Source organism: Hyaena hyaena, unplaced genomic scaffold (assembly GCF_003009895.1).
Source record: "Hyaena hyaena isolate Hyena2069 unplaced genomic scaffold, ASM300989v1 scaffold_54, whole genome shotgun sequence".
NCBI lineage: Eukaryota > Metazoa > Chordata > Mammalia > Carnivora > Hyaenidae > Hyaena > Hyaena hyaena.
The window spans coordinates 2,124,444-2,268,622 of record NW_024080685.1 but is presented as its reverse complement, the minus strand read 5'-3'; the positions used below and the strand labels follow the sequence as shown (position 1 = coordinate 2,268,622).

Sequence of the window (144,179 nt, the reverse complement as noted above, 5' to 3'; positions counted from 1 at the left end):
TCCAGGCTCTGAGCTATCTGTCAGCACAGAGCCCAACATGGGGCTCAAACCCACAAACTGTGTGATCATGACCTGAGCTGAAGTCGTATGCTTACCCACTGAACCACCCAGGCATCCCTAGTTTTTGATTTTTTAAGTTTTTTTTTAATTTTTTGAAAATATTTATTTCTGATGTATTTAAATATTTTCCAAAATATTTATTTTTTGAAATACTGCATTTCTAACAAGCTCTCAGGTGATGCAGCTGTTCCTCAGACCACACACTGAATAACAAGACCCCAAGGAACACAGCATCCAGGCCTAGGAGACCTGGAACGTTTCCAGCATCATTCATCAATGACCTTCCAATGGTCTAGGAATCCAGCCCATCAAGGAATTGACTGATAGTACTTTCCACAAACTGGGACATTCAGCCTGAAGGATTGGAAACTGACCAGGATCCATGTTAAGATGCTAAGGTGGAAGAATCCAGTGGAACCAGAAGAAAGAAATTGCTTAACGATCACTTGACCAAGACACCCACAAGTAGCTGGTAGAAAGGTACTTACCCATCCAGAAAGGACAAGCACCTTGTTGTAGCCACTCTGTGATCAAAACATTTTAAAGAAAGAAATATTGGTCTCTGTAAAGCTTATCATTGGACTTCTTAGGATGAAAGAATTTTGCTTATTTGTAATAGAGTTTTAGTAAGGATTGCTGGGAACATGTCTGACTCAGGGGAAGGGGAAATGAGACAGAGGACTCGTTGAGAGGGGTGCTAATAGCAGGCAAGCCAGCTACTCCTCATAGAGGAGGACCGGAGGGAAAGGACAGAAGTAGAAGGAGAAGGGCTGGAGAAAATCAAATCATGTTTTCTCCAGGAAGCCTGACCTTAGTGAAATCTGAAAGTAGAGGCCTCAAAGGAGTCCTTCTGATCCCAAGAGACAGTGCATATTAGATTGGCCTTCTGCTTAGCAGACAGGCCCTGATGCTAATTTCTCTTGACCTTCTCTTGTGATTCTTGTCAGCCCAGCCCTCATTTGTTAAGCTTGCTCTAATTATGTGCATAATGGCTTATTATTTTTTATAAAGGAAGCAGCAAAGGAAACAATTATGCAAATGAATGAGGTTTGTTGTTCACTAAGGAGTTGTGGGCTAATTGGGTACTGGTACAAAAACACCACCACCAAACACAATGCCGAAAAGTATCTCCTAATCTCTATCTCTGAGGTCTCTTAAAGCACAACCAGAACCTATAAGATAAACTTAGTGCCCAAGAACAAAGACAAACTGCCAGAGGAATTCACCTAAGGCCAGGGACTTTGACTGGAACAACTGACCCTCCTTGCTAAGGTTAAAGGTTTGTTTAAGTTGTCCAAGATCAGGCTTCTCCAAGCAGCACCTCCTTTTTATTTTTTTTAATTAAAAAAAAAATTTTTTAATGTTTTATTTATTTTTGAGAGAGAGATAGAGACAGCATGAGCAGGGGAGGGTCAGAGAGAGAGGGAGTCAGAATCCGAAGACAGGCTCCAGGCTCTGAGCCGTCAGCACAGAGCCCGATGCAGGGCTCGAACCCATGAACTGTGAGATCATGACCTGAGCCAAAGTGGGACACTTAACCAACTGAGCCATCCAGGCACCCCAGCACCTCTTTTTTAGTTCGAGCTTCCAAACAGAAAGGGATTTGTGTGTTTGGACTTAGTATTCTTTCTTCTGGTCTCTCCTTTGGAACGTCTCATTCATTCATTCTGCCTGTTTTAATTCCCTTCCTGACTCAGCTTCCTCATCACAGGTGACCTTTCAACCTTAAATATTTCAATCATCTTTGATCTTTGATATTTTACCTATTCTAGATAAATTCCCCTCCATGTAAACTCTAATTCTGATTTATTAGATTAGATCAGTAATAGATGTCATCTGCTTCCCTGTTTACCAATATTTCTTCCTTAGGGCATTTATAACATTTGAAATTAATTGCTGTTGTAAAATGACCTAAGCCAATGTAGTCATTTATAATTATTATATCTTCTCCAGAACTCACAACCAGCAAGGATATTATGCTGAAGGCAAGTCCCTAAAGGGATTCTGCACAACAAATATCATAAAGCAGGTACAAAAACTATCACACAGCCTATTCTGTAAACTCAATGAAATCCTAGCTCTCTTTTTATGTACCCAAAAAAGCTCTTAATTCAAGGGTTTATTTGAGTCAAATGTGAAGATATTCTTGCAGCAAGATTCGGCTACATTTGTAATCAGTATCAGATACCACCTACATGGTAGGATATGGGACCAGAAGAGATACCAAGGCCTCGGGGATCATTTCAAAAGATATAAGACTATTAGGTTTGATAGATGTCTATATTTGTTTATGTAAGGGTACTAGGACTTATACAATATTTTCAGTCATTCCATACAACTGGAAGGTCATTTATTTCACCAAAGAAAAATTATTTCCAACATCCATTATACTAAGTAATAGATCTTCAGATGTTTGATCAAATATTGAGGATATTGTACTCTGGTGGTTTCTGGAGTGTGGATCTTGATTAGAGTTTTTCAAATGCTAGCTAACTACTCCTGGAGTCTGTATTTCTTATTAGGGCAGTTCAGATATTAACTAACCACCTCTAGATAGAAATTAAAATGCCCACCTATATATTGCATAGTCTGTGAAGTAATTTAAATTAAAATGAAGACAATACAGTTGTTAAATTTGCAGGTTTATTTACTGGAATGAAAGCTCAATGGATGGGGAAGTGATTTACTCATATGATATACCCAGATCTATACAGCTCTAGATTCAAGAAATGTTGGAATAAATAAAGATTATCTGCCAACCCCTGTCCCTTCCCAGTTTTGCCTTCTTACTTCTCATTTTCTTCTATAACTTTCCTCCCCCTCTTTCTTCCTTCCTTCCTTCCTTTCTTCCTTCCTTCCGTCCTCCCTACTTCCCTCCCTCCCTCTCTTTCTTTCTTTTTTCTTTTTCTTTCTTCTTCCCTTTCTGTCTCTCTCTTGTCATCTTTCCCCCATCCTTTTTTTATTTATGCGGGAAAATCATGTGGCTTTTTCAGAGTTCTGACAGAATATTCTGCCATTGAAGACAAGAGTGTTTGAAGACTTGCTTTATCTTGATTTAATTGCTTTGAGGCTGTATTCTTTCCTTGTTTCCTAATCTGTAAAAGGAGATCAGCAGTGGTGCCTGTTTTAGTGGGTTGTTGTGAGAATTTGTGGAGTGTTCCCAGCATGCTTAATTCTCTCCCCATCCCACTTCTCATTTGGCCCTAGCCCTCATTTTACTAATTATTTAATTACTTTAATTTCCTCAGCATGATGTCATTTATTTATTTCTCCAGCTGATCTTGAGAAGGTGAAAATGTGGCATGTTCTTTGCTGGGTGTGTTGAGGTGGGTGGGACAGGAGATGACAGGCTGAGGAGAAGTACTTTGCACCCCTCATCTTTCTTTTCTGGTAGGATTCTCTTAGGCAAGCCAGTTAATCCTTTTCAGTTTTTGTTTTTCAGTCTATAAGAGGGAGTTATGATGTCAACCTCATATACGTGTCATGAGGATAAAATGAGATTGGTATATGTGAAAGACAGTTGACCCAGCCAGATAGATGCTCAACAAATGTTAATGGGATTGAATGATTCTTTCTAGCCAATTGTAACATCAGGGTTCAGCCAGGAAGCTGACCACCCTGAGCTACAGATAAAGGATTTATTACAGGAATTAAACCCTATTCAGTTGTGGGAGGTTGGGGAAATAAATGTCTGAAGCATGAGTTGGAAGATCACGGAAGACACCAACCAGTCAATCTGAAAACCAACCATGTCCAGCTGCCAAAGTGAGACGAAATGGGGAGTGGATGGAGAGGTTCTATGAGGAACTATTGCCTTTCTGGATCCATAGCCACATACCTGTTGATGAACTTGGGATCTCTTAAGCAGCAGGGTGAGCAGTCAGGAAGAAGTGCTCGACCTTGAGTGGAGGAGAGTGACAACAATATGGAACCTGCCAGTACTTGCGTCTGTCTGTCACCCACATCTAAGCCTGAAGGCCTTAGGGAATAATGGCGGCTATTTTATTTCTGCCTTTCAAATCTCACACAAATTCCAATTTTGACCAACTTTAACCCCATATAATATACAGGTGTAAGAATTTTGGTAAATGTAGTTTCAGCTTTATGAAGTTGACCCAGAAAAACCACCATCCCAATATTTTCAATTTTACAGCTAACCTCTTTTAGATATGATTTAAATTATCTTTTATTTTTAAAAAAATAACAGGAGTTACCCTGTAATCATGACCTTAAGTCTATGGAATTATAGGAGTAATAGTCTAGAGGGGTCAGACCCTTTACTTTGCACTTGAAATGCAATGTCCCATAAAAGGATTTTAAACCTAATCATATATTAGTTTCCTTACAAATGGGAAAGGAAGGTTTCATTGACTATAATTTGGGTTTAAATTTCAAGTAGATGCTACAATGACCTTATCCAGGGTCTTTCCAGTTTATTCATTTGTTATGTATCTCCTCCCACTAGATGTTACGTTTCATTGTCTATCTTGCCATCTCTTTTCTGAGTCTCTTGGGACTCCTGGCATACAAAGTCTGGACTCTCAAACCTATGCTTCTAGATTTCTAGTGAGTCCAGAACACTTGTAGTCTAAAGTATAGTTTAAAGACTAGAACAGTAAATGCCCGCTCTGATTTGTTGAGGAAAATAAGTGCTAAGGTTCTTAAGTATGTGAGGTTAAGTCCTTAAATTTATTTTTTTCTAATCCTTAATGTTTTCTTAAAATTTGCCTCCCTGGTGAGTGGCTCAGTTGGTTGAGCATCTGACTCTTGATCTCGGCTCAGGTCAAGATCTCATGGTTCATGAGACTGAGCCCTCTGTGGGGCTCTGAGCTGATGGTGCAGAGCCTGCTTGGGATTCTCTCTCTCTCTCTCTCTCTCTCTCTTCACCCCACCTTGCACGTGCTCTCTCTCTCTCTCTCTTTCTCAAAATAAATACATAAACATAAAAAAATAAAATTTGACTCTCTTACTCAATTCTAATAACATAACTGTGAGACCATTTACTTTAGGAATTCTGTGTAGTTTAAAGCATTAATCTTTCTTGTTAAGCAGCAGGGAATGAAAAGTTGAATAAGATGCCAGCATGGTCTCAAGAGATTTAAAATCTAGTGTGTCCTGGGGCCCTGAGTGGCTCAGTCGGTTAAGCGTCCAACTTCGGCTCAGGTCATGATCTCACGGTCTGTGAGTTTGAACCCTGCATTGGGCTCTGTGCTGACAGCTCCGGATTCTGTCTCTCCCTCTCCCTGTGCTCCTCCCTGACTTGTGCTCTCTTCGTGTCTCAAGAAAAGAAAAAAAAACAAAACACAAAAACAAAGCAAAACAAAAAAACCCGCTCCTTTCATTAAATAAACAAACAAACAAATAAATGAAAATAAAATAAAATCTGGTGTGTCTGGAGGGAGAGGGAGGAAAATGATAAAATAACTTCAAGAGCGAGTTTCTCTGGAGGAAAATATGGCCGGTGGCCAGTTCTTGGGGGAGAAGAGGGCAGAAATTGGGGGAGGCAACTAGAGAGGTGCCTTCAGGTGTCAGCCCATGTGGGAGTTCATTAAGCAAAGAGAGCAGCCAGGGTGTTTATTGCCAGTAGAGGAAACTCAAGATGTGACCGTTTTAATTTTTTAACCACCTGGTTGAGTGAATGGAGAAGTTTCATTCTTTTAACAAATTGAAATCTGACAAGAATGGACAGAGGAGAAGACAGAGAATAAGCAAAACAGACTGCGTTTGTGATTGTGAAAGGTAAATCTTTAAGGGAATGAAGTTTATTTGTAGCACCTCCGCTTACCTTCTGGGGTGCCTCTAGCACCCTTGGCCTGGGCTGTCAGTCGCCTTATGCTCTCTATGCTTGCTCTCTCTACCGTCATGCTGCACCTTGGCTCACCAGGACTCTCTTCCCCCCATTAACCTGTGCCTGTCATTGTCTTATTCTTTGGAGGCCCTGTATAATAGACTACTTCTTTACCCAGACATGACCATCATTCGAACACCTTACATTCATAGAGTTCCTTAAAGTTTGCTAAATGCTCATAAGTAAGTCACATCATTTGAATAACCTATTAGAGTGAATTAATATATTAATAAATCAGTCCCTCTAGGTAACATATTGATATATTAACAGGGAGCTTTTGGAAATAGCACACTGTAATTCCCCAAATACTTTAGTTTGCATAGTGTTGTATACTTTGGAAAGGGTTTTCACAATTTTTAAAAAAAATTTTGGTGTTTATTCTTGAGGGAGAGAGAGAGAGACAGAGTGTGAGGGGGGAGGGGCAGAGAGAGAGAGGGAGACACAGAATCTGAAGCAGGCTCCATCCAGGCTCTGTCTGATCTGTCAGCACAGGAGCCTGACGTGGGGCTCGAACCCATGAGCTGTGAGATCATAACCTGGGCCGAAGTCGGATGTTTAACCGACTGAGCCACACAGGTGCCCCTTTCACAATTGTTATTGAAAAGGTTCTAGAATGGTAGGAAGTGGGTCCTGGGACAGGCTGGCAGGGGAGAAATAAGGCAGAGAGGCCTTTGGGGCCATGGCCATCACATTCACAACTGAGGTAGCGCTATTGACATTTGTTGACCCCTGAGGCTGTACAGGGCACTACCTATGAGCAGCCAGACACGGCAGCTCTGTTTGTGGTCTTCAGTTCATTGCCCGGGTTCGTCTGCCTGTGTCCAAGACGATAGCTGAACCTGCTAGCCAGCAGTGACCAGGAGGGGTGGGCGGAGGGAATCCCACCCTACACTTCCCAGGAACGACCACCTAAGGCCCCCATCATTTACCCTTCTTCTCCAAATCCAGGAGCAGTTAGAAAACTATGCTTGGCAGAGAAGTTAAGTTTTTCTTCTCTATTTTCCTCCTCCTTCGAGTTACAATTAGAGCAGAGACCAGAGATTATAAAACCATACAGGGCCCCAAAGGATTTTTTTCCTTTTAAGATACAGTCCTGTCCTAGGCAGCTGTCATTTACAGCTCAGTTACTGCACTCATGTTGCCAAGAATCTGGAGACAGGCTGCTGCAATCTTCGGTTTCCCTGGTGAATTCGGAAGGTACCCCAGATGTAGTAGATCGAGTGCTGTGCACTGGCTTTCTGCTCCTCTTCTTGGCAATCTTTTACATCAAAGTAGTATTTCCAGGGCGTCTCGGTTCTTCTGCTAGAAACTCACTCTCTTGCTCTGACACTTCTGCGTTTGAGGTCCGGGAGGTCCGAATGGGCTCCCAAGGCTGCAGGATATGCCACTGGCTTAACAGGAAGTCCTCCGAAAGCGTGGCAATTTTACAGGAAAAAGAAATGAACATTTTGTTCATATTCATTTCACATATTTGCAATGTTAAGATTAATTATAAGCTTCGGAGAAATTCCATTACATTCCTAACCAACCAAACTATTCTAAAAGTATTATTGCTTGTGTCAGAGGTCATGTGGGTCAGCTGTTCCTGCTAACATTAGGTCCCTCTCCATTACTGTGTTTATGTTGGGTGGAAATTTCAAAAAGTTCCCAACTGCTTCTTCACATGCAAACGGATTTTGCCCCAGACTTCACAGGGACCCAAAGTAGATGGTAGAAGCAAGACTTTTAAAAGCATTTAGGCATTCCCGACTTCTCACTCCTCTCTTCGCGTAGGTAGGGGACACAGAGGCACGTGACTTCCTCTTATTCTGGGCCAGAGATGTGGAGACCCACAGAGATAATATGATAATTTAAGAAGCTTCTGGCAAATGAGTGCACACGTACCAGATGTTCCTCACAAATACTTAAGTGGAAGCTGTCCATAAAGACACTATTTGGAGGTGGCTTTGAAAGTTTGAAGGCAGTAGGGTCTGTGGTTCGTAGGAGCCTCACCTGCAGTGTCAGCCATCATACTCTTGGCCAGAAGGGAGATCCAGGCCTCCTCTCTCTGTCCCCAGCCATTTTCTTTGAACTGTACTCTAACATTCATTTCCTGCCCAAACTTAACAAATGGTTTGTACTGAGTATTACAGCTTAAAAATATGAAGATGTTATCTTAACCATCAATTTATGATGAACCTCTTAATATCATTATTTGTCATTGTAGTTAGTTACAGACGTGAGCTAATATTACATATGTGTGCATGCCTTGTGCTCTCACGCCAATAACTTTTTACTTTACGTTGTCACACTCACAGCCTGTCTGTCCACCTCACACCCAAACTGGACGTGAGGCCATTACAAACTATTATGCATAGAAAAATCTGGCAAGTTAAGTATTTTTCCTCAACCCACTTCTGTCATTGCATTTTATTTGCTGTTAGTGTTTATTATTTTTGGTTTTGGCTGTTGCATGATATCTTGATTTTTCCAAAATGATCCAAAGGCTTAAGAGTTTATGAAAGTATAAATATAATGATAACAATAGTTACATCAATACTATAACTCAGGATATATGAACAGACCTTCTCAAAATAGAATGTGAATAAAATGAACATACACTGCAAATGCCCATCAACTGGAATAAGAAAACCTATGGGAATGATGAAGACAGAAATCTCAGTATTATTAGAAAGCATGAAATTTGAATGTTAGTGGACTGACAACTTAATTTTCCCTAATACTTACTGTATTATCTGTTAAAAAAAAGTCAGGGCCCTGGGTGGCTCAGTGGGTTGAGTGTCAAACTCTTGGCTCAAGTCATGATCTCATGGTTTGTGGGACTAAGCACCATATTGTGCTCTGTGCTGATAGCACGGAGCCTGCTTGGGATTCTCTCTCCCCCTCTGTCTGCCCCTCCCCCCTTGTCTAAATAAATAAGTAACTTTAAAAAATAGTTTTTAAAAACAAAGTCATATAGAGGCATAAGGGTATTGTAGCTTTTGCGTATTTTTAAAACAGAGTGAAATAATATATCCACTAGGAATAATGTTAGCTGTATTTAAGAAATTAACTGCAAAATAACAGTGGCTCAAACAGAGAGAGATTAATTGTTACTTGGCAAAGAGTCTAGAGCAGGCAGTCTAGGTTTGGTATAGTGGGCCTGAGATGTCCTTAGAGCCTCTGGCTCTTTTCTTTATTTCACGAACTTAGTGTGTGGCTTCTGTTCTTTCAGTTACTTCATGGCCAAAAATGGCTGCCAGAGTTCCAGACATCACATTGTACTCCACCCAGCAAGAAAAAGTAAAGATAGATACATCTGTTCTCTTTCAAGGAGACTTCCCAGAGATCCTACACAAACACATTTATTTATATTTCCCTGACCAGAACTTAGTTACATGACCATGCTAGCTGCAAAGGAGGTAGGCAGGTAGTCATTCATCAGAGCAGCAGAGCAACCATCAAAAATTTGAGGTTCTGATACTAAAGAGGGAAGGGAGAAAAGGCATCACCTCACACTTCCTTCCACATATGACCTCCAAAGCAAATTAATCAATTTTCCAAGAATAAGAACAAAATGATGCTTTCTGGTATAATGCCAATAAATTTTGTTGCTAAAAGCAAAAAAGAGACCAAAATGGAAGAAAAATCACTTAAAGTAGCACTACTTGTGACAGAATGAGTATTTATGGCACAAATCACAAGAACCTTATAAAATGAGTCACAAAGGTCATGATAAATATCATGTGTAAGGGTTATTGGTAAAATCTCTTTATGAAATAGTTCTGTTGTATATTGCCCATTATCAGTGAAATATAATGTGAAGGGGAAATTACTATCATGAGTGCTTAATAATAGTAAACATTTTGCTTTCCAGTTCTAAAAAACCACTGATTTCAGAGTTTTATTTATTTATTAAACAAAATTTTTAATGTTAATTTTTTTGAGAGACAGAGCACGAGGTAGGGGCAGAGAGAAGAGGGAGACACAGAATCTGAAGCAGGCACCAGGCTCTGAGCTGTCAGCACAGAGCCCGACACAGGGCTCAAACCCACGTGAGAACCGTGAGATCATGACCTAAGCTGAAGTCAGACGCTTAACTGACTGAGCCACCCAGGCTCCCCAGGATTTCATAGTTTTAAAAATAGTTTCTGACATTTGCCATATTATATATGAGGGAAAATTGCTTGACACTTTTTTGTTTTATTTACTCCTGAAAACCTATGACCTAGGAGATTTTAATTCACTTAGTTAAATCACAACTTTGTTAAGTCATGATGTAAATGGGAAAATACCCACTGAGATTAGTTCTGAAGGAAGACCAGACATGTTTACAGCAAGTAAAAAGAGACTCACTGAAATCACTCACTGTTTTATTCACATGGAATATTTGGCAGCAAAGCAGGCCACAGGTTTTGATTTTAGAAGGAAGAGAAAAAGCCATTAATACAAATAGTGGTTACCTAGAGTATTACGTTCAATGTATTATGTAAAAAACTGGGCAGCAAGTGAAATCTCCTGATGGCAGGTAGAACACAGATAGCCTGGGGCATGTGGTGGTGGTGGTGCAATTGTTAAACATTTTAATAGTGGTGCACTTGGATGGTATGCAGCCAGCACCTTGACTTTGGCCTCATGAGACCCTCAGCAGAAAATCCAGTTACATCTTCCACAGTCCTACAGAACTGTGAGGTCATGGATGGGTGTTGTTTCAAGTGGTTAAATGTGTGGTAATTTTTTCTTATTCAATGACAAAAAACTAATACAATGTGTTCCAGAAGGTCAGAGTTAAACTCTAAGTTAAAGTCTCAGTGGCCCACAGCCTGAATGCAATTTTTAGGCTGATGGTCTGAAGCAAAAACTGGAACATTGTCTCTAGTGAGGGGCAGATTATTGTGTCTTACACTTCCCATTACTAGGAAAGAACACAGCATCTGATAGGAGTCTTTGATTTCTGGAAGCAGCAGACTGGGAATATTGATTCAGCCCTTTTCCAGGATGATCCATGAGATTGCCAGCACTATGTGGGTCTCAGAACAGAAAAGGGATCAGCAGTGGGTCCAGGCTGATGGGCCTTTCCATAATGGGTTTGACCCTTATTCCAAATATGTGCTTGCCTTTTCTGCCTATGGTGCCTTAGCCAGCGCCACTAACCAAGGGCTTAGGAAGAGTTTGATCCATAAACATGGGACCCAACATAAAATTGTATTGGACCAAGAGACCCATTATATAGCAAAGGAGGTGAGCAGTAGGCACGTGACCATGATATCTATGGTCCCGTCATATGTGCCCCCATCCACAGGCTGCTGGATTGACCAGAGCACTGGAAACGTCTGTTGAAGGTCTAGCTGATGTGCCATCTTGGAGAGGATGCCTTGTGCAGAGAAACACTATCCTTTAAGATGTAGTGTACACCTCAAATTATTAAATATTATATGCTGCCGTGTTTTTAAGCTGTAGAGAACATGGGTCCAGGAAACAAGGGGTGAAAATAGCAGCAACCCTGCTTACCATTTCATCCAGTGGCCCCTTTAGAGAGTTTGTGCTTCCCTTCCTCACAGCAATGAATTCTGACACTTTATCATCTTGGTTCTTAGAGGGGTTATGGGTCCACTGAAGAAAACAGTAAGATCCTATTAAGGTAATAACAAGATTAAGCACTTACTTGGTTACTTCAAAGGTCTTGTCTTAAGAGACCAGCATACAAGGAAAGTAGTCACCATACCGGCAAGAATAATTAAATGTGACCATCAGGTAGAGGTTGAAAGCCAGGGAAGTATATATTTGGCATTCGGGTGATCCACTTTTGCTGCTCTTGGTAAGTGCCAATTCTGCTGATTAAGTGTGGTAGCTACTACTGCCTGAGAAGGTCGTGGCCACCAGTGGCCCATCGCCTCTTTTGTTCAGAAAATGTGTCCGTGTCATCTCAGCAGCCTAGCCCCCTAGACCAGCAGAGGTGTTAGTGGAGGGCAAAGAGAGTCCAGAATAGATGGTGGAGGACAGGCAGGGTGAGTTTGTTACAGCCTCAAGGTCCGGTGCAATGGCAGGGTTGGTATTTTTTCCCACTAAGCTTCTCCTGTGAGATTCTCCCAGGAAGAGAGACCAAACAGAATACTGGAGATTTTCTCCCAGTATTTACTATATGCAGCTAGTGGCTCCAAGTGGAGCGAGGAGTTGTCTACAAAGGATGCCTCTGTGTCACCGGATCCCCCACCAGGTCAGTTCATTCACTCCTCCAGCTGGTAGGAGTGTTGGTGGCAGATAGCTCTAGCTGAGTTCCTCTTCTGGAACGTTCTATAGGCTAGAGAGAGCTGTCTTGCCTAAAGTTATGCAGAGGAGAACCTGCAATTAATACCCCAATTTGAGACTGCTCTGCAGTATCATTTTAGCCCCAGAGCTCCCTGTGGGATTGGCTGGGACCTTTGCTGCAATGGTACTGTAATTCCAGTATACCCTCTGCCCAGTCCCGCTTCCTTCTTCCCTCTCAGGCGTTGACCTCTATGTAAATCACCCCCCAATAAACCTCTTGTATACAAATCTCTGTCTTGGAGCATGATTTTGGGGTTTATGACCTGTGACAGAAGGTTGGTGCCAAGTTATATCCCACTAGAAATATTTGGTATAATAGTTACATCACAAAATTTCTGCTATTGGATACCTTGGGTGTTTAAAGATGGGGATTCGGTTTTTGTGGTCTAAATGCATTATGCAAAATGGTGCGCTGGTTTTATTTAGAATTTTAAAAAATACTAACAAAGTACTAACTAAAAAAACTAACATTTGAAAATAATCTAAAACGTCTGAGGCACGAAGATGGTTGGACCCAGTCTTTACATGTCATCTAGACCAATGACCATTTCTTTTTTTTTTTTTTTTCTTTTGCCTTTCCTACCTCTTTTACATGGTGCACAGCAGGGGATTTTGAAGTATGCTGGCCTTGTTTACCATCCAGTGAGACACTATTTTGTCCTCCAATCTCCCAAATTCCTAGAAGAGCCAATTCATAAAACTGGGCTGGAAATATGTTAAATATAAATAGGCTTTTTATTAGAGGACCATAAACATATTTCATGACTTCTCTTTGTTTGTTTAAGCTTTTCAAGCTTGTGACTTCAGATTTTCCAAGGCTGGGCTATTTTCTCTGGATGCATATTTCAGGACAAAATGTGCAGGCATAGCACTCAGCATCCATGGCCCTGCACTGGGATCCCCTTCAGACTGACAAAAACTTCAACTTTTATCTGACTTCATTTGGAAAGATTAAATACACGTAAGGATATTTGGAAACCTTTGCAGAAGCCAGAAATACTTTAATAATGCACCAAACTGCTACTGACATTTAAAAACCTGATTATGCAAAGAACTTCATCTCTGGGACACGGAATTACCTACTTCCCAAAAATAACTCCTCTTTTTCCAGCTCAGAGAGAGGCGATGTTAGTAGGATTAGTTAACAGACCAGAATCCCCATTTTGAGCAAAGACATCAGATGTAATTAATGGAATACTTGGAAAGAGACACCACTTGGGATGACTTAACCTGAGAAGTGCAGTCTTTACAGGCTTATCTTAAGTTAACACTTTAACCATACTGAACACATTTGGTCTTTATGCATACCTAACAGCTGAAGCTGATGTGCTTTTCGAATGGACTTAAGTCAATGCAAATAATTAGTGATGACAATGTGGTATGCTGATTTGAAAGGTGAAGAAAGCGTTTGATGATGTGAATTCATGACTGGCTAAAGATAAGCTCTTCAACTAAGCTATACATTCTTCTTATTCATAGGTATTGGTTGCCACCTTTAAAAACTCTTACAGACAGAGCTTGGGAAACCATCAAGAAAAGAAAATAAGTGGTGTAAAGGATTCAGAAAGATGACAACGGGCTGGCAAATTTCAGATTTCAGGGGAAGCTGGAAGAGCTGATCTAAGATGCGGAAGGCGGCGCTCGAGTAGTTGGCTGATATCTTTGAAGATGAAGGCATGGAGGAGGGCACTTGTGGGGATGAACACTGGGTGTTATATGGAAACCAACTTGACAATAAACTATTTAAAAAAGAAGAAGATGAAGGCAACGATTTAAGATCTGTGTTTCATGGTTTTGAAAAGGGAGCAGTAGACGACTGTAAGGGAAGTTACCTTTGAAACTCCTCCCTGAGATTGACCACTCATTCATGCTCATTAACTCATCAATGGAAAATTTTGCCCCATGTGAATCATATTTGAACATATCTGGGTCCCTAGAGCAATGACAGCTGTTGATTCTGATTACAAGGAAACCTACCAGGAAACGAGGCACCTTCAGTCCATATTTTGCTGGACTTACATTTTCAGGAACCAAAAAGTTAGCTTCTGCCCACCCCCCAGGTATTTTCAAATATAGATTTATACTGTGTGTCTGGTTTTACATATTAAATATGTATTTGTCAAAGTGTGTATCCAAAGTGAGTGGTTTTGCTTTTTATGATTAGTATTTGGCATTTTAATGATATGAAACAAGCTTTCAGGAATAAAACTTGAAGAGTCAACATGGGACTCTTTGCTGTCATCCAGAGACTATTGTAAATCATGCGTCAGCAATATCTGCATTTCTAACTCCAGTTTGCCATTCCTTCTGAGACACAGAAAAGGAAGAGCAGAGATGGGGATTAATGGTTTTTGAGCACTATGCATAAAGGATCTCATTTAGTCTTCATAAACATAATTGCCAAGAAATTATTGCCGTCTACATTTTTTTAGGTGAGGAATGGGAGGCTCAGGGAGATGAGGTAACATGCCTGGGGTCTTTAAAGTGTGTGATTGAGACTGAGGCTTAACTGCAGGTTTATTTTCTATGCTGCTTTTACCAATAATCTATTCTACAAGAAGATAAAGATAATAGCATTAAATTACTAATTTGAAAGTAACTATTGTGACTTTTACTTTGTTTTATCCCAAAATAAATCTAGCTCAGTGCTGGGTACTGTAAATGACCAATAGGGGTACATGAGGAAATGGATAAAGCATGAAATTTGGCACTGTAGCACCCAGGCTTCAGACCCAATTCCCAGGGCTTCCCAGATTCACCACTAACCACATATGTACCCTCAGCTAAGTCAGCTTCCTCAGATAGTAAAATGGAGATAGTAATACTTATATTAGGGTGATTGTGGGGATTAATTGAGTTGATGCTAGTAAACCTCTTAGAATAGTGTCTGGTACATAGTAAGTTCTCAGTGGATATTAATTTGTATTATGATTGATCAGACAGATTACCATATTGTAGGCATGTGAACCTGAGAAACCTTCTTTTCCTCATTTGTAAAATATGGAAACCTCCTTTATCTTATATGACTATTATATTTAGCAAACATATACTTTTATAGTCTTTGGTCTGTGCTTTGTTCTCTTCAGGTCTTAATTTACTTAACTTTCTTAACAGGCCACAATGCATATGCCATTCTGACCCCCATTTTACAGATGAAGAAACTGAGGACCCAAGAGGTTAAATATTGTCTTCAAGGCAATACAGCTGGTAATTGGCTGAAGTGAGATTCGAACGCAGACACTCTAGCTCTAGAGTCTGAGTTTGTAATGCCTAATCCGAGCCACAGCTGCGGTGAAATAACATTCGTAAAGCATCTGTCCAGTTCCTGGCAAACAGTAGAGGCTTGGTGGCTGTCAGCTCCTCTCCCATTTTCTCAGTATATACCTTTGGAAATTGTCGTGGGGTGCAATCTATGCATTTATCAGGGGGCCAGCGTGCTTCCCGAAGACGCCCATGTTTGCGTAATAGCGGCGTCCCTATACTCTTTCGGGGCACCAAATGATATGTGAACATACCTGATTAGGCCCATCCTGGACCATCCTTTCTGCTGCAACGCAGGAGTTCAAGGAAGCAGGACATCAACTTGCACTTAATGCGTGTGCAGTGATCTCCCGTAGGGCAGCTGTCGGTGATAACAGTGCAGAGCAGAGCGGCCGGAGGGCAGAGCTGATATTTCTAATGACAGAGAACAAGCACTGGAGGTAGGCAGCCAAAGGGATGGCGCCTGACTGTAGCGTGCACCCCACCCCCACCCCCAGCTGCGGGCCGGGTTCCTTGCTGAAGATGCTTGGAGAATTTCAGATGAGGCAGTCTGTACTGTGTAGGACTGTGCCACGAAATCACCCCTGGATGATGTCATCCACTGAAGGATTTGTAGCATCCTTTACTCCCAGACACGAAATGCTGGTAACTCCACCAGTCATGGCAACAACTGAAAACCAGAACCAGAATATGTTGCCACACATTGCTACCCGTGGGTAAGAGGTGGTGGTATCAGCCCTGTTGAGAACCGCTCCCTGTCGGGCCTTGGCGTTGACCTGGGATTATGAGTAGAAAACTGCTTCTTCCACCACCTTACTGCTCAATATCAGGGGACAGCGGGGGCCCCTAACATCAGCACCACCTGGAGCTTATTACAAACGCAGATTCTCACCTCTCCTCCCCGACCTATGAATCACAAGCTGCGTTTTTTAATAGACTTTATTTTTTAATTTATTTTATTTTTAATGTTTTATTTATTTCTGAGAGAGAGAGAGAGAGAGAGATAGCGTGAGCAGGGGAGGGTCAGAGAGACAGGGAGACACGGAATCTGAAGCAGGCTCCAGGCTCTGAGCTAGCTGTCAGCACAGAGCCTGACTCAGGGCCCGAACCCACAAACCATGAGATCATGATCTGAGCCAAAGTCGGGTGCTTACCTGATTGAGCCACTCAGGCGCTCCTGTTTATTTATTTATTTTTAATATTTATTTATTTATTTTTGAGAGAGACAGAGAGCACAAGCAGGGGAGGTGCAGAGAGAGAGAGACATAGAATCCAACGCAGGCTCCTGGCTCTGAGCTGTCAGCACAGAGCTTGAAATGGGGCTGGAACCCACGAGATCACGACCGGAGCCCAAGTCAGAAGCTTAACAGACTGAGCCACCCAGACACTGCAGAAGCTGCGTTTTAATGAGCCTTCCAGTGATCTGTGTACACGCTAAAGTTTGAGAAGCACCATCATCTAGATAGAACATGGGCTTTGGAGTAAGAAGGTCCAGAGCTGAAATCAAGATTCTGCCTCTTACTAGCTCCGTAACCATGGGAAGTTCACTTAGCCTTTCTGAGCTTCAATTTTCTGGTCTCTAAAAGAACCGAAGCCCTTCTTCATCATGTAGGCACTTAACAGGCATTCAACAAATGTCATTTCCCTTCTGCCCTTCTCTCTTCCATCAGGGAACAGTCAGGAAGACCAGTTAGACTCCTTGTGAACCTTAGGGAATTATTACCAAAGGAAATTGTGGCAAGATGACTACAGGATGATATTTTCTCTCCCCGCTCCCTCCTCACTCTCCGCTTGCTTTCTGCAGTGAGAGTTACAATAGTCACCAGGTTCCAGCTGAGGCATCACTGGGCCCTGACAAATATTAGAAGCAATGGCTGATCTGGGCGCGTCTAGGGTGGGGGGAAGCCAGTATCCTTGGCTCAAATGGGACAGTTAGGAAGAACAAATAAGATTTCTAAGATAAAATCTGGGACTAACGGCAAAGGATGGATCTTCAAAGGAACAGCCCAGAGGGCAAGTTCAGGTCCAAGAAATTCATTAGGCACATGGTAGGGGAATGAGGATCAGAGAGATCTCTGGGAATGGGGAAGATGAAACCAAACTTGTCAGGACACTCTCAGATCTTTTTACTACATCCTGTTCCGCGCTCCCAGTGTACCCTTAAACTACCAAGGTACCCATCACTCTGGGTGGAGTCACTGTTTTATTTTTAGACTGTTTTATTATTAGCTTGAAAGCATTTTGAGGATGAATATTCTTTTATTTTATTTTTCAGGACATTCCATTTCATTTTATTTTAGTCTATTTTTTATTTTTTAATGTTTTATTTATTTTTGAGAGAGAGAGGTAGAGACAGCGTGAGCAGGGGAGGGTCAGAGAGAGAGGGAGACACAAAATCTGAAGCAGGCTCCAGGCTCTGAGCTGGCTGTCAACACAGAGCCTGACGTGGGGCTCGAGCCCACGAACCGTGAGATCATGACCTGAGCCGAAGTCGGACGCTTAACCGACTGAGCCACCCAGGTGCCCCTCTATTTTTTTTTTTTTTTTTTTTTGAGAGAGAACAAGTGGGGAGAGGGCCAGAGGAGGGGGAGAGATAGAGGATGAATATTCTTTTAGGGATCATGTCTGCTTTCACTTGCTTATACATGTAGAATGTATATATGAATACTGTTTATTGAGTGGCGAATGAATGAATGAATGAATGAATGAATGAAATTTTTGCTTCCAAAGCTACAGTTCCACCACAGTCTATTCCTTAGTGGAATCCGTGGGACCTTTAAGAGAGGCTCTCAATGAACAGGTGCTTCTCTGTTGATCTCTAGTCCCATATGTCTCTACCAGGTAGCAGCCTGGGTTTCTCACAGCCCCTTCTCCTCTTACAGCTAGTGTCCTAAGCACAGAGGAGGAACCGAGGGGAAAGGATACAAAGCGAGGCAGAATCTCTAGCTTACCAGTTCTCCTGGGTCTGTGGTTTTTGACTCTGGTTGGACTGAGAGCCTGTTATTCTCCAGGGAACCAGCTGCCTCAGTTTCCAGGAGATTATGGAGGCTTAGGAAAGAGTGATTTGACTTTTTTTTTTTTTTTTTTGGAAGAGCCACCTGTCAGCTCCCTGGATAGCTAGGATGTCAGTCCCTAAAGGAGCTAGTTCAGGAACTTACCTGAACTAATGGGGGCATTGAAATTGGCCCTGGGGAGACAGACCTAAAATCCAGCCTCTCCATTCTAGAGAAGAGACCAACAGCCAGGTATTGCTGGGAGCCCTTGGGAGGGTAGAGGTGAAGGCAAAGGCTTCGAGGCTGTGCCTCCATGATTAGGGATGCTTAGTGAGCTTGGCTGCTTTCCAGAAATGGATATTCTGAAGGAGAGAGCACAGCCCCTCATGCAGCCCCTGGACCTCAGGATTGAAGATGAATTGCCATTGGGGATTACTCATCCTGTAAGTTAAATGTATGTCATTTCATCGCATACTAGCTCCACAGCTTGTTATCATGGCTCAGCAAGACCATCTGCAGCCAGGCGTTTCCTCACAGGGGACACAACCGAGAGGGAGTGTGGATTGGTGGGATGTGGAGGGAGGAAGGGCCGGTGGAACTTTGAAAGGAAATCTGGCTCTTACGTCCCCCCTCTCTTCCTAGCAGATTCTTTTTTTTTTTTTTTTTTATCAAGTTCTGGCTTTCTCAAGAATGCATTATTCTCCTCAGAAGACCCCAAGCAGAGATGAAGGGCAGGGAGGAGTTGGTAGGCAGATGGGGGTGTGGAATGACCCAGGGCTCTGCATGCAGCAACATAAGTGCTGAGAATGGTTTTGAACCCCTTCTCTACCCTTTTTTTCCTTCTATTTGGTGGGGGGTGGTGTGAGGATGAGGTAGGCAGGAGGGATGGGGATGAAGAGAGAAAAGAGCAAGGAAAGTAAGGAAAGGAGAGTATTTGGCACCTATGTACCACATGGGCATCTCTCTCCCTCATGTTCATTTGTTCGTAGTGTCGAGTTCAGTAGCGCCCTTTTGTCTCCAGTCCCCAAGCTTTACTCACATTTTGGCAGAAGGTTTGAGTCACTGCGCCACGTAAAGACTCGTGACCACATGGGATGTTGGTTAAGGACAAAGGAACATGCAAAGTCTAGTGGAAGAAGGAAGTTCTCAATACCGACACGGTCTAGTGATCAGTTGTAGAAAGGAAGTCTTTGGTAACTATGCGTACTCTCTTCCTTGATTTGACACATCTCTATATCTAACTGCCTATCTATCTCTATTTAATCTACCTACCATCTCTCTATCTGTATTTGTATTCATCAGTTCCTCTTCTCTCCTTCATCCCCACCATCCCCCTCCACACACCTTATCCAATATGAGGTGGTTAATCCTATAAATTGGCATATAAGTCATTGGCCATCAAAGGAAGATTGCATCTGGACTAGGAGTAAATGTTCCTAGAGCTCAAGCCACACGTGGGATACTGTGTCTTTCTTTTTAGGGGGCAGGTGAGCGTACCCTTAGTTGTGTAAGGGACAGTTCCATCACCTTAATGATGTTGTTGCTGTCCTTTGGGGGAAGTTCTAATCCGGAGTGAGGAGGGTGGACTGTGCTCATTTATATTCAGCTCAGCGTCCTTACCACCTTGTCTAAGGTCTCCTTTGCAGGACAGAGGGGAAGCCAGGAACCACATTTCTTTCAGTTCCCTTTCCTGCAGGGTTCTGGCCAGAGCTTGTCCATGAGAGGCTCTCACATGAGATAGGAAAGATGGAAAAAAGGGAAAGCCATTCTCCGAAACCATCGCTGTCAGGTGTGGGGGTAGCCGAGGCTCCCCAGTGAGCTCTTAAGAACCCCCTGCCTCACTGCTGGAGCCTGAGACAGTGCCTGCCTCCCAGAGACCCAAGAATTTCAGCAGTTCTACCTGCGATGGCTCCCCTACCCGTTTCTCTTCCTGCTCTTGCAAAGTCTGTGCGAGACTCTGATTTCTATGTGAAATCCTTAGCTCTGTGTTAAGAGTTTCATGTATGTTCCAGGAATGCACAGAGAAGTGTTTGTTGTTTTCCCTGACGAAGGCCTGTTGCAGGCCTCCCGTGTCCTGGTACGGGGGCCAGGGGTGAGCACTGGTCTCTCACACCACCTGACAGCCCCTGGCATCTGACGGGCTTGGACTTTTCAGCACTTCGCCCAGCAGTGTTTGCTGCGGTGAATTCTGTCCAAGTGCCAAGGCAGACACGGCTAGCGGGAGAACAGAAGGGTCAGCCTGGAGTCCGCTGCTGTTGGGCTGGAGGTCGTCAGGAGGGTGACCTTGTCTGGAAGCACCAGAATCTGGACAGAGGCAGCACAGAGTCTCCGGGGCCAGGTGCCCTCAGCAGGGACCCCTCTGGCGACTCTAGAAGCCTCCCTTCAGGGAGGCCTTGCTTCTGGGGTGGGTGCCCAGCCTTGGCCCCACTGGACTGAAACCCGCATGTCTGGCCGAGATATGTGCAGGAAACTCTGGCACCGAGTGAGGGCTCTGTGGAAGTGGTCAGGCGCAGAGACTCTGGGGTCCGACTGCTGGCACCTGAATTCTGCTCCACCACTTGCTAGCTGTGTGGCCTTGGGCAAGTTCCGACCCCTTTGGCCCTTAGTTTTCTCATCAGTACAATGGGGATACTGTATTAATAATACCCACCTCCTAGGGATGTTAATCCATGTAAAGTACTTGGGACAGTATCTGGGCTCATAGTTAAGTGTTATGTGACAATAAGCTATTATTACGGGGATACCGAGGAAAGACAAGCTAGTGACAATGGAACAAGAGGGCAGGAGGGGGAGACATTCCGAGGGTAGACTCTCTAGCCCACGCTGCTGTGGACTCACATCGGTTTGTCACTAAACTCTGGGAGATGGTGGGGCCTGTGTTCGTGCTCTAACAGAAGGGGGTAGGGGGAGGCCCTCTCTTCCTTGGCAGAGAACACAGCTCAGCAGGGCAGCATGAAAGGTGACAGTGCCTGGCAGGGGGCACGTGCTTGGGAACTGACTGGGCTTGCTCTGGGCCACGTGCCAGACCTAAAATAGCTGAGGGGGGACTTCACAAGGGGTGGGTGGAAGGGCCCAATTTTAGTAGAAGGTGTGATAGTCTTAGGAGCTGGGTTTTATATTTAGATCAGAAACCAGTCCCTTGAGTGGAAAATAACCAATGGCTCTGGCGACAGACCGACCTGGTTTGAATTCCACTTCTGCCACTGACTAAACTGTAAATATCTGGTGAGCAGGGGCCATCTTATTCATCGCTGAGTACATGGAAGGAGGCAGCACAAGCGTGAGTGCATTGAGTATCCTAGAACCTCAGTTTCCACATCTGTAAGATGTGGAGAGTGTAGTGGATGCTAAGTTGATGCAAGGATTACATTAGACAAGGCCCACAGGTACTACATTCCTTCTCCTTTATAGTAAATATTCAGTATCTTAAAATAGGAACACAATACATTTCTTGCCTTCAACGGATTAATGCTGCTTTAGTGCTGTAAATGGAGTCCATTCTATACTTGTCAAGGATTAAATGATTCTTTGAGAGAGACAATCATACTTCTTACAGGCATTTTCCCAATTTGATCATTGGTTTTCCATGGTCATTTATGACTCCATGCTTTCTGACAAACATCAAAATATAACCAGCTATGGATGAGTAGGTATTACTTAATTTTGGGAGGGTAAAAGATTACAGAGAGGTTACTAAACACTTGAAACATATTATGATCTGACTTGGAAAAGCTAGAATATAAGAAAATATATTGACTTGGACCCAATAATTAATAATATGTAAACACTCCCCATTAGGCCTTTTCTTTCCATGCACATTCAAAGTGCTTTCTGACCAATTCTATTCAGGCAAGCTTGGGATCATGGACTCCTTACTTGCTCTTGTGCCCACAGAGGGCCTCAAAAAATGACTGAATCATCTACAGGAAAGGGTCTGTTTAATGTTTGGTTCTCTTTTTTCTTCTAGACTCTTCCCAGTCAGTCCTCCACGTTGTGCCACTGGAAACCAGGCACCTGATCTCATTAAATCTGACCTTAAGTTTCAAATCATCAGATGAACTTGCTCCAGCTTGCAGGTGGTTCCCTTCCTCTCCTATTGCCAAGTGCATGCGTTTTGTTGTTGCTCTTTTCTTCAGAATCGGAATAATCTTTGGTAGCTTCTGAGGGTTGATAAGTCTATTCTGAATGATTGAACTGCTTGCTATTAACTGTCAGGATGGGTATGAAGGACTTAATTTTTTTGAAGGAGAACCAGCAAGTATCAAATGTACTGCTAATGTCAAATATGCCTTAATAGGACTTGATTCTGTCTCACTGCCTACTTACTGAATTAAAGTGTTTATTTTTACATCTGTTTTATAAGACGTGGTGTATTGTTGAGAGCAAAATCACCCCTTAGAAAGTTTCATTTCTGACACTCTTCAATTCTGTTCCAAGATCAGAGAAAGCTTCCTGCGGCGCAGAAAATATTATTTATTGATGTGGGATAAATTTTCTTTAAGAACAAGTCAAGGCTACTTAATATGAGCATATGAACTGGATGGCTTGAAAAATAAAACATATCAAAACGTGAATCACCACTGTCAGATGCAGGCTTTTAACAACTTTAATTGATATCATTAGTATGCAATATGTCTTACAACAAATGTAGGTACAATGACATCAAATATCAAAGAAGTTGTACATCTTTCCATCTTTAAATGATGTTGGCTAACTCACCCCAAGAAAGCAAGCTGGCATTGATCTTTTGGTTAGCACTATTACCAGTATCAACTAGCACTTTAGAATCAAAGTTGAAACGGTACATTCATTTGCCAACAAGAGGTTAAAGGCAAGGAAGGTGAATCAACGTGCAAATCAACATGGCCCAGTTGCAAAATTCATATCCCATAGGTGAGGGATTGAACCATGCATCCTTGCAAGCAAGATGAAATCAAACCAAAATCAACTCCGTAAAGAAACCCAGAAGAACTTCGGGATGGTGAAGGCCAGAGGTCTACTGCTGTTAGTGCTTAGGTATCCATACTGCGTTACCCTAACCTCCTGGATCCTGACTCAGTGGTCCGGGAGACCTATGCCCTGGGACATCTTTTCATTTAGAGACAGAAACCATTCTTCTGGTCCCGGGCACAGCTAACCCTGCAGTCAGTCAGCTGCACTGGGGGTAGCTCAGAGCTTGGACGGCTGCCTGATGTGGCTACGATACAGCTGTCGCTTGATAGATTTAAGTAAAAACAACACACCAAGTATAACAACAAACAAGAAACTGAAACTGAGATCACTTATATGTCTGCGTAATACTTAAAATGTCTATAAATATTTTTCTCCAGAAACTGAAAACACTAGACATCGTTTCATTAATCCTCACAACACATTTGTGAGGTAGTGTGGGGCGAGGTCAATAGGAAAGCGTCACCCTCATTTAAGACATGAAGACAGACATCCAGGGAGGGCAGGAGACTTCGCTGGGGCTGGGAGAAAAGGAAACAAAGTTGAATCCCACTGTTTATCATCTGCAGTCTGTGGTCTAGAAGAGGCTGCTTGCCTCTCTCCTGCTCTGACATTCTATCACTTTACTGACTAGTCGTATGAAATGTGTTGCTTTAGATCCACTGAACTATTTCCCTTGGGTAGATCTGAATGGACTCTCTCTGACATATAGGACTCAATTACCAGCATGTATTTCAGGTGTGTGTGCGTGTGCATGTGCGTGTGCGTGTGTGTGTTAAGCAACCTGTGTTGAATACAGTTGTTCAAATTCTTTGGCCAACTCAGAAAAAATGCACTTGGCAAAATAAGGTTCAACCTATAGATATTTTATACGGACATAACACGGAGTGTTAAAGAGTTTTTATGGGAAGCTGTCACCTTGCCAAATATATCTTCCTGAGGTCCAGGTATCTCTCTTTGCTGTAAGGATTTGGAAGTTAACAGGAGAAACAAACCCACCAATTGCTCTTGAACAACAGAAGACTTTGGTAAGGACAGATGCTTACTGAGTCCGTGCTCAGTCAGCATTTCCTGGGAAGAGGTTGGTCCCTCTGACCCAGTATTTATGACTGAAGCCTTAGCCAGAAAAGCACCTCTTTAAAGGTGTTTCATGGACATTTAGTCAAAATGTTTGTGGCTGAGGGAGAAAATAAAAGGGGTATCTGTTTTTACTGAATTGTCCTTTGCTACCCTGAGTGCCTATAGGACTTTATAAAGGGCATGAGGGTAGGGAAGAGAGACCACTATTCAGGCCCATCACGGCCAGAGGGGGTACCTTGGGTCATCCCTGGCCATTTTGCGAAGAATGTCCACATTTGTTGTTGTTTTTTAAATCAGCGATATCAGAATTCCTGGCAGTCTACTTCTCATTGCATATTTCTGTTGCAAAATACCTCTGGGGGTTGCTCATTCTCCTCGGACATGGAAGGAGCTCATGAATAATTTCCTTGGGGGTGCGGGGCAGCAGGCTGAGGAAGGCGGCACCCCCCTAGCATCTCTGAATAGCATGGCGACAATGGTTTTCGTGTCAGTACCTGCTGGGCCACAGCGAGGGGCAGGCTGAGCTGAGGGTCAGGTTTCTGGAAACCGAACAGAGCCATGGCAGCAGGTCCAAGTTCAGAAATAAAAACGGATCGGGGCGCCTGGGTGGCTTAGTCGGTTGGGCGTCCGACTTTCGCTTAGGTCATGATCTCGCGGTTCGTGGGTTCGAGCCCCGCGTCGGGCTCTGTGCTGACTGCCAGCTCAGAGCCTGGAGCCTATTTCGGGGTCTGTGTCTCCCTCTCTCTCTGACCTTCCCCTGCTCATGCTGTCTCTCTCTCTCTCTCTCCTAGAAATAAAAAAAAAAAAAAAAAAAAGAAATAAAAACGGATCCTGTTTGTTTCAAGTTCCTGAAAACACTGCAGGACAATAGAACGCATTCTGAAACAGGACCCAGTGTGTGTTTCCTGATCCACGGAAGCTTCCTACTCCAATCGGGACATGAGATGCAGTTTGCTAACGTCAGGTGTGAACGGGAGGACAGAGTTCTAGCCACGAAATAAAGCCATCCGGAGAACACACAGACACCCGCCGACAGCCACACCAACCCATCAGCCAACAATCGAAATACATTTAGATAACAATTTAACAAGCCATTTCATTTAGTTAAAACTAAGAAAGTAATGCTAATCTGGCATTAGCTAACAGTGTCTTGTTACAATGGGCATCTCAGTAAATCAGGGTTTCTCAAACTCAGCACTGTTGACGTTTTGGGCCAGAGGATTCCTTGTTGTGGTGGGCTAGCCTGTGCACCAAAGGATGTTTAGCGCCTCCGTGGCCTCTCCCTACTGGGGACACCCCCAAGTCGTGACACTCAAAAATGTCACGAGACATTTTTAAGTGTTTCCGGGGGGAAACAAAATTGTCTGCCAGTTGAGAACCACTGCAGTAAGTGGATGTCCGCAAACACGGTCTATTCTTTTTCAAAATTCGAGTGGTAGGATTTTGAGACCGTATACCCAAGAGTGCTCATTAACTAAAGGGCAGAATTAGTGAGGTAAGTGTAGGGGAGGAACACATGGATTAATCATGGTGTCTGCTTCCTATGGAATCGCCTCCCTGAACAACTGCAGGTAGACTAATGCCTTGACACTTAAAAAAAAAAAAGTTTAGAGCCATTAGCCGACAGACAGGGAGGCAGTGAGCCAGCTGTTTTGTGGGTATGAAGCAAGGATTCCAGAGGCTCCTCCAGCAGTGGGCGACTCTGTTAGTTACTGAGGGCAGATTCTGAGTTTCCCTAACGCGGCATTCAGTGCCTGTCTGCTCCCAGGCTGCCCTACTGCCCCACCGCTCGCCCACTCACGCACACATGCTCCCCCTTTCTCTTGGATAACTCATCTCACAGCTGTCTCCGTGGAGAGCCCGGGGGCCCAGCCACAGCTGACTAGAAAGAACATCCTTAGCAGACGTGGGTGGCCTGGGGGGAGAGAACAAGGTAGAGGGCACGCTGAGCTCTGACACCAACGTGGCCCCTCGGTCCCTCGGCTTGCTGGCCGCCTCCAGGGCACCTTCTAGTTTCCTCTTCCATTAACTGGGCAGTTAAGAAGCTGGGATCCAGCTTGTAGAGCCGAGCAGGCACCTGTCAGATACACCTGGGTAAAACAGAGATTAAAAGGGAACCCCAGCAGTCCCTGCTTCCTCACCTGCAGGGTGAAATCCTCCCGGGACTCATTTCCTTGCCTCTTCATGAGATTTAATTTCCTAACTAAAAGTTTAAGAAATACCACAAACAAAAAGTCCCTCCCCTCCCAGTAAACCAACCCCCCCCCCCACACACACAAACCAACTCAATGCCTGGCCTCAGTCCCTCCTCCGTGGCTCCTGTGGTGGGTACAGGAGCCTCCACCGTGGTGGTCTGGCCCGCGGCTCCCGCTCCAGGTTGGCCCAGTTCAGTGGCAAATAAGCCTCCACTCACCTTTCAACAATGATTCTTTTTGTACCAGAAAGGGCAAGTTACAGCAGCCAGAGGAGGGGGCAGGAAAACAAAACAATCCAACCAACAAAACAAGGGCTTAAGATTGTCGCTCGATGCGCATCAGGTACTTGTGTTAACTCTACTGGGAAAGCACTTATAAATAAAGAACAGTCTCTTCATCCCAGCCGCGTTCCTTCGTTAGGAGTCGTCGTACAGAGGGTTGTTGTAGTTTCCCCAGGAGCCGTAGTCGTGATCGTCCAAAAGCCTTCCGTAGGAGGAATGCCTGGCGGAGGGAGGAGAGGGCTGCCATTACTTGGAGCAGCTGCCATGTGGGCTAGCGGGGCCCCGGCAGCCTGAGCAGCGGAGGCCCCCAGGACCCGCGTGAGGGGAGACAGGATGCTTGCACCACCAGCCACGGAAGCCTCAGTCCACAAACCCCTGGGAGTTACCACTGCTCACCGGGGAGCCCAGCTGGCACCTTCCACTGAGGTCAGCTGGGTCCTTGGCCCTCCCCTTGACCTTATTTTTTCTGGGGAAATTGAGTCTCCAGCTGGAGGAGGAGGGGGACCCATTCCTAGGGCTACTTAATAAGTAATGGGCAAGGGAACGTTGCATTCCGGGCATTTCACTTTAGTCCTGGACTCAATTTCCCCGGAAAAAATAATGACACCACTGTTGCTCTCTCCACCCCTCGTGACTGGCATAAGGTGTTTTACCATCTACAAAATGCTTCTGTGTTCCACTGGTACTTGAGGGTCCTCAAAATAAGGCCATGGGCCAGGTACTGCTTATTTTTTTGTTGGGGAAAAGTTCTCCCTCAGAGCTGTTCACTGATGTGCACAGAAGTCACCCAGCTGAGCTGTGCATCAGATTCCCACCCTGGATCCTGTGCTCTGAGCTCAGCTTCCTGGAGTCTGATTAGCACCCTCAGTTCAATGGCAATATGGGTTCAACTGGCTTTGGTGGGTCATTCTGGGAACCTGTCTCACAATCAACATTATTTCTGTAAGAAACTGAAATCAGATAGTGATCACTCCTCTGTTTAAAACCTTGGAGTGGCGGGGTGCCTGCGTGGCTAAGTTGGCTAAGCGTCTGACTCTGGCTCAGGTCGTGATCTTGAGGTTCATGGGTTCGAGCCCCGCATCAGGCTGTCTGTTGTCGGCACAGAGCCTGCTTCGGATCCTCTGTCTCCCTCTCTCTCTGTCTCCCTCTGTACCTCCCCAGCTTCTGCTCTCTCTCAAAAATAAATAAATATTAAAAAAAAATCAACTTGACAATAAACTATTAAAAATATAAAAAATAAAACAACAATAACAACAACCTTGGAATGGGTCCTCATCTCACAGAGTAAAAGCCAAAGTTATTACAATGGTGTCAAAGCCCTTCAAGATCTGGCCCCTGTCACTTTTCTGAGCACATCAGCGACTACTCCAGTCCTTGTTCTTTCTGCTCCAATCATGGGTCCTTGCTCCTCCGCATCATGTCTGGCACACACTTGCCTCAGGGCCTTTGCATGTACCATTCCCTCAGCTTGGAATAGCTGTCCCCCAGGTCTCCACACGGCTCATTCCTTCATCTCTGTCAAGTCTTTGCACAAATGTCACCTTCCCAGTGCGGCCTTCCTTAAGAACTCTTTAACTTGCAATTCCCACCCCCAGCACTCCTAGCTTGATTTTCTCATAGGACTCATCACCTTCTAACATACTATATAATTTATTTGTTTATATTGTTATTGCCACCTCCCCTGACTAAACTGTAAGCATGGATGATCTGCCTGCTTTGTTTGTTCTTAGCACCATCTCCAAAGCCTCAAATATCCAGCACATAGCAAGTCCTTAATAACTGTTTGTGGAAGGAACAGCGATTGGAAATAAAGTACATCCCGAGAAACCAATCTGTTCCCAAGATAGAAGCTTCCCAGCGAGGATTATACTCATTTTATGGCTAAAACTAATGTCAGGATTGGGAGAACACAACACAATGAAACACAGACTGCTTCTGAGGTTTATGCTAGCATGTGAATTATCACGCCTTGCCACTAGAAATCATGTCAGCTATACACAGGACACACAAATGTGCCCCCCCCCCCAATTTTTTTCTCAGCTCAATGTGAAAGCTGAACAAAATGAAAACACAATCTGAAAGGCACAGAAAGCGTGTGTTGCTACCATAATTGCTGTCCCTCTTCTGAGGCTTATTCACATATAGCAGGTATTTGAAAAGAGATGATCTGTTGCATACAGCCAGGCCCTTGCTGAGTTGGAGATTCCTAGACCTCAAAATTCTGAGGGCTGGCTCAGCTCACCCAGCCAGTGCACCTGGGAATTTAAGGATGTTCTGCAATACATTTGTTTCCCCTAAAGGCCCACACTCATTTCTGTAGGTGTGAGAAGGAAAGAGACCACAAACAGCACCGTGCTGACCTGATGGACGGGAACAGGGAAGGCCAGTTTTGGTAAACAAGGTCACAGGCCATGCATCCATCGCCAACATCTCCCCCACACTCAACACCTCCAGCCTCCATCAAATCCTTCCACGTGATGGTTGAGAAACGGAGGCTATAGAATGAACTAGTAAACCTGGGGATTATAGGACTGGAGCTGAGCCTGGGTTTTAGCATGACTTACTGTTGCAAGCCTGGCCAACATCTACCTAATAAACTTGTTCCTATATTGATAGGGTACTCCTGCCTTGCCTTTGTATGGTGATAGAACTTCTCGCAGCATTTTATATGTATCATATAACTTTATTCCCATAAACGTCCCATAAAGTGATACTTTATTCAACGTCCCATAAAGTATCAGTTGGGTCAAGAGATGCACGTCCTTGAATATGTTTTTAAGCCCCTGTTTCTTCACCTATAAAATGGAGAAACTTAAAATGTGTTCGAGCTGGTAGGAGGACTAAATGAGGTAATGCATATAAAAGCCCTGGCACACAGTAAACGCACAGTAAATGTTGGCCAGTATCGCTTTTTAATTTTTATTATAATGAAACTTACACAAGCACATGGCAAAGAGTGGAAAAGGGCACTGAGTGAAAAGCAAGCCTCCTTCCCACCAGGAACTCCTGAAACTACACTCCGGGCATAGTTAAAAAATCCATTTATTATTGTTATTTGAACTAAAAAAAATATTGTGCTGGAGTAGGGTCACAGGATTAAAAATCTCTTGGTCATCAGGTTTTACTGTGTATCGTTATTTCAGGCAAGACTATTTGATCGGAGCTGTACCTCAACATGCTGTTTTATAAGAAACATTCACTATATGAATCCTAGGAAAATAAAGCAAAAGATGGATCTTGACTTTCACTTTTCTTTGCCTTCTCACTTGAATGAACAGGGAGTTGAATAAATTACCAACAAATGAGGAAAGTGAAGCAAGAGAAATAGAAAAGCCACATTTGGGAATGCACTGAACTTGTAGCTTGTTTTAATATATTAACGAGGCTAAACAGGAAGAATTGGGTGTGCTGGGATTCAAGCCAGGTTTGGATAAATCCGGTAATACTGTAGAGAGAGGAAGACAAATGTGTGTGTGTGTGTGTGTGTGTGTGTGTGTGTGTGTGTGTGTGTAGAGAGAGAGAGAGAGAGAGGGAAAGAGAGATAAGAGGAGAATAATGATCCTTTTTAAACTCTCTCCAGGTCAGGACTTCTTAGATCATGCATGTTTTAGATGGAAACGGAGAGGTTTCAGATTGGGACTTGTGGAGGCCAAGAGGTGAAAACAATCTCACTTTCAAGATTAGGAACGTGAGGCCTGAGGAATCTAGATGACTGTCCTTGTGCTTTAATGGTAGAGCTGGTACTGAAACTTGGGCCTCCCAGCTCTGTTCTGCAACACGGTGTCATCGAATTTCAATCCGAATAGCGACCTGTATGAATGTCACCATGGTCAGGTCAAGGCAGATTTATTCAACGTCTTCCTAAAGATTGGGACCATCCAACACAGCTACATTTTCCGTTTGCCGTGCCTTGGCTCCCTTAGACGGTAAACCTCTTGGGGGCAGATGACTGCCTATTTTCCTCTGAATTTTCTGAACAGCTAATATGTTGCTCTTGATGCAGTGGTTCTTATAAATATTTGATGATGTGCTTACATCAGGTACACATAAAGAGTATATATGGAGCTTGCTTGGTCGATACCAGCAGGGATTAGTCTGGCCTGTGGCAATTCATTGTGCAATATGACTGTGGCCAAGTGAAAATATTATTTAAGAACACGGACGGTCAAAGCCACCATTTTGACCTTAATTATAGGAAGAGGAAAGAGAATTATAGCTAAATTTCTCTCATGCAATGATATGCCTTCAAAGCACTCAGCACCGTGCTCACAGTCCCTGTGAATCAATGGCACTCTGCCATCACTGCCGTTCTGCTGTACTGAATGGTTTAGGTAGCTGAACCTGGGGGTCACAATAGGGAGTGATTTGTGTTAAGCCCTGGCCTCATGGCTTCCTTCTCAAGTGGCTTTGCTCTAACAGGAAGCAGGCTTCCTACTCACCTCCTCCCTAGCTGCTGATGCCTTGTGACAACTGGTATCAGTGGTGACATGTGTGGTTTGAGGCCTTCCCCACAACTGCAAAATGGTGCCTATTTTAAGATGATTGTGGCACCAATACCTGATGGAACGCCATTGTCTTTGGAAGCGAATGAGGTGTTTTACTTGTGTTGAAACAAACTGATTTTAGAGAACACCTTCTCCTTTATAAGAGTCAACCCCAGTTCTCAGCGTAGGTCCGGCTTTGTTTATTGTGACACCGTCCCAAAGTTCTTGCCTCTTTAGTCGAGTGAGTGTTGCCATTCAGTTGTAGAGCTTATGATGTGTTAAGAAGAAAGGATGTAAAGATGAAAAAGATAATGGCTTAGTGCTAACAATCAGGTAGGTAAAACACAGCCTACCCTGCAGCTCATTAGCCATTGGTAATTAAGCTTTCAGACTCTTACCACCCATTTGCAAAGGCAGTTCAGTGTCTCCTTTGCACCTGTGAGTGGCTTTCTCTCTCCAATTGTCATTTCCCTGCCTGGCTCCTTTCATTTAAATATTCACAATCTATTAGGCCCTATTCTGGGGCTGGGAGGAAACGCCAAGATCCCTGTCCTAAGCAACCTTACATTCTAGGGGGAGCCGGCACAATAAATAAGACATGAAAAATAATATGGCGAAAGGTAGTATGTGCCACAGAGGACAGTGAAGCAGTGAAGGGGAATGAGGAGTTCCAAATGTGAGGCGGGGACTGGACCTATGAATATGGTTGGCGATCAGGAATGGTCTCGCTAAAATGACATCTAAACAGACAGGTAAACTAGGTGTGGGATGGGCCATGTAAGGCCTGACATGAACCTCACAGGCAGAGAGAGCAGCAAGTGCAAAGGCTCTGAGGAAGGAGCAAACAACATACCTGTGTTGTAGCTACTGAACTATGATTGTTTCAAAATAAATTATTTATCAGAATGATTTTGGATTTATAGAAAAAAATGCAAAGATAGTCCAAAGAAGTCACATACGGCCTTCACCCATCTTCCCTTGATACTGACCTCTTATTTAGCCATGGGACATTTGTCAAAACTAGGGAATTAACACTGCCAGCTATAATTTTGGAGCTGAGAAAAACTGTGTCTCTTAGGGGTGCATTTATTTGCCCACAGTTACTGAAACTAGTGGCAGAATGAGTATTATAATTTAGGAATCAGCTCGGCCTTTCTACCAAAATCCCAATGATGGAAATATTCCAAACATTCATTTGCAAGGTGTTCTTTCTGTGGTCTGGGTTTCTTTTAAAGAAAGAAAAAAGCTATTTTAAATTTATCTTTAAATAACCACCTTTACTGGGGCACATGGGTAGCTCAGTCAGTTGAGTGTCCGACTCAGGTCATGATCTCAGGGTAGTAGGATTGAGCCCCACACCGGGCTCCACATTGAACGTGGAACCCGCTTGGGATTCTCTCTCCCTCTCTGCCTCCACCACTTGCATATGCTCTCTCTAAAATAAAATTTTAAAAATATCACCTTTACTTTGAAGGAGTAGATGAAATTTACTTTTTATTTTAAAATTATCTGCCAGTATCTTCCTGGCAGACGCTCATCACAGAAAAACACCTGTTTACTTGTAAACAAGTTCAGAGTCATGAGGTCACTAACAAAAGTGTATGGTTTAATAGATGCCCATAGCTTCCCCTTCTTGAAATCTAGTTTCCCCTTATTTGGAATAAATGAACACTGCCCGCTGCACCCCAAACTTTCCTGCTCCAGTAACTGTTTACAAAATAATTATGATGTGTCAGGAACTGCCAGGGGCTTTCTATCCTTCTAGCAGAGGAGACCGACAAAGGATACAATGATTCCAGGCTAGGGAACGGAGTGGTACAAAGGAGAGGTGTGCAGCCAGGAACTCCCCCTGGAGAGGGCAGGAAGGAGGCTTCCTAGAGAGGGTCTCTTTTGAGCTAGACAACTTGGAATTGGCCAGTTAAAAAAGAGGTGAGTGGAACACCTGTGCCAGAGCGATCAGCATGTCCAAAGTAGCCGAGACATGAACCAGAGGGGGTGCTGTATCTAGAATGCGTGTGTTTGGGGTGTTGGGAGATGGGGGTAGATCAGGGTCACTCAAAGTATGGTTCTCACACCCAGCGACACCAGCCTCACCTGTGAGCTGACACACGGAATGAGAACCTACGGGGACCAGATCCAGCAAATCATGGTGGTGTTTTTTGCTTTTCGTTTTTGTTTTTGGGGGAATGTCCTGACATTTATTTCTTCTAAAGACCCATGAATAACAGATATATGAATGGGAACAATGGCCACAAGGAACACACTAGACACTTGAAGAAGAAAAAGTGATGAATGGATCATATAAATGAGTTCAGAGAGAAATACAAATTTTTCCAATCATAAACATTTTTACAGATTGGTATTTTCTTTTCTTTTTTTTAAGTTTATTTATTTTGAGATAAAGATAAAGAGAGAGAGCAAGCATGAGTGGGGGAGGGAGAGAGAGAGAAGGAGAGAAAAAATCCCCACAGGCTCCACACTGAAAGTATGCTGACATGGGGCTCGATCCCATGAGCCATGAGATCACGACCTGAGCCGAAATCAGGAGTCAGACGCTTAACCGACTGAGCCACACAGGCTCCCCTAGATTGGTATTTTCAAATCCCACACATTTTCTCAGATTGGTATTAGCCTATAGGTGGATTAAATTGATTGCTAAGCCTAAGTATGTTGAGTTGAAACATGACAATGAACTGCCTAATATCCATCAAAGCTTTTTTTTCCTGTTTAGCAGACAGAGAAGGAGCAATCTAACTCTGCTTAGATAAGCCATGGACACATCCTGGGCATAAAATACAGGGTACTAAATTAAATTTCGTTTTCACTTAATTTTCATTTTCATTTAAGACCCACTTCCTTCTTGAAGACTTTGTCTGGTATCACCTCTGCATATCTTCCCCTTTTCGAACTTCTGTCAACTAACGTTGAACATTAGTAAATTGAGTTTAGGGAAACATTTAAGAGAAGTTGCTAACATTGTCGGGCCATCACATGAAAAGGAACTGTGTTTTTAATAAGCTCCCCCATTGATTCTTATACACCTTATGGTTTTAGAACCACTAAGGCACAGAATCAAGTCCACCAGACTTACAGAATGCCAAGAGCTGATCTGAAAAAAGTCAACCCATAAGCAATAGGTTCTAGAAGATCTTAGACTCAAGGGCTGGCTGGGCCTACTCTTTAAACCTACCGACATCCAAAAGGAATCCGGTTGTATAAAATGTGATCACTGAAAGACTTTAAGCAGAACAGGTGACTTCTAAGAAAATGCCTTAAGGGCCTGGCCCTGTTGTGTCTCTGAATCCAGATCACATTTATTTTTGTGACGGGAACAGGCCCTGTGGTCCTTGTGGGTTATCCACACCTCATTATAGCAGCATCCACATTGCTGACGATTGCAGACACGCTCTCCTGCACAGGGGTTCGTCTCGTGGCAGAACAGCTTCGAGCCAATTTAAGCAAAACAAAACCGACTTCCCTCATTCTTCAATCATCACTATTAAAGACACCCTTCTGCAAGAGGCAGGTAGGGCTCTTGCTTTCTTTTAAAGCTGCAAACAAGCCTTGGAATCAAGACTGCTCAGAGATGGCTTCTGTTTATGAATGTATAACACGGATGCAACCTCACAGGCACTTAGAAGCAGCACAGCTGAAACCGCCGAATGGAGCATGGAAGTCTGCACAACGGTGCGTAATCCGAAAGCTGAGCTTCTGTGTCGTCTTCCCCTCCTCCTCTCCCCTTTCCTTTGAATCCCTGACACCTACTGAATGGGACTATTGGCTGCTACCATTTTGCTGAGCACGTGAGCTCAGTGTGTTAACAACTACAGTGACAGTACTTAGCCCTTCCACCGTGCTCACCTTGCACTCGGTGCTGAATGTTTATCTGTGGTACAGTTTAATCCTCATAAAAATTCCGAGTTTGGAATTAGTATTAATATTAGTCAGGTATTAGTATTACCTAACCTGAGGTAGGTATAGTACTATAATAGTGATATAAATATGACTATATATAGTTATACTGATATAACATAAAACTGATCACAAAGTGGTTAACGAATCTGCCCTAGAGCTCATGTTCTTACCCACCACACTGCACGGTCTTTCCAGGTGGCTCTACATTCATTATTCCATTTCCTCTTCAAAAGAACCTTGAAAGAAAGGTGTTACCTACTTTATTTTTACAGATGAAGAAATTCAGGATCAGGGAGATTATCGTTTGTCCAAGGCCACTTAAATAGTAAGTAAAAAGGTCAGTGTTGAATTTGACCGCAAAGCCCACATTCCTCCCACCGCACCATGCCACTGCAAGCTGAGATGCGGGGTTGGTAACAGAGAGGAGCCCTGGAAGGTTCAGAGCAGCTCATTTCTATGTCGCTTCCAAAAGTGGCTCAGAGCACAGAAAGAGATGGCTTTCTAGGTGGGGGTATTGTGGCAAAACTAGAGTTCATGGGTCCCTGAAGAATAGGAGTGTGGAAAGAGATGGCTGAATTTACCAACGCCTTCAGAGCAGATTAGGATTTGGGAAAAGGTGCAACAACTGAGCCACTGTTAGCAGAGCTGACAAGACGTGCCCCTCTTCTGGTTGTGAGGCTGCCCTTTGAAGCAGACTTCTCTTCTGCATTTGCAGGGACATTGGCTGGGCCAGGGTGATAGCCCGTGGTCTCAGGCCAGAAACTAATGGTTCCCTCATGGGCTGTGATTTCAGTCACTTTCTGCCCAAGCCAAGTGAGCTGAAAACCACATTCTCTTGTCATATTATTATTCTCAGAAACTGAGGATGATAGGAATGGAATAAACTTCCAGCCAAGGAAAAACCCAAACTTAGGTACACACAGGCGCGCACGCGCGTGCGTACACACACACACACACACACACACACACACACACACAGAGGCATGCCCCATAGGCATGAGTGTGTGCGCGTGGGCACGTGCGTGCGCACACACACACACACACATTTGTCAATTTAGCCAAATGTATTTTTGATAAATGATTAGTGGGGCTTTCCAAGAATCTGGCAAAATAACACTTGAAACACTTTTAGCCCAGCCTTAAGATTCACAAGGGCTCTTACCCTCCTTATGTTATCATTTTGCCAGAATAATTAACAGGGGAGCAAAAAGGGGTTTTTCTTAGGGGGTTTCTAAAGAGGGATCTGATCACTTTATCCTTCCTTAAATGCGTAGTCCCAAAGACAAATAACAACCTTAAACTTACACCGCTGGGGCCTTTCTACATTAAGGAGGAGGGCCTATATGAGGAAGGAAACCATGACTAATTCAATTGAATCATTCACTGAATGTGTCTCGTGTTGTGAACGCCTGGAGAAAATACACTTCAAATTTTTAAAATAAAACGTTATGCAATTTTAATCAGCACTCATTAGACCCAATTTTAATGGCCTGAGAACAAAATATTCCAAACGCAGTACATTCTGTGATGGCAGCGCCGGGTCTCATCGCTGATGGGTCCCCAGCGCTAGGAGGGTGACTGGCCCATGGCTAACGCTCAGCAACTATAATGCACCTGTTCTACTGAGAGCCCTTCCAGTGGGCCACATCAATGACGGCGGTGATGGTGGCCGTGCTAGTGCTTGGGAAGCAGCATCCATTAGTCTTCCCAACAATGCCCCCAAGTAGTTAATACTGTGGCCCTGATTTTGCAGGGGAGGGAGAAGTGAGGGTTAGTGAAACTCCGTGACACGCCCAGGTCACAGCAGAACCTGCTAAAAAGTGGTAGAGCGTGGATTCAAACCGGGATCTCCCTGCTTCTGGAGTCTGAACTCCTTTTTTTTTTTTTTAAGTTTATTAATTTATTTTGAGAGGGAGAGAGAGACAGATCACGTGAGAGGGGAAGGGGCAGAGACAGAGAAAGGGAGAGAATCCTAAGCAGGCTCCACACCGTCAGCACCGAGCCCGATGTGGGGCTCGAACCCATGAACCGTGAAATCATGACCTGAGCAGAAGTCAAGAGCCAGACACTTAACCAACTGAGCCACTCAGGGGCCTCTGGAGTCTGAATTTTTAATCATGGTTCTAGACTGCCTGTCTGGAGTCAGTGGTTTGAGATGGTAAACTTGAATTCTCGCCTGGAGTCAAGGTGAAGAGTCTTTAGATTCTTTCAAGGTGCTTTTTGGCAAGTGCACGGCAAGAGGAGAGGGTTTCCGTCCCGCTCCACATTCCAGGGGAGGTCATACGTTTTGTGACACAGCCCTTCACAAACTCACCACTGTGACAACAGAACGATTCTCAGATTTACCCGTAAGTTCCTTTTCTGCCTGCTCCCACCCCAACACAAAGAGAAACTGCAACAAAGTGGGAATGAGGTCCCTAGACGAGTTCATAAAAGCCAGCTTATAATGAAAATAGTATCTGCAGTGATAAACTTGTATAGAACCCAGTTGGAAAAGAGTACCATTTAGTGAGATAAATTCATAAAATTTCCTGGTCAAGGAAATACAGACATAATGAAGAAAAAGACTTTTTAAACAATGAAGGAGACAAGGGATGCTTTTAGAAAGGCTTTTAGACACAGGTGACACTGGCCCTTTCATTCCAATTTCCCTTTGAAACCTGGCTTTCTTGTTCTTCCTACCTCAGATACAGGTGGTATTACCAGGCACTCTCATATTTAACTCCATCATTAGATTGATCCGGTGCACAATGTAGAACAAAAGATGGAGGCAGACAGCAGGGAAAGAGGAGCAGAGGGACGCCTGGGAGGCTCAGTCGGTTGAGCGTCCTGAGTTTGGCTCTGGTCATGATTTCGCAGTTCGTGAGTTCGAGCCCCATACTGGGCTCTGTGCTGACTGCCTGAAGCCTGCTTGGGATTCTCTGTCTCCCTGCCTCCCCCCCACCTGGCCCTCCCTTGCACTCTCTTTCTCAAAAATGAATAAATGAACATTAAAAAAGGGGGGGGGGCAAAAGAGGAAGGAGTAATCATTAGTGAGTGCTGGTTTGGGCTGGGGTGACCAGGGGAAAGGAAGAAGGCAGCGAGGGGGATGTGAGAATGAGATGGTAAGTAGGTGAGATCATGTAGGCCAGCGGGGCAGGAGGAAAGCACCGGCTGTTGCCCCCTCTCCAGGAAGCAGCACGGCCGTGGAGAAGAAAACCCAGTGAGGAGCGTACGTGCGCGGGCACGACAGTGTCTGAGTGACTGTGTATTCTCACAGCCAGCTGTTTACTTATTCAGTTTACTGAGCGTCTTCTTTGCATCCAGCGTTGTGCTCACAGAGTCTGTGTCCTCATGGAGCTTATGTTTTTGTGAGGAAAAGAGACAATAAACAAGTAAACCTCTTTATATATGTATCAAGGAATCAGATCGTAGATCGTGCTAACAGCGAGGACAAAAGGGACGAGGCTCTTAGAGAATAAATAACAAGGGCACCAAACTGGAAGGGAAGGCTTCTGGAGGACGTGATGTGGAAGCCTGGCGGCAGACAGAGAGCTAGAGGAGAAGCCTTCGGGGAGAGGGACCGGCCAGAGCCAAGGGCCTGGAGAGAAAAAGAGCCTGGAGTGTTCTGAGAATTGGACAGAGAGCCAGTGCACCTGCAGCTCTGTGGTTAAGACGGAGAGAGGTGGTGAGCGAGAAGAGGCAGGGCAGGCCCCGTGAGTGACCGGAAGGGTCAAGCTGAAGGGTTAGGATTTAATTCTCAGTGCAGGGGGAAGCCATGGGGGGCTTTTAAGGGAGGGAGCCCCAGAGCCGCCATAAAGATGGCTCCAGCCGTTGAGAAGAGAATGGGCTGGAGGTCAGAGAGGGGCTATTGTCATCATGGCAGCATGTCTGTCCCTCATGAGGGGCACTGCACAGACTGGCAGTAAGACTCACTTGCCATTAGGTGTGTTATTGCTGTGAGAACCCTCTGTGTAAGTAACATGGTTTGGAGCCACTGGCATTTCACAGAGCAGGAGACAGCAAAAGTGGGCGCTCACAGTCTATTAGAACTTTCTATTTGGCTCAGGCAAGTAAAACCTCAGCTATCATCTGTGATCACCTTCATTTCATACAGGAGGAGAGATTTTAAAACCAAAATATAAGCACATAACCTCAGAGGGGAAAATCCAACTTTGTAGAGAACATACTACACCTGCCTTGTATTTTCAACATTTTTTGCTTTAGAACCAGTGAAAACCTTACCGACTGGGTACCCAGCCACACATGAGTGTTCCGAACATCAGTATTCGGAATCATTGAGCTCACTCCTCGACCCATCTCACACACAAGGAACCTGAGGTCCAGGAGACAGGTGGCTTTCTCAGGGTGAAGGCCTTTCCAGGGCCTCAGTCCCCTGACTGCAGGTTCATTCTTGTTCTATTACATCCTTATGCATGTTATGTCAGCTTATTTATTCTGCCTTTGTCAACATTCAGATACCGTACCATCTAATCCGGTCTAGTGTGCTGTACACCGGCCATTCTCACTTCCCTGCCGGGATTTCCAAGACCTAAGGTCCTCATCAGGAAGCAAGTACTCAGCAATCCAGCTCTAACGGAACCCTTTTCTTCCTAAAGAAGAGTAAGGTGCGTCTCACCTGATCTTCAGATACGCTGCGACTCCAAACACCAACAGTACGACGGCGATGACGGTCACTGTAATGGCGGCGATGCTGCCTGTGGAGAAGGAAAGGCACAGAGAGGAGATGAAGGATGGGCATGCATTTCAGCTCAGTCTGCACAAAAGTCAGAGCCAGCACAGAACCCAGAATCTTAATTCGGCTACCAAAATGCTTCTCATTCTAGGAGGGATTTGGTAAACGACCAACATTATTAACACCTTCTGGCTGGCCGGTCCGGAGGTCAGAAAACAGTCAACAGTGACAGTTTTTATTTTAAGGCTGACACATCAATCTGTTGCTGTGGTTATGGTTGTTTGCAGGGATCTGCAGGGACTGTTGTTGTTTCAAGTCTCCTGACATCCGGTTTCCTTCTTCTAGAGGCTCGGGCTCCTCTTTCTGGCCCTTGTGAAATCTGGGGAGGCTCAGGATGTTTTATTCAAGGGTCACTGCAAAGCGGTGTGATTAGTTTCTAAATAAACCGGAACCACACACCGGTATCAGCAGTGTCCACTTCACAAGGGTCACCTTGGTAGGAGAAGCACTCATTTTAATGATGCCATCAAATCACTTCTGAAAACCCCTTCTTGGGAGGTGTGTTGAACTTTCCTCCTTGAAAGGTGAACCTGATTTTGTAGAGAATAAAGTCAAGTTTGGTGTAGAACCAAGGTCAAGTCTGACAGGTGACACCACTTTCTGCGTATAGAAATAAACAGATGTAATTATAAAGTTAACATGAATGTTTTATTGTGTAGTTTGAAATCTGGCTCCAAAGGCAACTATTAACGAGCAGTTTAAAAAAATGCTTTGAGCATGTAGCCTTATAAGAATAACCCTACTGCTTCCAAGTATTACGACTTTGAAGCACAATACTCTTTTTGTGTGCGCTTTGGATTGTGATGTATATACCTCAGTTTTATTTCACCTGAGGAATGCCGAGAATCAATTGAGCTCTTGTCCCCTAGTAGGTAAAGTGACTGGTGACGCTAAAGCTGGTGTTGGGGACCCCGTCTACTCTTTCAATCCGAGAAACTATTTACCACTTCAACAAACGCATGGGGCCCTTCGCCACAATGGAGAGCGCATCAGGGATCTGGAGTCCGAATATGGAAATTCAAACGTGGCTCCATCATGATTAGCTGTGTATGTAGCACAGGTTATTTATGTAACACCGACTCGCGTGCGGATCACACGCAGCAACCGAGAAGGGCTGCCCTGCCCCCCGCATGACTTGAGGAGGGGTTAAATGAGAAACCCTGGAGGCCAAGCCAAAGTCTTATCCAAAGTGTACTGTCCTGCACCCGTGCCCATCTGTCATGTACTGGACCTCAAAGGTGATGGGTCTGCCCCACATTTTTGGAGATTTATCATTTGTAGATTATTTTGCCATTTCTCCTTTTATTCCTTTCCCTCTCATAGGAACGGCTTTTGTATATTGTTCTTATTAGACCCTCCCACCAAAGGAATTGGAGCCGAGCTAAGAAGCAAATCAGTCTACTTACTTATTAACTCTTAATTAACTCCCCCAAAGCTCTGGGTGAAAGAAGGCCACATCAAATATCCATGCTCTGCTGGTTATATATCTCTAAAAGACAGTGAAGGAGGTCAGTTGCTAACACTGAGGCTAAGAGGAGCGCTTCATGTGTCTACACAGACTGACCACGTTCTGCCATTTCAGAGTTTTCACACGTGTGGACACTTGCCCACCTCCTTGCTCCAGGAAGCCTTCAGAGCCAGCTTAGCATCATTATCAGGTTAATCCTCTTCGCCGTTTTACCACTGTACGGATAGAATTATGGCACTGAATGCCCACGTGGGCAGATCGGATGGAGTAGAGAAAGTTCAAGTGCAGATCCCCTTATGGAAAACTTCCACTCCTCCTCTGAAAGGCTGCACTTGGCTTTGCGGCCTCCAAACTGTGCTGAAATTAGAACAATTCAAAGTTCACGGAAGCCTCTTAACAGCCCTTTTAAAAGAGCTTGTGAAATGAGGATTATGTCTGCAAGGTAGGGTGCTGGGGGCCTTTCAAGATTCAAAGAGATAACAGTGGTTGCAATTAGGAGCAGCTGAAAAACTGACCTTTACATTTAATTTGTCCCTTGCAAAAACATGGGAGAAGAGACAAAATAGAGTTGATTTCTTTCTAAGACTCTTCTTTCTTTTTCCCGCAGAGTTTAATGCAGGAAACTGTGGGTTTGCCCTTTTTCAAAGTTTCTTTCCTAACCCTAGGCAGTTGGATCTCCTCCAAATCCGTGATTTACTGGATGTATTTATATATCGCCTCTCTCCAGAGATAAATCAGGCGGTTCCCCGACTCATGCGCTGTTCTTTCTCAACAAAACGGCAAGTGATAGAGTGACCCGCTGCCCCTCTAAGTGGCTGGTGGCTGTCTAGCTCTCGATGTAGCCCCGATCCTCAAATGGGGTCCTCAAGGCCATCCTTCCTTGTGCACAGAGGGCAGCTCCTGTGGCCACAGCAGGGATTAGCAGGTGACTTCCCCCCAGATGGGCTCTTGAGGGCCGCTGGGCAAAGGGGCACTTCTGAGGGTTGGTGCTGCTCCATTTGAAACCAAAAGGTGTGAGGCAGAATAGGTTGTCCTTAAGTATCTGGACCACTTGTGAAGATTCTGCCAATCACCGGCTCTCCTCACAGGGTCCCAGCCAAGGGAGCAAGTGTCCTCCGGAAGTTGATCTCTATCAGGCCCTGAGCCTAGGAGGTCTCGTGTGGTGAGCCTGCTCTGTCCCCCACAGCGCTGCTACTCTCAGAAGCAGCCTCATCCTGGGAAGTTCCACGCCTCAGGGCATCATGGTTCCAGCCTCAAGGGTTGCTGAGCCAATATTAGCATAACTTTTATGGTAACTGAAAAGGGTTGATTTCCTCCTTGTGAAAACAAATGTCACTTCCCCCTGAGTTCTGTTTAAAGGAAACTGGAATTCCCCTGCTCTTCTTGCTTACTCTTTTTTCAAGGAGGGGCAGGGAGAGAGAAAATGAGGAAGGTGTGGCTGACCAGGGAAGGCTTTGCCCGGAGAGGAAGGTATGGACACTTGGGTGGCAGGGTGCTGAGGGTGGGGGATGGGGAGGAGGCTGGCATTTCACTTCCTCCTCATTGGGATTTGCCAGTTACAGACTGGGAGTGACTCATGCTGAAAAGCCGTGGAGCCAGAAGGAATTAGAGAGAATTGGAGGAAACTTGTCTGTGTATTTTAGAAGCTGAGATGCAAGAATATTCCACTGTGCTAGCACATTCCACTGTGCCAACATGTTCTGCCTGACCAGAGGGTTGCTGGAGATTCACGCAAAGCCCCCTTGAACACCGGGCCTCTCTGCAGCCTAGAATTTCTCAAGGTGCCACTTTGACATTTTGCCAACAACTCAGAACAAAAATAAACAGGCTAAAGGACAACCGTAATTACCTCTGCATGCAGGCACTTTGGGTAGTACTGTGCCAAGAGCCTTACAGCCATCAAGTCACTCAGTTCTCTTTAGGAGATGAGTGGAATGGTCCCCACTTTATGGATAAGAAAGGGCTCAGAGAAACGAAGAGCTTGATTCACACTTTACAGTCTGATAGATGGTTAAGCTAACATCTGAACCCGGGACTATTTCATTCCAGGCTTTGCATTTGTAATCACTAATACACAGGTTACATCCACCGGCCCTTCTCTTAGCTTGGCCAACCCCTTCTCTTTCCTCATGACCCAACTAATAATCAACTCTGCTGAGTGGCTTTCTTGACCATCCCCATGCAAATCCCTGTGTTACTGTGGGTTCTCAACTCTTCGTGTCTGCTTCTTTCAAATGCTGTGTGTTGCATTTATGAGCTTCCCCAGGCAGGTTCTAACCATATTCATCTCTTCCTCTACTTCCTACACTCTCAACCCCAGATGCAGTCTCTAGCCCACAGTGGGTACTTGACTCATTTATTTAATGTTGAATGACTAACTGTAACACTGACCAAAAAAGAGAGAGAGAGAGAGAGAGGACTGGCAGTTTTTGAGCCCAATCACTGTGCTGAGAAAGTTCCCAAGGAGCAGATTTCCCATCTACCCATCCTGGAATCCCCTGCCTCAAGTCCTACCTGAGTAGCTACTCCAACGACTCTACCACTCATGGCCCAACCCCTGCATCATGAGCTTGTGAGAGCCCATGGGTGACGGAGCGGAAGGAGAGGTATTTTGGGGATAATTGTCCAAAGAGAGTCAGATGACATCCTTGAAGCAGGCAGAGCAAGCTCCCAGAAGGCTATGCTCTTGGTCAGACCCGGTATTCCAGGAGGCAGGCTGTTCTGGAGGCTGTCACTTGCCCTGCTTTGAGTCTGTTCTGTGCCCTGTGCTGTCCTGGAATAAACTGTGGCATCATTTTAAGGGGTCTTTCTCCCCACACCTGATTCTCAGGCAACAGGCACGTCCCAGTCACAGACATAGGAAGTCTTCACACTCCAAAGGGACTCCACTCCTGTCCCAGCTAACCACCCCACCCCACTTGACCTCAAGGAGCCCAGCCCGCCCATCTGAAATGTTCCTCTGGGGACTCTTCTTGTTGAGGGATTTCCTCTTTTCCTCACTTTAAACATGAAAGAAATGTTGCATATGAATTATTCGGCAGGATACCTGTCAATCCTATCGAGGACGAGAATATTAGAATGTGTGTGGAGGGCAAACGTGAACAGCCTCTCAAAGAGCTTTCCCAGGCTCTTTAAAGGAGCTGCCTTTGCTTTGAAAGTGCAGGAGGTGACAGTGGAGAGTTCCTGGGTGACAAAGGTGAGCTGTCCGCAGGTTGACTCCTGAACTATGATTTCCTTGGAAATGCAACAACCAGCTTATTTTCAGAATGCACTTGTAAGTGTTTTGACCAACTTCCTGGGTACATGTGTGCACCTTTGATCTATTTTGAGGAGTCTTTAAGAGGACTGTTCTTCAGTATTCTTGCTCTTTTCTTTCCTTTTCCTGGTCCAGAGAGTAGGTAAGAAATGGAGAAGAGGAGCAGGTGACCACTTCAGAGTGTGGCGGCCTCTTCGGTCAGGGTCACCAGAGGAAAGAAACACCTTGTCTCAAAGAAATCTTCCTCTATAACTGCAGGTGTCTGAGCATGTGCTGGAGGAAGGGCGGGGGGAGAGGGGTAGCGGGTGGTGGAGGGGCTGGAACACAAGACCTCCGTGTGTGCCTGAACCTCTGTTTATTATGCTAGGAAAAGGTTCTCCTATCAGTAATAGTCTGCTATCAAACGCCCGCCCCCCAAACAGCAATAATAATAGTAATAAGCAACAACAATAAAAATGATTGCAATCGACACTTTCTTATTACTTGCTCTGGGGCTGGGCACTGTTCTATGAGCTTCGCTTACTCGAATTCCTGTCATTCTCACGAGAACTTTGTAGGGCAGGTGCTCTCATTAACTTCATTTTACAGACGAGGAAACCAAGGCACAGACAAACTAAGGGCAGGGAGGCACAGAGCTGATCATTAGAATTGCTGGGACCCCAGCGCAGGTTCTGGAGTCCATGCTCGGCTCTCCAGCCACCCTGGGTTGCAGCAGTAGGTGCGAGTCCACGTGGGGATTAACCGGTGGCCCTGGCCGTTCCTCTGCCTGCTGTCTCTGTCCAGGAACCAGGGCCTAACATGTGGCTGTGTCATGGTTTGGGTCCTCTTTTGGCACTGGTGAAAGTTCAAAGCTTTATAATTCAGAGTACTTGCAGGCAGGACTAGTTAGACGCAGATGACAATCATAGAACAGCCACCTGTCACTGGTTTCCAGCATGGGCCGTGGTCCAGAACAATCGCGAACACTGCCCATTGCTATTCACTACAACATCCCAAGTTCCCAGGGGTCGCCGGTAAGTGCAATTCACTTCGGGGTGTGTGCGTGTGCCTGTGTGTGTGGGATGTGATATGGGGGAGAGAAAGTGAGAAAGGAAACCTCAGTTTTAGGATACTGTCACCCAAGTGGATCCTAATTTTACCATTATTGAAGGTCACTTTCACGTCTGACCTTGAATTCTGCTTGGATTTCACTCTTGTTTTTTTTCCATTCACTCTGTCCCACAACAGGGGAAGAAGCTAAGCTTATCTCCCTCTGATCCCAAACCAACCCCACGAGTTTCTCCTGAATGAGCTGCATGGGTTCCCTGAGAGAGGGCAGTAGTGGGGTGTGGAAAAGCCCTCGGGCAGGGCTCTGAGGTTTTGCTCCTCAGTCACAGAGACAGAAGTCAGGCTCGGGAGCCACACGACGGAGTGGACGATTGGATGGACAGACAGGCGGGTAGTTAAGGGGGGAGGTGGATGGTACCAAACTCTGTTTTTCTGTCTCTAACTTGGAGATGTCTATAAAAGTTGGGACCTTGGGGAGACATGGGAATGAGGATGTTCTGTGAAGGATGTCCAGGACCAGAACAGACAGCAATGAAGGCTTGAGTCTGGGGCCAGCTAGATGGAGAATAGACACCTACCATTTCTAGGCCTGAACATTTAGCACTGAGTCTGGAGACAGAAGCACCTCAACTGGTGTCCTTAACTAAAAAATGGGGTATTCCTTGTCCTCTCCATTTCACAGGAATATTGAGATGGGGGTGATTTGTAAATCAGCACAAATTAAGGGGACTCTTGCGATCTCTGCTAGCCCAGCCCCTTGACTTTGGGATTCAGGATCCAAAGTACTGAGGGATTCACTGAGTAACTTATCCAAGGTCACTCAATTTACAGTGGTTACAAAACTAATGTCACACTCTACATAAAAGGATGTAATGGAAATTAATAGGGACCATGAGATGGTTGGGTATTTGGGACTCAATCACAGAGTACTCTCAAAGTCAGACATGATGTTTGGGGACACTGTGACAGTATGGGGAATGGGGACCATGGAAGAGTTTGGGGCAGAGGGGTGATTGGCAAGAACCTTCTCAAATCTAATCTTCTCTTATTACTCATCCCCAGTGATGAGCTCTCTTCTTCTAGATATTTGCCCTTTGACTTTGCATGCCACCATTTCTTAAAGTTTATTTATTTATTTTGAGAGAGAGAGTGGGAGAGGAAGAGAGAGAAGGAGAGAGAGAGAGAATCCCAAGCAGGGTCTATACTGTGCGTGCAGAGCCCGATGCGGAGCTCGAACCCACAAACCACGAGGTCATGACCTGAGCCAAAATCAAGAGTCAAACGCTTAACTGACTGAGCCACCCAGGCACCCCAGCACGGCACCACTTAATAAACTTATTCTAGTATATAGCTAATCCTGACAAACGTAGCTGTGGGTAGTTATGCACATACATACAAGATAAAGACAAAATATGGTATTATACTAATGGTTTTATAATGGCACATTCTTTCTGCTCTCTCTAGACTGAAAATCCCTTAAAGCCAGAGATACTAAACACACTTCTTTATTTGTCTAGGCCAAAGTAAGAAATTCATAAAATATATGACTTCTTCTGAAAGTGTAGCTGTTTTTAAAACTGGACTGTATTAGTAGCTATGATACGAATATGGAGCTCCCTTCTAAGGCACACAGCTCGCATGCAAATATGCTACAGAAGTGTTTTTAATTAGCACGACCTAAATTTGCCTCAGTAAGTTAGCCCTTCTCCCCAATGCCCCACACCTCCAAATCTTTAAATCATTAAATTATTGCTTACTCATTTCTTCACATAAGAGTGGCAGGGGTAAACGTTATCAAATTTAGGCAAACATTACTGCAACTGGCATCTTTTATTTCACATTTCTACTCTTACTTAAATGCTAGTTAATGAGCAGAATTGGTTAGTGGGCAGATTTGGGATTCACTTTTCGGGGCAAAATCCCCAATATCTATCCTTTTCTTCTTCTGGTAATCAGAAAACCTGGTTTGGGGCCTGGCTTCACTTTCATCTAAATATTTTACCTACTCGGGTAGCATATAAAGATGAATACTGGAAATATGAATCTCTTTAAAGATGTGTATTTGAAATATCAATATGGAGCAAATGCTTGTTTCTTCTTCCTCAGTTCCCTTTCACGTGAGCACATCAGCTATACTTCAAGGGCGCAGGGGGCATAGGTTTGCAAGGACCACAGCCCAGGGCACCCAAGTGGGCACAGTCCCTGGGTATCATGGTTTTAAGGTTTCCTCATTTCAGGGCACCTGGGTCGCTCAGTCGGTTAAGTGCTCAACTCTCAATTTCGTCTCAGGTCATGATCTCACGGTTCGGGAGTTCAAGCCCTGCACTGGGTTCCGTGCCGACTGTGCAGAGAGCCTGCTTGGGATTCTGTCTCCCTCCTTCTCTCTGCCCTTCTGCTAAACAAACAAACAAACATGTGAAATTTCTCCATTTCACTTAACAATGACAGTCTTTCCCAACACAAACGAGGCCTCTCTTCCACCAGGAAGTTGTTCGGGCTATGTGCTCGGGTCTCCTGACTCCAGCTCTCCTTTGACACTTGTCAGGCGAACTAGCCTGGGTTTCTAGGAAGAGCAGACAGTGCTCTCCAGCCCCTCTTCCCATGGCATTTTGCTGATCACGTGGCAGCCTCCAGTCAACGTCAGGAGGGCATTCCTCTCACCCGGCACTCCCTAGACCAAAGGAGCCCTTGGGAATGAGAATGCCCTCCTGAAACGTGGGTGAGCCCTCTGTCTGAACTCTAGGATAGTCTCCTCCAGGGCCACTCTGAGTTCAGTCTTGGCCCAGCGACCGTTCTCAGGGGACATCTGTAGTATTATGCTAAGAACAGTAATAAAAACAGAAAGGAAAGCAAAGTCATAGCTACCCCGTGCCAGGCCCTGCGCTGGGCACAGCCGCCATTCTGGCGATTAGGAACTGGAGGCTCCAAGAAGTTACCAAAAACCTGCTGCATTAGTGGCCAGGAATGGGATTCAAGCCTTAAGGTTGGATCCCCCACACCCATGTTTTCCAGTTTCTATAGTCAGGAGACCTGGCATAGAGACGGGCCTTATAAATGCACTCACATGAATAATCGTGGGCAAGCCCCTTTACCCCCGCCCTGTGTTCATGACCTCATTTGTGTCTCTGTCTCAACTTGTAAACCGAGGATTCATTCAATCTTTCACACAGCTGGTGTTTACTGTTTACAATGTGTCAAACTTTGATGAAGCACACCCTGCCTCTCAGAGCTTCTCTGCAAATTAGTTTATTTAAAATGCTTTGTCAATCATGAAATGCAGTACAAAGGTCTCACAGGCTCTGGTCACCTCATACCCACAAAACTCTAAGGCCAGCAAGGAACCTTGGTTCCAGAGGAGATGTGAGCCAAGCTGGGTATTTTAGAAATGACCGCAGATCTCAAATTCAGGTTTTGCTTCCAGTGAGGTCATGACCAATGGAATAATGCAATTTCACCACTGAAAGGAAATTCTGAGAAGGTTCACTGAATCTAACCTCTTCATTTTACGGATACTAGAATGGAAGGTGATAGAAATTAAGGGATTTGGTTGAGATCAGACTCCATCAGTTGCAGAGCTGGGACTAGACACCTTTTGATTTCTGGTTTGCATTCTTTTAAATTCTCTATTTCTGGGACTCATTCTGAGTGAAGCCTTAAAGGACTGCTGGCTGAGACAACAGGTAAGGGTAAGATCCTGGCCTCTACTTCACAGCCAGGTTTCCAAACTCCAAACACCTCCATACCACTCTCATGATTTTTGCCCCGTCCACACCACCTACACTCTAATTTTCTGAATATATGTCTTTAAATCAAGTCATTATTTTTCTTTAGATACTTACTATAGAGATAGCCTCACCCTAAACAGTAATGGCTATGGAGTCATGAATTCAACGTGCTGTTTTATTCTTTTTTCGAATTTATACGAAAACAAAAGCAGATTTTATTAGAATAAAAAAGGCTCACCATCTTGCATGCTATCCCCGTAGGGACCATACTCTGGGAACACGGCTCCCACGACCATCAGTTTCTCAAAGGGGTTGGGGGAACGAGATGCTGGGCTGGGCGGGGGGTGGGGGGTAAAGCACCTGTCCTCAGGGCCCTGGAGGAGGCCACAGAGAATGGAGGACAGCGAACTGGGCCAGCAGCGCCTGCTCTGTCAACCCCCGCCACGGCCCCCTGGAATGAGGCAGCTTTAGGAATACTGTTCTTGGTGGAGGCCCAGGTTGGTGGAAACGTGACAACCATCCTGCCTCACCCACTCCCAGGAGCAGTGCAGACATGAGAGAAGGCTTCACTTCTGGGTCCATGAAGCTAAGCCCTACGTCTGCCCCTGCACATGCACCATGCCCGTTTCTGCCCTCCCTTAGCTCTCTCCTGTCGGACAGACTTGCAGTGCCCAGCTTTACTGCCTAGCATAGTTATTTTTAAATTACTTTATACAATGTATATAATTCAGCCTGGACTGAATTATAACTCCTTTAAAAATGCTTTTTAATGTTCATTTATTTTTGAGAGAGAAAGGAGGGGCAGAGAGAGAGGGAGACACAGAATCCAAAGCAGGCTCTAGGCTCTAGAAGGACTCGAGGTTCGAACTCAGAAACCACGAGATCATGACCTGAGCCAAAGTCGGATGCTTAACCGACTAAGCCACCCAGGCGCCCCTTGACTGAGTCATAACTTCTAATGAGCTGAGAGAGCTACAACTTGCCATGGGTGGGAATTTCAGCTCAGATCCCTGTGGCGTAGGGAAGCGGGGGCAGGGCTGGAGTGATTTCTGGAGGATGGAAGAAAAGAACAGAGAATCCCCCCTATGGTTTGCCCCAGCTGAAGGAGAATTCCCTTTCTCATCTGAAAATTCTGATCTGTAAGTGTGAGCGGGTCAGCTGTGTCATGTCAGGTCACCTAATTCCTTGACTGGGGGACAGATCTTCCTATTCAAGGAGTCAAGTCGGAAAGAGGAGACAAAATCCCTACCTGAGCATCCTTAATGCAATCAATATTGAAATTATGGACAAGAACTCCCTGGGGTTCTTTCAGTTGGGAATAACCAGCTGTATGCAGTGAGCAGGAGGAGGAATTTGGGGGCTGAGGAGTCAGCCTTCTGTGTGGCCCTTGACTTTTCAACATTAAGGACCAAGTTGGGAATCTCAAGTCGGAAGTCATCCCTTTGTGAATTCCACACGGGGGGCGAATAACGGACAGCAGGAAGCATGCCGCTGTCTTGCTTAAAAGCTGTCCCTGAGCTCCATGGACAAAGAGGGGGAGGTTTTTGTTATTTTTCCTTCAGTATCCCAATGATGAAAATGAGGCCTGACCATGGAGAAATCACTCCTGGCTCAAATAAATCAGGAACGCTGGCCTAGGTTCTTTTTGAGACTCACCCAGGCTGCAAGGGAAGGCTCAGGCTCCTCTGGGGTTCAGGAGCCTTAGCAAGTCAGACCTTCCACACTGGTGTTTTCTTGGTTCACAGGACATAAGCAAGGAGGAAGGGAGGAACCTCTCAGAGCTCGAGATAGAGACCTACCCCTGTTTGCCAAGCAGTGGGCAAATTTATGATCTTTATCATGGAATATGGGTGGAGAGCAGAGAGTCACAGGATCAGGACACCTGTCCTTACACCTACCTGGGCCAGTGGCAGTAACATTAGGGACTCAGGGATCTCTGCAGAACCATTAGTTAATTTAGCCTTGCCTCCTTGTAATTAGTCACCAAGGCCAAGCAGAAACCTACTTTTGGATACTATTATTTTACCAAGTTTTAGTTTTTCCCAGACTCAGGTCCCCAAGGTTTTAGAGTTAAAAACTTTGGGAGGAAAATAATTTCTGGGGCGCCTGGGTGGCTTAGTCGGTTAAGCATCCAATTCTGGCTCAGGTCATGATCTCACAGTTCATGGGTTCGAGCCCCACGTCAGGCTCTGTGCTGACAGCTCAGCACCTGGAGCCTGCTTTAGATTCTGTGTCTCCCTCTTTCTCTGTCCCTTCCCTGCTTGTGCTCTGTCTGTCTCTCTCTCCCAGAAGTAAATACAAATAAAAAAAGAAAATAATTTCCAAACCTTGATGCCATTCAAGAGAAAAGTGCAACCCTGGCTCCCAACTGTCACCCTCAGGGGCCAGTGGGACCTCGGCAGAGTCCTAGCTCAGCATTTGTACCTGCTTGTTTCCCTGCAAGACTTCGTTTCTCCCCTCCAGAAATCTCCGGTTGTTGCCACTCTTTACCTCTCTCCTCCGCATTTCCCAAGTTCCACAAAAGTGTTACTATCAAATGTGAACCTAGTGATTTCTCCCTTACATGCTCTTTGGGTTATCCTTTTCGGTGCTGCATTACAGACGGGCGCTTAAATGGATCCTTATTACCTAATATTTACAGTAATAATCCTTTTGGGAGTCTTCAAGTGTTTTACAAACATTCTGTGCTTTCAAGTTGAGAAAATCAAGGTCTAAAAGAGTCAGACTCCTGTTGATATCCACATGGAGAGCTGGAAACCCACAGTAATAATAATAATAGCTAACATTTACTTAGTGTAAACTATACAAGAGACACTTTATATATACTTGTCTCAGTTCATCCTAATAAGCATCCTTTAAGGCAAGTACAGCAATTCTTCTGCCCTTGTTTCACAGATGAGGAAAATGTGATACCCACTGACGAACCAGCCTGCCCCCATGTCCTCCACAGCCAGTGGCATCGGTGAAATCTGAACCAGGTGGTGTGATGCCAAAATATGTTACTATTAGTAACATTCTTACCCTTCTTTAAAGTCTTTAAAGTGACCCCACAATTTCTCCAAACAGAAAGAACAGCAAAGTGTTTTTGATGGCCCACCTCCATGGACCCACTGAGATGTTTATGATTTTAACTTGAACTCACCTTCAGTATTGAGACTGTGGACCTCCCCTCCCCATCCCCCATCCCCGAAGGCCGGGAGTCTGATGATAAAAGCAAGGTACCGTGAAATAAGATGTTGGCTCTTATTGGCCAATATTTTCCTTTCATAAGACCTGAGAAGGAAGGCAAGCTGAGGACAGTATCAATTAAGTGTCCGTTATGTGTTCTAGTACAAGCTGGGGTAGGATTTTTACACTCTCATCTGATAAAGATGATGGAGGGGTGCCTGGGTGACTTAGTCGGTTGAGGGTCTGGCTTCGGCTCAGGTCATGATCTCACGGTTCGTGGGTTTGAGCCCTGCACTGGGCTCTGTGCTGACAGCCAGCTCCAAGCCTGGAACCTGCTTCAGATTCTGTGTCTCCCTCTCTCTCTGACCCTCCCCTACTCATGCTCTCCCTCTCTCTCAAAAATAAATAAAACATTAAAAATAAAAAAAAAAGATGATGGATTGGTGCTGATCCGTCTTCACTTTCCTGTTCTTACTTTATAACGAAAAAGACGCGATCTTTTCAGTGAGAAGATTTCGGTAAAGGGTCTGGATATAGAATTGGTTCTCTTCCAACCAGTTTCCCCAGTGAAACGGCAAGCCATAGATTCACTAATGATATCAGCTGTGCTTATAAGCTAAATCCCACTCTCTCAGTGAAGCATTTCCAGAATCACTTTAGTCATATACGACCGGCGAAATTATTTGAAACAGAAAATAAGAAAGTGTTCCATGAAGAGAGAGGCTCTCCAAATGTAATGAAAGGTGATGCTAAGACGATTAAAATATGGAATGAAGTTGCACCCCTACTAGGTAACAACATAAATGGTAACTAGCTGGTTTTATTACCTTGTAGATTTCTTAAAGGATATTTTGGAAGTATTTCAAAACCAGATTAAGGCTTAGGTACTAAAAGTAAACCAAAGGAGAAATAAAAGTCACGGAGACAAGAATGCAGAATAATTTTTACCTAAAATAAAATCAGATATTTGGGAGCTCCTTTGGAGAATTTACTTGGAGTCAACAAACTTTGAAGTTTAGCCTAAGCTTCAAAAATTACACACAAAAGAAAAAACGTGAGCGAGGGTTTGTAGCAATCCGCAATCTCCTCAGCTCTGAAGTCCATCGGGACCAAAGGGAGGAGAGAGGAGGGAGTCAGCAAGTTGGAAGGAGGTGTGGTGGGAAGGGGGTGGGCTGAAACCCACAGTGGCAGCACAGAGCCCATTCGATGGTCTATAACGATGGCAGCATATTAGAGGGGAATCTGTGTGCATGGGTATTGTGAACCGATGTCTACACCCAATCCCCAACTCATGTTGAAATCCTACCCCCAGTATGACAGTATCAGGAGGTGGGGCCTTCGGGAGGTGATTAGGTCATGAGGGTGGAGCCCTGGTGAAGGGGATTAGTGCCCTTACCAAAGAGTCCCCAGAGAGCTCCCTTGCCCCCTTCTGTCATGTGAGGACACAGTGAGAAGATGGCCTTGTGTGGACCAAGAAGCAGGAGGTCTCATCAGGTGCTAAATCTGCAGGTGCTTTGACCCTGGACGTCCCAGCCTCCAGAACTATGAGAAATAAGTTGTTTAAGCCACCCAGCCTGCGGTACTTTTGTCCTAGGAGCCTGAACTGATGAAGACAGTAGATCAAAGCTTTTTTCTGCATCCTCAATCCAAAGGTCAGGGTTTAGGAGGCTAAGAAGGTAGGTGGGTTTATTGTGTAAAGTTTGATATTTAGTCATTGCACAGACACTGTTAGGCACTAGGAATGTTATTTGTGAGCCCAAACAGACAAGGCCTCACCCACAGTTACCTGGAAATGCAGTGTGAACAAGGAACAAGGAGCCACAGGAGTAAATGCAAGAGGAGATACAACTGAACTGTGACAGCGTGTAACTGAAAGACCAGAGCTAGACAGGGGGATCCATGAGAGACTTCCTGAACAGGTGATCTTCGAGCTGCTGAGACCCCAGGAATGAGCTGGAATTCACTGGTGAAGGGAGTTGTTCTGGGTTCCCAGGAGAAGCATTCTAAGGAGGAAAGGCCCTGTGTCAAGAGGGAGATCAGCACGTTCACACCACAGAGAGACACCAGCATGGGAGGTGCAGAGAGCGAGGGGCAGGGAGTGGGATAAGGCAGAGATGGCAGGCACAGCCCAACCTCGCAGGGCTCCGTGGCCTTACGGATTTCATCCTATTGGCGCTGGGATGTCCCAGAAGGGCTGGGATTCAGGGAGCAGCGAGGGTGTGTGTGACCTGACCAGATCTGCATGTAGTCGTCGCTCTGGCTGCCATGCGCTGAATGGGCAGGAGGGGGAGACGGGCGCAGGGGAGCAGGAGGGGGGCCCATCACGGTGGGATTATGTGAGTTTGGGAACGAGAGTGAGAATGAAGAGAAGTGGATGAATTTGGCAGCTACTAAGATTTCAAAATCAACAGTGTTCGGTGACAGAGAGGACACAGGAAGCAAAGAAGAGCGACATGGAAAGATGGCAGTGCCTTTACTGTAAAAGGCCAGGCCTGGGCATGCACAACAATGAGATGTCTACATTGCTGAGCCTAAGACGGATACAATACACTTTAGGATTATCGTTTCCTCACACATTCTGGGCGTTCCAAAAGAATCTGATGGGCCAATCTGACATTCTTTTAGATGACCTTCTCATTATGTGGGCTTATTAAATCACCAGTTTCTCCCTTTTATATATATATATACATATATATATATATATACACATATATATATATATATTTTTTTTAATTTATTTCTGACAGAGAGAGAGAGAACATGAACAGGGGAAGGTCAGAGAGAGAGGGAGACACAAAATTGGGAACAGTCGCCAGGCTCTGAGCTAGCTGTCAGCACAGAGCCCAACACGGGGCTCAAATTCATGAACCATGAGATCATGACCTGAGCCGAAGTCAAGAGTCGGACGCTTAACCAACTGAGCCACCCAGGTGCCCCACCTTTAATATATTTTTAATCATGTCAATATGACGGCAATTAACTTCCTACAACACACATTTTATTAGTCCTAAAATTTTTCCATGTGTACTTTAAAATATTCTTCCCTAATTTGCCCACTGAATGATATGGACATTTTTAACCCTTTAGTGTGACCATTAGCTGTTGAGAATTACATAGACTTTGCAAAATAAAGAGTTATATTTTGGTAAAATAAATAAGTAATTAATGAATAAATACATGAAAATATTCTTCCATCTTTTTAAGGACTTAATTCTTTTTCCAATCTATACTCATCCTAAGAGTTAATCATGGAGTGAGGAGATGTCCTGTAGAGCTCAAAGTCCCCTGCGGGTATGGATACAGACATGTCTAGGTGTCTGTGCCTGCCCAGTGCCCTTTATTTAAGAGTACGTATTAGCACAGTTTGTACTGAATAAAGACTGGGATTCAGACAAGCAATTTAAAGTTCAGGGGCGCCTGGGTAGCTCAGTCAGTTAAGCACCCGATTCTTGATTTCAGCTCAGGTCATGATCCCGTGGTTTGTAAGTTCTAGCCCCGTGTGGGGCTCCGTGGTGATAGTTCAGAGCCTGGAGCCTGCTTGGGATTCTCTGTCTCTTTCTCTCTCTTCCCTTCTCTTGCTATTTCTCTCTCCCTCTCAAAATAAATAAATAGACATTGAAAAAAATAAAGTTCAAAAGCTTTCATCAATTTTCACAATTACATGTCCTCTTTGTAATGGGAAGTATAAGATAGCATAATAAGGCCAGTGGACACTTCATTTTATAGACAAAAGAGAATATCCCCTTTGCAACAAAAAAGGTGACTATAATTTTAAAGTTTTCATTTGCAAGAATTGAAGATATTTTGAATATAACTTGGTGTGCAATGTCAGTTTATCTCTTAAGCATTTGCTGAGCACTGAATCGTGCACGGCACCATTCACTTTAGTTCATGGGTCAAAAGATACCATAGTCATAGTTTCTGCCCTTGAAGAGCTCTGATATTTTTTTTTTTTTTTACAAATAGTTTATTGTCAAATTGGTTTCCATAACACCCAGTGCTCATCCCCACAAGTGCCCTCCTCCATGCCCATCGCCCCCCTCCCCCCCACATCCATCAGTCCTCAGTTTGTTTCTCAGCATTCAAGAGTCTCTCATGGTTTGCCTCTCTTCCTCTTCCCCACCATTTCCCCCTTGTTCTCCCCCATGTTAAGTTCCCCCTAAACCTCCTATACGTGCAAACATAGGGTAGCTGTCCTCCTCTGCCTGACTTATTTCGCTCAGCATAACACCCTCAAGGTCCATCCATGTTGCTACACATGGCCAGATTTCATGGTTTCTCATTGCCATGTAGTATTCCATGGTATAGATAAACCACAGCTTCTTGATCCATTCGTCCGTTGATGGACACTTAGGGAAGAGCTCTGATTTAATAACACAAGAGAATCCAAATTTAACACATCATGCCTCTCTTTCTTCCTTAAAAGCAAAACAAAAACTGAAAAACAAAAACCGGAACTCATTTGCTCTGCACAGCCACTCTCCCACAGCAGCTACCACCAGCTGCCTCTCCCTATCAGGCAGCCCTGCCCTTTGGACTCGTCTGGCGCTCCGCCTTTGACGACAACAGGGCTTATTTCCACGGTGGTGCTGGAGGCCATCAGCCCTCCCCCGACTTGTCACTTCCCACGAACGCAGGTAGGATGGGTGTGATGGAATAAAGGCTTGACTCAGGGTCAGTCAAGAGAACTGAATTGCAATCGTGGTCTGGTTGCTCAAGTGAAAACTTGAGTAAGTTACTGAATCTCTTTGGCCGAACAGATACCATCGAGATCACGTCACTGGAACGTTCTGAAGTTGACACAAGGGACTTACCTGGGTCAACTGCTAGCCTGACTCTTAGAACATGTATATTTTCAGTAAGCCTCACATGAAAATGAATCTCCTTCTTCTGCATCGGATAACTGTAATAAATGATTTCATAGTAGGATAAGCCAAAAAGATCTGAAAGGGTGTCCCTCTTGTATTCAGTTTATAGCTAAGAGCCCTTAAAGTCAAAGTAGTTAAGTGACAACGTCTGTCAGTGGCAACGGCAAACTGGAAACCAGGCAGAAATTGGTCTTTGTGTTTCTAGTACTGAACTTCCTGCAACTTACCATACATGTGCCTGCCCGCCGAATATTCTTAAAATATAATTCTCAGCATTTTCTTCCCCTGATCAAAAGCTCTTGATGACTACTGATAATCTGGCAAGTAAAGTAGATCACCTCCGCCTGCTACTCAGGGTCCTCTAACACTTCTCCTGAAATCTGGCTTCCTGCTTCTGCAATTTTCCCCTCCCTGCAGTCTGGGATCCACTAAACTAGGCTACTTGCCATGCTGTATTACATGCTACACTGTAAGCTCCAGGAGGACAGTGATGTCTCATTCATGGCCAAATCCCCAGTACCTAGTCAGACGCCTGACTCATAGTTAAAGCTCAATAAAAACAAAAATAATAATGACAATAGCAAAATGGCAATGATAGTAATGATGATGATAAATCATAGTAAAATAATAACCATAGACATTGACTGGGCTATCGGTTTGTGAGTTTCTTTTTTTTAAGGTTTATTTTATTTATTTTGAGAGAGAGAGAGAAGATCCCAAGCAGGCTCTGTACCATCAGTGTGGAGCTGGATGGGGGTGTCGATCCCACAAACTGTGAGATCATGACCTGAGCCGAAATCAAGAGTCAGATGCCAACTGACTGAGCCACCCAGGCGCCCTGAGCTGTAAATGTCTTAATTAAACTTTATGATAATCCCGTCATGTGGATACGGTCCCTATCTTACTGATGACATGACCAATGCTCAAAGAGGTGAAACAGCTTCTCTGGTACTGCTTGCCTGACTCATTCACATATTCCACCATGTTACCGAGGGGCTACCATGTGTCAGGCTCTGTCCTAGTGACCGAGGATGTAGCCTACAGCTTCCTCTTCATGAACGAGCTCCTTGCTTTCATGGAGCTGACCGTCGAACAGCAGAAAACAGCACCCACTCACTAAATAAGGGAGACAGAAAGCGGTAAGTAATCGTGAGGACGGCAGTTTCACACAGGGCTAAGGGAATGGCTCACCGAGGGGGAGATGGCCAGTGTCTCGACTGATGAAAAGGAGTGAGCTGTTAAAGACCTAGAGGGAAGATATTTCAGGCAGAGAGAACCGCAAGTGCAAAGGACCTGAAGTGAGAGTATCCCCGGGGTGTTCCAGAAACAGTAAGGCTGCTGGTGTGTTTGCACGTGGAAGCGGGAGAAGAGCGCAGAAAGACAGCCCAGGTTAGATCACGTGAGCGCTGCAGGCGCCACACAAATTTGGCTTTCGCTATGCTTCAGGGGGGAAGCAACAGGAGGGTCAGAGCCGAGGAGTGACGGGGTCTATCCTAGGTTTTGAGAGAATCTCTCTGGCAAGGGTGTGGCTAGTGGGGATCAGTCACAGGAATATTAAAATCATATCCGTGACAGGAGGCAGGGGAGCCTAGGTTCTGATGGGCTGCGTGAGGAGTCTGTGAGGACAGAAGTCCAGGATTAGCCCAAGGCTTCTGGAAGGCGAGGGAGGAGCAGACTAAAGGCTGAGGATTTCAGGACCTCACCATACGCATATTCAGTGCGAGACACCTGCGAGCCACGCACGTGGAGATGCGAGTTAGCTGACAGCTGGATATACACATCTTTAGTTCATTGGAACAAAACAGGGATAGAACTTTCTGTCTCAGAGTTATCAGCATGTGGATGGCATGGCAAGTCCTGAAGCAGGATAAGGTCACCTCAGGAGTGAGTGTGGAGAGCTGGGGAGAGGGGAGGCCAGGCCTGACCCTGGGGTTGCTCCGGTGCGGGAGGGGATGAGAGAGGCAGGGACTTGGGAGGAGTGGTCAGCCAGGCAGGTGAAGGACTGAGAGATGCGTCCTGGACGTCAGATGGAGACAGCGCCTGAAGGCCCAGGGCAGTGACCATCCCTGTCAAATGCGGTGGAGACATGGGGTCAAACCAGGTCTCGGCCCCTAGACTCAGCAGCCACGGAGGGCATTGGAAACCTCAGCAAGAGCAATTCTGGGCCCTGCAGCTGCGAGGCGGATTCTGAGTGACTTGGCCACTGGTTCCCTACTTTGCACACAAGTGCCTGGATCTCCCTTGCCCCGTCTGTCTTTAGGACCAAATCACCTTTCTTTCCTATGCCTCCGCTCATGTGCCCCTCCTTCATAGAACCTTCCTTTTATCCCCAAGTTAAATTTCACTGCCATGGCGTTTACCTTGTTTTAGCATTATTCCCTGGAGACTAAGTCTAGATAGTTGTGGATGAGTCCATGGATTAATAAGAATATGTCATGTGAACTTCACGCAGAGTAAGACAAAATGCTAAAGAAAAATGTGGTTATTACTGCCACAATTAGGGCAGCTCACGCACTTAAACACAACCAGTACAGACACTGGCTGCTGAAAGAAGACTTGATTGTGGTTTTAAGGATCTGAGCTCTGGGCCCAGCTCTGTCACTGGGCTGTGTGACCTGGGGGGAGGCCCTCCAAACTTCTGGGACACGATTTCTTCACCTTGGAAATGAACAGACTGTACCCCATCTGCTCCAAGATCCTTCCACACATGTCCATTTATCCTCAGATTAGAAAGTAATGTGGTCACTCGAATGGTATTAAGAGTTACCTGTGCCCTTTCTCTCTACTCAAACTATAAAGTCTCCAAGACAGGTCTCCTACTCCTTTGCCTCAAGCACAGTATACTGGTAGCAGCACCGAAAATGTTTCTTGATTTAATAGGTCACAGGGATAAATCCTTTCTGGCCTATGAAATGTACACTGGCCCGATCTCTCTCCACCCTGCCACCCATCTCTCTTCTCAAATCAGTCCCTCCTTCCTTCCTTAATTCACCTTGGATTAGCTACCGGGTATAAGATTCCCTAGGGCTATAAAGGTTCATGACCCGGCTCTGTCACTAATTTTGCACCTCTGGACTCTGTTGGCTTAGAGTTCGGGACACCCAGACACAATGCAAGCCAGAGCACAGGAACTGGACAGTCTCAGCTAATCCAGCCCACGGAACTAGGGTGATGGCAGAGAGTAGTAGGCTGTGTCCGATCATGGAGGTGTATGCATGCCAGGCTCAGAATCTGTGCTCAGGAATAATAACCCATCACGTCTGAGTATCCTGGAGGGGACAGAAAGTGGGGAGAGGGACATTAGCTAGAAAGCCCAAGCGTCAATGTCACGGAGGTGATAGTGAGGCCTGAATTAAAAGAGAGAGACGAGACGAGGGCCACTTCGAGCCATACGCTGCTGGCACCTTTGCTAGGGACAGTCCGTCAGACACCGAGTCAACACCCACCCTGTTCCAGGAACCGGGTCTACGTTAGAGATGTCACCTGCCTGTTGGGCGCACAGCATCATGCAACAACACATCTCAAGGCATCGTGAGGAGTGCTGGCCAGAGGTGTAGGCAGGGCGCTAATGGGGATGGGGGGAGACATAGACGAATCAGCCTTTGACCTGGGTATGCCACTCTCTACTGTCTCCTTCTCCACTTTCTCTCTGATGAGCCCTCCAGGAGACTGACCTGTATGGACTACGGGCTTCCCTGTTCTTGGCTTCTGGCTGTATATTCAAGGGAAGGGACACAGCGGAGGGCAGAAGATTTATGTCTTTCACTCCCAGAAGTCACCTGGGGTTAGCTGTGTCTCTCAGCCGAGTCAGTGCTTCTGTCAAGGTGGTCTGTTCTACAAGACTCGCTTTCTGGGTTCTGGTGCCTGTTCCCTCGTCCAAGGCCGGACTCACAACAGCTCTGCTGCTAGGCTCCCCTGGGGGTACCCTGGACCTTTGTAATTCATTCCTTCATCCCCATGTCACTGCATCGCTCTCTCTCCTTGGGACTTTTGCTGAGATACCGGACCTTCGATATCACAATGTGTAATTCTTTGGGACTTCGTACCCTTGTCAACTATAAACTCTTCCATAAAGAATCATGTCTTGTTAATCTTAGCCCTTTCTCCCCACCTCCGCTGTTTACTGGAGTTTCTGTGTATAAAGGTTGCTTATTCATTGTTAAATGGAGTTCAATTCTCCTCCGTCACAGCCACTCCTTTGACCTCAGGTAGTCATGTGTGGCTCCATTCTCAAGATTCCGGGGGCATGCTGTCCAGGGAAGGGGCCACAGAGCCATTTCCCCCTTCACCTCTGGCTGTTCTCACCTTATTGTTTCTTACTCAGGAGGCCAAATGCTCCCCCTAAAGCCTCTTCCGCTCCATACCCTAAAGTTTATCATCTTTACGTCAATGTCAGACGCATGTGACCTTAGAAGAGACCCTAAATCTCCTTCCTTGTAATTATTGAGATAGGAAAGTCAAGATAAAAATAATACTGACTTCATAGGACTGCTGGGAGAAGAAAAACAAATGCAATGTCCTGTAAAATTTACCGTCTTTCCCATGAACTATATCGGTGACTATAAAGAATAAGCAAGTTCTCCACAGCCCCCAACCCCCACTCTACTTCCCTTGACTGGGTTCCATGAAGTAAGCACTTCGTTAATGCACTGAGAAAAATACTAATAACTGACATTTCCTGAGCACTTACAAAGCACTTCACAGGCATCTCCTATAATCTCCACAAGAATCATGTACGACAGAACCCCTTTTGTCCACATTTTACAGATGGGGAAAAAATAAGGACTAAAAAGGTAAAGTCGCTTTTTCCAAGGTCAGAAACCAGAACTAAAACCTAGGAAGTCAGCCCAAAAGCCATGCTGTTAACCCCTTTGCTTATACTGTCTCATCAGTTGCCACTATCTGTGACATCTGGGAAGACAAATTGCAAAGACTGGCTGCAATTAATGAGATATTGTGTGGAAATGATCAAGTGACTAAAAGCAAAGTTTGCACTGCTGTAGAAATTCTTGTGAATTCAGCTCAGGCATCACATCCCCAGCTTCAAAGATAATCTACTGTGTTTCGATAGCGGAAACGCATTGGGAACATCTCCCAGCTCTAGTGGCGGAACTCACCTGAACTTAGCGCATGCTCCACTTCCTGCATGATCACCCCAGGGGAGGCGGTGGTCTCGATGTCTATCAGCATACAGGTCACTTTGGCTGGCACTGTCGCTTGGGGCGTTGTGTCCGTGGGCACAGGCTCCACTGTGGCATGTGACGTGGGTGTGCGCTCAGAGCTGTGCTCCTCCGTTGGGGACTCTGGGGTGGTTGGGGCCCCTGTGGGCTTGGTGCTGGTCTCAGCAGAGCTGTGGTTGGTGCTGGCAGAGGAGGCAGAAGAAATCTCCGGGGGTGAGGTTGATAGGGGTGGGGGTGATGAGGCTGGAGCCTGAGGGGAGGTGAGTGCAGGAGACTCGGAGGGAGACTCAGCCGGGGTCTCAGCCGGGGTCTCAGCCGGGGTCTCGGTGGGGGGCTGCGACTCTGTAGGTGGCACGCTTGCCTTGGGAGTGCCTGAGCTGTGTTCCGAGGGCGTGGGTGTTAGGGTCACCCCACCGCTTGTTGGTGAGGCGTCTGTGTTCTTGCGTTCCCAGTGAGTGGCTGGGAGGCTGGTGTTCTCTTCTCTGGGCTCCACGGAAATGTTCTTGGGGACGATAGGTGTTGGAGTGGAGGCCGTAATTGGGAAGACGGAGTCGCTGGCTGTGTCAGTGGTCGGGGAGGCAGGGGGGCTTTGCGGAGAGTTTGTCCAGATGCCCCTCGATGAGATAATTTTTGCCTGAAGAGAAACAGGCAAGGGGGCAGATGTAGGCAGGCTCTGTATCCTTAACCCTGTGGAAGAGCCAGCACAAATGTGGTTAATGTATGAAAACATGAGAGGCAAGGCTGCTTTACAGCATTTTCACAGGTCTTTCTCGTTTTGCATTGTGCCTTCCCAGTTGTGAAGGTGACTTTTAAATAGTTTCTTCCCACTAATCGCTCCCTCCTCCCTTTGTGATTTATCAGTAGGAACTAGACCGAAGGCTCAGTAAGAACAGTTAGTGGGTCAGTCAACGTGAGTGCAGCCAAAACACTGAATGAACGAACCTTGTCTCCTGCTTGCTTAAACCTGTGCCCTTAAAATAGTGAGACTCTTTAGGGACCTGACTTTTATGGGGATTTGTCCAGACTGCTGAGCAGCTGGTGCCCCAATGACTGCAGTGATACCCAGGTTTTGGCTGCAGGTGGGGAAGGCAGGGTTGGTGAGTGCACAGCTGGAGGAGCTCGCTGACTGGCTGGTCTCTCTCAGGGGAGCTCACTGATTGGCTGGTCCCTGGGGGCGGTAGGCTCTGCATTTATGCAGGGATGCTGGGGCTATGGGCTTGCTGGCCGGCATGAGTCAAGATGTGAACACATTCCTTGTGAAGGAGAAAAGGTGGGAAGTCTCAGAATAAAAGCCAAGAGGAGGAATCTGAGGTTTGGAAACATTATTTGACATTGGAACCCAGTTCTTTCAAATTCTAGCTGGAGACTTTACAATCATACCATTTTGCAAAATGCTCTCCTTCATATTTTGTAAAATTTAGAATTAGTTTCTTTCCTTCCTCCTTCCATTTACACATTTCACTTTAATTAATTACTTCTTTCATTCAAGTACTTAATAAATGGCTTCTATGTGCTATCACTCTGCTAGTGCTGGGTTTTGATTTCACTTTTTTTTAAAAACTTTGTTTTAAATGTTTATTTATTTTCGAGAGAGAGAGAGAAAAAGAGAGAGAAAGACCATGAACAGGGGAGGGGCAGAGAGAGAGGGAGACACAGAATCTGCAAGTTCTAGGCTCTGAGCTGTCAGCACAGAGCCTGATGCCAGGCTCAAACTCAGGAACTGCGAGATCATGACCTGAGCCGAAGTCAATCACTGAACAGACTGAGCCACCCAGGCGCCCCTGGATTTCACTTTTTATATAAACCATCTTTCGATTGGCTCCCATGGCCCTTACTGTCCCCCACCTAGCTTTTCCCCTAGTTGTTTCCATTCAGTGGTTGGCACCCTCTTTCACTCAGTTGCTCAGTTAAAAACTGAGACATCGAGGCACCTGGGTGACTCAGTCAGTGAAGTGTCTGACTTAAGCTAGGTTATGATCTCACAGTTCATGAGTTCAAACCCTGCGTCAAGCTCTGTGTTTATAGCTCAGAGCCTGGAGCCTCTTCAGATTCTGGGTCTCCCCTTCTCTCTGTCCCTCCTCCGCCTGCACTCTGTATCTCTCTCTCTCAGAAATAAATAAACATTAAAAAAAACTGAGACATCACCCTTGATTCATCTCATTCCCTCACACCCCACATCAAACCCACTGGCAAATTATAATGGCCCAACCTTGAAAATATATCCCAACCTAATCATTTTCACCACCTCCCCCATTGTCTCAACATCACCTGAGCCACGAGTCACTCGCCAAGACTATTGCCATAGTCTCTTCATTGGTCTTCTGCCTTCTAGATTTTCTTCCTTTCAGTTAACTTTTCACATAGCAGGCAGCATGGTATTTTAAAGTGATAAATCAGATCATGTTCTTTAACTGGTCAAAACTCTCCAAAGCCCTTTCCTGAACTTAGAACAAAATCCCAAACTAATTCCCTTTGTCTCCCCATGCTCTCTTCATCACTCCGTTGGTCTCTACTCAAATGGCCACCTTCTTATTAGAGGAGCCTTCCCAGGTGATCCTAACTAAAATCATTCCTGTTCCAGCCAGCTCCTTGTTTATTTTTTAAAAGATTACTTTTTTAATTGTTGAAATATACATAACACTTACCATTTTAACCATCTTTAAGTGTACAGCTCAGTGGCATTAAGTAACTTCCCATTATTGTTCAACCATCACCACTAACCCATCTCCAGAACTTACTTATCTTCCCAAACTGAAACTCTGTACCATTAAATAATAGTAACTCTCCTTTCTTCCCTCTCCCCAGTCCTGGAAACCATATTCTACTTTCTGTCTCTATAAATTTGATTGCTCTAGGTAATGCAAGCAAGTAGAATCATATTATAATTGTCCTTTTATGATTGGCTTATTTCACTTAGCACAAGTCTCTGTGGTTCACTCATATTGTAGCGTGTCTCAGAATTTCCTTCCTTTTTAAAAAAAATATTTATTTTTGAGAGACACACAGAGAGAGAGAGAGAGAGAAAGAGAGAGAGAGCATACAAGCAGGGGAGAGGCAGAGAATGGGGGACAAAAGATCTGCTGTATTGACAGCAGATACCCGATGTGGGGCTCAAACTCATGAACTACAAGATCATGACCTAAGCCAAAGTTGGATGCTTAACTAACTGAGCCCCCCAAGCCCCCCAGAATTTGCTTCCTTTTTAAGGCTGAATAACATTTCATTATATATATATAGACCACACTGTATTCATCCATTCATTCATTGATGGACTTCAATGGGTTGCTTTTACCTTTTGGCTACTGTGAATAACGCTATGAATCTGAGTGTACAACTATCTATTTGAGACCCTGCCTTCAATTCTTCATATACCCAGAAGTGGAAGTGGTGGATCATATGGTAATTCTATACTTGACTGCTTGAGGAACCACCATACCCTTTGATCTCTTTTGTTCTTTGTAAAGTAAAATAAAATAAAATAGTTTCTTCCTGAAATCATCTTATTTATTTATTCGTTTATTTATTTATTTTATTTATTATGTCTCTCTTCTATCAGAATATAAGTTCCATGAGGGTACAGGGACATAGTCTTATTCATTGCTCTTTCCCCCAAGCCTCAAACAGTGTCTAGGTCATAGTAAGTGCTCAGTATGTACTTGTAGAAGGGAAGGAGGGAAGGGAGGAAGGGAGGAAAATGAATTAACTAAGAACTTTATTCAAAAGTACTCCAGAATCTCTCTATTCTCTTCTATATGTCACTTAGAATGGCCACACCCATCATCGTTACCTCAGGAATGGCCACCTACCAGGTGTCATATGAGGGCAGCAACCTTGCTTTAAAAGTCAGCCTTACTCTATGTCACTCTACCATGACATATACCTATCCTGGATGTCATGTTAGGTCTTCAGCTATTTAACCTTCCATACTCTGAGGAGATTTCCTTGGGGATAGCATATAGGTAATGGTCAACTGTGATCAAAATTCATAAGGAATAAAACATGGGCTAGATTCCAGCACAGAAGAAGGGGGAAAAGATGTGTATGCAATTAAGTGCTTAGGATAAAACTGCTTACTTCTTCATCCTTGTGCATAGTAGACTCAGCAGCTGATAAAAGTTGTGCTACACAATCTATCCTGAAAACATAATTTTCTCATATTTAACTGAATTTGACATTCGAATTGTTATCAAAGTACTTGGTTTTATCTTATTGAAAAGGAGTTGGTCAAGACTGTAAACCATAAGAGGGCTAGTGTCCTAGTAAACCGGAGGGCAGACCTCATTCACATGATAGTCCACCTTGCTAGGGTGGACTGCTGGCAGCTCTGAAGTGTCAATGGTTTCAGGATGAATACACATTAAGAGAGCTTTCAAATATGGACAAAACAATAGTTGGGACAAAGATTATTAAAACACTAGATCTTCATACGTGACCTTTGGAGCTTACTAGCCCTGCCTCCTGGTAGCTCCCATGGCCCGCTATTCTGTGGCCAAAATACAAAAATGGCAATATTTAACTACCATTGATAGTGTCATTTAATAGACTGGCAGGTGGAGGCAGAGACAGTCTCAGTCTGGTAGCTGTGTCAGAGTCTTTGGAAACCAGGGCTAAATTAGAAATAAGTAATATACAAAGGAGCACTAATTCGTTCATTCATTCATTCGTTCATTCATTCGTTTGTTCGTTCATTCATTTATTGAGTAGCTTCTACGTCTATGGCTTTGTCCTCAGGGAGTTCAATATCTAGCAGGGCAGAAAAGGCATCCAACTTCCTGTAATATGACGTGGTGAGTGCCTCGTTGAAGTAAAAGCAGGTTATAGTGGAAGCCCTGAAATATGATGAACACTTTCTGTACAGGGACTGTGGAATGCAAAAATATATAAATGTCATTTTCAGATGACATTTAGAAAAGTCACAGAAGAGATGACAGTTGAGTTGGTTCTGAAAGGATGAGAACACACAAGATGCTACTTAAGGTGTATGATGTTCAGGGTGACACTTGCATTGTCATTTCCAGTGGAGCTAAAAGCTATAGCATGGAGATCATTATAGTGCTAAAAATAATATGCTCCATCCAGTAATTGGTTTTGTTGCTAGAAATAATCTATTTTCTTGTTTAACTCTGACTAATATACTTTAATAACTCCTACCCTTCCTGCTTCCAAAGAAGACTGGAGGTGGTCATTCTTTTCCTATGGCTACCTTCTGAGTACTTATTTAAGCTCCTTTGAAGTGTTTGTTTATTTGAGAGAGAGAGAGAGAGAGAGAACATGAGCAGAGGAGGGACAGAGGATCTAAAGCAGGCTCTGTGCAGAGCCACCCAGGCACCCCATACCTTCTGAATACTTATTTAAAAATACTCTGCAGTCTAGTTCGAGCAATTCCTCCTAAGAAAACAATGTGGGAAGCTGTGGTGGTGCTGGTTATCTTCGCTTGAACCAGGAATTGGAAGCCTCCGATTTGCTTATGTGACCACACGTTCCATACTGTTCTGACTGCACGGCAGCGGCAATTCTTTCAGCACGAAGAAACCCGAGGCCTATTCCGACTATCCCAGGGAACACCTGCTGTCTTCACACGCTCAGGCTGCCAGAACAAACTACCACGTCGGCCGGGTGCCTCTAACAACAGAAATCGACTTCGCACAGTTTGGAAGCTGGGAAGCCCAGCAGGCTGGGTCTGTTCAGTTTCTGGTGAGAGCTCTGTTCCACGCTTGTAGGTGGCCACCTCCTGTGTCCTCACATGGTCTCACCTCATGGAGAGAGAGAGAGCTCTCCCTGATGTCTTTTCTCACAAAGGCACTAATCTCATCCTGAGGCCCTACCCTCAAGAGCTCATCTAATCCTAATCCCTTCCCCAAAGCTCCATCTTCAAATACCATCCCAGTGTGGTTAAGACTTCAATGTTCGGAACCACTGAGATAGTCTGAGGAAGTATCATTTCTGCTTTCTTACATGTTGGACTTGTGTTTCCAAAGGACTACCAAACTGAGTAAGTCAAACAGATAAGGATGCATACTTTCTCGGGACTTAATGAAATTATTTTAGATCTAGAGAGGGCCTACATGATGAAGGAGTCCAGCTCCTCATTTGATAAATGGGGGACAGACAGAGTGAAAGTGGTGTAAGTGAACTCAGACTTCTAAGAGGAGGAGCTGGGCCACAGTGCCTTGAAAGAATCAAAACTAGAGCTTCCATCCCCAGCTCCCCCTACTCTACCACCACCCCCCCCCCCACACACACACACACAGTGCCCTTGGCATGAAAAGAGTGGTAGAACGTACTGTAGTAACCGCCATTACAGAGTAAGCAAGGAGGTACCAGCAGGAGACTGGGAAGCTGAGTAAGTTACAATGATGCAGGGTCCCATACACTTTCCCACCCAAGGTACAGCCACGTTGCCTTGAAGAAAAGAATTAGTTCTAACATTTCCTTGAGAAAATGGCAGACTAAATAGAACGAAGAAATCAAATACATTAATCTCTAAATTAGAGGCGAATGTGCACTGTTCCAAAAAACAGAGTGACCTTGCCAGATACAGTGTGTGCCGCTTGGGCAGTGATGGGCCACCATGCCTGAAATGGACGGACTCAGGGAAGGAAATCTCTTAAACTTGGCCATGCTGAGAATTCTAGGGGTAGGATGGCCAACTGAACCTAATCTGAAACTCCTCCTCGTGGGCTTACACATGCCAGTCTTTCCTTAAGTTTGCTCACCTTAAGGCTTTTATGTTGGGAGACTAGCTGCCAGGTTCATGCTTAGGAGAAAAGCAGAGCCTCAGCTGGATAGAAAAGTATTCATGCCCATTTATGCTGTCCTGTACGGGAGAGCTGATAGAGTTTGTGTCTCTTGGATGGAAGAAAGAAAGGTGTCTGGCTCCATCCCCAGTTTCTTGCCGTGCTTGGAGAAGGGACTTGGGGCTGATAGCTGGGGCGGTAAGGTGAGTTCTCACAGTGCTGAGATGGGTTCCAGAATATCCCAGGGAAGAGAGTCTGCACTGTGCACACGTGTTTGTGCCTCCCAACCCGACTGGCCGTCATCAGCTTTTGGCAGCGTCGGCAGCCAGCGGACAATGAGTGCCCTGAACTGGCACTTTTCCTGGGTGTCACGAGCAGCAGCCTAGGCCAGTGCCAGAGTCCCAGGTAGCCTGATGAACTATACTACTTGCCTCCCCCCACCCCTACCCCCAGCACGTCCTCTCCTGCCCTTGGCTTGTCAAGCACCTGGGGAAACATGTGACGGAGCTTTGGCAAAATCAGTGAAACTCGATCAAAACACAGTCAGGCCCTTTCCTGCTGCCGCCAAGTCAGTGTGAGCATGCCTTTGACTGTGGTCCCGAGGATCAGGCCAGGCCCGCCTGGCTGAGGCCCATGGCTGCCAAAGGGCTGGATGCTAAGCGATTGCTAAGGTCAGCCAGACGGCCGCCACCGTGAGCTTCCTAAAAGGCCGACTGGACCCTATCACACCCCTCTGACGGTGGAGAGGAGGAAAGAAAGGCCGCACTGGCTTCTCCCTGTACTGGGGATGAAACTTCAAATCCCTAGCAAGGCCTGGAAGGCTCTCCATGATCCAGCCCCAGTGGGCCCCTCCAGCCTTGCACCCCACTCAAAACACACCAGGCTTTTCCCTGAAGTCTATTCCTTCTGCCTCAACAGTGCTTGCTCTTTTCTCCACCTGACTTACTCCTATTCATCATTTCAGTATTAGCTGAAGGGTCTTCTCTGATTCTCCTGCCAAATCTCTCCCTCCCCTGCCCCCAATTTCTCATGTGCTCAGAGCACCCTGTACCTTAACGTCCTAGCACTGCAGTCGCCATGTTAACTATGTAATTGCTCACAAGAAGCTTTGTCTCACGCATGCCTCCCTCTTTAGCCTCCAGAATGCACATGGAACAGGGACCCTAGTGCATACCTCACTGCCTGGCCCATAATAGGAATTCTATTCCGAAAATAACAATAGTTTAGCAATCTGAAATACTGCCTATCTCCCTGCCTTTGCATTTGCTCTTCTTCCCACCCTGAAGCCCATTTCCCCATCCCAATTCCGAGAACTCCAGAGCCTCACCTCCTCTGTGAAGTCACCACGGCACTCTGTACAGATTTTAATTGTAGCACACATTATACTGAGCTATGATTTCTCCCCACGTTGGTCTCCCATCCGCTGGGAGCCCTAATAATAGAGACTGCAGCTTGTTTTTTTGTGTCTTAGTGCCTGGCACAGAGAAGGTACTCGATAAATATTCATGGAGTAAAAACATGGATTCTCTCCCCTTTCAAAGACTGAAATGTTCTCTGGCTTATATGCTGGGCCCTGATGGCACAAACGCATTTTCCCTTTGATTTGTCTGTAAGTTCCATAAAAGCCATTAGCTAATAGGAAATTGTAGATGGGTCTCGAAACAGACCTTTGCTATTTCTTGCTTGCTTGTTTCCACTTTGAAGACTGCAGGAATTTCCTCTCTGTGCATGATATAGACCAGAGTTTCCAGCTCTTGAAATGCCGGCCATCAATCAGTTGGCCCAAACACAGGCTGGCCTTACCATCTCTTTACAGAAAGGACTACCCATCTGTTAAACAGGTAGAAAAAAAGAATAAAACTAATCTTTACATGATATATAATTTTCAATATCAAAGCTAGGCCCTAGTGTCCTTTGGTTTCAGTGAAACCACTGTGAGGGGCATTCACACTTACCAAAATTCCCAACTGAGGGCACCCAACACTTCAAAAGGTTCATCTAACATCTGCAAACCCATTACTAATCAGAGTCTGGTCCAACTATATGGTAGTTGAAGGCTATCATATGTCTAGACAGAATGTGTATGCCCCAAAGCCATCAAACTGTGTTTAAGAAGACACTTGTTAGGAGTAGAAAAACCGTATTCTCCTGAGTGTTTTGTTTATGGAAATGAGATGCAATTCTAGTCCAAAAAGAGGAAAAACGCTTCTGTGTCTCAGCCACCGATTGGAACCTGCAAACCTGGAGTATGACTCAATTTCTCTATCCATAAAATCAGGACTAATGATTTCACCAGGCTCCCTGTGGGTGCTGTGAATGCCAATGAGGCAGTAACATTTGTGAAGCATGTTGTACTTCCTGGAGAAAAACAGTAACATCTTCTTTCTTTTCTCCAGAAGCCACATCTATCTTTTGTCAGTCAGATGCCCCCCAAAACACTTTCTCTTTGGTTGAGTGGGGATCGTGGCGGTGCATCTCCAGAAGGAGGCTGTGCTGAGCAGGGACGCCAACAGATGTCCAGAATTCCAAAGTACCACATGGGGGTTTCTCAGGGTAGAGGAGTGGAGAAAAAGAGACCATGTAGGGAGGTCAAGAAACTTCTCATTGGCTGCTTTGTGGTCGAAGGGGATATGGGCATGTTCAGCGGGTAAGAGGATGGAAGAAGAAGAAAATCTAACACCTCCAAGGGGATTCTCAAGGGCTCAAAACCACGAACTGTGAGATCATGAGCTGGGGTGAAATCAAGAGTCACATGTTTAACTGGCTGCACCGCTCAGGGGCTCCAGAGAATCTTCTTTTAGGTTTCAAATGGCCCCCGTGGCTGAGGTAGCCCAGGTGGGGGCCACCACTGCCTTTTCAGCCTAAATGCACTTGCCTACTTCTTCCCCAACATTGTGTCTAGTTCAGGGCACCAACCGTGACCCCCTGTTCCACAAAAAGAGCTGGAGCTTGCAGCTCCACGCAGTCTGCCTTTGGAAGGACAGTATCCAAGGGCATCTCAGACTGACGGCATCCTTGCATTCGTGGTGAATTAGCAGGCAATCTGGCTAATTACAGGATAATGCTCCCAAATGCCCCCACCAGGCAATGAGATATTGTATTCCTGTTTGCCTCTGGTCACCCAGAGGTCACGCAAGAGGGTAAGAGTGGCTCCCAGTGCAAACAGATCTCATTGCCCAGCAGATGACTCAGAGAAGTTTCCTCTGTAGGGAGAGCACAGCAGACCTTTCTGAGAAAAGACAAATAACCCATGACATTGGTGGGCCTCTTTCCTCTTCTTGCCACCATTTTTTCCCCAAGGGTTTCCTTCAGAAATGGCAGTCAGCACACCTTCAGGGTACAAATCAGTGACTGTTTACACATGTATATCCTGGCATCACCTTCTCTCAGATAAAGAAACAGAACCTCTCCAGCAGCCCAGAACGTTCCCTCATCCCCTCTCACAGACTTAACTCTCCAATGGTAACTCTTATTCTGACTTTGATCACAATAGATTAGCTTTGCCTGTTGTTGAACTTCACATACATGGAGTCATAGGGTGTGTACTCTTACGTCTGGATCTTGCACTCACACCAATGGCACTGTCTTGCATTGTTGTATGTATTAATAACCCATCATTTTTCACTGCTGGAGAGTATTTAATTGTATGAATACAGCACAATTTATTGACCCCCTCTGCCAGTGGCAGACTTTTGGGCTCTTTCCAGTTTAGGGCTGTTATAAATGAGCTGTTTGCTTCCTATCTTCTTAGTTAACACTCTTCTAGTGCTTACTCCAAGCCAAATTGTCTGGGGACTTTACAAGTATTAAGGTGAGCCATCTAAGGTGAAAAGAGGTTAAATAACCTCTCAAGGCAGATAACTCAAGGGGCACCTGGGTGGCTCAGTCGGTTGAGCGTCCGGCTTCAGCTCAGGTCATGATCTCACAGTCTGTGGGTTCGAGCCCCGCGATGGGCTCTGTGCTGACAGCTCGGAGCCTGGAGCCTGTCTTCAGATTCTGTGTCTCCCTCTCTCTCTGACCCTCCCCTGCTCACGCTGTCTCTCTCTCTCTCTCAAAAATAAATAAAACATTACAAAAAATTTTTTTTATAAAAAAGACAGATAACTCAAAGGTGGTCCAGCTTGGATTCAGTCTAGAAGGCAATCTATCTCAGCGACTTGCCTTCTCAGCCCCCTTGCTAGATGGCTGCCTGCGATGGTGAAAGCTATAAGCCAGATCACTTACCAGCAGATCGATCTTGGGCAAGTCTCTTGAGAACTGTCGTCTCATCTGCAAACTAGGGATAACTACAGTAGTCTGTTTGTAGAGCTATCGTGAGGATGAAATAAATAACCTGTACAAGGCAGACACTGTTGCTTGGCTAAGCTAACATCCGTTTCCAATCCCCTCTCGCCTGCCTCCCTACAGAGGCTGTGAAAGCTAAATGCGTTCTTCCTAGTCTCCTTTGCCGCTACAGGAATCCATGAGCCCCCGTTCTGCACCGTGACATTGACGGGATGTAGGCTGAGGGGCTTTTGGAAAAATTTTGCTTCCTTATGAAATGCATATATGAGAAAGGGAAATTCCCTTGCTACCTATTCTTCCCCCCTCCTTCCTGTCTTAAAATTTTTTTAAATGTTTATTTTATTTATTTTGAGAGAGAGAGCAGGGGAGGGTCAGAGAGACAGTGGGACAGAGAGGGTTCAAAGCAAGCTCTGCAGTGTCAGCACAGAGCCAGATACAGCGCTCGAACTCACAAACTATGAGATCATGACCTAAGCAGAAATCAAGAGGCAGCCACTTAACTGACTGAGCCCCCAGAGGCACTCCCCATGCGCCTCCTTGCTGTCTTTAATGCAAATGTGATGTCTGGTACGGGGCAGACATCTTGTGAAGCTAAGGGTGAAAGTCAATCCACTAGGGAGGACGAAGGTGAAAGAGAGGAAGAGCCGTTTTCCTTGAAGATACTGTCAATCTTGCCAAGCCAGGACTGGTTTGCCTTGTCTCCAGACTTCCTGTTAAATAAACAATTAAATGCCATTGGGGATTAAGGCACTATTGGTTGGGTTTCTCATGACTTGCAGCTTAGATGAGGGAATATGTAAAAAAGCTTATACCAGAGCCTTGCACAAAGTAAGAGCTCAATAAATATTAGGCTATCCTGCTTCGGATTCTGGGTTCTCTCTCTCTGCCCCTCCCCCGTTTGCACTCTGTCTCTCAAAAATAAATAAAACATTAAAAAAATGTATTAGGCCATTGTGCTGACCTCGATCTAATTGGAAACTGGGCCCTAATGCCTTCACCTCCTTTAATCTGCGAATAATTTGCAAAAGGTACTTCTTAGGCACCATGGGAGGGAGACTATTACTCCTCATGGCATCAGCTGTGAGCCTCGGGGACGGAGCTCCCCCACATCCTTCAACGAAGCCACAGGCAGCAGGACCTGTCAGTGTTTCTGGGGGTGTTTGCTAGGCGGATGCTTCTGGAAACTGAACTACCTCACACACTCACAGCATGCCTCAGAAAGGGAAAAAAAAACAGCTAAAAGTGATTTGTACTTTTCCACTTTATTAAAAAAAAAGCATTCAGAAAGTCCTGGGCAGTTTCACCATGAATCTTGAGATTACATGAATGAGGCAGAGTAGCTTGAGGAGGCTGAGGAAGCTGAGGAAATAGCACTTACCAACCACCAGGGACCTGTCTCTCATTCTCAGGCAAGAACACACTCACGAGAATGGCATCCTCCTATTATTTTTAAATTTTAAGCTTCTCTCCGCAGTTTACTTTTTAAAAATTCAGTTAGACTTTTGTTTGTTTAGGTCCAATGTGACAAATCCCTATTGAGTGCCTGCTATGGAAAAGAAGGCGTGCTGGGAGAGATAAGTTTGTTTTATATTTCCTATAGCCTTTCCACTGACCGCTGCAATTTGACTCTATTTTTCCCCTGTGGATGTTGATGCTTAATGCCTTCTGCACCTGATGCTTCTGACTAAAGATCTCTGATGTTGGAGCAGTCGTGACTCCTCCTCTCCCTCTTTTTCTCCGCACAGATCATCTGTTTTGTCAAGTGTGCTGAAAGGTGGGTGTTATGGTCTGAATGGTTGTGTCCCCCCCAAATTCATATGTTGAAGCACTAACCCTCACTGTGATAGCATTAGGATGTAGGGCCTTTGGGAGGTGCTTCCTTCATGAGGGTGGAGCCTTCATGAATTCAATTAGTGCTTTTTTTGAGAGATAGAGAGAGACAGGCAGAGGGAGAGAGAGAAAGAAAGAAAGAAAGTCAAGTAGATGCAACACACAGTGAGGAGCCCTACTGGAGGCTCGATCCCACAACCCTGGGATCATGACCTATGCGGCGGAAATCAAGAGTTGTACACTCAACAGACTGAGCCACCCATGGGCTCCGGATTAGTGCTTTTATAAAAAAGACCCCCACAGAACTTCCAGCCCCTTCCACCTTCCGAGGATGCAGAGAAGGCAGCTGCTATCACAGGAAGAGGGCTTTCCACAGAAGGCAACAGTGCCGGTGCAGTGATCTTGGCCTCTCCAGCCTCCAGAACTGTGACAAATAAATTTCTGTTGTTTCTAAGCTATCTGATCTGTGGAATTTTGTTACAGCAGGCTGAAAAGAGTAAAACAGAGGCGGATAAACCACTAGGTGAAAGGGATTAGTAGGCTATGAAATAACAGACTAACTTAATTAATTATAATTTCTGTGCTTTTGCTCTCTTTCTGCCTTTTAAACTGTCTCCTAAACACCAGATTTAAAAGCTTATGGTGTTGGCATGAGAAGATGCTCAACATCACTCAACATTGGGGAAATGCAAATCAAAACCACCAAGAGATACCACCTCACACCTGTCAGAATGGCTAAAATTAACAACACAGGAAACAACAGATGTTGGTGAGGATATGGAGAAAGAGAAACCCTCTTGCACTGTTGGTAGGAATGCAAACGGGTGCAGCTGCTCTGGAAAACAGTATGGAGGTTCCTTACAAAGTTAAAATTAGAACTACCCTATGATCCAGCAATTGTGCTACTAGGTATTTACCCAAAAGATACAAAAATGTTGATTCGAAGGGACACAGGCATCCCGCTGTGTATAGCAGTGCTATCAACAGTAGCCAAACTATGGAAAGAGCCCAAGTGTCCACTGACTGATGAATGGGTAAAGAAGGAGTGATATGTATACATACATATGTGTATGTGTGTGTATATATACATATGTGTAATGGAATATTATTTAGCCATCAAAAAGAATGAAATATTGCCATTTACTACAACATGGATGAAGCTAGAGTATTATGGTAAGTGAAACAGATCAGTTGGAGAAAGACAAATACCATACGATTTCACTCATACGTGGAATTTAAGAAACAAAGCAAACAAGCAAAGAGGAAAAAAAAAAGAGGCAAAACAAGAAAAAAGAGAGAGAGAGACAGAGAGAGAGGCAAACCAAGAAACAGACTCTTACCTATAGAGAAAAATTGATAGTTATCAGAGGGGAGGGGAATGGGGTATGGGGGAAATAGGTGATGGAGATGATGTAGTGCATCTGTCCTGATGAGCACCGGAAAATGTATAGAAAGACGTGCTGATTCACTATATGGTATACTTGAAATTAATATTACACGGTGTGTTAATGTAAATGAGAGCTTAAAAAAAAAACACCTTACAGTGTCAGGCCATAGCCCTAGTATCTGAAGATCTCTCTCTTCAATAGACATTGGAGAGATAATGAGGTGTGTTACTAGTTTGAGTGCTCTAGGCTGGAAGTGCTTTGCCGTTGTCAAGGCCATAGTGCCTTGGACATGCTGCTTCTCCTCTTTGAGACTTGGCTTTCAAGTCATTAACCCCCTTTCTGGTAACCAAGTCCTGCTGTGTTGTCAGACAGGCACACCATGCTAGGGGTATAGAGAATCACGTACCCATCACTTCCCTGAATAAAGAAGAGGGGACTCGGTAACTAGCAGCCTCCAGTTACATGTACCAGCTCGCACCTCACACGAAGGTATGAAGGGCAAAAGCTAAGTGGGGGAAAAAACCTTATTTCCGGTTTCTGTGCTATTAGGGTACCCGGTTAATTTTGTAGGAGTGAATCTTCTCTGCAGAAATGTTCCTTATAATGAACTAAATCGGTAAAAATCAGCATGAGGAACCAATGCTTCCTGGAAGAGATGTTGTGGGGTAATGAATTTTAATCAAATACTTTAAGTGATGAGGGGCATTGGCTGTTTGAAGGCATTCCACGGTGAATCCTCATTTGATGTGATTAATTACTTCCTAATCTGTCGCTTGTGGAAAAAAGCTCTCTGATTTCTAATTTGCCTAAAAACGCAGACTCCTATGCTCTTGTTCCTGAACGCATTTACTACCCCAGAAAGAATTAGCTCTCTGTAATTCCAGAGTTGATGTCTCTGCTTAAAATGCCATAAATCACTAGCTGGGTACACACAACCACGTAAACATCAACTTCGGGGCTTCATTTATTAAGCCCCCTCCAACTGCCGCTCGCCTAGGTGTCATGATCTAGGTGTCTCTGCCGCAAGGCCACCTCTGCTAAGAAAGGTGTCAGCCGCACCCACGGGAAAGCTCCGCCGGCACTGTTACCGGAGTACAGCGTGTTCCAATGAAAATCTTTGGGCTCCATGAAAATGCTGCTCTGTAGCCCCTGCTGACAGAGGCTATTAAACGCATCAATCTGGAAAGACAGAGGCTGGCGACGTAAGCTCACTTGGGTGAATTTGCAGAAGATGTATAAAAATTGCTAGCTCAACTCGAGGAGTAATTTTGCTTTTGGTATACTCACTTGGAATACATTGGTAAGTGTTGCTGCTTAGAGAAAATGTATTCAAAAAGTGACTCTGCCCATCTGATGCCTTCTGTACTATTTCTGTAATAGATTCCTAAATTCCCTCTGGTAATGCTGGGATGGATGATACAGTGACACTCTGAATGCACCTGTGCTTAATTTGAGGCTGAGGCAGCCCTACATCATGGCTGTATTTTAGGTATTTATTTATTTATTGGGGTGAGGGGCACACACACACACAGAATCCTATGTAGACAACTGTCAGCGAGGAGCCCATCATGGGACTCAGTCCCATGAATGGTGAGATCATGACCTGAGGTGAAATCAAGAGTCAGATGCTTAACCAACTGAGCCACCCAGGTACCCCCTCATGGCTTTATTTTATTTTATTAAAGTTTATTTATTTTGAGGTGCATGGGTGGCTCAGTCAGTTAAGTGTCCGGCTTCAGGTCATCATCTTGAGGTTTGTGAGATTGAGCCCCATGTCAGGCTCTGTTCTGACAGCTCAGAGCCTGGAGCCTGCTTCGGATTCCGTGTCTCCCTCTCTCTGTCCCATGCCCACTTGCTCTCTCTCTCTCTCTCTCTCTCAAAAATAAATAAACGTTAAAATTTTTTGAGTATATTTATTTTGAGAGAGAGGGAGAGAGAAAGGGAGAAAGTGGGAGTTGGGGAGGGAGCATAGAGACAGAATCCCAAGCAGGTTCTACACTGTCAGTGCAGAGATAGATGTGGGCTTGAACCCACAAACCTCGAGATCATGACCTAAGCCAGAGTTGGACGCTTAACTAACTGAGCCTCTCAGGCATCCTGCTCATGGCTTTAATTTAAAAGCAATTCTCAGGTCAACCTATCCAGCATCTTGTGTTCCAGTGCTCTATCTCCAAATGCCCCTTTGGGCTTTGCACTCAAACTCAGTAAGTCCAGCAACTGGTTTACCTTCCCCCTCTCATCAGCTCCTCCAGGCTTTCCTTATTCCTGGCATTACCTTTCCCCTTAGCCAAGTTGTTTTTATCCTATTTTTAATAAAGACTGTGTATACTTAAGGAGTACAACATGATGATTATACATATATACATAAAGTGAAATGACAACTACAGTCAAGCTAACTCACATATCATCTCACATAAGTGGCCCTTTTTGTGTGTATGATGAGAGTACCTGAAATCTACTCTCAGCACACTTCCGGTATTAAGTACCGGGTATTCCCGCGGTACTTATTCATCCTGTAGATCTGCAACTTTTTATCATTTCCCCACCTCCAGCCCCTTGGTGACCACGGTTCCACTCTCTGCTTTTATGTATTTGACTTTTTTAGATTCCACATATGAGTGAGGTCACAGTTTTGTTTTTTGTTTTTTTCCTTTCTATGTTGGCTTGCTTCACTTAGCAGAATGTTCTTCAGGTTCATCCATCTTGTTGCAAATGGCACGATCGCTTTTTTTTTTTTAAGGCCGAATTAATATAGATAGAGATAGACATAGATATAGATGCCATACTTTCTTTAGCCATCCATCCAAAGTCACACAGCCCACAAGAGGTAAAGCTGATGTTTGGGTTCAGATAAATCTAACTATTTCAGCAATTCTGCAAGTCCTTTTGTACAGAGGATCTTATTCCTGTAGATATGGAATTTATAAAGGAAGTGTTTGCATTATGGTGAAATATTAAGCTACAAATGAATGCACACGTGTGTGCACACACCACACACATACACACACAGCCCAGCCAAACATACAAATTCCTCATATATCCAGCCAGAAAGAAATGGGTGGGTCACTCTTTTGACTCTAGGACAGACACCCACGTAGCCTTTGGCAGGGGTTATCTGCCAGCCAGACTACTGACACGCCTTCTGTCCAGCTCAGAGGCTACTTTTAGCAGGACAGCGTCACGTCTCACCCAAAAAGCACTTATTAACTGTTAGTTGGGGCTCTGCAGCCTGAAGCAGAAAGTCTCTTCTTGCTCGGTATGGCTGTGGGGCTGGAATCACATCCACAAGTCTTCATCCAGAAAATCTACCTTTTACTAAGTCCTTATCAAATAATGATACACAGAAAAGCCAAATTATTCTTTGCAAGATCAGGAATAGCATTTCTATTTGCTGTGTAATTGAATCAAGTGCATTTCGGCTTTGGCTTCTCTCTCTGAAATATGTCCTTTCACTTATGACCTAAGCAAAGAACAGCAGAATAAAAAAGACGCAAGCAACCTTTCCGAACCATTCCGACAAAATTAATTCTCCTTTCAATGTCGGGTTGTACACACACCCTGGAGAGAAATGTGCTTGATGATAACTTTGACTTCTGTTTCACTATAACAAAGCTACAATCAGTCTAAGTAAACACTACTGAGCAAAGAAAGGAAAGCAAGATTCTCTTAAAAAAAAAAAAAAGTAGTATAATCTTAAGAGAGTGACCTTAGCAAGTCTGAATCTCCAGCCTCACAAATGAGCCCCCAACCCTATCATTCCAGCTGCACACAGGACACTTCTTCTTAGACGACATTTCATCATCAAATTCAACAGGTCCCACTGTAACCTGAGCAACTCCAACACAATCCTCCTAAATGCTCCCTTGACGCTGCCCAATGGCACTAGCGAGTCCCAGTGTATTGGAAAGAAATTTGATTTCTTCCTCACTTATATTTTCTGTATCTTGTCAGACTCAATCCTTGTTTACCCTTCAATTAAAACCACTGTGTAGACCCCACTCCATACTAGGTACCATGCTAAGCACTGGGGGCAGAATAATGAACAAGGTCACCACCCTCGCAGAGCTTAATATTCAGTGGAGTGGGCCAATTAGGAAGTGTGAGGTTAGCCTGCTGTGTAATTAGTGAGGGCACAGGGCCCTGGGCAAGAACATCAGAGGGAGGGCTGCAGGCACATGCAAGTCAAGGGGTCAGTGTGGAATTTCTGAGGGAAGTGACCTCTCAGACTGGATGTGAGGGATGCGTGGAAGTTAGTGCATGGAGGACGGCGGGGTGGGGTGGGGAAGAAGGGGGGGCGGCATTTTAAACAGAAAAGAGCATCATGTATGGAATTCCAGAAATGAGAGGGCATGAAGTCTCGTGTCGTGTCTGGAACCTAGGATGCCGGAAAATCTGGGACCAGACCATGTAGGGCCTTGGAAAACATGGAGGAGCTTTGGACTACGTCCCAGTAATTCTGAACGGCGGGTGATGTGATCAGCTTTCAGCTTCTGGAAGATCACTCTGAGGAGGGTAGAGTACTGGCTGGAGCCTGGCGAGTCTGGAGCTGGGGAAGGCAGCCTGAGGCTGTTTCAGAGAGGAGAACCCACCGTCCTGGGCGAAGGCGGGGACCATGGGCATGGACAGCAGTGAGCGCACTCAGGGTCTCCTTGGTCTGGCTGGGCTCCTTTAATGTCATTTTCTGTACTATCGTGGGGACCGAACAGAGCAAACACACCATTCTGGGGCCAGAACACACTCTTCAAACCCTGACGCTGCTCCTCATTAGCTCTGTGCCCATGCGGAAGTTACTTAATCTCTTGGTGCCTTGTTTTTCTCTAATGTAAAATAGGCATAATAATAGTATACACCCCATAGTAAATGCACAGTAAATGCAGAGCTCATACATCTAAGCACTTAGAAAAGTGCCAGGCACAGAAGAAGCAATCAATATTAATTATTAGTAGTAAATGTGTTTGGAATTATGCTGCCACCTGCTTCATTCATTCTCATCACGCCTCATTTGGTCTACCCCCTGGTGACATGTCCAGCCCTCCAGCCTCACTCCTTCCTTAATTCTACTCCACCCATGCCTTCTATGTCATTGTCAGCACACCTTTCATCACATTCCCTTCCCTTTTCCAGAAAGCAGAGGCCTCCCTATTACGTCCTAAATCCTTAATCTAACAATAAAACTCTTCTTTAACCCAATCTTATTTGCTCTTCTCTAAGCTTATTTCCCATTATAGTTATACCCCAGAATATGCCCAGAATATTCTTCTGGCTCATAAGAATTTAAATTTGAAAGGAATTCCATGTAATATCTGCTTTAGCTTATGATGATGCTTTCACTCACATTTATGAGAACTGCTTTGGATGGTGTGTGCTTCCCATGTAGCCGAGTGCCAGGAAACAGGAGCCCCTATGAGGTCATCTTCCCAGTTGTGAAATATTCCCAGGGGGTTGGGTTTGTAAGTCTATAGTAGTGACAATCTAATGCTCCATTTACATTGCTTTTATTGATTTATTTTGCCTTTTGTTGGCTGAAACAGAATAGTAAATGTTTAAATGTATGGTACCCATTAGCCATAAATAAGCTGAACAGAGACATTCAGCCTTATCACGGAGTAATTAACGAAGGGAAGTTGCCTTGGAAGGCCATGCCATGACAACAAATGTCATTTAATTAAGTGACAGCGTCCATTTTAAAGGGACTTGATGTTGTTTTAGAATAAGTAGCTTAATTTCAGGGCTCAAGACGTATCAACATCTCTTGAAACTAATAGTAATTATGTCTCTGACTTCTAGGAATTTGCCTTATGGAGGTTTTCAGGAAGAAATTGCCCTTGAAAGACTGAAGAAGGCTGTTTTCTCAAAAGACATACTCTGTTCTGTGTCGGGAATTGGCTTAGTCTTCCCGTCCACACACTAATCCCACCTCCTGCTTCTTGGTCTTGATATTCAACCCTCTGGCTTAGCTCCTTCTCTACTTTCCTTCTACCACTTTACCAAAGCCCGACTCTGTGGCTAGGTCCTCTGTCCTTTGTGAGGGCTTTTGTAATCATTACAGGCTACATTGGCTTCTCCCTTCTCTAAATGTCTATTGTTTATTTTTTACCTTTTATTCATATCTTTTTTGAGCATATAAGTAATATATAATTAATGCACAATAAATAGCACACACATAAAGTGTACAAAACTGATGGGATCTAACCTAAGCATACTCCAATGAAACCATCACCACAGTCAAGAGAATGAACAAACGTATTACCTCCAAAAGATTCCCGGTGCCCCTTGAAATCCCATCCTTCACACCTAGCCCTGTTTCTAAACCACTGATCTGGGGCGCCTGGGTGGCTCAGTCGGTTAAGCGTCTGACTCAGGTCATGATCTCACAGTTCGTGGATTCAAGCCCTACATCAGCTTCTGTGCTGACAGCTAGTTCAGAGCCCGGAGCCTGTTTCAGATTCTGTATCTCCCTCTCTCTCTGACACTCCCTTGCTCATGCTGTCTCTCTGTCTCTCTCTCAGAAATAAATAAAACATTAAAAAAATTTTTAAAAACCCCACTGATCTACTTTCTGTCACCACAATCCAAAATTATGGTGCATTTAATTTCTTCATCTCCTATAAAATTAGTTTTGCCTTACACACTCTGTTATCTCATAAAGATATGTAACAAACGGGGCAAAAGTATTTTATCTTTATCCCCATATATATTCCATTTCTCTTCTCCTAGCATACCACTTGCTGCCTAACAATTTCCTCCAAAAATGAGTAGCTTAAAACAACATGTATCATTTTACAGTTCCTGTGGGACAGGAATTAGTGTGCAACTTAATTGGGTCCCCCATTTCCAGGTGTCCCACAGAGCTGCAAACAAGGTATCTAGAGCTTTAGTCAGCTCCAGATTTCAACTGCGGAAGGAGCTGCTTCTAAATTCATTCATATGGTGGTTGGAAGGATTCAGGTCCTGGTGAATTTTTGGATGGAATACTTCAATTTCATCATGGCTGTTGGCTAGAGTTCACCCTCAGTTCTCTGCCACAAGGGCTTCTCTATACAGCACACAACATGGTGGTTTGCTTCATCTGAGTGGGCAAGCAAGAAGAGAGAGTGTGAGCAAGATGCAAGTCACAGCCTTTTATAAGCTAATCTTGGAGGTGAGATTCCAGCACTCTTGCGATATTCTGTTCCACAGAAGCATGTCTCCAGATCTATCTCATACACAGGGAAGGGAATGACACCAGGAAGTGGAGATCACTGGGAGTCATTTTAGATTGGACTACTGCTGTTTTGTTCCTGTTTCTCTTTTTAGTGCATATATTATAGAGTGCACAACACACTGTTCTCATTTTTGTTTTAAAAAGATAATTCCTGGAGCTCTTCGTTCCTCTGGTTAGATCCAGATTTCCACCTGGCATCATTTTCCTTCCGGATTTCCTCTAACATTTCTTACATTGCTTGTCTGTCAATGCACAGTCTTTCAGCTTTCATATGTCTGAAGGAATCTTTACTTTGTTTTTGAAAAGTTAGTTAGTTAGTTAGTTACTGACTTATTTATTTTTGCTGGATACAGAATTCTTTTTTTTTTTTTAATGTTTATTTATTTTTAAGACAGAGAGAGCACGAGCAGGGGAGGCGCAGAGAGAAAGAGGAAACACAGAATCTGAAACAGACTCCAGGCTCTGAGCTGCCAGCACAGAGCCCGATGTGGAACTTGAACCCACGAACCGCGAGATCATGACCTGAACCAAAGTTGGACACTTAACCGACTGAACCACCCAGGCGCCCCCGGATACATAATTCTTGACTGACAGTTATTTTTTCAAAGTACTTTAATGCTGTTACTTCACTTTCTTGTGACTTGTATAGTTTCCAATGAGGAATCTGCAATGATTTGTATCTTTGTTCTTCATTGTGTCTTGTTTTTTCCTGGTTGCACTAGACACTTTCTCTTTTTCATTGGTATTAAAGCATTTTGATTAACATGTGGCCTGATGTAGTTTCCTCCATGTTCCTTCTGTTTGGAGTTCATTAGAATTTCTTGTATTTCTAAATTTATGGTTTCCATCAAATTTAGAAAAATGTCAGCAACAAGGTGCTCAAATATTTTTTCTGAACTCCCCATTTGCCTTGAAGACGTGTATATGAGGCCACATGAAGTCATCCCACAACTCATTGCTACCTTTTCCAATTATTTTTTAAATCTTTTTTCAGTATTACTTCGGAAAATTGTCTTTAAATTTACTAACTTATCTTATGCCGCATCTAGGTCCTGTTAGTTCTATTCAGTGCTTTTTTATTTTGTTTTGGATTTGGATTGTTTTGTTTTGGCGACGTTTAAACATTGTAATTTTCTTCTTTATACCTTTGATTTGGTTCTTTTAAAAATCTACATCTCAGGGCACCTGGGTGGCTCAGCTGGTTAAGTGTCCAGCTCTTGGTTTCACCCCAAGTCACAATCTCAGCGTTCATGAGTTCCAAGCCCTGCATCGGGCTCTGTGCTGATAGCATGGAGCCTGTTTGGGATTCTCTCTCTCCTTCTGTCTCTGCTTCTCCCTCACTCCCTCTCTGTCTCTCAAAATAAAGAAACTTATAGAAATCTTCCACATCTCTCCTTAAAATGCTATTCATTAATTTCTTCTCTTCATTATGAGTTGTATTTTATTGCTTCTTTACATGTCTGGTAATTTTTGTCTAGGTGACAGGCAGTGTGTCTTTTCATGTTGGGTTATTTATCTTTTTATCTATCTATCTATTTATTTTTGCATTATTTAAACTGTTTTTGAACTTTGTTCTAGGACATAGGTTATTTGGAATCATTTTGATTCTTTCATAGCTTGCATTTAGGCTTTGTTACATGGGACCACAGCAGGCTTTAGAATAAGGTTAATTTGGCCCCTCAACTTAGGCAATATCTTTCTGAGTACTAAACCTGATGCCCCATATATTATTAAATTTCTCTCCTGTGGCTGCTGGGAACTTGAATTACTCCCAGTCTTCAATGAATGTCATAAATTTTTCTGTCAAATCATGCCTGATGATTCTTTCCTCAGCTTTGAGAAGTTTCCACACAAGCAGGCACTAATCAGTACCCAGCTTAAGACTTGAAAAGAAAACTTCTTCAGGTTCTGGAGCTCTCTGTGTGTAGTTCTGGTAGAGTACCTTAGGAATTTTAGCTGCTTTGTCCTCCTCTAAAATTCTCAATTCCATCTCTTCAACTCAAGGAATTGCCTGGGTCTACCTAAGTTCTTTTTCTCTGTATCCCAGCCTGGACACTCTGTTTAGGTATCAAACTGAGGCAACTGTAGGGTTTATTTTGTTTGCTTCCCTTCTCTTAGAAACTACTGCCTATTGTCCAATACTGGGAAACCATTGATTCATATAGCTTGTCTGGTTTTTGTTTTTTAGTTGTTTAAGGCAAAAAAGTTAAAACTGGTCTCTGTTACTCTGCTACTCCATTATGCTCAGAAGCAGAAATCTGTTCCATATGCTTTAGTAACCTATAATACAATTTATCCTCTTTCCCTCAATTTTCATATATCCCTTATGTTCATGAAAAAGTGCTCCTGGAGGACAGACACATATCATTTGACTTCTTTTTGACCTACCACAGTGCCGTACATATGTTGAAAAATGTTTCTTTTTACATGGTCTCTTGGAAGGGCTGGGTATGAGTAGCTTCTGTTTGCTCTGTAATAATGCATCATTAGGGTCTTTTTCTTATCTGTTTTCTCCGTATTTAGTTCTTACCACCCCCTGAAAATAACAGCTCTTCTGCACAATGTCACCAAATCTGATGGCCTTAGCTATTATCTTTGTTAAATCCTGAGTGGCAACTTTACAACACCAGAGGGCCTCAAATTGGAACTTATGTGCCAGATAATTTAAAGAGGAACACAGGGAGGGAAAAAGTGCCATTTGGAAAAATTAGTCTGATTATCTTAATTACTACACTTGGTTGAATCCCATTATTTTGGCCATTTCCCTGCCTTCTGATCCAGAGCTCCAGCTCTCTGCTGTGATTTTCAGGGTCTTCTCTACTCAATGGCAGCATGCTACCTGTGACTTACCAAGACTTTCCCTGGATGATCCTAAGCCCGTCTCTTGGTTCACAGGCAGAACCCAAGTTCCATTTGCTGTTTCTGGTACTGTCCTAAATTTCATCTTTACCTATATCTGTGCTGTGCTGAGGCCAACAGTATTTTGGAGGAGCTCAATAATCCCTGTTTATACTACAGCTGTGAAATTCTTCTTCCCCCAGCTGGAAAAACTGGTTTTGTCAATGAAGATAGTAAGAAATTACTATGTCATAGGTGAAAGTCATTGCCTTAAGGACCTACTACAATGACTCCAAGGACTTGCTTGCTTGAATTAAAAAGTCTGCCAACCATGTGGACACTCTACTCTCACCTCAATCCCAGTATATCTACAATTTATCTTCTTATCTCTCTTGCCTTTCTGATCCTTCCTCTGTTGTTCCCACTCTCATGAATGGTGCTTTCAGTCTCCTAACTATGTAAGCTGGAAGCTCAGGAGTCACCTTAAGTTTGTCTATCTTGGACACCCCAGCCTCTTACTGTTTTCATCTGGTCTGTTTTCTAGTTCCAACAATTTATATTTATGATGTCTCCTGTATATTACAGATTCTAACCCTCCAATGTTTTCTCATAATCTTTTTCTCTGTATTCCCATCATCATTCTGTTCCTGCAAGGCTTCATCCCTGGTGTCCTGCCTCTAGCTAGTATCACCGATCCACCCCACACAGTCTTTCTAGATTAAGTCTCCCTCAGGGACAGCCCACTTACGGGACTTCCCTCTTCATAAGTTTCAACAGTTGCCCGCTGTCCACAAAACTAAGTCCAAATGAATCTTCCAGAGCTGGAGGCTCTTTCCTCTGTGACTCTGGCTTAACTTCCATTGTGATCTGAGTCATCATGACTCCTCCCCACACTACCATCTCCAGCCGAATTGCACTTCTCTCTTCTCTTGGAATTCTCTGAGGCTCAGTGATGCCTGTTTGAACTTGAAGGTCCAGCACACATGCCAACCCCTTCATGTCATTTTCTCAAAGCTTCTATCCACCAGTAATAGCCATGTGCTTATGCTTAGGACAGCGCCTGGCACACAGAAGGCACAAATGAAGTATTTATTTGATGAACGAATGACTCTTTCTCTTCTCTGCTTTGTAACACTTTGTACTTGTCCAATAGCACTTTTATCGTCATCCTGCCTTGATGTATTGATTAGTTTATTCATTCAACAAGAAATGATAGAGCACTGATGATGTGCAAGGTTCCATGCTACAGAGTTAAATGAATAATGTTCCGTCTCTCCCACAGCAGTGTGAATGTGTCCACTGTACACACAGCTCTCTCCCCCACGGCAGTGTGAATGTGTCCACTGTATACACGGCTACCTCTCCCACAGCACTGTTAATGTGTCCACTGTATACGCATCTGTCTTTCCCATGGTGGTATGAATGTGTCCACTGTATACACGACTGTCTCTCTCATGGCAGTGTGAATGTGTCTACTGTATACACGGCTATCTCTCCGACAGCAGTGTGAATACATTCACTATGTACATGGCTATCTCTCCTACAATAGTGTGAACGTGTCCATGCATACCTGGCTATCTTTCCCACAGCAGTATGGTCATGTCAGAGTATATTTGGCCATTTCTCTCCCAGCAGTGTGAACATGTCCACTGTATACATGGTTCTCTCTCCCATGGCACCATGAATGTGTCCACTGCATATATGGCCATTTTCCTCCAACGAGGTGTCCAAAGGAACAGACCACCCTTATTCCTCCTGACTTCACTCATGGAGCCTAGCACAGGGCCTTGAATGACTTGAATGACTTCTGAATCAGTGAAATATATGCAGCTCCCCCAAGAGTCAGGATACTGACAATCTGTTTATGTCTCAGATAACTAAAAGGAGGACAAAGGTCATTTAATACTCCCAGAGGAAGGAGGTGCCGACTTAACTTCTTTTCATTTGACTTTAATCCCTTTCAAAATAGAACAGAACTCTGTTCTTAGGGATCAACCATAAAAGAATATCACAAACAACACGAAATCTCTCAAGTTTGGTTTCTTCAAAAGGCAATCAAGCTGGTTGAGTGGCAAACTTTAAGCCACAGTTTCATTTCCTGATGTTGGCAAAATCTGGCTTAACTAACACCTCAAATATTTTAATTTTTAATATACAAAATGGATATTCAGTGAAGCTATTATTTCAAACTTAAAAGGAGTCTTTACAGATAATTTTGCTTCATGATCTTCTTATTTACCATCTAGAATAGGGTTTGCTTTATACACACCTTTCCTTAATATAATTATTATTTATAGATAGGGCTACTTGAATATTTGCTGCCTCTAACTTTTAATGATGAATATTTGTAGTGAATATAAAGATGTTACAAAAGATGTTATAAAAATGTTATGTGTCTTCTCTTCTAAGAATGAGGAACGGAATGGGCCCTGTCGGTCACACCCAAACACTGGTCTTGTCCTCCACCCACAGCTGACTGGACTGGGGTTAGCCACTTGACCCAAGTTGGACCAATCAAATCCCTTCCTCTGGAAAATTAATTGTATTTAGGATCGAGACATTATGTAATTCGTCAGAATCCACATTTAAATTGGGATGGCATCCTTCCGTATGCATAAAGAAGAAGGGGAAACCAATTTCCAAATGAAAAAGAATAAAACAAACAGAACAGAAGCACAAATAATACTGAATACTTAATATGCGTCCAGGTACTATCTCATTTAATTCTCACAGGACTCAGCTAAACTCAAGTATTTAGTTAAGGAAACTGAGGCAAAGAGAGAATGGGAATGGCAGGCCTGCGATGTGAACCCAGCAGTCAGACTCCAGAGCCCAGCTTGTTAACACGACCTGATACCACCCTGGACCAGCAGCGCTGGGTGAGGGGCCTCGAGACCCAAGGCGGGCAGAGCTAGTTTGTTTCTTTATCAGATTTCCTGATCTTGCCTGAGACTTGTCTGAACTTTCTGCCTTTGGATATCGTAAGGAAGACCAATTTCTTTTATGAAATTCTCCCCCTTCTGCTTAAACTATTGCAGAGGGTTCTGTTACCTGCAGTCTACAAGTCACATACAACAGCCCTGGCCCCTTCATTCGCACTCAGTGTCAGACCTCGCTTTGTCATTGAACTTCATGTGCATGTGCTGCGATCTCCCTTCCCAGCAACCTCCTATTCTGTTGTGTTAGTCTCCGCACACAGGCCATACCCATGCGCCTCAGGTCTTTGCACCTGCTTCTCCGCCGTACATGCAAATCCGTTACTTGTCCGTACATACAAATCCGCAGAGAGAATCACGCGAAGGGGAGAAGATGCCTGGGACTTCGCTTAATCGATTGGCCTGGTTAAATTATGAGAAAATATTTTATGGTGAGCTGCTGTCCATAATGTCTGCAATTAACGTTTTTAGTAAAATTAGGCAGTTCCAACATGAGCTAGAGAAGGGTAATTAAATCCGTGTTTTGCCTTTCCTACCGCAAAAGAAACCTTTCAAAACAACCAAGAATGGCAAAACCTGGCTAAATCCATTTTTTTAACCAGAAAAGTTTGTGGCAAACTTTTGTTGGCATCTAAACACGTGTAAATCTTCAAGCAGGTTGTGTGCGACAGGCCCCGTGCATTGTAAAAACGCCATGTCTCAGCATGATTGTTATTGAAGCAAGACAGCGAACAATGAATTTATGTTATCGGGCATACAACAGAAGCCTAGCCCTTGTGGTTCTTGGCTTCCTGCTGAAGCAAAGGAGGAAACTGTATTCAGGGCTCTGCATTCAGACAGGTCAAGGCTAAGTCACTGCTTAGCACCTCTGAGCTGGGCCACCGTGGACAAGTTCCTGTGTGGCTCTCCTTCCTCTGAGCCTCAGTGTGTTCATCTGTAAAATGGGAGGTTCATCGTGTTTCTTTACTTCACAGGATTGTGGTGAGGTTGAGTTGGATGATGCCCTGCTGGGAAAGGCAGTGCGCCCCAGGCCCAAGCATCTGTAAACTTCCTTGCGGAGTGTGGCAAACTCAAGGCCCAACCGTCCTCTGACACAGAGCCATTTGTGGAGCCAGTCATGTAGCCAATGAAGAAAGTTCCTCAGGGGGAACCTGGCTTGCTCAATCTTTGCTATAAAAGGTGCTGAGCCCTTGGTCCCGGATTCCTCAGCTTTGCACAACGGCCTGCACAGGCGTCATCCGGGCGCACAGCGTGGGGTGGGATTTAGTGGTGGAGGCGCTATCATGTCGCGCCCCTATCGTCTGCTACTGTCTCCTACAGCCTCTCTGCAGTTCACAGAGTCTGTCTTCTTTCAGCGACTTTCAGCCAGTCTTCCTGCTTGCTTACTCACGTCCTTTGGGTCTTTGGGGGGGGTGGTGTCTTTTTTTACCCCTTGCAATCCTCCATGACCGGGGGTTGATGAAACGTTTTCTGTAGGGGCCAGACATTACATATTTCAGGCTTTCGGGCCACGTATCATTTATACCGCAGATTTTTGCTATGTAAATTTCTTTTCTTTAACAACCTTTCAAAAATGTAAAACCATTTTTAGTTCACAAGTTGAACAAAAAAGGTGGAGTCTGGATCAGACCCTCCCTTTCATGAAGCTGGGGATCTTCCCTGAGTGCCACATATAGCACTGAAAATGATACGTACTAGATTGACAAAAACTCAGACAACGTTTGCTCCTTTTACACTCCCTGCTTTTGTTCGTTCATCCCCAAACCTCAGGAAACCCTGTTAGCACTCAAAATCAGCTCCCAAATGACAGAGAACTTTCTGGTACACATAAAGTGCACAGTGACGAGTTTTCCCCACTCCTGCAAGTGAGTTCTGCCTCTTTGGTTACAGGACAATTTATTATCAGGCTTCCCAATGCAGTGCTGGGAATAGATTACAGGTTAAAAAGAATAGATTACAGGTGTGCAAGTAGACACTGAACCCCTCAACTTTCGGGACAGCTGGGCAACTGGGCTTGGACGCTCTCCTCTGTTTATCCCAGTGCTGGGTAAATGTTATCATTTTTAACATGATAAAGGTTGTTAAGCTCTGCTTCAAGCCATTAAGTTATTGTTTCATTAAGTCCAGCTTTGGGCTATTCGGGGTTTTACAAGTTCAAATCACTATTTTCAACTAGCGTATGGAGAGTGTGGAACTCAGAGTCTCTTCATCGATCTCAGGGGACTGTGGGACGGTTTCTCCGACAGGACAGATGATACAAGTCACACTAACTGATTAACTCTTAATGGTCTAGACAGCCTCTGACGACAAAGATGAACTACCACAGTGAGGAAGACATCGAGGCCGTAAAAAACTAAAGACAAGGTAAATCTTTTAGAAGACTGTGAGACTGAAAAGTGAAGGGTTAGGGGGAAAGGGAAGCCAGAGGGAAGTAATCATTCAGTGTCCACGAGTTTCCAGGCACCGATTCTAGTTGAACAGGCAAACTCTTCGGGAGCTGATGTAAAAAAGAGACAAGAAATGGAATAGGAGAAGTAAGTGGGAGGGAGCGGAAGACGCTTGGGTAAAGTGCGGTGGGCTGCAGAGGCTGCTCATGGGAACAGATGCATGACAAGTGACGCAGTCGCTCAGGTCCAGCGTGGCTACCAGCCCACGGGACGACAGATCCCCCTGGTGTCTCGTGGCCGGACACCCCCGCATCCCATGGCATCGCTGCATCACGGCGCCTCTGCAACAATGACCGTGTATCACCCAGGGATGCAACAGTGAGGTACATATAGTCTGTTTTGTTTCCTGAGTCAGGAGAGCATACATTTCAGAAAGATTTCCCTCGAAAAATAGGTGCGAGTTTAAGTTTCAAAAACACCCTCCATAAAAGGATAGAGATTTTAGTCTTCCGAACAGCCTCATTCCCAGACCGTCATCAGTGATGAAAGCCACACTCTACTGACCCCCGTGGCACATGAGTGGCAGTAAAGGTCCCGCTCGATGGACCTCTCCTGGTGCCCACCTGTAGTCGGCTCCTATAATTTTTCCTCTGACTGAGTAGAAGTTTCGGAGCTGTCATCGTAGAAACATGATAATATCTGGCCCCTGGAACAATTTTTTATGATGTTAGGGGTGAGCGAGGGCAGTGGGGATCTGATTTTTTTTTCTTGTTCAAGTGCTAGTGGAAAAGTAGGAAAATATGCACAAGGCTAACCAGCATACTTTATGGGGTCAGAGCCCCGAATCCTCTGAATAGTGAGCTGATTGACTCCAGAGGTGATGATGATTTTCTGTATAAAAAGAATTAGAACTAAACTGTACATGTCCTGGAATAATGGCTCTTAATTCAGGCATATCATTGGGGAAACTGCTTTAGAAATTTTTTCTGCTAAAGCTCGACTGAACTTCTCAGAAAATGTTCCTGAAGGAAGTTCTGAAAGGCACCTTGGACATGGACAACCACTGCCTCTGGACTAAGTTCCCAGTCACCAATGGTGGCCAGGTTTGAAACCTTAAGCCCAGGTGGCAGTGACTTTATTTGAAAAATACATGCATTGCACTAAGGTTGAACATGGGTGGTCTTTATCTGGTAGGAAGAGGAAGTTGTTATTTTTTAAAGAAAGTTTGCTTGTTTGAATTTTTTGAATTTTCTACAAAACATATATATTGCAACTGTAATAATGTGAAGCTCATTTATTTTACTTATTTATTTTTTAAATTTTTTAAAAAATGTTTTCATTTGTTTTTGAGGGACAGGGAGACACAGAGCATGAGCAGGGGAGGGGCAGAGAGAGAGAGGGAGACACAGAATCCAAAGCAGGCTCCAATCTGAGCTGTCAGCACAGAACCCGACGTGGGACTCGAACCCACAAGCCACGAGATCATGACCTGAGCCGAAGTCAGATGCTTAACTGACTGAACCACTCAGGTGCCCTAATGCAAAGCTCATTTAAAAAAAAAAAGAAAGGGGGCGCCTGGATGGCTCAGTCGGTTGGGTGTCCGACTTCGGCTCAGGTCATGATCTCACAGTTCATGGCTTCAAGCCCCGAGTCAGGCTCTGTGCTGACAGCTAGCTCAGAGCCTGGAGCCTGTTTTGGAATCTGTGTTCTCCCTCTCTCTCTCTGACCCTCCTGCTCACGTTGTCTCTTTCTCTCTCTCTCTTAGAAATAAATAAAACATTGAAAAGAAAAGAAAAAACTACACCCATGCCATTGTGGGAGGGCTGATTATACAGGGGTTGGTAAAGTACCAATTTACCCTTCTCTCCTAACTCTATTAATCTAATCAACACAATGAATGGAGTCAAAGGCGACTCAATACAGTGTTTCACAAACTTCTTCAGTACACAGACACCTGTAAATGTCTGGGAAGTGTCAAAATCCATTAAGGGATATCCCTTACTTTGTATTCACAGGCACACTTATGTCTTTCAACTCCCCCAAAACTCACAAAGTAGATCAAGGAAATTAAGATCAGTGATCTACTGCTGGTTGGAGCTTCATACCCCATATTGTTGTTTTGTTTTGTTTTGATTTCCAGAAACAAAAACAAAATCATAATCTTGCCTGACTGGGAGGTGCAACACTCTCATTAACTATATTGTCTGGTTATGTCTAATTACAGCCACTTTAGCTCTAACACTAGGCTAAAGATGCATTAAAAAAATCCCGATACATCTGAACTTAATGCATCTAATAGAAACTGTAATCTTTCAAACACTGGATGGTACGGTGCACCTGTTCTAGCTTTTCAGAGGCTGTGAGACAATCAAAGGTGGGGGTTGAGTGGGGGGTGGAAATGTGCAAACTGTCCCTTGAGGAACATGCTCTGGGAGCATCAGCTTTCTGAGTGAGGTCGTGCTGGACAGAGTCTGAGTGACACATGCAGTGGGATGGCAGGGTCATCGCTATGTCCAGCACTGTCCCTGAAACTCATCCCCTTTAGGTGACCAAATCTAGAGACTCTACTATGGACGCCACCACTTCCCCATTTTATGCTAATAAACCAAAATGGGGAATGAAAAACTTCTGACAGGCTAGTATGGCCAATGAAAGTCTTGTATGTCTCCTGAAACGGAATGAACAGGGCCATATCGGCAGAGATATGGAAGTCTAGAAAGCAGGACAAACCCTCTCTCGGATGCTATGCCACAATCCTCAGTGGTGGTCTTTCCCCCCAGCACATCTTTGTTAAGTCAAGAGAGAGCAGGGGGTGCCAGGGTCCTGAAACCTGAGAGAGGTGGCCTGAGCTCCCTTGCTCCAGGAGAGAGGAGACAGAATCTGCAGCGTGTGGACAGTATGGGTTTTCTACATCTGCAAAATGTACGTTCAACTCAGTGGCCAGTTGAGGCTTACGTCACTGTTGGGGGTGAGGGGCGAGGATCTGAGGTTATCTAGAGCCTAGAGCAGGACTTTCTTTTCAATTTACACTCTCTTCCAGGACTCAGATGCAGTTGAGGACACCTGACCCTTCAGTGCGTCCAGAAGAGACAATGTTCCCAGCTCTACCTTGGGGCTGTGATTTAACACTCAAAAAGTGCATTGACTGCTTTCGGGATGCTGAGAATTTTAGGGAGGAAATAAAAGTATTTTACACGTTGAGATCATTTATTCATTTATACTCTTTAAAAGTCTGTTCACATTTATTTGAAAAATATGTTACTTTCTTCCACATATATTCTCCAGCATTGTCTAAATGACAGGTCTTGCTGATTACTCTATTTCAAGTATATGTTGCATACAGACATGTGTATCACTGTGAACACAACCTGAAATACAAAACCAAAATTCAAACCAACAAAAGTACTGAACAAAGTTCTTAAAAGCATTATGGAAATGGGAAAGGAGGAGTAAATTTAAATATCTAACATTTGATGGGATTGATTGTAGTGTGTACATCTGTATAGTATTTAATCTTAAGAATAACACTGTGGGGCTCCTGGTGGCTCAGTGGGTTGAGCACCTGACTCTTGGCTTCAGCTCAGATCATGATCTCTCTGGTTCGTGGAACAGAGCCCAGCGTCTGTCTCTGCCCTGATGGTGCAGAACATGCTTGGGATTCTCTCTCTCTCTGTCCCTCCCCTGCTTGTGCATGCGTGTTCTCCCTCTCTCAGAATAAATAAATAAACTTAAAAAATGTCTAAAAGAATGAACACTCTGAGGTATTACTGTCTCATCCTTTACAAATGAGGAAAATGAGGCTGGGGGAAATAAAGACCATTTAACAGATACTGGGAAGGGCCAATGTTTTCAACTGTCACCCGCTTAAAACCAAATCCCATGCTTTCTCAGCTAGATTGGACCAGCTCCCAGACGTCCCTCAACTCTCCTATGCCAAAATTGTAAACTTTAATTTCATCTCACTGCCTGGAATCACAGTGCATCATCAAGATTACATCATCCAGGACTTTATATTTAAAATGAAATAATCCAGGGGCGCCTGGGTGGCTCAGTTGGTTAAGTGGCCGACTTGACTTTGGCTCAGCGTCCGACTTCGGCTCAGGTCATGATCTCATGGTTCATAAGTTCGAGTGCTACATTAGGATCTGTGCTGACAGTGTAGAGCCTGCTTGGGAGTCTCTCTCTCTCTCTCTCTCTCTCTCTCTCTCTCTCACTGCCCTTTTCTGCCCCTCTCTCTCTCAAAATAAATAAATAAATTTTTAAAAAATCATAAAATGAAATAATCTAGAGAAAACAGAAGCACCTGTTACTAGGCTCCGATTGAGTCTGCGTTACTCTCTTAGAGTGTCTACCGACTGGAGTAAGAAATCATGGAGTTCTACTTTGAATGTCTACCAGAATATGCTTTCACATGGTGGTTAAAGGAAAAGGATAAGTCCCTCAAATACAACTCTTTTTATTATTTAAAAAAATTTTTTTAACATTTATTTAGAGAGACAAAGAGACAGAGCATGAGCAGGGGAGGGGCAGAGAGAGAGAGGGAGTCACAGACTGAAGCAGGCTCCAGGCTCTGAGCTGGCAGTCAGCACAGAGCCCGACGCGGGGCTCGAACCCACAAACTGCGAGATCATGACCTGAGCCGAAGTCAGACGCTTAACCGACTGAGCCACCCAGGCGTCCCCCTCAAATACAACTCTTGATTCTAAGAAGCCATTTATAGCAGACTGTCAGAGCTCAAATAACACTACTGAAGTGCCACACTAAGAGACAGAATGTTGAGAACATTCAGATTCAACTGTGGTGTTTAAACAGGCAAAGATTTCAGAAAGGCTTTAACTTAGCTTTGGGCTTCTTTCTGAAGTTATCTTATGGCTATGAAACACACAAGCACACAGCTCACTGAAAAACAGAGGAGTTCTGAAAGGAACAGAGAGGTTTCACAACCAAATGGACAGATAGGGGTTGAAAGGGAAGTATTGTCACAGGCATTTTTGTTGACACTGTAAACACACACACACACACACACACACACGCACACACAAATCCAATATTTAGGGCACAAGGCAGGGATCCTTAACAGCGGCACAAGAGGTTGTGGATGACGGAGAGATTCCAGAGCCATGTGGCACTGACTTAGCTCATCCTTCTCGACTCTATAGTCCCTCAGGAAGGTGATTTCAGGCAGCCTTGCTCCACCCGGCAGGACTCCAGAATTTCGACGTTCCCCTCCACCCCCCCGCCCCGCCCTGCTCAGAGACAGGGGCATACCTGTTATCAAGACTCCTGATCACCCCTGCTCGCCTTTGTACATGCCAGCCCGGTCCCTACTACCTGCGACCTCAAGGAGCTGTACATGAATAAAGAAGAATCTGTGACAAATAATCAATCATTAGGCTGGTGGCTGTCCTCCGGTCCTGGGACGGATGAGCCCCAGTCAGCTAACTGGTGACACAGGAAGATGTGTTCTGATGCCCTGGACTTCTTGGAAGACTCTGAGGACTTTCTCCTGGAAAGAAGAGTGTAGGCCAGGCTGGGAGAAAATTAGGATGAGGCATAAGGTCATTAAAAAGTTAAACCAAGGGCGCCAGGGTGACTGAGTCATTTAAGCATCAGTTCAGCTCAGGTCATGATCTCGTAGTTTGTGAGTTTGAGCCCTGCGTTGACAGCTCAGAGCCTGGGGCCTGCTTCAGATTCTGTGTCTCCCTGTCTCTCTCTGCCCTTCCCCTGCTCATGCTCTGTCTCTCTCACTCTCTCAAAAATAAACATTAAAAAAAATTTTTTTTAAAGTTAAGCCATCCCCTCATACGCCCCATCGGTGGGAGAAAAGCAATGGAATAACAGTCCAGCAAAGTGGAACTCAGGACCTCTGAGCTGGCCTCACCAACTTCTTCATTTTCAGGTAAGCAAATGGAGTCCAGAGACATGACTGTATTTTTATCAAGCCTACAACGCAATGATTATCAGATGCACCGTTATTTCACATACCATGAAGAGAGAGCCAACATGCTGCCCACAAACGAAGACAGGCCATCAACTGGGAGATGCATCCAGGCTCAGGGGTGGTAAATATAAAAACAAAAAAGTGGGTGTCTTATAACTAATGAGATATAGGAAGCAGTTTGCCCCCAAATGCCCTACACTCAGCCCTTGGGTGTCTTTTGTCTCTGCTGTCCCGTGCAGCTTCACCTTATGGACCAGGAAGCTGGGGTCCAGGGGCTGGGTAACTCACTCAGCCACTGAGCTGATGAGGAACAGAAGTGGGGCTCTGACTAGACCCTACCCCTACATGTGGCCCCCACAAGGCTATGCAGCCTCTACTTCAAGGCATCGATCTTTGGCTCTGGAAAACAGAATTAAAAATATGTCAGCAGATCATCTGGCTCCTGATCAGGTTTTGCTTACGATAATACAAAAATTAAACTGCTGTCCTGAACTCAGGAGGCAGGTCCGAAGCAGTCAGGGTGAAGGTTTGCCAGTGGGGGGGACAGGGCCTCGGGTTGTAAAATGCTCTCGGGAAACCCACGAAGTAGGTATGTCACATGCCTGGCAACTGAGGAGCTACCTAAGGCAGATTTGCTGTTTCACTTGACCTAGACTCATTGGAATGTAGAAGGGGGTGAAAGCGACTTTACTTTCCACAGGCCCAGCCCTTCCCTCCCCAAAGCTAGCTAGGATTCCTCCCCTATCCTGGACCACCATGTAAACACTGGGAGCTTGCTGTGTTTGTCACTAAACACTTTGGTAGCTGCCATGAGAACTCTCCAGCTCCAGGTGGCCCAGAGACGCCCCCCCCCAGACTTGAGAAGAGGGCCAAAGCCACACAGGAAGATGGCCCCCTCCTTAGTGACCCCTCTGGTCAGGCTGGCATCAGAGCACAAGTTAGGCTTGGAGGAGAAGGATCTGGAATATCTCATCTTGCTGCTGCCTCAGGAACCCCAGATACTGTGTACCTCCTGTCTGCATACTGTCACTTCCAAGTTTAGCTCAGGGAGGCATGGCCTATAATTCCTCATGTGGGGACAAGCTTCCAGAACATTCCAATACCTGGATTAAAGGTGAATGCTTATAAGGTCCCTCTCTCTCTCTCCACCTCCCCCCCCCCTGCCCCCCAACAACCTCCACCAGGGCCCAGGGCTGGTCATCTGGCTGTGAACTAACTGCCTTGGTTTTCTGAGTATGCCAGTGCCTTAGACGATTAAAAAAAAAAAAAAAAAAAAGGCTGCGCAGGTTCACCTGGCCTGTTAGGAGCCCTGGGAGCTCGGCCCACACAGATCTTCTCAAGATGAGAGTGCGGTGCACTGTGATCTCAAAGGCAGTGGGAAAGAAAACCCAGCGGCTCCCGGGCCACTGCCTTGTTGCCCAGCCTGGCAGCAAGGTGTGGAAGAGCCCCCGCGCTGGGGCAGGAACAAAGGCACCTCGTCCTCACGAGGTATCCGCCTCCGTCAAGCCACCACCCGGTCTTTCGGCCTCTACTGGCCTTGCTCTCCAGGCCGCGTGAAAAAAGGAAACATTCTCAGAGCTGTGCCTTCACACCCGATGCTTGAGAAAAGGTATCCTCCAAGGTATCCTCCCTCTGGAGACGCTGTTTTCAGGAGCAAGGCAGGCACTTCAGCTCTTGGGAGCAGTGTGAGGCCATCTGCCCTCCCCGTCTTCTCTGGAAGGGCGCTGCGGGACTCAGGGAGGCAAGGCACACGCGCCGGCTCCTGCTGCATAGGAAATGGGAGAGGCCGGTGCACAGATCTGGTGTTTGCCTGTCAGCAACTTGGGTAACACAACATTCCCGAAGCTGTGCTCTACTCTCTGCACTTAAGTGCCTTCTCATACGTGAAGTAGGAGTTTAGGTTTGTGTTTTCCTTCCCAAAGCACAGACCTTCCTTCCTACAGACCCTTTTTAAGCTACTTAACTGCCAGGAAGGGGCCCTGGACCCCCATGGTGACCACAAGGGGCCTGTGAGCTGGGCTCCCTCTGGGGCAGGGTGTGGGGGGGGGAAGGGATAGGGTGGTTCCTCAAATCTAGCCAGCTGGAGGACATCCGCTGCTCCTTCCCACCCTCTGCCTCATCACCGGGAGAAGCCCCAGGGGCCATCTTGACACTGGCTACCTGCAAGGAGAGACCAGAGCCGAACATGGTTTACCCTCAGGCCTGAATTCAGTCTAGTCTGGTTCTCTGCCTGGAAGGTTATTTCTGGTTTTGAACATGAACAGCTTTGGCAAACTAGCTCACGCTCCACTCTCGTCCCTCACGGCATTTCTTTCGTCTTCTCTTACAAAGAAGTATTTTTCCAATTGTGGTTTTTCCTTTATTTTTCCAAATTTTTTAAACACTTTTATTTATTACTGAAAGAGAGAGACAGAGCATGAGTGTGGGAGGGGCAGAGAGAGGGGGAGACACAGAATCCCAAGCAGGCTCCAGGCTCCAAGCTGTCAGCGCCGAGCCCCACGCGGGGCTCGAACTCACAAACCGCGAGATAACTACCTGAGCCAAAGTCGGACGCCTAACGGACTGAGCCACCCAGGCGACCCCCAATTATGGTTGTACATTGGGAGCAGGTGGTGCTGTTGCAAAATTACAAATACCCTAGCTCCATTCCCCCAGTTTCAGGTTTGAATGTTCTGGTGTGGGGCGGTGACCGTGGGACATGGGTGTCAAAGCTCCAGACGTTAATCACGTAGCTGGAGACACATCCTCCCCTCACCCCACAGCATCACTTAAATACGGGAAAGCACCGCTACTCTCGGAACGAACAGAAACCCAAATCCTGCAGGTCTGCCAGTATCTCTAGGATACGACTTTGACACCTCCTAAACTTAATGCTTGGTTTAATTAAGCCTGATGAAATCACATCATGTATTTCGCTACCTTTAAGTAACGGGGAAACAGAAGTAAATGATCCAAAGGAAAAGCTCCTTTTTTTCTTTTTTTTTTTTTTTTTTGTTCAGGAAAAAGAAAGAAACTGGATGCAAAACTGGCCAAAGAAAGCACATCAGACAACTGACCCTAAACTGCCTTTTCTCCCAACAGTCGGCAGGACCACGTCAGCAGGAGGGAAGTTGATTTCATATTTAAAAATTTTTTTCTCTTAATTTAAATGTATTCATTTTGAGAGAGAGAGAGAGAGAGAGAGGGAGAGACAGACCGACAGACAAAGAAATGAGTGGGGCAGAGGGAGAGAGGGAAAGAGAATTCCAAGCAGGCTTTGCACTGTCAGCTCAGAGCCCGAGGCAGGGCTTGAACTCACCAACATCACGAGATCATGACCTGAGGCGAGATCAAGAGTCAGTCGCTTATCCAGCTGAGCCACCCAGGTGCCCCATGATTTCACAATTAATTGCAGTTTCAGCTTATTTAAGTGTCAGAATTGTGTTTCCCTCCTTTTCCTTCTTCAGTGCACCCTGACAAATAATCAGGGTATGACATGAGAAAATTTCAAATCTCTTTTTGGGTTGAGATGGTATAGAATTCAGGAAGCACAAAAGCCTTACTACAGAATACAGCACCCACAGAAGGGTGGCACATCAAATCAGAATAAATCAACTTCCTCATCACCTGACCTGTACAAACCTAATTATCTAGACCTGATGTTTCGATAACCTGATTTCCAAATGATGCAATGCCCCTTTCCTTAATTTTTCTTGAGACAAATGCTCCAATTTTCTTTGTAGCATTTGGGGGGAAAGAAAGTTCAATGTCTAATTTTTCTGATATATTTAGAGCTATTTTCCTCTGCTTTCTAGGAGACGAAATAGAGAAACAGAAATGGGATCAAATTCTATAAATCAATTATGGTTGGCCTGCCCTTAAATATCATAAACTGGTGAAAAGAAGCGAAGTCATAGGCATATATTAGGTTTATTCTGAAGGCTGCCTCAGAGATGGCGTCAAAAATAAAGAGTTTTGCAAGAACGAAAATGAAAAGAGGGAAAAAATCCTGGGAAGACTCGGAAATAATGAACTATTTCTTGTGAGCCTCTTCCAAGCCATCGGAATCCTGCGTCTGCCACTTTACCCACTGTGCTGGTGTGGATACATAAGTAATCCAATGCAGTGGGGTTAACAGCTGACAATCTGTCACTGTGTTGCCTAATAATGGGTGCACTTTGCCCAATATTCTAGCCACTGCTTCACCTTCTTGGTATATTAAAATATCCCCTAAGGAAAAACCACAAGTGAAATAATAGTAGAACAAGAGGGCCTTACAGGTAGATGTGGATTTGGCTGGATTCTATGTCCTACTTTCATGCCCTTTCAGAATTTATTTAAGGAGTTGGAAGAGTAGGAATGTGTTAGCTTATGACATTTTTTTTTTTTTGGGGGGGGGGAACTGAAACCAAAATGAAGAAAGAAAGAAAGAAACGAAACAACTTTGAACTTAAGTTTTCACCAGCTCAGCCTGGGTGCCAGTGTCAACCTCTGCTGGCTTCCCCAACAAGCCCTCCCGTCGAGGGCGCCCCATGACACCGGCTGTCTCTTGGCAGGCGGGGCTCTAAGGTGTTCCCGCAGCCAAAGGCAGGTGGAGAAGCAGGGCTGTCGTGAAGATCATTTTAGGACAGAATACAGGCCAAGCCCCAAAACGGGTTCTGCTCAAAACTGCCTGGCTGGCTGTCCTCATTTTATCCCGTGGCTTTACCTGGAGAGACACTGTCTCGGGGCTCAGCACACGACAAACAACCATGACGTTCCACACCAGGACTAAACGCGAGGCGGAGACTGAGCTGATGGATGCTTGCAAAGCCTCGCACACCTGGCTATGCTCATGTGAACGAATGTGCTGGACTGGCGCGCAGGGAAACGAAGCCCTTGCGTTGTTCGTCTTCTTGACCACAACTGGCAGATTTGGGGGATTTGTGTTTGCACTATGTCCAAGTTCTGACATCTGCATAAGGATTTTTGACTGGAAAGAAGGACTTCTGCTCTGGGAAAGAACTGCCTGGTGGATTCTAGGTACCAAGCCATCTGCAAAATTCCATGCCGTATCCTGAAAGCTTGCTGTTTCCAGACCCCAAAGCTAATCAATTTGGGAGGAAATTGGCTCATATAGTATCAACCCAGTAAGGCCAGCAGCCAAGCTCCAGATGCTGGATGTGAAATCACAGGTGGAATCCTCTCCCAGTCTGCAACATGCCAAAAATGCAGATGTAACCAAAGCATCTGGAAAGGAGTCAAGGAGGCGAATACCGATAGTATAGGCGCCACTCAAATCGGAATCAGACGGCATTAGCGAGCCTGATGATGATACAGGCTCGCCTTGACCGAACTTCAGCCAGGTTCCTCTGCATCCTCTTCTCAACGAGGCCTTAACCTTGGGGTCCCTCCTTCCCCTCCCCATCTTGTCGTTGGCTTGCCTAGCCCAGTCTCAGCAAGAATCCTGCTAAGTCAGTTTAATGAGAATCCCCGCGCCCCCCGCCCCTTCCCCTTTGGTGAGGTACCTTTGGTACCTTTTCAGGTGCCTCCTTCCTCCCCTTTGATGTTTTATACATTTACTTACCATGTTTTAGGCCTTCAAAGGGTGGGTTCAGGTGAGGTCAGTTTAGCAAGAATCCCCAACCATAGATGTGTTCTCTTAGTGATTTTCCATCCACTGCCCCTCACGCCTTGTTCCTTGGCTGTATATACCCACATGTCCTTGCTGTGTTTGCAGTTGAGCCTGAGCTCTCTCCTTTAACTCGATAGTCCTGGCCTAATTCAACAATCTTGAATAAAGTTTTCTTTACCATTTTAATACACGTTGGAATAATTTTCTCATTAACAGTAAATGACTGGATTGCAATAGGACCCAAAGGTCAAGGCATTTTGGTGACAACAAATGTCACTGTCCGCTTAGCAGGGAGCTTACGTTTTCCTTTGTGTGACTGCTTTGTTTAAATAAACTTAAAAAAACCCTTATTTATTTTATTTGCTTCCCCTATTAGTTTAACAAAGAGCCAACACTGAGTATTTTAGCTTGAAGGCTTTATCTTTAAATAAACTGTTTATTTTGGAATAATTTTAGATTTATAGAAAACACTAGCTATTTTAGTTCTGAGGCTTTACCTTTAAATCAACTGCTTATTTTGGAATAATTTTAGATCTACAGAGACACTGCAGTGAGAATACAGAGCGTTGTCACATATCCCTTCCCAGTTTTCCCCGTTGTTAATATCTCACTTTTGTCAAAACAAGACATTATCATTACATTACTATTAATGAAAGTTTTAAAATTAACTAAAATTATTTATTAATTAGACTTTCTTCAGATTTTATCAGGTGTTCCAATAATGGCTCCTTCTGTTCCAGATTCTGGCCCAGGTACAACACTGCATTCAATTTTCATGTCTCTCCAGTGTCCTGTGATCTGTGACAGATTCTCAGCCTTTCCTTGTTCTCGTCCCCTTGACAGCCTCCAGGAATACTGGTCCAGTGTCCAGCAGAATGTCCCCCAATCCGAGCCGATCCGATGTTTTTCTCATTAGACTGCAGTTACGGGATTTTGGAAAGAATATCGCAGAGTGAAAGGTCCTTTTCATTGCGCCGTCATGTTTTTGTGATTATTCTGATTGTTCGGAGTGTCACAAAGATGGCAATTTTTGCTCATTAATTTTAGAGCACGGCTTCTTCACATTCCAAAGCTATCTACGGGGAAACCTGCTACCCAAGACATTAGTGAGAAATTTTACTGGAGGTTTCACAGTGGAGACCGACGGCTGGCATATGACAGAGCTCAAGGTGATGGACAGCCTCACTGATACCAGTGTTCCCTCCTACACAGGCAGGTCAGCTCATGCGGCCTCTATGTGTGCCCAGGTAGCCTCTGGAGCCACCAACTCCATCCATCTGCACCCCCAGAACACCCCAACTCTGTATCTGATAATAAATCTGTAAATAAAACAGATACAATCCCTACCTTCACAGAGTCTATAGTCTAAGGAGAGATCAAACAATCATAAAATGAACTCATTTTGGCACTCCCGGGTGGCTCAGTTGATTAACCATTCGATTTTTTATTTCATCTCAGGTCATGATCTCACCATCAGGAGATAGAGCCCCATGTTGCATTCTGTGCTGGGCATGGAGCCTGCTTCAGACTCTCTCTCTCTCAAAATAAATAAATATTTAAAAACATACTCCTTTCAAGATATGATAAGAATCACAATGAAAGCATCAAGGAAGGATGCAACAAGACCTACTTTGTGTGTGTGGGTGAGAGAGAGAGAGAGGGAGGGAGGGAGAGAAAAGGGGGTAAGAGAGAGAAAGATTTGCAGGGTAGGGGAGGAGCATATTTATGTTTTGGAAGCAGGGGTCAGGGAACGCCTCTCTGAAGGAAACATTTATACGGGCAGGACTTGGGGGATGAAGACAAATTAGTTAAGCTATGAAAAACACAGTTCAGGCTGAAAGGAAGGCCTGATGGAATATTCTAGAGGACAGTGTGTCTGGAGCACAGAGACTGCTATGGCCTCAGCAATCATTCAGGGCCAGGTTAAGACCATGTTCAAGGTTGTGAATGCTGTCCTTCCCGGAGGGTGCATGGGAAGTGCTCAGGGGGACAGGAACTAAGTACCTTCTTCACTTCATAGAGGAGCTCTGGGTGATTTGTGAATAAATGCTAACTGAGCCATCCCCACCTCCCTTAGCCAACCACGCTGCTCCTTCTACATCCACACCCACATCTCTGGAAGAAGAGCAACACAGCAAACCCGAAGGTCAGCTCCCTGACTCCACACGCCATTCCTAACCAGGGTCTGATACAGATAAAAGCTGACGCTCCTCTCTCAGAAGAAGGAAAAGAGCTGTATTTGCAGACTGGGCACCAGGCTAGTCCCCTGAGCACGCTTGCCTCTGAACTCAAGAACGACAAACTACCCTGGTTGTTGCAAGGCTTGTGCATCAACCCTCCTTAAGCATGGATACTGCATCATCCCTCCTTAAGCAATGACTCTGCCACATGGTTTTATAGCCTCAATTTTCTAATGGTAATTTGGGCTCCTGTTTTGTAAATAGTAGAAGAAGGTCCATATTTCTGTTGATGGTTTGGTTAATGACCAGGCGAAGCCACAAAAACAGTATTAGTAGAACAACAACAACAAAAGCACTAGTTTCGAAAACAACAGCGTACATAACTAGCATTTTGTACATGTAAGGCTCCTATTTAGCATCTGCCGAAACCAGGGAATAAAACATCTGTCAGTGAGTTATGGATTACTGGGGATCTATTGGGTGCAGCATGTGTGTGAGAAACAAAAGGAGCAGAAATGTTTCTGGTGGGGGAGGGAGATGTGGCCCAAGGAGACATCAGAACCCACAATGCCTATGCAACAGGAACTTTCTAGAAGAGAATCCAGCCAAAATTCAGGGTAGTAAGAGCTTTGCCCAGGGAGCAAAGAGACTTGCTGGGTTCTAGCATGAAGTTTGTCATTAACAATCCATGTGACCCTGGGCAGGTCAATTTCCCTCTCTGAGCCTCTATCGCCACATTTATATGATGGTGCGGGGAAGGGGAGTCTGAAGAATGTATCAACCTCTAAGGTCCTTATAATCTGAACCTTTTATGATTCCTTGGGGCTAGCTCTCCACTGTCTAACCTAGTAGCCCCTAAGGCATGCGTGGCCATTTGAATTCAATACAATGAAATGAAAATTATAGTTTACCAGTCGCACTGGTCACATTTCAAATGTTCAATAGCCAGGTGCAGCTAATGGTTAGTGCAGAAAGAGAACATTTCCATCATGACAGAAAGTTTTATTGGACAGCATTGTTTTAGACCTTTCCCTTTAAAACAGACTCTTGAAGAGTCTAACATGAACACTATTCATGTTCTTAGTTATTGACTTTATTGTAAAATTAACTGTTACTACCACAAATACTATTAAGAGTTGACTTTTATTGAGCACTGCTATTGCTAGAATTGTGCTATGGGCTCCTTTTGATTTAATCCTCACAAAACCCCTTCGAGAGAGGAGCTGGTGTTTTCCTTACTTATAAATGAGGAAAACACAGTTCAGAGTGGCTACCTCAGCTGTTCAGAGCCACATCCCAGAAGTGGCAAGGACAGCACTTGAGCCCACTGATGGTCATCATCCAGGGACCCCAATGTTTTCACCCTGGCCCTAAACTGGTTCTCTGGTCTCACTGTCTTATAACCAAGCCTCTTTGACTCCTCACATCTCCCCTGCGGTGGACGCCGGGCCTTTGCACATGCTGTGTGTAGGATGCCCTACCTCTCCTTTTCTCCTTTGCTCGGCAACTTATTTACCTTTTAAAAACTAACTCAGATATGAGGCACCTGGGTGGCTCAGTTGGTTAAGTGTCTGACGTCAGCTCAGGTCACAATCTTGCTGTTTGTGTTTGAGTCCCGTGTCAGGCTCTGTGCTGACAGCTCCGAGTGCTTCAGATTCTGTGTCTCCCTCTCTCTCTGCCCCTCCCCGACTCGTTCCCGGTCTCGGTCTCTCACAAATCAATAAAAACATTAAAAAAATTAAAAATTAAAAAAAAAACTAACTCTGATATCACTCCTCCATCAGGCAAAACAGTTGCCCTGTCTGTTTTGGGTTTCTGCTACACTCGGGCTCTGTTATGATATCTGCCTGCAAGTCTGGTCTCGTACCAGACGGTTAATACATTCAAGATTAAGTCTGTGCCTCACTGTTTTATGTATCTTCAGTTCACAAAGGTGCTAAGTCCGTGTTTGCTGAACAAAAATACCAAGTATCTTTCTCAGATTAAGAGTCACCGCCTTTTCCAACCACTCCGGCTTATCTAGATGCTTTCCATTTTCCCTGGAACTTGCAGTTTAGATGCATTCATTATCTGCAAGCAGAGGGCCTTGGGGCCTCGAGTCAGGGAGCAAAGTTAAATACATACACACATACACAAATGACCGTTATTTTGGAGACAGATCTCTCTACAAGCAGGCTGTCATTTATAGGCAAGGAAATGTTGCCTCTTCCTACCAATTCTGGTGAAGTCCTGTCCTCATTTTCCACCACACACCAGGCCCGGGCAGTGCTCTGGGCTAACTGCCTACAGTGTCAGAGGCTGCTCAGAAATACCACAGTCCCATCAGGGTGTAGCCTGGCCACTGTCTTGCTTCAGTCCCTCCCCAGAGCAACAGGATGGCCCGCAGGTGCCTCATGAAGGATGCGGAAGTTGTTCACAAGGGTCTCCATGCACAGTTAACAAGATGCCCAGTAACCCCTACACATTCTCCCCAGGAACAGAAGGGCGCTACTCTGCTCCCTGCCTTGTAGCTCTTCGCCCCTGAGAGAAAAGAGAACAAAAAGTTCTTCCTTCCTGCCCTCCCTGTCCTCTACAGTCATACAGGCAACTGTACTGAGTTACCTTTCTGCTTCTGCATTTCCAAAAAGAGCTGAGGTAGGTCCAAGTCTTAAAAACAAAGCAAAACAAAACCCTAATTGACTGACCTAACAAACAAAAACAGAATCCGAACTATCAACAGAACAAAGTGTAGGAAAAGAAATGCTATTTCAGGGCGCCTGGGTGGCTAAGTTGGTTGAGCATCCAATGTCGGCTCAGGTCATGATCTCACAGGTTTGTGGGTTCGAGCCCCACGTTGGGCTCTGTGCTGACAGCTTGGAGCCTGGAGCCTGTTTTAGATTCTGTGCCTCCCTCTCTCTCTCTCTGCCTCTTCCCCCTCTCAAAAATAAATAAACGTTAAAAAATGCTATTTATGAAGACCTCCTATGTAGCAGGACTGTTCTGGGTAAATTAATTTCTTGTAATCCAACAGTGCAATAAGGTATACTGAATGATCACATTTTACAGATGGAGATACTGAAGCCCAGGAAGCAATGATTAATTGAGAGAGCAAGAGCTTACTGGCAGAGAGAGCTGGGTTCAAATTTGAACATCATTAGTTCTTTGGTTGCGGACACATTTTTGGATCTCAAGTCTCTGTTTTCTCATTTGGAAATACAGATCAGTAGTACCCACCTTCCAGGGCGGCCACAGAGCTGGACCAGAAAATGTCTGCAAAGTGCCTAATACAACATCTGGCACCTTGTTAGATTTAATGCTAGTTTCCCCTTCCCTTGTCTGCTAAGTGGCTGAGTTGGGAGTTCAAAAGCAGGGTCATGGGCTCCAAACCCAAGTTCTTTGCAGATCTGGAGTGAGAACTTATCTCAGCTGCTCCTCGACCACTAGCTGAAGTTGAGTGGTTCTGGCAAGTGCTCTCCATCATTTTATATATCTATGTCCAGTTGTAAATCTTTCAGAAGTCAAGATCAAAATACATAAGTCATGCATCTCCCAGTACATTTTAGCACAGCCTGCTCATAACGGTATCTCTGCCAGCCACTTAATGTCGTAGAACTACTTAGGATAAAGGTTTAACGTTGGCAAAAGATAACAGAGCAGTCACTGGGTTTCAGTTCCTAGGGAATTTGCAAAAAGCCCGTAAGATACAGGGACCAACCATAGACTTTCTTGTCCTAAGTCTTTATTGTAGTCCCCTTCCTTTGAAGTAGGCTAGGTAGTGTTAGGGAAAGAAAAAATCCTTTCGTATCAAGTTGTAGGCTGCATTTAGAGCTGGGGAAGATTTCAGTGTCACTAGTTTTCTTGCTGGCCAGAGATTATTTGTTCTTTGCTTGGTATATGGTGGAAGACACTGAGCTTCTAGAAAAATTCTTCAAATCTAGACTCCAGGGAACTCACTGTTGATCCTCCCATGGAATTTCTTTTGCAGACAGCGCCTTCTCCAATGCGGTCTATGCAAATGTGGTCTCACGTTTTTCACTTATGTGGTCACTTGACAACATGTTTCCCATCCTATGCACCCCTTCGCTACTTTCAACACCCTAAGATCATTGTAGAGACAGCTGTGGTACAATGAGAGGGTGCAAAATTGGAGTGGTGAGAGCAGCACTGAGTTCTTGCTCTGCCCCTTTCACTGCAACTTTGCACCTGTTGCCTCACTTCTATGAGTCTCGTTTTTTCTCATCTATACAACTGGGGTATGGGCCAACTGCCAAAGCTTGTGAGGATCCAGTGTCATTTTGCATCTGAAAGCTCTGTGGAAACCACCAAGTGCTATTAGAAAGTTTTTCTTAGGATTTAAGGAGCAGGAGCCTGAAGAACTAAATGCTTAGGGTAGTATTTTCCATTTTTAAAGCTTTTTAAATGTTTCTTTATTATTTTTGAGAGGCAGAGAGAAAGAGAGAGAGATCACGAGCACAAATGGGGAAGGGGTGGGAGGTGGGGAGAGGATCCAAAGCAGGCTCCACACTGACAGCAGCGAGCCCCATGTGGGGCTCGAACTCATGAACCATAAGATCATGACCTGAGCTGAAGTCAGATGCTAAATCAACATAGCCACCCAGGTGCCCCAGTATTTTCCATTTTTAAATTGAAATTCATAGTTGCCAGTAGTCTGATTCATTTTGGATTAAGTATTGGGAAGCTTAGAGATTAAAGACTTTAATTAACACACGTGATTTCCAACATACTAAGCTGTGCATGAAAATGTGGCATTCTACAAAACAGACGGTAATGGAAAGAGCACAAAACCAGGAAATTAAAGCACCCATGACTCACTCCCAGGGCTCTCACTGACCTACTACCTTAGTGACACGTGTCCCAACCATTCTGCCACCCGCTCACAATGATTTCTTATCTGTAACTACAAGGACAATCTCCGCCTTTGTGGGTGATCAGAGAGTGACGAGGATGCATCTAACAGCAGTCTGCACGTTGGAGGCTAGAACCCGTGTAAACCTGAGTCTGCACTACTGCCCGTGTAAGGTCATCCTCTAGCACGAGACCATCCTGAGGAGCCATATGTATTTTCAAAGAAAGAATCAATCACTTAAGTGTAAAGTTAATCACAGAATGAACGTCAGATGTTCTTAACCTTCTTAGGGACCCCGAGTTCATGCACTGGATGCAATCAATGGATCGTCTCCCTACCCCCAAAAGGACACATAGGTACATACATGCGATGTTGGGTACAACTTTAGGAGTTTCATGGACTTCCTGGTGGTCAGTTACAGATCATGTAGGTTTCTGGAGACTTCAAGAATCTGCTGTAGATCATAAAGAGCAGATATCAAAGGTCATCTCATTTAAGACTTTCACTTAATGGATGATACATGGAGGCAGAGCACTTATTTGGGGCCTTGTCACAAATGTTAAATACAGTTTTAAAAAATGTTGTTCTTCCATTTTAAGAACTGACCACTCATACTATATAGAGAAAGCTCCTTTATTTGGAATATTTTATTTATCCAAACATTTGTCATCCCTGTTAAATCAAGACAATGCATATCTTATCCACTTTCCATACCATAAATTGAATTTATACCTTGAAACAATGCTGTGTAGCAAGGAAGTATAATTGAATTAATCCAACGTCCCATTTAAAGCCAAACTGTTAATGCTTTTAGAAGGACATTTTATCCACCAGGGCTTAAACGTAAATAGATGCATTTTGATCTATTAATCAGGCTTTCTGAGTTTACATAGCATCTAGCTAATTGCATCTAGCTAATTGCCAGATTCCTCTTCAAAAAGAAAAATCAAGTGCTGGTTAAGTATGATGCTAAAAAAAAGAGAATCTTTTTAAAAATAAAATCAAGAAAATTTGTGAACAATATAATTTACACATTAAGGAGTCTAGGTGCTAAGGACTAACGCTTCCCCTGCAGATGGAGATTTGGTACCTGTTACTTATTCACTGTCATCACAACCAGTAGAAATTTTTCTCGCAGTGCTGTGGGATTGGTTTGTGTTTTCTCAACATAATGCTAGAACATACCATCTGTGTCACAAGTGAACAGCAAATTAGCTGGTTTAGAACCCTGAGTTTACAGCAAAGTCCAATCTATATATTGCTTGCTGTGTAGTTTCAAAATAGCACCATTTATTGGACAGACATTAGGAGTCAAAACACAGGTCAAATTTGGGTTGTTAAAAACCTTGTAGTGTGTAAAAGACAACCTACTGAGTGGAAGAAGATATTTTCAAATGACATATCTGATAAAGGATTAGCATCCAAAATATATAAAAAAATATACACCTTAACACACACTCAAAAACCATAATCTACTTAAAATGGGCAACAGGCATCTCTCACAAGAAGATGTACAGATGGCCAACAGACACATGAAAAGATGCTCAACATCACTCATCCTCAGGGAAATGCAAACCAAAACCACAGGGAGATATTACTTCACACTGTCAGAATGGCTAAAATAAAAAGCACAAGAAACAAGTGTTGGCGAGGATGTGGAGAAAAAGGAACCCTCGTGTCCTATTGGTGGGAATACAAACTGGTGCAATCGTTGTGGAAAACTGTACAGAAGTTCCTCAAAAAGTTAAAAATAGAACTACCATATGATCCAGTACTGGGTACTTACCCAAAGAAACTGAAAACACTTATTCAAAAAGTTATATGCACCCCTATGTTTATTGCAGCATTATTTACCATAGCCAAATTATGCAAGCAGCTCAAGTGTACATCGACTGGTGAATGGATAAAAAAGAGTTGGTATATATAAGGAAATACTACTCAGCCATAAAAAAGAATGAAATCTTGCCATTTGCAACCACATGGATTATTTAGAGCATATAATGCCAAGTGAAATAAACCAGTCAGAAAAAGACAAATACCATATGATTTCACTCAAATGTGGAATATGAGAAACAAGACAAACAGAAAAAAAGAGACAAACCAAGAAACAGAGTCTTCACTATAGAGAACAAACTGATGGTTACCAGAGGGGAGGTGGGTGCGGAGATGGGTGATATAGGTGAAGGGGAGGGATTGAAGAGAACACTCATGATGAGCACTGAGTAATGTGTAGAATTACTGAATCACTGTATTGTACACCTGAAATTAATAGAACATGGTATATTATCGACACTGGAATTTTTTAAAAAAAGGTAAAAGAACCCTTTGCAGTATGCAAAGAACATAGATATTCTTCTAAATCCAAGCTGCTGTTATTGATAGTCTGACCAGAAAAGGCACAGCTTCAGGTAGAAGATAAATGAGGTCACCTTGGCTAGCACAGACCTGGTGAAGTACCACCTGGCTCATGCCAGTGAACCTTGTGCCTCTAGTTCGAGTTTTCCGTGTCTTCCTAGAAACCCAACAACAATGAAGTCAAAGAGAAACTGTATCTTCTTCTCTAGAACTCCCGTCCCTTCATACACCCTCTCAGAAGGCTTCTAATTTTTCCGGGGTAGTTCTTACATCAATAGTGAATGATCCCTTCCCATCAATTCCGAGAAGAATTTATCATGGGGATTGAGGCTTAAAGCTTCAGAGGTTATATGCCAGATCTGCTCCCAGCTTCTGCCTCAAGTGCCACGTAGTCTCAAGCAGCTGCCGTGCCAAGCTTGGAGAGGAGGTGGGGAGGTGGCCAGGCCAATCACGATAGAACTGGTAACCTCCAAACTGGCCAGCTTGACTTGCCAAGGGAGACCAGCTGCTTCACCAGACCTGACCCACTTTGCTTCCTCTTCCCGTCAGGCCCTTCAGGGTTTGAGCCCCAGCTGGCTCATCTGCTTTCCTCGGCCTGAGGTCTCTGGAGAGGCCAGGATGTTCTCAGATGTCTGTGGTGGGGATCGCTTTTCAGACTTTAATGTTTCTTGTCACTCCTTTCATTCTGGAAGAACTATCATAAAGAACAATCTTCCACGGAACAGTTTGGTCATCCCAAGCATGTGCCCAAAACAGATACATGAGCTGGTTGACTTGCTCAACCTTTATGTAACCTCAGATTTCCTGATTAACTCCTTTAATCTTAATTGTTTTAGAAAAAAAAAAAATTCAAAGCTTCTAAAGCTCTTTACTCCTAGTCTCCTGGGCACTGATATTGGGTCCCAGGCTGTTTGACCACATTGCTTCGGCAAAACAATGGCTCTCCCTGGGATTTTAAAAATATAATGAGGCTGTTCTCTTACTTTGTAACTATTTATCTCAGCATGGACTCAGTTCTCATCAAGGAGCTTTGTTTATAGCTTTAAAATTTTTTTTATTCCTTTGAGAAGAACCCAAATCAATAAAGACTTTAGACAGTAGACCTCACTTTTCTTGGAATGTTTCTTGCCTATATAAGCAAAACTAAGTAATTAAATCTCCTATAAGAGAATTTGTATTTTTTCCAGGGAGAGGAATTTCGAACGTTGATTTTCACTCTGACTTATAAGGAAAGCTGTAATTCCACAACAACATTGACTAGTTAGCTGTAGAACCAAATAAATATCCATGTCCTACCTAATGAATATCCTAGTTACTGATCAGAAGATGTGGATGTATATAATTATAGCTATTGAATATATAGATTATCCAATTTTTTACGGAGGGAGAGTTGAATTTTAGATATTACCAAAAATGCACAAATCCATTGAATATTAATTTTCCCTGAAAAAGACATCCTTTCTCACATTATCTGGTCTCCTCCTTTTTAAATTCTTCTAATTATTTTTAAGGAAGGATGCAGGTAAGAAAGGAGGGAAACATACATCCCACCCACAAATACACATATACTCACGTTACACACACACGCGTGTGCGCACACACACACACGCACACACTTCACACTGGCAGATAGAAATACACTATTCTCAAATAGCACAATTTCTAAAGTTGCCCACAAAAGATTCCTCTGACCTCCTATGTCCCACATCCAATAATACATTACACAGAAAGGGGAAAAAAGACTTTTTTTAGGGAGCAGATCATGCTTTCTCTGCATGCAGAGGAAAGGCACTGTACCTACAAGCAAGGAACTACACTAAAAGAGAGCAGACATTCCATTCATCCCATTGCTTTCTGCTCTTACTTTTCTCTTCCTGAATCTACTTCAGGCTAAAGGTTGAAAACAATACAGTATTAAACCTGGCAGAGAAGAAGTGAAACACCATCAAATTTGCCCCATGCCTCCCAAAAAGCATACATGCTATAAGCCATTCTAATATTAGAACATTCCTGAAGCATCTAGAGTACTCTTGCCATTAAGTTGGCTGCATAAGCAGAATTGCTACTGTTTAGTGCAACCCTTTCTGTGACCTAAGGAGAGTTGTTAAAAAACCTCATTAATTTAGACCATCGGTTTTCAATGAGGCTGATAAGTTTAGAAATATGAGGGCATTTCTTTCCCTCCCTTCTTTTTTTTTTTTCCTCTATTTTTCTTTTATCTTGCTTGTCACAATGTCTGTAGGGTACTACTGTTTACTTAGTGGTCCGGGGCCCGGGATGCGGTCTCTGCATGCTCCGTCCCCTCTATATGCCCACAGCACCCTGATTAAGAAACACCTGATTATGTCTCAACCAGCCCTCTACAATCAAGGGCAATAAAGAAATTATAAAGTAAAGAAGTAAAATAAAAAATACCTGAAGTGCCTGAAGCTGCTATCTTGCATGAAAGTTAATTTATAGTTGACTAAATTATTGGCCACTTCTTTTATCAATGGGGGAGCGCCTTTCATGAACGTGGCCTAGATGTGACAATAATACAGCCCTCTTGGGTTGAACTGGGTGCTGGTGGAAAGATATACTGAAGCCTTGATCCCTAGGTACCTGTGAAATGTGACCTTAGTTGGAAATCTGGTCGTGGAAGATGTTATCAAATTAAGATAGGGTTGGCCCTAATCCAATATGAGTGAATGACTGGTGTCCTCGTGAAAGGGAATCTGGACACAGACTCAGAGGGAAGACGGTCACATGAAGACGGAAGTGGAGAATGAAGCTAATGCTTCCAGGAGCCAAGGAACGCCTGGGGTTACCAGGAGCCGGAAGAGGCGAGGAAGGGTCCTCCCCGTGAGGCTTCAGAGGGAGCCTGGCCCTGCTGAAGCCTTCATTTCACACTTCCAGCTTCCAGAACAGCGAGAGAATACATTTCTGTTGTGTTAAGCCATCCGTTTGTGGTAATTTGTTATGACAGCCCTAGGAAACTAAGACAATACTAATCTATATTTATCCCAAACTTGGCAGTTCGGCACAGTCCAGGGGAGCAGGCAGCCTGCAGCAGAACAGGGGGAATAATGTTTGGGTACAGGACACTTCCTGGCATCTTCTGCGGCTGGGTGGCTAGGAGACAGGAGCCGATTTCCCCTTCTACCCGGTTGGACACACTTTCTTCTGAACACTACTACCGATAAATCCTTTAAAGGACAATCTTTACTGGATTCTCTAGAATATAGCTAGAGTGAAATTTTCTGTCATTAGTATGTGCCACTGCGGGTGGTTGTCCAAAGACAGCACACTTGTTTGGAAAGCGACTACAATTCCTTTCCAAACTTCACGAGCTGCTGTCTGATCCTGTGAAGCAGGCTAACCCGACCTCCTCTCCTTTCTGTGCTTTCCCTGGGACCTTTTGATATCCTGTGCACTGGTGGGGCCTCTCACCGGGCAGCTCCTTACCCGGGAGCTGTCCCAGCTCCCAGGTCACTTTCCACCCCCAAGACATTCTTGTCCTACAGGCCACTCGAGGCTCTATGCCCTTCTATGTGCCGGTCCATAGCAATAAATAAATCACTCTCAGCTACTCTAAATTAACGACTTTTGTTTTTAAAGCTTATTTTTTTTATTTTGAGAGAAAGACAGAAACGGGGAGAGAGAGAGCACAAGCACGGGAGGGGCAGAGAGAGAGAGGAGACAAAGAATCCCAAGCAGTCTCCGCATTGTCAGTACAGAGCCCCATGCAGGGCTCGAACTCCCGAACCCCAAGATCATGACCTGAGCTGAAACCAAGAGTCAGACGCTTAACCGATTGAGCCATCCAGGCGCCCCAACGGTTTACTTCTTTCAGAGATCATGAAGCCTTTAATCCTAACTCTCAAGCGGGGGAGTGCTGGCAAACCATGTGGAAGGGGCTTTTGGAGTTGTTGAAGTCGGGGGACTCCAATTCCTGTTAACATAAGATTTGTAGTCTAAATTCAGCCGCTAAGGAGCTATGAGATCTTGGGTCTCCACCTCTGAGTTTCCGATTCCTCAGTTCAGTTCAGGAAGTCCTGAGCACCTACCTACCATGTGTACACTCATACCTGGGCAGGGGACAGGAAACTGACACAGCAGCCCTGCTCTCCAGAGGCCAGAAGTCTAAAGGGGTAACATACGTGAACAACTGAAGGGCAACTTTGAGCTTGCGGGAGAAAGAGCATTTTGGCTGGCAGACAGTGGTACACAGCCTTCTAGAACGAGGACCTGGCAGGGGCGAAGGCCTGAAGGTATGTGGCATGTCCTTCCATCCTGGGGAAGACTTCCCAAACAAGAATCATTTATTTGCTTCTGGAGCCTCTCACACCATGAGGACCCACACTATCTTTCTTTCGCTCTGCCTCTAACTCAGATCTTAAGCCACTTGCTAAGGACTGGTTTCTGTAAGAAATGGGTGGTTTCTGGAAGATTCTTTATAAAAAACTTTGAATGATGGGAGAATGTAATCATCCACAAACAATGAGAGAGAAGAGCTCAATGGAACGTTATGTATCCTTTGCCCAGTTTCAAGAATTATCAACTCAGAATCATTTTTTTTTCCCTGTAGTATTCTCACCTATTCTCTCTAGGATTTTGAAGTAAATCCTAGGCACGGTGCCACTTCTTATGTAAATATAACAGTGTGTATCTATAAACGATAAGGGCTGTTGGGGCGCCTGGGTGGCTCAGTCTGTTAAGCATCCAACTTTGGCTCAAGTCGTGATCATGGTTCATGAGTTTGAGCCTCATGCTGGGCTCTGTGCTGACAGAGACTAGAGCCTGCTTTGGATTCTGTGTCTCCCTCTCTCACTCTCTCTGCCTCTCCTCCACTCATTCTCTCTCCCTGTCTCTCTCACACACAAAAAATAAGTATTAAGATAAGTGATGTTATTAAAAACATATGGCTATGTCATTGTCATCCTGAAATAATACATTAATATCATCAAATGTCAGGCAATGATTAACTTCACAATTGTCTCAGAAACACTGTAATTTATTTTTATAGTTTTGGTTTGATCCAAATAAGGTCCACAACTGTTACTGGTTGCTGTGTCTCTTAAATAAAGTCTCCTCATCAGTAAATCCTGCCACCCCATCTTTCTCTTCATCTCTCTTTTTTCCTTGCAATTTATTTATGGAAGAAACCAGTCTGTCTGTCTTGTAGAGTTTTCTGTGGTCAGGAGTTTGCTGACTCCATTTCTGGGGTGTTACTTAATACTCTCTTTGGTCCTCTGCATTTCCTGTGACTTGATAGTTGGACGTGGAGACTTGATCAGATGTGGGTTCCCTTCAGTGTGGGAAGGCTATTTCACAGGGGACGGTGCACCCTTCCATCAGGAGATCTAGTATCTGGTTGCGCCACACTTCATGCTGTTGGCCACCACTGAGGGTCAGTGCCAAAACTCGCTAACTCGTTAGGTGACACAATACAGTACTATTCTATTTCTACCATGCCACCTTCATTTATTAGCGAGGACACCTATATAAAGACAGTCATCCCATCGTCTAATATTTGATCACCCAGTGGTACACAGCACAAAACAAAGGCACACTAAGACCAATCAATCAAGGATTTTAATTCTATTTATCTATTATTGTCCCAAAATAATAGCCTCCTCCAAGGGAGACCAATGAAGCCGCGTGTTAATACTGTTTTGTTTTTGGCATCATAATTAACTCATGAGTTTGAACAATGTGACCCAATCCACTGCAGTTATACTTACTGATGCTCAGTTCGTTCTCTCGTTGGCCAGTGGGAGCCTCATTAAGTGGTTCTGAGTGTTTTTGACAGGAGCCTGGTAGCCTTTGACAGCATCCTTACTATCTGGTATAACAAGATAGTCTAGGCCCATCTAATGTATTTTCTAACACAGCCCTGGAACTCGCCACTTCTCCAAGAAGCCTTCATTCTCTTTTTAATTTTATTTATTTTTGAAAGAGACAAACAAGAGAGAGAAGGTGTGCGTGTGTGAGGACGAGGGGCAGAGAGAGAGGGAGAGAGAGAATCCCAAGCAGGCTCCATGCTGTCATCACATAGCCCAAGTCGGGGCCTGATCTTATGAACTGTGAGATCACAACCTGAGCTGAGATAAGGAGTCAGACACTTAATCCACCAAGTCACCCAGGCACTCCTCTTTGGGTAGAAATGGGGTTTCACAGCCACAGTCAGAGCACCTAGAAGACTCTTTAAGAAGATCTAGGTCTGCTTCTCCTCCATTGGGGGTGGGGGGTGGGGAGCAGGTAGTGTGGCCTGGCCTGAATGACGTCCAAAAGAGTGGTGAGAGACTGTGAGAAGGAAAAGGGTGGCCAGTGACCATTTAGGAGTTACTGTGACTGTCTAGGAAAAATGACAAGGTTCTCGATCAAGTCTGTAGGTGTGGGGATGGCTAAGAGGATCAGCATCGAGAGAGAAACTTCAGAGACTACATTTACATAGTCTGATTGGGCCATTCAAGACAGTAGGGGCTAAGGTGGGTAAAAGATGACAGACCTGGGGTCAAAGCCTAGTTCTGTCACTTATCAACTGTGTGATCTACATCTCTTTACTTACCTTCTGAGACTCACTGAACTGAACTACAACATGGGATTGATGCTGTCTGTCTCATGGGGTTGTCAGGATTAGAAGCAAATGAAATGAACATCATATAATGTGTGATACCTACTAAAACTAAAAATTACAAATACGAAATCTCTGCTTTATGCCAGCACGTTTATGAGCCTTATTTAGAGTATAAAGGGGTTGCCCTATCTGCTCACAGACTGTTAGTAATGGATGCCTCCACATTTGTCTAAACCACATTTTATTGATTATTTTATCAAAAAGATGATATAACAAATTTCATGCTGCTAAAGAAAAACAAATCCTATATTCTTCTGAGGACTGTTTTTTCTCGTTTGATATCTAAGATGACAGATTTCATTTCAGAGAAGCTTAGAATAATGTTTTAATTTCAAATTGCTCCCATAAGTGACAAAAAAAATCAAGATATTAAAAATGAACAAAGTATCTGAAATACTGATCAGTTAAGTCTGAGCTTCATAAAATACTAAGAAGGTTGTTCTGATCAGTGATTTATGTAGCACTCTGTTTTTACAAAATATAATATTACTTTAAGTCAATTCCTTCCCAGAACCTTCCACCCATTACGTCAGTGATATCCTGTAAACCTTCCTGAGGTTATTTGCTTTTTTTCTAAGATATGTTTTTTGCAGGCTCCATCAGAAGGATTTCTGAATCAAGATTTTCAGGATAAAAATAGCTATCCAGCAGTTGCTACAACCACTTAAATGTTAATAAAGAAGAATTAAGTATTGATACCATCTTTACTTTTTTAATTGTGAAGGTAATACAAACTATTTAAAAAATTTCAGACAAAACAAAAAAGCATAAGAAGCAAAACCGATCCAAAGCTCACTTGCCAGAAATAACCACTAGGTTCCTCTGAATCATTTTCTCTGCAGGCACAGACATAAAAATAATGTTTTAAATATTTCATCACAATGTACATTTATTCTGTGGCTTGCTTTTCTGATATAATTGTGAAATATAAAGTGACAATTATTAGTTCAATATACTGTGACCATTTAATGTGTTAGTACATAAATGAACAGACTACCTCATTCTTCCAGTTGCTTGGTATTATGTAGTTGAATGAACCTTGAATATAAGCTAGTGTATTGGATTAGCACTTTATAACTAGACATTTACAGTACTTCCAATGTACTAATATTTTAAATTATTTTTTCCAATGTATCAATGTTTTTAAAAGTTCTTCAGCAAGGGTTGCCTGGGTGGCTCAGCAAAGCAGCTTACCCTTGGTCTCAGCTCAGGTGTTGATCTCAGGGTCATGAGTTCAGGCCCCGAGGTTGGGCTCTGCAATCGGCGCAACTTAAAAAAAAAAAGTTCTTAACCAAAACAAACAGACTGAATCAAGTCTGGGCCTGTGAGAACCGCATTATTGTCAATTTCTGTGTCTGTTTATAGTTTCCATAATAAGAAAAAAAGAAACAGTGCTGGGGGGCAGCTTTTAAAAACTGTTACAAAACAAGAGACAACTATCAGTTACTGACATTTAATTTTGTTAACAAAAATTGGCTGTAAATTTCCTAATCTCAAAAACCACATCTCCCTCTCTTTCTGATAAGCCTCCAAGCTGAAACTGTTCTCAGCAATGTAATAATTTTTGCTCCTTCAGCAGCTACACTTGCCTTTGAGATTTAGGGAAACTTCTCGTTGATGCATATTCCTTTTCCTTCCTTTTTTAAAAAAAATTTTACTTGAGGGGCACCTGGATGTCTCAGTGGTTACGGTAAGCATCCAACTCTTGATATTGGCTTTGGTCATCATCTCATGGTTGCGGGACTGAGCCCCTTGCTGGGCTTTGCACTAATAGCACAGAGCCTGCTTGGGACTTTCTCAAAATAAATACATGAAAACTTTAAAAAATGTTATATGAATAGCTTTATTGAGATAGAATACACAAATGTAAAATGATGCAGCTACTTTGGAAAACAGTCTGACAGTTCCTCAAAAATTAAGCCTAGAATTACCGGAGGCCCTGCATTTCATTTCAGTCTTGGAGGCGGTCTTTCCCAGAGCGGGGAGGTGGGGGGATGGTGACCTGTCCTCCGGAGCCACGCCCACACCCGCAGATACAGTTCCCTGCTGGTCTTCCAGCATCAGGGCGGGCTGCCTGTCCTCTGCCACTCCCCAGTTTACAGTCAATGCCACTAGACTTCAGGAAACCCGAGCACCTACCCACCTCAAGAATGGGCAATTGGACCTCCCTGAACAAGCAAGGCAGGTGTTTTTAATACAAAGTGTCATTTTTTCTGTTCTTTGGTTTGTTTATAGGTTGCTCTTCTAGTACAATCTTAAATTTGACCATTAGCCGTAAGGCTTCCAGACAAGTATGGGTTTATTTCCTGAGCTCATGTTCTTTTTGGCAGCTGCTATCTAATGAAATGTGTCTATGTGGGCCAGAGAGTACCAGGAGCATTGGCTGGATAATGAAGCTGAGGGCTATGCCAGCCTGGGTGATTTTAACACCAGCCCCGTCAGGGGGTGTCAGCCCTGCCTGGCTGCTCACAAGTGCTTACAGGGTGCAGGTTGATTTAGTTAGGGCTTTAATCACTTCTATCTATGGTGTGGACTGAAACACAATTCATATTTCAGAATGACCAGTGGAGTCTTTAAGGCCAAGAAAACTCCCATTCTGTTCAAGTTTATTAGTGACTAACTTATGCTCTCAACACTGAGCAACAGAATGTATTTAACTTTCTCAAACATCACTGGGAAACTGCCAGTCATGCTTCCTTCAGACTCAAATTACTTTTTCATCATCGGGTTATTTTTAGTTATTCAGAAAATTCTCAAAAATGTTCAAGTAGTGGAGGTATCTTTATCTTTCAAGCTGAGCTCAAAGGTAACATTTTCTTTCTTTTTTTAACATTTATTTATTTTGAGAATGCAAGCACGTGCATGTGCAGGGGAGAGGCAGAGAGAAGGAGAAAGAGAAAGAATCCGTGCTGTCGGTGCAGAACTGGATTCTGGGCTCCATCCCACAAGCCATAAGATCATGACCTGAGCCAAAATCAGGAGCTAGACGCTCAACTGACTAAGCCACCCAGGTGCCCTAAAGGTGACATTTTATTTCTTTTTTTTCTTTAAAGTTTATTTATTTTGAGAGAAAGGGAGAGAGAGCATGAACGGGAAGCACAGAGAGAGATGGTGAATCCTAAGCAGGCTCTGCACCATCAGCACAGAGCCTGACATAGGGCTCAAACTCACGAACCATAAGATCATGACTTGAGCTAAAACCAAGAGTCATATGCTCAACCCACTGAGCCACCCAGGTGTCCCCAGGTGACATTTTCTCTCTCTTGGAGAGAGGAGAGAGAGCGAGAGAACGTGGAGGAGGGACAGAGAGAGAGAGAAAGAGAATCCCAAGCAGACTCTGCACTGTCAGCATGGAGCCCAACTTGGGACTTTATCAGGAACAGTGAGATCATGACCTTAGCCAAAACCAGGGTCAGATGCTCAATGAACTGAATCACCGAGGTGCCCCCTAAGGTGATATTTTCTTAATTGGCCAGAGAACTTAAGACGTTTCAGCTATTTTAAAGTGACATCCATAAGGGGAAAAAAAGGCTTACATTTTTAAAAGAAGTGTTTTGTATATGCATAGCTCAAAAAAAAAAGCTGATTTTAAAGTTTAGCTTTTGTAACTCTCATTGAAAACTAAAGGCTGACTCTTATTTTTTTAAAAACTAACTGGAAACACTAGACATAAGCACCTGATAGTAAGCAAGTTTGCCAATGTCCCACTTTGGGGGAATCTAAGGTAAAATTTGAATTAAGTCTTCATTTTGGCAACCCCCAAAAATGTATTTTAATCATTCAGTTCAACAAATATATTTTGAGCACACCCTAAGGACCACAATGGTATTCAGTACTGGGGATGCTACAGAAAACCAGAGACAAAATCCCAGGGGGGTAGGGATGGGTCAGGGATGGAGGGAGATAACATTAAAGAAAGAGGAGCTGCAAAAGCAGTTAAGGTACACAGATAAAATGGTATATAGTCAGGTGCAACAGGCTGCAATTTTAAAGTGCTGGTCAGGAGAAATCTCATTGAGAAGGTGACATTTGAGCAAAAATTTTAGGGAGGGGAGGGAATTAGCCCTCTGGAGAAAGTATGTCCTAGACAGGGAACCCAGGCACTGCATGCTAGAAGAAAGCCAGTGTGGCTAGTGTAGGGTGAGCAAAGAAGTGGTAGAAGCCCAGGTCCAAGGATGGATGTGGTTGATGGTGGCTCATGGAGGTCTTAATGGTCACTTTAAGGACTTGGGATTTTACTCTTGAGTCCAAAAGGCATTGTAAAGCTGTGAGTACAACAATGACAACATCTGATACATTTCCATTGGATCAACTGTTGCCATGTAGAGAACAGACTTTAGGAAGGAAAGGGTAAAAGTCGGTAGACTTAAGAGCAGGCCACCACAGTATTCCAGGAAATAGAGATGGTGGTTCGCCCGAGAGTGAGAGCAGTAGAGGTGGCAAAGGGTGTTTGAATTCTCTGTCTATTTTAAAGGTAGGGCAAAGAGATATTGAAGGATTGGATAAAGGGTGTTGAGAGAATAAGACTCAAAGAGGACTCCGGATTTTCAGCCTGAGCAACTAGAAAGCTGGGTTGCCGTTAATTGAGATGTGGAAGGCTGCATGTGGAGCCTTTTGGTAGAAGGAAGACCATGAGTTCAGATTTGGATATGTTGAGTTTGGGATGACTATTAGATATTCAACTACTGATTTTCCTCTGACCAAGTCAAAATTCATCATCTTCAAAGAATGCAATTTCTCTAAGGGTAGAGTTTTGTCTGTATTGTTCATTGCTGTATCTCCAGAGCCTTGGACAATGTTTAGTATATGTAGCTTATTAATTAAAAATTAACTTAGCAAATATCTGCTAAGCACGTGTTATGTGTCTCATTCTGTTCTACATTCTTGGAACACAGTGGGGACAAAACAGCTAAAATTCTTGCTGTCCTGCAACTGGCAATCTAGTAGTGGGAGGCAGGCAAGAAAGTGAAGTGAAATAAATTAAACCTGTATATGTTGGCATACCTGCTTCATAAACATTTGTTGAATGTTTACTAACATGGTACTCAACCCGGCAAGGGAGGAAACTCAATGTATGTTATCAAAACTCGGTGAGGGGGGAAACTAAGATCTTGGGAGTTGGCATTCTATGCCAGCCTGACTTATGCCAAAGCCCATTCCACCACACCATGTTGCTTCTCACAAATCCCATCCTCACCTGATAAATATCAGGGATGTGCTTCCCATCCAATAAGCATTTAAAGGAGATTCTGTTCAAAATTGGGACTCTCTGAAGTACAGCTATAAGATGGTACCCCCAGGCCACTCAGCCCTCCTTAATGGATCCGAACCAAGCAGGAATTCCTCTTGACATCTTGAAGCATTTTCTCACTCTGCCTACCCTTTTACAATGCCAAGGGTACCTTACTTACCCACCATTAAGTGCCACTACATTGTTTTATCTGGAAGGCTCAACTTGCAACCTTTCACAAACCTAAAAAGGTATACTAATGTAAAATTTATAGTCATATAAATTTGAGGAGGAATCTCTTGTTGTCCCCCCTGCCAAAAAAATGAAACGACTCATTTTCCATTCCCAGCAGCAGCATCAGGGGGGTGGTTTGGTCTTTAGAAGCCCAAATGATTTTAATTATTACCCCCTATCACCATCTCCCCCACCAACACATTCAGCCATCTGATATTCTCTGTCTCATGCCTCCCCCATGTATCCTCTGCAGAAATTCTAGAACAGCCGTGATCCCTTCCTACTGTCCATTTCTGACCCAGTTTTCATATACAACTTGAGATCACGCTTACTTTTCCACCAACATTTCCTAGTATGTAAATGATGAATGATCATTTATCCTTGAAAACTGATTAATTATTTCTCTTGTTCAAGCCTGTCTGAACATCTCTTCAGAAAGAAGAATTTCAGGGCTTTCTCCTCCTAAATGCTGTCCCCATCACCATTGTAATTTTTAAAACAAAATGTCCAGGGTTCCTCATCGCCTGGGTGGTGGCCATATTCCTCTTGATGTTGCCGTCAGGCAGCAGATCCACAGACCGCAAGGATTCCTGACTGGTGGGGTGTGTGAACCACCAATAACTTGCCTCTTTTCCCTGGCCAGCAGAGAGGTGTTGGGTCCACCAGATCTTTTAGGACCCTCTGATGAACAGATGGGCATCAAGACTCCCTTGTGTTATAATTCTGAGGATGTACTGAAATCCTTTCATAACTTGATATAACTTGACACATTCCATGAACTCAGTAGAATGATGGTGTTTTAAACATTTCTCTAAGCACATATTGACAATGCACTGTGGCTCTTGCTAGTGGCTAAAGAGAGCATCCTTTTATCCCTATGGTGATTGGTATTGCTCTTCCTTAAGAATCCAAGTTAGAGTACAAAGCAAGAATCATATAGCGTGGAGTGTTTAACAGTCAAATAAATGTTCAACACCAGTGTAATGGCATCTGTCTGCTGTCCGTATGTGGGATCACAAAGGCTTTTCTTTTCTTTTCCTTTTTTTAAAATATTTTTATTTACCTCTAGGAGAGAGAGACAGCGTGAGCAGGGGAGGGTCATAGAGAGAGAGGGAGTCACAGTCTCGGAAATAGGCTCCAGGCTCTGAGCCGGCAGTCAGCACAGAGCCCGATGCGGGGCTCGAACCCACGAACTGCGAGATCATGACCTAAGTGAAAGTTGGGCGCTTAACCGACCAAGCCACCCAGGCGCCCCTCACAAAGGCTTTTCTAACAGAAACTGAAAACATTTTGTAAGAAGCGGGTAGAACCAGTAGTAATCCATCACGGATACAATAGTAAATGAGCAAACTCCGTCAGTAACAAGGTTACGCTTCTGGACAACACAAAACTGGAATACCGTAATTTAAAAGGTAACACATAGGAGCCCTTGGGTGGCTCAGTCTGTTGAGCATCTGACTTCAGCTCAGGTCATGATCTCACAGTCTGTGAGTTCAAGCCCCATGTCCGGCTCTGGGCTGACAGCTCGGAGCCTGGAGCCTGCTTCACGGTCTGTGTCTCTGTCTTTCTCTGTCCCCCAGAAATAAAGGAGACAAAAAAGGTAACATATATTTTAATCACCCCATTCAACCACAGCCAAAAAAAACCCAAAATCAAACAAAATCTTCTCTCCTCCAGTTCTTTTCATGTTCAACACCTGCACTAGGGCTCCTCTGTCCTTATTTCCTCCCTGTTAAAAAAAGTAAATCAGGTGTCAGAATTTAGAAGATAGTATCATCAAAGGATTCTACCCTTCATCTTATTTTGTATCGAATAGACTTGGTTTCTAAATATCACACTGGTAACTTCCCACAATGTTTTTCCTTGTAACAGTTACTTAGTCACAGGTTTTGCCTTAGGTATGAAAGGTGCAAATTCCCACCACAGCCCAATTGCTTCAGGTTGTGTGGGTTTTTTTTTTCCCCAATTTGCCTTGAAATTCTAATATGCTGCTTCAGGCTCTATACCTACAGAATTGCAAGTATTCCAACAGACCTATCCTGCAGGAATTATGTAAACCTTATATAATTAATATTTGTGAGATGTATGAAGATCCTGGCACAGAAGAAAGCATGGAAATCCAAAGCTATTCTCTTTCTTTTTTAATCAGTTGCCAGCTGGATTCTAGAAGGCTTCTAGTTCCAGCTCTCAGGCAAGAGCATTGCTACCATTTAAAGTACGTGTACTGTTGTTTGTTTTTTTAAAGGAAAAGCACAGGAGGCTAAGGAAATGGAGCTTCAGGACGGCTACAGAAATCCCAATTGTTCAGAGACGCATAGCAATGCACAGTGAATGGAGATGTAATCCCAATCGAAATGTTTCTTTGCACCCTCTGCAGTGCAGTTGCTATCCTAGAGAAGAACTGGTCTGATATCTCTGTCTTCCCGCAAACAGACTGAAAAGGTACAGGTCAACTAACGCTAGGTGAGATGGGGTTCAAAATAGAGCTAATCCTGTATCAAGCCCATTGTTTAGGTGAACCGCAGATGAAAGGCCAAAGGCAGGGGTTCCAGATAAAAGGCGGGATGCCCAGTTAAATCTGAATTCAAGATGAACTACGAAGAATTATTTAGTTTAAGTGTCCCAACTATGATGAGGGACATACTTAGAATTCGCTGTTTATTTGAAATTCAAATTAGACTGGGCAACCTGCGTTTTTATTTGCTAAATCTGGCAGCACTAGCCAAAAAAAAAATTAAAACAGCTTATTTTCAGTTGACATTGTACTGCCCTGCGCCAATGAAAAACATAGATGGAAAGAATTATGTAATTGTCTATTTTGCTGTAATGATTTCTACATCACTGAGACCTTAGCAAAGGTCTCAAGGTTTATAAATGACATTAAAACCGGTAAAAGACAGGTAAAAGAAATGGGATATCCTGGTGTAAGGATTACGATGAGCCCTGAAAGATCCACACATCAGAAAATCTGATGTTACATGAATCCTGTCATTTAAATAATTGAAGCTGTGACTAAAAAATAAGTAATGCCACACATAATTCAGTCTTATTTTACAGTCACCCCACTTGCACATTAGCTGGACTACAACCTATTAGCTCTGCATTTCCTAGTAAAAAACAATTGTTGCCTAAGGCACGCACTCACTACTTGCCCACCTCTTTTCAGAATTGCCACTGTCTTCTAAATGAAACCTCAATTTTTTCCAAACAACTGTTTCATTCAGTATCTTATTAGCAAAGCAAATATTTGATTCCTAAACTAACATGCCCAATTTATGTGACAGATACTTCCAAAAGGAAGCAAACTGTTGTAAGTGCTCTGGGTCTTAAGACAGCCAATCCCTTTTGAAAATATTTTTAAAATATCCTTCTCCATTGTTTCCAGATTCTGTAGCCACCTCCCTCACCTACCCACCCCTGCAGAGAAAACTTTTGCTTACGAACGTCTGATCAAACAGTCTAAACGCTTGACCAATGTTTTCCTTATAAAAACATACACACAATTCAACCTGGCCCAAATGCTCAAGGTGAATTAGAGATCTGGCCAGCCCTGATATTTTGGGGCTTGAGAGAGAGAGAGAGAGAGAGAGAGAGAGAAAGAGAGAGAGAAAGAGAGAGAGAGAGAGACATTCTGGATCATTCAGATAACCGTGAGCTGCCTCTTCCTAAGTTCTTTGACCTGAATCATCCAAAATTTGCACCTCTCGGAATCTGACTTAAAGGTTTAGCTGAGTTGGGCTTCTGAAACACACATCGTTTGCAAAAGGCTTTGTGGAAGAAATAAAGTCCTTCATGAGACTTGACTTCGATTGGTTACAGAGCATTTTTTGGACCGCTGTGCTAAAGCTGAGCGGACACGTTATTAACCTTTTCAAATGAGGCATTTCGTAGACTCCGCTGAATATTTTCTTCATTTGCACATTAAGGTGTGCCAAAACAACTGGCACTGGGCCAGGATAATTACCTGAGATCTTTGACATAGTCTGAGCACAAGCATAGAAACTCGGTTTCCAAGAGAGGGACCTGATGGGTAGCAGTCAGTAGTTAACCTTATGTATAAGAGTAACAGAAACAACAGTGGCTAACACTTACTGAGTGCTGACTATGTCCCGGGCCCTGTAGGTCTACCCGGTCACTGAACACTTTCAACACCCTTACGAGGTTTTACTTCCCCAATTTTGTAGAGAAGAAAACTCAGAATGGTCTGGTTACCTGCCCTAAATTACACACTCGGTAGGAGTAAAACTTAGCTTTGTACCTAGGCAATCTAGCTGCGGAATCTTCCCGCTGACCACTCTGCGACACTGCCTCAGTAAAGGTGTCAGCAATGAAGGCCTTCCTCCTTCTCGGGTCAGGTTTCATGGGAAGGGGGTGTCACTCCTTTGACTGTGCTACCCACTTCAGGGGAACAGGAGATAACCAGGCTAAAGGGCCATGAGCAACCCGTCACCCCCACTCCCAGACAACCATGCATGACCTCACCGTCCTTAAATGTGTGTGCATTTTTGGTTTATTTTTAATACATTTATGATATGATTTATGATAAGGCTTTCCCATGCTTATGATAAGCTCTTGACCTATGTATCAGGATCTGTAGTGAGAAGAGACCCATAAGTGTGCAGGGTGGGGTCACCCTTCCATGATAAGGACATTCTAGATGTTAGTCACCCGGAGAAGAGCTATCTGATAAGCCCAGAGCACAAAATGGTGGTGGCAGACTGCAGTCTAGCTCTTCTGGTCTTGATCACCAAAGGCCAACAAGTTGGCCTAGGTACTGGGCTAGGATATGATAGTTTCTCTACGGAGAGAGCAGAGACAGGCGGGGCAGACCCTCCAAAGATCATGAGGTTTGTGCTTCTTTTACCTGTGCTGTACTCCTGTGTGCCTTGTACGGAGAGATGTTTGAGAATGGTCTGTAAAATAGCCCTAACAGTTTATACCACGGTCCAGTTAGAATGAACTGAAGACAGTCCAAGCTTTCTTTCCTCCTTTTTAAAAATGCAAGTGAATAAATGTCAATTATTTTGTTGCCAATTCCCAGATATTTGCAAGCGTCCATTATACAGGCAGGAGAAAGTGCTATGTATATACTGAGCGGATTTACCAAGCTAAAAAGTGTCCCCTGCCACAACCCATTTCTGGCTCAAGAAGGTATCACCTGAAGAACTTTACTGGAAGGCTGAAAAAGGAGGAAGAGAAGGTAGAAGAGGAAGAGGAGAACAGAAAAGCAGCAACTGCTGGGTGAAACTAACCAGAGCTTTACCAGAGGAGCTGCAGCTGAAACATGCATGGCACACTCATTTCAGGAACCCTCATCCCTCTCTCCTTTACCAACACCTCTATTCTTTTTCCTACAAAAATGATATTTTTGTTTCTGAAAACACCCTACTTTTGGATGCAAAGAATCTCATAAGATATTTATGCAAATTTTTACATTATTTTCCTGACAACAAATTGCAAGTAGCTCCCCCAAAGAGTTTCCTTCAGATGGAAGATTGAAAGATGTACACAGAGACATAACTAGGTCTTCTAGGGTCAGGAGAGCCCCCAAACTGGGAAGCTGTGATCCTGTCTGTTCACAACCCCCCCCCAACACACACGTATGCATAGATGGGGAGGATGCTGCTTGTGGGTCCACCAGCCCTCTCACTCCACTGATGGACAAGAGCAATAGTCTTACCTCCAGAATAGCTGGGCTAAACTCTAAAAGTGACCAAGAAAAAAATATGTTGAGCTCCTTAGAAAAAATTGCTGCAATACACTGCCTAGAAAGGTTAATACAGGTAGTGCCAACTACCAGAGCGGTCAATAAAAATTAAAAACACAATGGTGCCTGGGTGGCTCAGTCCTTGAGCCTCACTTCTTCGGCTCAGGTCATGATCTCACTGGGTTCCATCCCCTTTTCAGTCTCTGTGTGGACAACTCAGAGCCTGGAGCCTGTTTCCTAGCCTGTGTCTCCCTCTCTCTCTCTGTCCCTACCCTGGTCACACTCTGTCTCTGTCTCTTTCTCTCTCTCTCTCTCAAAAAGAAATAAACATTAAAAATATTAAAAAGACAAGCCACAAGATAAAAATAGAGAACAAATCTATCCATAGGCTCTACTGGCTCACTCAAGTTTTTCTGAGCTTTGAGTTTCACGAAAAGATTTCTAGCGAGGAGAAAAGTAAAGGCACTTTCCTGTCGTTTCATAAACCTCTCTTGCTTGGAGGGGGACTGGAATTGCCTAACGCGGCAATCCCGTGGTTTGGGATGGTGGCCATTACACCTGCTGGGATCCTGGCGCTGCCCGCTGAGGCTGCGTAGCCAAAGCCGCCCAGAGTGTTCCGCAACCATGCGCAGACGCGACTGCTAGATTGCTCACCGTGCGGACACGGAAACGAAGAGGGAGTTTTCTCAGGCTTTCAGCAAGTAGAGAAAAACAAAAACAAAGATGAAACAAAACACGCTATAATCTCATGTCTGGAAACTTTTCCTGAAAATTGCACTATCCTTTGTGAGCTGTCAGGAAACCCGTGGCTTTCTTTTCAAGGGATTGTAACGACCGGTGCCCACAATTACAGGAGCGCAGGCAATTCGGGAGGAACAGAATTCATGCACAGAGTCCAATCGGCTCGTGCTATGTGGTTTTGGAACATTCTTAAAGAAACACGCCAGTGTCCGCGCACTCCGGCTGCTTGTTTCCACTGCCGCCTGATCCACAGACAGTTGTCCCTCGTCGGGCTCCCTTTTCTGGAACAACTCGGTACCCAACACCAGACTGAAGGCGTGTTTGAATCTCTCCCTACCCCCACTAAGCCGAGCTCAGTCCTGACCGTCTCTCTGCAGCCCCTGCCAGAGGCCGCGGCCAGTGGGGCCGAGACCCGCCCGGCGCGCGCGGCGAACGGTCCCGAATTGCCTGCGGTCGGGGGCGGGGGTGGTTTTCAGCGAACTTAACAGTTCCTGCCACGGCACGCCTTTTGGGGAGACTCCGGGTCACAGGGTGGAACTGCAAACCCAGGTTCGATCACGAGCTTGGACCGGCTTCAGGCAGCTGCCGAGGGGCTGCTGGTGCCGCATCATCCCCACGCTCAACTAAGAGACGCGGGAGACCGGAGACCGCCGAGTCCCGGGGACCGCAAAGCAGACCCGCCGCGCGCGCGGCCACCGCTTGGAGCCACCCAGATGCGACGTCGCCCGCCTCTCCAGTTTTCTCATCCCTCCCAGGGTCCAACCGCCTCAAGAAGTCGGCTGCCCGGCCCTGGCAGGGTGTGCTCGGAGACCCGAAAAGCCTCAAGTCGCCCACCCAGGGTTCGAACGCGTCGCACAGCCACCTGTTCCACAAAGCCCCGAGTTGGTGCGGGCGCGAGCTGCGACAGGAGGGACCCTGTCACCCCCTCGGTCTCGCACAGCCCAGGATCTCCACGGGCTCACACCACCCGAAAGTCAAGTGCGCACATACCAACTCCGGAGGCTCGCCCCACTCCCGCCGCCCGCGCGCGGTGACTTACTCCCTGGTCTCCCCGCTTCAGCCCCCGGCCCCAGCGCTGGCCGCTCGGGGAGGACGGCGCCCCCAAATACCTGCCGTGAAGATGCAGAGAGCGAAGAGAGTCTTGCAGACCATGGTACCCTGGTGTTGGGCGCCGAGCTCCGGGGATGACCGAGCGCTCCGGGCGCGGACGCTTCCTTTTCCGCCCGGCTGGCTGCGGCGGGCGCCGGGAGGCGCGGGCGGCTCTGCGCGCTCAGCCTGGGCGGCCCGGGCTGCTGCGGCGGCTGGCGGGGAAGCCGGGCGAACGCGGGGCGGCTCTGTCAGCTGCGTGTGCTCGCGCACCCGGCGCGTTTCTGCTCCATCCCAGCCGCCGGGCCGGGGCCGCCTCCGCAGCCGCGCCTGCCCCCGCTAAACCCCTCCCACCCGGGCCCCGCCGCGCCGACAAGGCCACCCCCTGGCCTCCCCTTTCTCGGCGCGCAGGTCCCGGGAGCCCCAGCCCAGGGCGGCCTCTGCTGGACAGACTCGAGTTTTGAAAAGGTTTAAGAGTCTAGCCCCGTGCTGGCAACTAAAGGGATGCAAAGTGTGAGCAGATCTCCGCCCTGGGGAACTGATCTCAACTTTTCTTGAGTATGCTTACAACAGGTGACCATATGCCACCTTAGGCGTCAACTCAAAGAGCCAAGACCCCACTGTTGCATAAGAGAATGCACCTTACTGTGCTGCGTGCACGTTAAACCCTTACGCACCTTCAACCCCTCTGCACTTCCTGGTGCCTGAGCCAGGATGCCTTTTCGCCTATTCAGCTTCTTACCGGAAGAAATAATACTAATGTCAGGTAGCCGTGATCATGAGATCACCGAGCCAGGCAACGTTCTAGGTGTGGTATCATGACAATCTTGTGACATAAGAATTACTGTTATTCCATTTTACAGATGAGAACACTGAGGCACAGAGAAGTAATGCACTCCAGGCCACATAGCTGGTAAGGGCTGGACCCCATAACTGAACAGTTTGTGCACCAGCTTCATAAAAACAAAGGCTAACATTTCCTCAGTGATTGCTGTGTGCTGGGCAACTGTGTTGTACAGATACTAAATGAGTGACTTCTCACAACAATCCCTTGAGGTGGGCACGATTGCATCTTCATTTTCAGGGGACGAAGTGGAAGTACAGGGAGGTTTAAGTACTTGCCCAAGGTCACACAACTAGCTAATGGTACAGGTAGGATGCCTGCCCAGGCCTCCGGGTCATCCTTTGTACTATACTCGCTTTTCAAACCCCAAAGTTTCTATATCTTCGCACAGATCAAGCTGACCTTGTACTTAAGCTTCCCCACCACCTTCAACTTGCTTGTTTCTAATACCTCTGTCAGACCAGATGCCAGATCATCTCCAGTATCTCTGTTCTTAGGCGCCTGCTGATCCCCGAGTCACCAGAGCTGGAAAGCGGCTGAAATTAATGAGCCTTCCTAAAGAATTAATTTGCTCAGGACCATTAGTAGCGCTGGGGAGCAGCTTTCTTTTCTTGTGGCTTGTTTTTTGTGTACTCAGGTTTCATTTTCTCACTTGTTTGCGTCTTATCACTGTATCTGTGATGACATCCATCCCTCTGCCTGAGCGCACCATTACCACTTGTGTGGCTTGTCAGCCTTCCACAGCCAGATTAAACTGGGCTCAGAGGTTTGATGGTTTGTTCTGTTTTGTTTTATTGGGATCTTTTTCCTGGGTTAGTTGATTGATCCTTGTTGGAATGGGAAGTAAAAGATCTCAGAGCCAAGTGCCTATCCCCCTTTCCTCCTTCCTAGCCAGAGAAACTGTAAATTGAATTTGTTAAACGTGTTTTCTGAGTGTTTTTGACCTTGAGGTTTTTCCAGTTTCTGGTGCTATCTACATGATTATGAAGAATTTCTGCATGTGGGTTGTGGTTGTCTTTGGGGCAAGGATCACACACAGGTGAATTTTGTATAGAAAATAAAATGTATATATTTATATATAAATATTTTTATTTATATATATAAAATTTATATAAGACAATGATGCCTTTCAATAAGGGCCATTTCAGTAGGTAACTCTATTACAGAAATAAAGGTTTTCCAAAACTCCTGCACAGAAAAAAATTTTGATTGGATTTCAGCAAAACTTTAATGGAATCTTTTTGGGGTGCAAAGCATGTGTGACTCTGGCTTTGATATCTAAAATGATGGTTTGGTACCCAAAGGATGGTGATTCCCACCTCTGAATCAGTTAAAATTTCCTAAGCTTTTTATGACACATGGAATAGAGCTGAAAATGATTTCTTTAAAATCATTCCATTTTTATTAATGTTTCAAACTTCTAATTTATTACTTTAATGAAAACATATTTGATCACTTACTAAATGTCAGGCCTTATGCTAGGCTGTGGAAATGTAACAGGTTGTTATAGTCAGGGTAGGCTAGGTTATGCTGCTGTAATAAACCACCCTAAAATCTCAGAGGCTTACACAATAATGATATATTTCTCGTTCATCAACGTCTACTGTAGATCCAGGTCACTCCCCAGAGTAGCTCTCCTCTAGTTTGGGGAACTCAGTGCTGAACCTTCACATCAAATCCTGCTTCCATAGTCACTGAGATAAAAAGAGAGGAGAGAGAGAGAGAGAGAGAGAAGTGGAGACTTAAGTGAAGCATTAAGTCTTTTACCAGGAAGTGGCACTTCTGCTCATATTTCATTGATTAAAGCAAGTCAATGGCCATGTCACCTTCAAGAAAGCAAGAAAACACAATCTTCTTCTTAGCCCAGATGGAGAGGAGAGCTAGAGAGCAGAGGACAGTTGTAATGTGTGCCACAGTTGTTCCTGTCTCTGCCATCAGGAAGCTTATGTTCTAGTAGTGGCAAGTCAAACATCGAATGAACAATCATAAAAATATGCAATAATTTATTACATTAAAAATGGTGGGGAGATGAGAGAGGTGGGTGAGGCTCAAATGAGGTTTGAGGCTAGGTTAAATTTTTTTGTTTATATAAATAAAAATTTTTTTTAAATATTTTTATTTATTTCTAGGAGAGAGAGAGACAGTGTGAGCAGGGGACGGTCAGAAAGAGAGGGAGACACAGACTCTGAAATAGGCTCCAGGCTCTGAGCTGGCAGTCAGCACAGAGCCCGACGCGGGGCTCGAACCCAGAACCGCGAGATCATGACCTAAGCTAAAGTCGGACGCTTAACCGACTAAGCCACCCAGGCGCCCCAGTATAAATAAAATTTTTAAAGAGTTTAAAAATATATGCAATAGCTTATTATGTTAAAGTCTATAAATAATAATACCCACTAACATTTATGGAATTTCGGCTATGTATTAGGAATTGCTCCAAGCATTTGATGTGCTATGTTTAAACTTTATACGCATAAGGTGATATGAACTTTACAAATAGACTGAGAGACAATTAAAAAGACTGTAAGTGTGAAGGAAACCAAAAGATGCTATGAGATATTCCACCAGGGGGACTTGGACTCCTCAGTGGGTCCAGGAATAGAATTTGCATGCAATTCTTTAGTCACGTCTTAGAGCAAAAACCAGTTTCTTCATAGAATTCTCTTAGTCCCTTTATAAGACTCCAGTGGGATAAAATCTAAGATAAATCTGCCTTTTACTGCTTCCACTCTTTTTTGATCACTGTTAAAATGAATTTCTAAGGTTGTAGACTTTCAACATCTTATGAAAAAATGCCCTTGGTTGACTGGGTTTTCGACATCCTGAATTTATTATAATTTGCAGATAATATCAAATAATATAGTTAGGTAATATAGAAATGTTAGCTGTGGGCCCTTGCATACTTCCCTGCCTAGGAGAGACAGAATAACTTGGTTGAGAGATGTGGGTGGAGCGGTACGATTGCGCAGTGGTTTGAGGCTGGGTTCTGATGTCTATCTAGCACATGGTCTCTGAAGGCTGGATTCTCATCTGCTTTCTACCATCTACTAACTGAGTGACTGTAATTACTTGGCACCGCTATGTCTCAGTTTCCTCCTGGTATTATTGGGAAGATTAAATGGATTATATAGGTAAAAAGGTTGGCGTGTTCTCAGTGCCAGTCAATGTTATCTATTATTAAAGGAAAAACTTCGGGGGGTGCATTGTAAAACCTTTTTGGATCTTAAGTACAAGAGCAAAGCGTTACTGCCTGCTGCATTTATTTCTTCACACATTCAGTTAATGTGACTGGGGCTCTGCCTTCAGTGATCCCACCGCTGCTACAACTGGGTTGCAGGGGAAGGCTCTTACTGCTGTGACAGCTCCTCCCACCTCACCCTCTTCCCCAAAGGCAGGAGTGCAGCAGCCTCAAGACCTGGATAGATTTTGTCCTGGTTTTATTTTTTTCTCAAATTGCATTGCAAAAACGTCTTCATGGGTTCTATGTTTCCTCACATCGCTTTGCTTTTCTCTTCTTAACTCCCGATTCCCTCTTTTGAAATATTAGTGACAAAACAGATTAAAAGCAGTTAATGCAATATGTGTAAAAGTGTAAATTTGGAACTTTGCCAAGAAGTATTTGCTGGAACAAGAGCAATTTTAAAAGGGCATGATGAAACGTGATTGCTTCCCTCATTTAAATAAAATTGTTTGAAGCCACCTGAGCTCTTTGAGGACACCAAACCACATGTCACTAATTTTTATTTTAATTAAGGAGGAAGCCCTTAAAATATTCCAGGAAAAAACTGGCTTCTTGGAGGTGATGCACATAATGAGGCCTCTTATTTAAACAGGTCTAAAACGTGATTGAGTTGATGCTGGAGGAGTAAAAGATAAGTCACATGTGTAATTTAAACATTTCTAGAAATCTGAAAGGAGACTTCTTTTAAAAAGGAGAAAGAGGTGAAGTTAATTTATTAAAATATATTTAATAATGTGCTTTATTTAACTTAAAATCTCTAAAATATCATTTCACGTGTAATGAATATAAATGTGTTAATGAGATACTTTACATTCTTTTTTTCATTCTAAGTCTTCAAAACCCAGCGTATATTTTATGCGTACATAATGTCTCAACTCAGACCAGGTGCACTTTGAAAATTCAATAGCCTAGCATGGCTAGTGGCTACCATAATGGGCGGTGTGGCTATAGCACATTGATTCGTCCTGCATTTTGCATTACCTCATGATATATCCTGTAAAAGTACAGAGCAGTGCTTGTGGGACTTTCTTAACTGACAGTGGAGTAGTTAGAAGTCTAAGATTTGCTGATCGCATGGCCTCTAATCCTCATTAATCTCTCTGACTCTCAGTTTTCCCTTCTGTGAAATGGAGATTATGCAGGGTGCTTGGGTGGCTCAGCTGGTCAGGCGTCCGACTCTTAGTTTAGACTTCACAGTTCATGGGTTTGAGGCCTGCATCGAACTTGGGGTTCTCTCTCCCTCCCTCTCTCTCAAAAATAAATAAATAAATAAATAAATAAATAAATAAATAGAAATGGAGATGATGGTAACAATAATGATATCTTGTTTCAGAGAATTGTTGTAAGGATTAAATGCACAGAAAGCATTTAGAAAAGACCCTAGACAGAGGAGAGCCTCAATAAATGTTTACTGTTATAGTTGGTAGGACTGGTTATGATGATAATGATGAAAAATGACCATTAATAATAAAATCTTTTCAATTGTTATTGCAGTGTTAGAAGTTCCTTACTATTCAGAGGCATTGACCCTATTGTTTGTTCCTAGAAGTCTAAGCACGCACTCAGAGTGTAGAGTGGCATTTCTCAAACATTTTGGTCTCAGGACCCCCTTACATTCTTAAAATGGATTAAGAACTCCAAAAACCATTTGTTTATGTAGAGGTGCATTTTAAGGACCCTTTAGATAATTATGGCTTGTTTTCTTTAACATTGCACCAAAACCCAATCAGTGGTCTTTTCTTAAAAGTTAGCAGCAATGTGGAATCTGTAAGCACCTCAATGAAAATTTCATATTCTGTTACATTAAAATCTGTTGGTTTAAGGGTGCTTGGGTGGCTCCGTGGTTAAGCGTCTGAGTTTGGCTCAGGTCATGATCTCCTGGTTCTGGAGTTTGAGCTCCGCGTCAGGCTCTGTGCTGACAGCTCTGTGCCTCTGGAGCCTGCTGCCTGCTTGGAATTCTGCATCTCCCTCTCTCCCTCTCCCTCTCATTCTCTCTCTCTCTCTCTCTCTCTCAATCTCTGAATCTCTCTCTCAATCTCTCTCTCTCTCAAAAACAAATAAATGTCAGATAAATAAGTAAATACATACATACATATATAAAATCTGTTGGTCTATTTTTAGACCAACACGTTGTATCTTTTACCCATGTATAATTTTGTAACATCATGCATTGGTCATATAGGAAATACTGGTTCACTGGGTTATGAAATCTTCCAAATTTTAACACATCTTGTCATACAGCATCAAAATTAATATCTCCACCTATATCATCAGAAAAGTCTTTAAATATTAGGAAGCTGTCAAGTTAATGGTGGAGGATACAAGTTTGGCCAGATTCTAATTTTCACTTGACAGCTTGAATCTTACCATTGGCACTAACCATGTCAACTGCATTCCTTGAAGTGACAGGCTAGCATCATGGGGAAGATGTCCTACAAATATCCAAGTCTGAATAACCGTAGTTTGTCTTACTCATTCTTTCAAATAAAATTTGTGTTTCACAAAAAAAAAAAAAAAAAGTGGTTAGTTCAGCTTGCAACTTGAGTCATCGCATGAGTACATTTCCTTGGGACAATCATCTCGTTTTGGTTTACAGCAAATATACCTTATGCATACGTCCCACTTATTGACAGACTATAAAAAAGATGTGTATTTAAGATGATGATTTGATAAAGTTAATGATTTTTGCTGCTTATTTAAGGACATTTCTAAGTGAAACATGTTTTTTTCCCCTTTAAACTGAACATGCATGGTGGTGAAGAATATAATGGCTACAGGCTACAAGTATAAAGTGGTGCGACTGCCTTTTGTTATGCTAAGACACCAAAGTTTTACCTACAATTGCTTTGACACTATCAATGCCTAAGTTGACATCCAGAACGCTTAAAGAAAATTATACAGGTAAATAGCATCTAGTGTTATTATGAGAATAGTTTCGACTTTGCAGACCTAACAGAATCTTGGGAACCCGAGGAATTCTAGGGAAATAACTTCAAAGTTTGCTAAGGATGTCAACTGTTTTACCTGTCCAAGGAAGACCTTTGGTTTTTGTTTTGTTTTGTTTGTTTGTTTGTTTGTTTTTTTCAGAGAGATGCTTATTCCCCTTTTGTAAGCAAGTGACTCGAATGGTGATTGCATCTTCCTATATAGCCTTCCTCTGTTGCTGCAGTGATTCGTATAGAGTGGACATCAGACTCTGTTTGATTTTCAGGATTTTAAAACTTGGCACCAGAAAAATGCCACTAACAGTTGCTCCCTGGAGATGAAATTATGGGGTTGTAGTATTCTGGTAGACCACTCCATTCTGGTAGACCATGTGGAAAAAAGCTAGTCTGAAGTAGGATACAGAAACTTAACTCTCAGAGAGAAGGAGCAATGGGAGAAAACAGATCTGATGGCTTTCCAGTCCCTAGACACACTTGTCTCTGAGATGCAACCACACCTTTGCCTTTCTTGCCGCTCTGAACATTTCAATAAATTGCCCCATCCAGTCATGCTGGTTCAAGTCATGTTTCTGTTGTCTGAAGCCAGAAGAAATCAGCTCATGCAGAGGGCAGCAAAGGCTAACTTCCAAAGTCACTGAGTGAATGTTCAATAATAGAGATTGAGGGTAGTTTTGTCATTCAGGAAAATTTCATTCTCAGCTCTGAGCTAAAAAAAACAAAAACAAAAACAAAATATACAGCAAAACGGCACCACTATTAAGTTATCAAATCAATATATGGTGAAATAAGTCAAAATATTCAGCTTCTATTAAAAAAATTCATGGAAATGAAACTTGCGAATTCGTAAAAGTAAATGAGGTTCACCAATGACATTATAGGCTTAATAATATATGATAAATTCCAATTATTTCCACAAATAGTTCTAATGAAAAATATAATGAATAGTCTTGGTTTTAAATACCTTACATTGTCATAATATTTGTACATTTATCCAACTAAGACTTTTTTTCTGTTTTACACATGTTTTTGTCACAATCAGTTATAACACATCTTAATAGATTCTACTTCAGATTGTACTGAGTTTGTGTGTTTTTCATCTTTAAAAATATTCCTGAGGTGCCTGTGTGGCTCACTCAGTTAAGCGTCCAACTTTGGCTTAAGTCATGATCTAATGGTTTGTGAGTTCAAGCCCTGCGTCAGGCTCTGTGTTGACAGCTCAGAGCCTAGAGCCTGCTTTGGATTCTGTATCTCTCTTTCTCTCTGCCTTTCCCCTGCTCATGCTTTCTCTCTCTGTGTGTCTCTCAAAAATAAATAAATATTAAAAATTTTTAAAAAAGAAAATATTCTTTTTTTTCTTAAGTAGTTTATTATCAAGTTGGTTTCCATATAACACCCAGTGCTCATTCCAACAAGCGCCCTCCTCCCTGCCCATCACCCCCCTTCACCTCTCCCCCACCCCCATCAGCCCTCCGTTTGTTTTCAGCATTCAAGAGTCTCTCATGGTTTGCCTTCCTCCCTTTCCCCAACTATTTTTCCCCTTCTTCTCCCCCATGGTTCTCTGTTAAGTTCTTCCTAATCCACCTATACGTGCAAACATATGGTATCTGTCCTTCTCTGCCTGACTTATTTCACTCAGCATAACACCCTCAAGTTCCATTCACGTTGCTACACATGGCCAGATTTCCTTCTTTCTCATTGCCATGTAGTATTTCATTGTATAGATAAACCACATCTTCTTCATCCATTCGTCAATTGATGGACTCTTTCCATGATTTGGCTATTGTTGAAAGTGCTGCTATGAACATTGAGTTACATGTGCCCCTATGCATCAGCACTCCTGTATCCATTGGGTAAAAAAAAAAAAAAGAAAATATTCTTGACTTTAGTTTTCCCCAAACATTTATAGAGACTGGTTTTCCAGTCATTTCAAATTCAGTCAAATAACTACAACTGAACAGTACTGGTAACATCACTGACCCATTAGGAAAGCCATTAGAAGCATTTTCCTGGTTTTTAAGTTGACTAGTGCTGTCACTCTTAATGTCCTCAACACTTTGAGCAACAAAAAGACTTATAGTCCACACCAGTTTACTTTATCTGGACACTTATTTTTGGCTGCTGCAATCAAATACAGTTTAATTAACTCACAATTGGTAAACAATTTTTCTTCCTTGGCTAAGAAATGAGCTACTTAGAAAGTTCCTTGGTTGTAGCTTCGTTTTGATTTTTTAATTTTCATAGAAAAATTCTACTCTAATGATGTATTTGTTTTCAAATTTTGTAATTTCTCTAATTGGTGAATAGTATGTATTGGTAACAGTGTGGCAATTTTTAGTCTGGTAATATTGAACTACAGTGAATTCTTTTAGTACAGCAATAACATAATGCTTTGTAGTTTCATTAGATAACAGAATAATCCACATCCCTTTGTGCCTGAAATGTGTGATAGACTACTTTTCTTTTTTTTTTTTAATATTTTTTATTTATTTCTAGGAGAGAGAGAGAGAGAGAGACAGCGTGAGCAGGGGAGGGTCAGAGAGAGAGGGAGACACAGAATCTGAAACAGGCTCCAGGCTCTGAGCTGGCAGTCAGCACAGAGCCCGACATGGGGCTCGAACCCACGAACCGCGAGATCATGACCCAAGCAAAAGTTGGACGCTTAACCGACTAAGCCACCCAGGCGCCCCTACTTTTCTTTTTTTAATTAAAAAAATTTTTAAGTTTATTTATTTATTTTGAGAGAGAGAGAGAGTTAACAAGAGGGGCAGAGAGGGAGGGAGAGAGAGAGAGAGAGAGAGAGAGAGAGAGAGAAGCCCAAGTAGGCTCCACACTGTCACAGCACAGAGCCTGATGTGGGGCTTGAATTCACAAACCGTGAGATCATGACCTGAACCAAAATCAAGAGTCGGACGCTTAACCAACTGAGCCACCCAGGCGCCCTTACTTTTCACTTTTTAAATTTGTTTTGACATGATGGGTAGGGTACGCAATAATAATAGAAAGAAATAAAATGTGGTGGTGTGATGCATGCGACACTCACAGTGCTGCCTAGTTGTGACTTTGTCACTGTGACTTGTAGCAGCAGCATGTAGCCATGAGAGTGTCCCAAGCACTCACACCCACTCACCCAGCACGGCAGCTATAGCGTGAAAGAGCTGCAGGCAACACGTTGACACACAAGAGTACAGCTGTGTCCCAATAAAACTTCAGTTACACACACTGAAATTTGAACTTCATACAGTTTTCCTATGTTATGAAATGTTTTTCTTTTGATTTTTTTTCAACTATTCCGAAATCACAGGCAATACAAAAACAGATCCGGCCTCCTGGCCATAGTTTGCGGACCTCTGCTTTAGCAAAGATTTGCGTTTGGTTCTGCTAGGTCTCGGAGATTCGTTCTAACCTAAAACAACTTCACTTTATTAGCCTGGGGTTTCTTGAACTTGATAATGTATATTCATACTCCAAATCCATGTGAAGTTAGGGCTATGGTTCTGATTTATGAGGGAGGCTATTTTCTTTATTATTATTTTTTCTCTTTTTCATACAGAACCGAGCAGAGTCCCTGACAGATAAGTTACCTTTTGTGTTTCTCTTTACCAATGGGTATATATTATTCTAGCCTATTCCTTTTTTTTTTTAACTTTTTCCAACATTTATTTATTTTTTGAGCGAGAGAGAGAGACAGTGTGAGCAGGGGAGGGGCAGAGAGAGACAGAAACACAGAATCTGAAGCTGGCTCCAGGCTCTGAGCTGTCAGCACAGAACCCAATGTGGGTCTCAAACTCATGGACCTTGAAATCATGACTTGAGCTGAAGTATGAAATTTAACCTACTGAGCCACCCAGGAGCCCCTATTCTAGCCAATTTCTTTATTACAATTGTAGTCACCCTTCAAGGGCCCTTGCAATATGTCAGATATCTAAAACATGGGGCGCCTGGGTGGCTCAGCCGGTTGAGCGTCCGACTTCGGCTCAGGTCATCGGCTCAGGTCATGATCTCATGGTTTGAGCCTGGCGTGGTCTCTGTGCTGACAGCTCAGAGCCTGGAGCCTGCTTTGGATTCTGTGTCTCCCTCTCTCTCTGCCCCTCCCCCACTCATGCTGTGTTTCTGTCTCAATAATAAATAGACACAAATATTTTTTTAAAAAATCTAATCCTATTACTCCAATTTATGCAAGCCAAGCTCTTATCACTTGGTACCCATTTGATCAT

The 144,179-nt window shown here is 44.2% G+C and overlaps 1 protein-coding gene across 1 annotated transcript; it reads right to left on the bottom strand.

Annotated features, from left to right (window-relative positions):
* Window positions 1-25,555: 25,555 nt before the first annotated feature.
* On the bottom strand, window positions 25,556-133,280 carry PARM1 (prostate androgen-regulated mucin-like protein 1). Its single transcript, XM_039230979.1, has 4 exons — window positions 132,962-133,280; window positions 62,740-63,489; window positions 39,974-40,052; window positions 25,556-27,176 (listed from the first exon to the last, which is right to left on the bottom strand). The coding sequence occupies exons 1-4, from the start codon at window positions 133,002-133,004 to the stop codon at window positions 27,092-27,094; spliced, it is 957 nt and encodes a 318-aa protein (XP_039086910.1). The 5' UTR covers window positions 133,005-133,280; the 3' UTR covers window positions 25,556-27,091.
* Between the last annotated feature and the right edge of the window lie 10,899 nt (window positions 133,281-144,179).

Bases quoted from the DNA above. Each gene is read 5' to 3' on its own strand.
- PARM1 (XM_039230979.1), bottom strand. From the start codon at position 133,004: ATGGTCTGCAAGACTCTCTTCGCTCTCTGCATCTTCACGGCAG. The intron at 63,490-132,961 runs GTATTTGGGGGC...GCTCTTCCACAG, and splicing joins TCTCTGCATCTTCACGGCAG to GGTTAAGGATACAGAGCCTG. The intron at 27,177-39,973 runs GTGAGACGCACC...TCCCTCCGCCAG, and splicing joins GCAGCGTATCTGAAGATCAG to GCATTCCTCCTACGGAAGGC.